The 144179-nt window shown below is 46.3% G+C and overlaps 3 protein-coding genes and 1 long non-coding RNA gene across 17 annotated transcripts; 3 read left to right on the top strand and 1 right to left on the bottom strand.

Annotated features, from left to right (window-relative positions):
* The first annotated feature begins 6922 nt into the window (after positions 1-6922).
* LOC127335238 (beta-glucosidase 12-like) lies at positions 6923-28510 on the top strand. Its single transcript, XM_051361851.2, has 13 exons — positions 6923-7130; positions 7514-7583; positions 24950-25008; positions 25211-25286; positions 25409-25486; positions 25613-25700; positions 26657-26912; positions 26988-27103; positions 27189-27406; positions 27481-27512; positions 27612-27714; positions 27786-27894; positions 27980-28510. Exons 1-13 carry the CDS (start codon positions 6969-6971, stop codon positions 28152-28154), a joined length of 1542 nt encoding a protein of 513 aa, XP_051217811.1. The 5' UTR covers positions 6923-6968; the 3' UTR covers positions 28155-28510.
* A 29111-nt stretch (positions 28511-57621) lies between these two features.
* On the top strand, positions 57622-66444 carry LOC139835761 (uncharacterized). The gene is made up of 3 exons (XM_071825625.1): positions 57622-58018; positions 58254-58539; positions 66375-66444. The coding sequence occupies exons 1-3, from the start codon at positions 57622-57624 to the stop codon at positions 66442-66444; spliced, it is 753 nt and encodes a 250-aa protein (XP_071681726.1).
* A 72-nt stretch (positions 66445-66516) lies between these two features.
* LOC127335240 (uncharacterized) lies at positions 66517-69046 on the bottom strand. 14 transcript variants are annotated; one of them, XR_007872684.2, is made up of 5 exons: positions 68008-69041; positions 67767-67915; positions 67628-67674; positions 66976-67515; positions 66517-66906 (listed from the first exon to the last, which is right to left on the bottom strand). It is a non-coding gene; the product is annotated as an uncharacterized lncRNA (long non-coding RNA). The 14 variants fall into 14 exon arrangements; XR_007872677.2 differs by having other exon boundaries at positions 66976-67520; positions 67628-67669; positions 68008-69037; XR_007872675.2 differs by having other exon boundaries at positions 66976-67520; positions 68008-69036.
* A 19958-nt stretch (positions 69047-89004) lies between these two features.
* On the top strand, positions 89005-94833 carry LOC127335239 (beta-glucosidase 12-like). The gene is made up of 13 exons (XM_071826545.1): positions 89005-89335; positions 89717-89786; positions 90324-90382; positions 90566-90641; positions 90780-90857; positions 91008-91095; positions 92933-93188; positions 93267-93382; positions 93468-93685; positions 93753-93784; positions 93883-93997; positions 94100-94208; positions 94309-94833. Exons 1-13 carry the CDS (start codon positions 89174-89176, stop codon positions 94481-94483), a joined length of 1554 nt encoding a protein of 517 aa, XP_071682646.1. The 5' UTR covers positions 89005-89173; the 3' UTR covers positions 94484-94833.
* Positions 94834-144179: the final 49346 nt, after the last annotated feature.

The raw sequence follows: 144179 nt of genomic DNA, 5'->3' as shown, positions 1-144179 counted from the left end.
GTAGAGACATGAACTGTTGTATCTGCTACTAAAGAAGGTTCCTCGTCAGGCGTGTCAGGCGAAGATGCGGCATCTGCTTCTGCGTCAGGCATGGTAGGCCGGAGGGTGTGCATGCACGCAGCTGCTCAGGGAGTGCCGGCTGCACGGACGGGCGCGCCATGCCATTGGTCATGGACGAGACGGGGTAGGGGCCTGGCGATGAGACGGGGCAGGGGCCTGGCGCTGTCGGCTGCAGCATGGACGGACGCGCCACGCTAGCGGACGTGGATGAGACGGCGCATGCGCCAGGCGCTGTCGGCTGCAGCGTGGACGGTGCCTCTCCTGGCGGGATAGGACAGGAGCCCAAGGTGGAGCTAGGCTCGGCTGGCCTGCTGCCTGAGGCGGAGCCGAGTGCAGGTGAAAATCCTGCTGTGCATGGCTGCACGCAGCTCGGTGCAATGCCATGCAAGCCATAATCAATGTGAGCAGTTGGTCCTGGAGTGAAAACGTCAAGGCGACTCCCGTGTCCGATACCTGCACCATGGTCAGCAAGCAAGGGCAAGGCATGTGCAGCATCCATAAAGTGGTCAGCTGAAAGTAAAGATGACTCCAAAACAGGTGGTAGATCATGAGAGTTTGGCATGTTCGCAAAGGGAAAAACGTTCTCGTCAAAAACAACATCTCTAGATATGTAGACACAGTTAGACGGAAGATGAAGACATTTGTATCCCTTGTGAAGAGAACTATAGCCCAGGAACACACACTTCTTCGAACGAAAATCAAGCTTATGATTATTATAGGGTCGAAGGTGTGGCCAGCAAGCACACCCAAACACCTTAAAAAAGGTATAGTCAGGTGTTTCATTGAGAAGTCGCTGAAGAGGTGTTTTCATCGCAATGGTGCGACTCGGAAGCCTGCTGATAAGAAAACAAGCAGTAGCGAAAGCATCATTCCAATAACACAAAGGAACATATGCATGTGCTAATAAAGTAAGACCGGTTTCAACTATGTGACGGTGCTTACGCTCAACAGTGCCGTTTTGTTGGTGTGTATGGGGAAAAGACACACGATGTGAGACACCCAAGTTGTGAAAGAAAGGATGGAGTTTTTCACACTCCCCACCCCAATCAATTTGCACATGAATAATTTTGCGATTTAGGAGACGTTCAACATGTTTTTGGAATCGGAGAAACACATCATAGACATCAGATTTATGTTTGAGTAAATAGAGCCAAGTGAATCGACTGTAAGCATCAACAAAACTCAGATAAAAGCTATGTCCACTAACAGAGGTTTGGGCAGGACCCCACACATCAGAATAAATAATCTCTAATGGAAACTGTGTTACACGGGTAGACAAAGAGAAGGGCAACTGTTGGCTCTTCCCTTGCTGACATGCATCACAAACAGACTCAATTTTATTGGACTCATGTGTAGATGGTAACTCATGACTACTAAGAACATGTTGAAAGACTTGTAATGCTGGATGTCCTAGACGATGATGCCACATATCACGCGACACTTTGACACTGGAGAGGGCTTGCTTGATGACAGGTGCTTTAATCTCATAGAGACCTCCACTGCAACGACCTCTAAGAATGGGTGCTCTCGTGTCCAGGTCCTTTACAAAATGATCATGAGGATGAAGTTCAATGAACACATTATTATCATGGGAAAGCTTACTCATAGATAGCAAATTTCGAGTGGCTTTAGGAACATGAAGGACATTATTTAGAGCTAGAGACCTAGAAGACGGAGTGGATAAAATAGCTTGACCAACATTATGAATGTGCATACCTGTTCCATTAGCTGTATGGACCTGATCGGTGCCGTGGTAGGGCTCGTGGGATGTAAGTTTGTCAAGCTCACTAGTAATGTAGTGAGTGGCACCGGAGTCCGCATACCACGTCGGGTCTACGGACTGAGAAGCACCCTGAGAGCCATGAGAGGCAGACATCGCCATAGCAAGCTGCTTTTCTGTAACGCTCCCGTCATTGCCAAGACCCAGAAAATCACGGTTGAACCTCTTGTAACATCGAGAGGCCACATGACACGGAGTCCCACACAGCTGACACACGACAGGTGTACGCCCACCATTTTGCTTGGGCGCGGTGGCTGCAGGTGTGGTCTTGGCGGAGGGCGTCGGGGGCCGAGGTCCACCATGACCGGCCCCATAGGCAGCGGCAGGTGCAGGAGGTGCACCAAGGTGTGCAGCAGGGTACTGTGAGGAGCCACTGGAGCGACGCTGAGCGAATTTGCGCTGTTCTGTAGCCTGAAGTTGAGAGAACAGGTCACGAATTGCTATAGGAGTGGTACGATTCGTCACCACTTGGTAGAGTGCATCATACTCTTCATCAAGTCCAGCAAGTATATAGGAGACAAACTCCGCATCGCGCAGGGGCTCGCCAATGCTGGTGAGGGAATCTGAGAGGGCCTTCATCTGATGAAAATAAGTGTTGACGGTCTTGTTTCCTTTCTTCAGTTTAGCCATCTCCTGTCGAATCGCAGAGGACCGAGCAATAGAAGTGGAGGCAAAGGCTCCACTTAGGGTCTCCCAAGCCTCACGAGAGGTACCCGAAAACATGATCCTGCCTAGGACGCCTTCAGTCATCGAGGAGACAAACCCAGAGAGAATAGCTTGATCCTTCTGAGTCCAGTGTTGGTGAGCCGGATTTGGCGCATGATGCATAGCACCGGCATGAGAAACAACAACATGAGGACTAGGGCACGGAAGGGAGCCATCAACATATCCCATGAGCATATGAATGCAAAGAAGCGGTCCAACTTGAGCACGCCAGAACAGATAATTCTCGCTTGTCAACTTGATGGTGATCGACGAGGCGATAGTAACAACCGGTGGCAAGCCATGTGCTGGGAACGGTTGATGATGGAAACCTTGCTGAAATGGAGGCACTTGCATGGGCGATGGAGGAGCAGCAGGGCCCGACGGCAATGGTGGAGTAGAGCCATACGATGACAAGGCTAGTGCTGTGGTCGGCCCCGGTGTGCCAAACCCTGAGGCAGGTGGCGCCATGGAAGGAGGCACATAGTATCCAGGGTATCCGCCCGGGTAATACCCAGGGTATGCTGGGAAGTGTCCCTGGCCACCGGCGCCTTGACCGAGAGAGGCGGCAACCAACGCCGCGTCGGTGTAGAGGGCAGGCCCCGGCGGCCCCGCGGGAAACATAGAGCCGCGCGTATCCTTGACCTAGGTTTGCGCCGCCGTCTTCCGCTGCCGCCGGCGTCCTCCCGCGGGGCCGCCGGGGCCTGCCCTCTACATTCGGAAAGAAAGTAGCGTCAACATTTATTTTGTATGTGTACGGATCCGGCCTGATCCAGATAGAATCTTTGGCTTGGAAGCTATTTCAGCACCGTAATAGTTATGCACCAATCCTGCAATAGCAAACGTTGTTCTTGCCGGAGTAGCTACCGATTCCCCTTTTTAATTTCTCGTCTTTGCCACCATATGTACCAATCTGAAACTGCGATAAGTTCTTTAATCCCCACTGAGCTGATCGGAGAAAGCATATGCAAATCTCCACATAGAAGACCCTCTAGCACAACTGAACCAGAGCGGTCAACAAGGGCTGGTTTCCATGCAAAGCCCGCCAAACAAAGATTTGAATTTTACTCGGCACTTACAATTTCCATACCTGCTCCTACACCAGATTATGTGATGATGCACTTTGATCTGCTGCTCGGTCCAGTTTATGTCCATGAAGATGGTTCCGCTGAGTATAATATGATGATCGAACAGAGAAACAATGTGATTTTCTCATATGCCAGGCTATAAAGTCTTCATTTAAATTTTCACTCAAAGGGATCCGCAATATTCTGACGGCATCAATTGGATTAAAAATATCTCGGATCATATCTGAATCCTACTGCAAGGAGACCGGATCAATAAGAATCAACCTAATGCCTAAAAAAAACATATTGGTACTATTTTTAATATAGGACTGTGCTAATAAGGGCATGTTCTCTAGATTGACGATCTGTAGAGACAGATTAAATATAGCAACCATATGCATGCAATCTATTGCCACCTAAGATTCGTTTTATTTTTTATAATTTAAAATGTTTTATTTCTTGAACATTAAATGGAAATTCAGATCCGTCTTAACGGTTAGCTTCTTCAGGACGGGTTCTTAAAAATTAGATCCCTTACTGATATATTTTGATAATTTTTTCGCAAACCTAGCTGCTAGATTAAAGTCGCTTGCTCACCAGGTTAGCTAAAGTTGGTTACCATATTAAAATTACTGGATTTTTGAATAAAAATAGAGTTGATCGGATACTCTCTCTCTAAATATGTAGGTCATTTTTATACAAAAAACATTAAAAAATTATCTGTTTACTGTTATGTCAACTACAGTTTTATAACCTGGCAACTGAAGTCTCAAAAAAATGCCATAGAAACCTATTGTGATCTTGTTTTAAAGCCATCATCGATAAAACATATAATTATTTGGATTAACGGTTTAAGAAAAGATTTACTTTAAATTTTTGGATTGTCGAAGGATTCCTTGCATGCATGTAGTTCTTGGACCATCCGCTCTATAAGTGACGGCATGCTAACGACTGCCATCACATGGAGAAGATTAATAGGGCACGTTCCCTAAGTAGAATATACAGGGCTATACATGTACTTTTATTATAAATCTCTATTTTTCTCATGTTTTTATCTAATATATGCGTGATGTCATTTAGGTTAGACAAACAGGTGCATGGCTCCTCTTTAAAGAAAGGCAAATTCCTTCTATTACCTTGAGTATCAATTCTTCTACAAAATCTTTTAGGATTAAGGGCTTATTTGGATTTTGCCAAACCATGTCACACTTTTTGTGCCAAAAGTGTGGCGCGCCACAACTCCAGTGGCGAGAAAAGTGTGCACCATATTTGCGGAAAGACTTCGTAAAATATTATGTGTATGATATGTGGGGCAGTGTGCTAAACTTGTGGCACACAAATGAGGCATAGAACCAAGCACTAGACTAAGAGAGTTTAACATGTGTAACATGTGGTGTGACAAGGTGGGCTCAACAGAACGTAAGTGTGTTAGTGTGTACGTGATAAAGTAAAACTTGACTAAACTCTACTAAATATTTTGAAGAGAAAACATTAGCATTAAAGTGTCTTAAATCAAGAAAGGAAAAATATGGAAGTGCATGATCTAGCCAGTTCAACCATAAGACCGATCTAATAGAAGAGAGCTATGCAATTATATCCAACACCTCCCCTCACATCTAAGCCGGTGGTTCTTTTTTTTAGATCTCGCACGAGCCTTTAGACGTGTATCCTTGATTTTTTTAGGGAGATCGCAAATAATTATTTTAAATACTGGGCTGGCTAGGATTTGAACCTAGGACCATGTAGCTCTCATACCATGTGGAATTTCATGATTTAGCCAGTTCAACCATAAGACCGATCTGATAGAAGAGGGCTGGTAAATTTTGTTCAAGAATAAAATCCCTCTTGGGTAGCCTCATTGAGCGGCTCCGGAGGCGAGGAAACCCTAGGAAAAAGTCGTTCCTCGATCTCCTCTCCTCGGCTACTAGCGACACGCCTTGAAGGCCCCCCACCCCATACGAGTGGAGGAGGGACATCATCTAGGAGGCGCATGAAGTCTATGTGTCCAGTGGAGGTCTCAAAGGCGCTTGCTAGAGCACGGCGGGGGACATTAGGGTGAGGAGGAGCTCAACGAGGAAGGATGTAGCGAGTTGCGGCATAGTGTGGTGGAGCTATGGTGCGGCCTGGAGGCGGCGGCATGAGCCCAAGGTCATCGAGGAGGCTCGGACAGGAAGGAGTTCCTGGCTAGCAGTGGTTGGACCCTCGCGTTGCGGGCGAGTAACGATGTCCCTCCTGTGATGGCCGTCGTGGGTGTTGGAGGATGGTCTAGGCCTGATATCTGGTCGGAGGGGCTGGGGATGTTGCTTCCTGGATGTTGCCTGGTTTTGGCGATGACCTTGCGGGTCGTCCTGCCTCCGCCGGAGGTGGGGACGTTGTGGATCCTTGCCTGGGTGGAGGTGGAAGATGGACCGGGCTCTTGACTGTGTGGGGTGCTGGAGGCCATGGTTCTGTGTCTATGACAGGTTGAAGTTACGGTAATTGCGATGTAAGCTTACTTGGATAGTGTTGTCCCAACCCTCGTTGGCGGGGAGATGTGCGACGATATAGATGAAAATCCCGCATGGCTATTGTTGGGACAGCGGGAACGACACCCGAGGTTGTCGTTTTTCTTGTTGGAGGCATCGTCGAGGTGTGTTGGCATCTTCCTCATTCTCTTATGGTGTTGATGGCGTCTTCGATGTCGCTCCTCTATTGGGAGTATCACGTTTGGAGACATGGCTTGGAGGCCCTCTATTGCGCTCCTCCGGTGCTCGTCGTTGTCCAGCGTTGTTTCAACAAGGCTGCTATGTATGGCATAGCCAACGAGTCCTAGACGATGCCCTCTCGGACCGACCAAGTTCCTCCGTCTATCTCGTTGAGATGGTTCTATTTTCTTGCTTAGGACATGTTTTTCTTGTTGTGTTGTTTTGCCCGTGGTGGCTGTTTTATACTAGCTGGTGTGGAGTGGCGCTAACAAGCGAGTGTAGTTTTTTTTACTCAAATCTATGCCTTCAATAAAAATATGATATGCCTTTGATGTACTCTTAAATAAAAAAAAGTATGTCAAATCATTATGTTTGTATTCATGATGAAATATACTTTCATATTTTATTTATGTATTTATTTATTATTTCAAATGTTTATAGGATTTGTAAATTCTTGGACAAAGATAATTAAGTTTAACTTCTAAAATCCTAATACGCGTTGTAAGAAGAATGGGGGGCTACTCTACCAGAACAAGTTGCACTGTCAGACAGCAACAGATTCAGATTTAATCTATTCACCGGTCTATATATTTAGTGCCAAGGTGAGCTTCTTACGCAGTGACAAGGCCTGCAAGCCTGCAATAGGTCCACAGCGACGACCCGATCACCCCATACATGGCTGCAGGAGAGCTGGCGACGATGCCGGCTGGTGCTGTCCTCATATTTCTCCTTCTGGCTGTCGCTTCCGCTGCCTACGACGGCTTCGGATCGGAGTCGGTAAGCCGGAGGAGCTTCCCCAAGGGCTTCCTCTTCGGGACGGCCTCCTCGTCCTACCAGGTTTCCACTTCTTTCCTCCACTGATTCAAGCATAGCATACATTGTTCGCTTTCCTTTCTCCGATCAGCACAATCTGATGGATGGTGGCAAGTACATGTATGGAAGCTGTATCATGAATAAGCTGTTACTCCTTCCTAATGTTAGAGGTTATAGTTACGAATGCTTTTGTTAGAAGTTAACACAGAGAAGTTCTAGGTAAATACTAGACAGGAATCATGAATGACCGAATGCTAGAAAAAGTGGGAGAAAATATTTCTCAAGTTCCAGCATTATGACTTGCCGACTTGGTCCATCGATACTTGATCTGATCGAAGAAGTAATATCATATATTCAGTTCTGGATCTGGTCTCATATATGCACATGCATCTGGCACACAACTGCAGTATGAGGGTGGTGCGATGGAGGGAGGCAGGGGACCAAGCATCTGGGACAACTTCACTCACCAATACCCAGGCATGTATACATCTGCAACACGCAGTAAACGGAGAATAGTATCATTAGATTTATTATATAATTTATTTTCATACTATCATAATCTTCTAATCTATACCTAATAATAAAGCAAAAAGGGTTTCCGTCGTCCGTTTATTTTTTTCCCGATTTTGCCCTTCCACCGAACACTAATTTACCCACCAATGCCATTATTAAGTGAAAATAACGGTTCAAAAAGAAAAACGGAACTTCCTCATCTACCTATCAATTCCCCGATCGTGTCCAGCGGCCACCATGGCGCGGCTCCGCACCGGCAGCACCGCGCCTCGCCCGATGTAGAGGGAGCCGCAGAGGCAGCAGGGACCGACGGCTTCAAGATCACCGTCACCATGGATGCCCACTGTCAACACCCGGATTTTTAAGTCCGGATGCCTATTATGTCATACATCGCAATCCCAGGAAATTGTTGTTGCGAGGCATAATAGTTAAGTATCACAGTCATCATTCATTACAAACCATAATGTCTTACAACTTGGAATCACATGATCCATATTACACAAATAGTTGACCTAATGATCAACGAACAAACACAAGTTCATAGCGGAAGCGTAAGATACAAGGACTCTCTAGTCCACAGGCCAACGCTTGACGTTAGAAGCTCCTAGTTGTGGTAGACGTCCTGCTGATCGTCATCCTCGTACTGCTGCTCGGCTTCATATTCTGGCCATTTGAATAGCCAGGGACAAAGCCGTGAGTACTTTATGTACTCGCAATCTAATACTAATGTAAGTACTAACATTACTATTGAAGGTGTTCTAAGCTCTAAGTTTATTTGCATAAAGCCAATTTTATTTTATAAACACTTTTGTAAACAACTCCTCATGTGCTAACTAACTCAAGTGGGAACATTAGTGTCATTCCCACAACTCAATTGTGATTCAAAGTCAAAGTCACCGATTAAGTTCAAGTTCAAAAACACCGGTCACATAGATATAAAGTTCTGATGACGAAAACAGAATGGCCTTTCCAATTGTCCATATCCGCGGACGCGGCTATTCGAATAGTTCTACACTCTGCAGAGGTCGCACACTTGTGCCACAACATTTGATTACATCCGTCAGGGATAAAACCCTGAATAATCGTAGCTCAGTACGCGGATCATCAACCGTTAACCTTTCACTTACACACCCTAGTATAGGCACCTCTCCCCATGAGCTTGGCCTCCCGGTGAAAACCAACTGTTAACCCGGGAACTGCACAGGGCTTGGCCGTACAATTCACCTTCAATTCACATCATTTCTCAACAACGGAGGCAGCCTCAAGCATAACCCCTATGATGTGTGTTCAGAGGGAACCCATACTAAGACACATAAATTTCCAGCTAAGCCTTACCCATAATCAGGTATTGTGGGGGTACTTAATATTGGTAAGGTATCGCATCCAACTCAATCATCAGTTTTTATCCAAAATCACCAAGTCAACTTCAGTGTCATATTCACCTTCAAAATCTGTCAATGGAAATGACTAATCATTCCAAGGTTTTCACCATCATCATTTCATCAACACATGTTCCCATCTAGAGTAGTCATTTTAAATTTAGCTCTAGCCACTATGTGTGAGGGGTGCTAAGTATTTGCTTTGCTTCTAGGCTAAGTTTGATACTCTTGTACTCACTCCATACTAACCCAGTAAATCATAAATCAAAAAGTACTTTGATAAAACAAAAGTAAATAAAGCTTGTAAAGTAAAAACTGGGAGATAGGATCATAAGCATAAAGTAAATGGGGTAATGCCTTGCTCATGGTGAGCTTTGCACTTTGCAAGAGTATTATCTTGCCTTGGTTGGGAAACTGGTCAAAGTGGTCTTCTTCTTCTTGGAAGTAGACCTCCTCCTCCTCCTGGTACTCCTCGGTACTAGCGTCTAAAATACGAATACGGAGTACACAATCATCACACCAAACTAATCTACTAAACTATGCACAAACATGGTTCACACACTTAAACTTGCATCACCTATTACTATTATGTTGGGGGAGAGGTTTTTCTTATTAGTTAAGAAAAATAATTTCCTCTCATACTAAACTTAATTGTTACTTTGCATAATTCAGAGAAATAATTTCCTCTCATTATCTTATTAAGATTTAATTTCTCTTATGCATAATATGTGACCTAGGTTGACCCAAGTCAACCTCTTCACACTTATCATTTGGAGAAAAAGATTTAAATGAGGTGAGCACCTCATACCATTTAATTCTATCATAACAAAGATTTAATATCACCCACAATCCCTATGGGACCTAAATAACCAGAGTCTCCACTTCATTTGGAATTGGTGGTGACAAGATTTAAATGAGAGAAAACTCCCTCATAAGATTTCTTAATAGTTTTGGACAAAATCTTTGACTAGAAATAGCCATAAGGGCATTTAAAACAACTAAGCCATGATCCTTCAAAGTAGGCATGGCATATTTTTGTAGAAACAATTAGTATAAGTGAAAAGTGAATTAATGGAGGTGGAATTTACTGAAAAGCATTTATGGTTGATTTTTAAGAATTATTATAAGACAGAAAAGTCTCTGCCTTGTTTATTTTGTCACTTTAATTCTACAAAAGATCTAGGGTTCTATCCAGTGGCATTGTGTAGATAAATTCATAAGGTTTCCAAAAATATAAAGTTTGTAAAATTTGGCCCAGTAGATTAGTCCCTATTGAATTTCAAAGTTTGCATCAGATTGTATATTTCATCTAATTTCCAAATTTGAATTCAAACGGTGGGCTTCGCGCGGGAAAAGAACTTGGGCTGCGGAGAGAAAAAGAGTTGGGCCGGCCCACTTCGCGTCCAGCGCGAGCAGGCCGTCTGACGGCGGGTCCCACTTGTCAGTGTGTTTTACTCACCGAACCGGTACGGGGAAGGAGAGGCGTTGGATCAGGCGATGATCTAACGGCCAGGGGTTGTCGTCGTCGACGGCGAGAAGCAGTGGCGAGCGCGGCGGCAGCAGGGGGTCGGAGGGGTCGTCGGAGCTCCGGCGGTCGTCGGAGTGGTGCGCCGCGACGTTGTCGACGACGGTGAAGCGCCTGGAAGCAGTGGCGCGTCCTGGGGCGGCCTCCTTTTCCGGCGAGCTTCGGCTACGGGCGGCGGCAGCGAGCTAGCAATTGCGGCGGTGCAGTGGCTAAAAGATGAAATTGAGGCGGCGAGGAGAACTGTGGTGAGGTGGGGAAGAGATTGGCGTGCTCAGTTTGGGGCGCGGAGTGCTCCTTTTATAGCGGTTCCGAGCAGCGGCGGGTGGTCACGGTGATGACGGCCATGGCGCTCTCCCGTCGATCAACGGCGTGGGCGAGGGTATGGCTTGGCTCAGACAGGCTCAGGGAGCGTCACGGTGTGCTCAGAACAGTTTTCGGTGGTCAAGCATAGTGGCGCGCGTCACGCGTCCGTGGGCACTGTGGCGGACGTCGTCGTCCTCCTCGACGGCGACAGGGCACGGGAAGGCTCGTGGTGGTGTCTGGCGGGGTCCTGGTGCTGAGGCGAGTCGTCCTGCAGGCGCTGGTGGCGAGGGACGGGCTGAGGCGACGAGGCGCAGCGCGCTCTGGCGCGTCCAGGGCTGGCGCCATGAGCGTCCTGGAGCGTGTGTGTGCACGCCTGGGCGCGTCTGGCCACGTCGACGCCCGCGTGTGCACGCGTCGGGGTGACCATGGGGAGGCACGGGCAGGTTCAGGGGAGTGCAGGGAGCGTCCAGGACATGGTGGTGCATCTCTGAGGTGAGAGGGGAGAGAGAGGGCATGGGATGGCCATGCCATGCCACGGCATGGTCATGCCATTGTCATGGTGAGCAAGTGGAGAGGTTGGCAGGGCTTGGCACTGGTGCTAGGATGTGTGATGAAGCTCCAGAGCTGCAGAGAGGTCAAGGTTGGACCAAGTCCAAGTAGAAAATGAGGTATGGGCTCAATTTGATTCCCTGCATACAAGGTGTTCGACAGAATGCCCGCAAGAAAGTTATTTTTGAATTTTGAAAATCTTTTTGGTGGGTTGTAATCATATATTAGAGGGAGCATTTTGGTGGTGGTGGTGGTCAAAATGGAATTGATATGCAAAATCACATTTTGCATATGATCTTGTTTATGTGAAAAAGTTCCAACTTTGCTTGCTTCCCATTCGAAATTGGTGATGAATTTGGGGTGGTGGTTTTGGGCAAAGTTGTAGTGCTTGATGTTGTCTTGGATGAGGTGAAAAGATTTGACCAAGGGTAGAAGTGAAAACTCAAAAGCCAGGGGCTCAAAGTGAGCATCAGACTAAAAATGGCACATGTGACCATATTGCATGTGACTTGGAATTTGAATTTGATTTTTGGTTTGAATTGAGTTGGCTTGATTCCAAAGGTGTTAATAAGTGTTTATTAACCATTTACAAGTAATGGTGCAAACCAAATTGGCCTAGATTAAGTATTTGCAAAAATGGCATAGGCCTTATGTGAGAGTGAAATGGATTTTTGGGATTTCTTTTATATTGCAATTTTAATTGGCTAAGGGTGATCAAGTGATCATTTCTAGGGTTTTAGATTGAAAGAGAACACATAAGCAAACATCATGGCAATTGCACACTCAAAATAAAAAAAAGGTGATCTATATGCATAAACCTATATGATGAGAAAAAGTTTTTGTTAACCCTGATTTTTGGGAGTTCTTGAATTTCTCCCTTGTTCATTTTATTGAAAATTGGGATGTTACAAACCCTTCCCCCTTACAAAAGATCTCGTCCCGAGATCTAGAGAAAACTAGGTACTAAAGAGATGTGGGTATTCCTTCTTCATATCTTCCTCGCGTTCCCAAGTTGCTTCTTCTTCGGTGTGGTTACTCCATTGTATCTTCAGGAACTTGATACTTCTGGTGCGGGTGGTCCTGAATGCTTCTTCCAGGATGCGAATAGGCACTTCGCGGTAGGTTAGGTCCTTGTTGATATCAATGGCTCTGTGGTCGATGTTCTTAAATACTTCGGTCTTCTCAGGCACTTCTAGACACTTCCGAAGCAGTGAGATGTGAAACACATTGTGTACGGCAGACATCTCTTCCGGTAGTTCCAACTGATATGAGACTTCTCCTCGGCGATCCAGAATCTTGAATGGTCCGACATATCTGGGGGCGAGCTTTCCTTTGAGTTGGAATCTCTGCATTCCTTTGAGGGGTGAGACTTTGAGATACACAAAATCTCCGATCTCGAATGTCATCTCTCGGCGTCTCTTGTCGGCGCAGCTCTTTTGTCTTGATTGGGCGGTCTTGAGGTAGTCGCGGATCTTGTGCACCTTCTCTTCGGCTTCGCGGAGAACGTCGGGGCCGAAGACTTGACTATCTCAGATTTCCGACCAGTTCAGAGGGGTACGGCATTTCCTTCCGTACAGGGCTTCAAAGGGGGCCATCTGTAAGCTGGCTTGATAGCTATTGTTGTAGGAGAATTCTGCGTATGGTAGGCAGTCTTCCCATTTGGATCCGTACTCTAGCACACAGGCTCTCAACATATCTTCTAGTATCTGGTTGACTCTCTCAGTCTGTCCGTCAGTCTGTGGGTGGTATGCTGTGCTGAAATTCAGACGGGTTCCTAGTCCTTCATGCACTTTCTGCCAGAATCTTGAGGTGAATTGTGATCCTCTATCTGACACAATTGACTTCGGGGTTCCGTGCAGGCTGACTATTCTGGATATGTATAACTCAGCTAGCTTTGGGCCTTGGTATGTGGTCTTGACGGGGATGAAATGTGCAACCTTGGTTAACCTATCGATGACTACCCAAATGGAGTCATTTCCTCGGCTAGATTTGGGCAATCCTGTGATAAAGTCCATACCGACAGAATCCCATTTCCACTCCGGAATCTGTAAGGGTTGCAACAGTCCTGCGGGTCGTTGATGTTCTGCTTTGACTCGCTGACAGATATCACACTTGGCGATGTAGCTTCCTATCTCTCGCTTCATTCCGTGCCACCAGAATTGTTCCTTCAGGTCTTGGTACATCTTGGTTCCTCCGGGGTGGATTGAATAAAGGGTGTCATGGGCTTCTTGTAGAATGACTTGCTTCAAGTCAGAATCCGATGGTACGCAGAGACGTTCTTTGTACCAAAGAATTCCGGCTTCGTCTACGGTGAATCCTGGTGCCTTTCCTGCAGCTATTTGACTCTTTATTCCGTCAATGCTGGCATTTCCCTTCTGGGCTTCCTTTATCTGGCTCATCAAAGTGGGTTGGAGTTCAATGCTGGCGAGGAATCCTTCGCTCACTAGCTCTAGTCTGAATTGTTCAAACTCTTGGTACAGGCTGGGTTGCTCTATTGCGATCATGGAGTTCAACTGACACGGCAGTCTGCTCAAGGCATCCGCTACCACATTGGCCTTGCCGGGGTGGTAGTGAATTTCCATGTCGTAATCCTTGATTAATTCAATCCATCTGCGCTGTCTCATGTTCAGCTCCTTCTGGGTGAAAATGTACTTCAGGCTCTTGTGATCTGAATATATCTCGCATCGATTACCCATGAGGTAATGACGCCAAACCTTCAGGGCTAACACTACCGCTGCTAACTCCAAGTCATGAGTTGGATAGTTCTGTTCATGTTGCTTCAGTTGCCTTGATAGGTAGGATATCACCTTGCCTTCTTGCATCAACACACATCCGAGACCAGTCTTGGATGCATCACAATAGACATCAAATGGCTTGGTGACATCGGGCATGATCAAAATTGGGGCTGTGGTTAATCTGAGCTTGAGTAGCTGAAAGCTTTCTTCACATTTGTCATTCCAGTCAAATTTCCGGTCCTTCTTCAGCAGTTGAGTCATTGGTCTTGCGATGCTTGAGAATCCTTCAACGAATCGGCGGTAATATCCCGCCAATCCTAGAAATGCTCAGACTTCAGTCTGGGTGGTTGGGGCTTTCCATTCCTCAACAGTTTTGATTTTTGCGGGATCTACCGCAATTCCTCCTGCAGACAAGATGTGTCCCAGGAATCCCACTTCTCTTAACCAAAACTCACATTTGCTAAACTTGGCGTACAACTGATGTTGCCTAAGGGTTTCTAGAACCACTTCCAAATGTTGCTCATGTTCTTCTTCTGATTTGGAGTAGATAAGGATGTCGTCGATGAAGACAACGACAAACTTATCCAGAAATTCCATAAATATCTTATTCATGAGATTCATGAAGTAAGCGGGGGCATTGGTCAGTCCAAAGGACATGACATTGTACTCATACAGTCCATATCTGGTGGTAAAGGCAGTCTTTGGAATATCTGTTGCTCGGATCTTCAGTTGATGGTAACCTGTCCTCAGATCAATCTTTGAGAAAACTTGGGCACCGGTTAGCTGGTCAAACAGGTCTTCTATCTTTGGTAAGGGATATTTGTTCTTGATGGTGACATCGTTAAGCTTACGATAATCCGTAACCAAACGAGTGGCACCGTCCTTTTTATCCACAAACAAAACTGGTGATCTCCAAGGCGACGCACTTGGTCGAATCAGACCTTTGTACAGCATATCATCCAGTTGCTTTTTCAGTTCCATCAGTTCTGCGGGGTTCATGCTGTAGGCTCTCTGGGCTATAGGTCCCGTTCCAGGGATTAACTCGATGATGAACTCGATATCCCGATCTGGGGGCATACCGGGTAGATCATCCGGAAACACATCAGGGTATCGACAGACGACCCTGATTTGATCCAGAGTTGGCTTGGCTACACTTTGGTTGCAGGTAAATTTTCTGGGTAGTTTTTCAGATAAGTGTTCTATTATTATTCCGGTGCTACTTGTCATGGTGATGGCCTTCTTGGCGCAGTCTATCAATCCATGATGTTTCGCCATCCAGTCCATACCCAGGACTACTTCCAATCCTTTTGTTCCCAGAACAATCAAGTTTGCATAAAAGTCTATTTCATGGATTCTGATGGGTACATCTTTGCAAAATTTTCTAGCTTTAGTTGTTGATCCAGGTATTTGAACTACCATGACATGTTTCAAGCTGATTGGTTGAATCTTACTAGTGCACACAAAATCTTCTGTAACGAACGAATGCGATGCTCCAGAATCAAACAACACTCTTGCTGGTATTGAGTTAACAGAGAACATACCCAGCACCACGTCAGGTGCTTCCTGGGCTTCCTCAGCATTCATGTGGTAGAGGCGACCTCCGCAGTTGTTCGGGTTGTTGGGGGCGAACTTCTTGCCGGTGGAGACACGGCGTTGCTGCTGAGCAGGTGGTGCGGGGTTGCCTGCGAGCTTGGCGAGCCTCTTGGGACACTCATTGGAGTAATGCCCCACTACACCACATTCATAGCAAGTGATGGTGGTCTTGTCTTGCTTGTTCGCGACGGGGATTGCATTGCTCCCGGTCCTTGGTGCGGTGTTGGTGTTGTTGTTGCTGTTGTTGTTGTTGGGGGCTCTCGGCGGAGCACGGTTGAAGTTGTTGTTGGTGTTGTAGTGGCCTCCTGGCCTGGGGTTTCCTCCACTCCGGTTCTGATAAACCGGACGTGACATCTGTGCATTGGGCTTGTTGGTCCTGAAACCTCCTCCTGAGTTGGGGCGATACCTTGGGGCATTGCTAGGCCCACTTTGATTCATCATGCGGCGCTTGCGGTTCTCGCTGGCTTGGTGCAGTTTGCCTTCCATCTGGATGGCGGAGTCAACGAGGGCCTCGAGGTCGGCAAAGGGGATGTTGATCAACACAGTCTGCATCTCATCATGCAGTCCGTTCAGGAACCTTTCCTTCCTCTTCTCAGTAGTGTCGGTCTCATCCGGGGCGTACCTTGACAGTGTGAGAAACTTGTCGCGGTATTCCACCACGGACATCCGGCCTTGCTTCAGTTCATGGAACTCATCTCTCATCTTCTTTATCAGACCCGGGGGCACATGGTACTTGCTGAACTTGAGCTTGAAATCAGTCCAAGTCATGAACTGTCCCGCGTTCATGGCACGGGTGCTTGTCCACCAAGCTCTTGCTGGTCCTGCTAAGTAGTGCGTGGCAAACAGCACTTTCTCATTCTCTTCCACTCCAGCTACTTCTAGATTGTTCTCCATAGTTTGGAGCCAATCATCTGCATCAAGGGGTTCCTCAGTCTTGCTGAAAACTGGCGGGTTGGTATTCTGGAAGTTCTTGAGCTTGGATCCTGGATGATCATGGTGGCCTTGGTTGTTGTTGACAAGCTGTTGGAGTGCTGCAATGTTGGCTTGCCTTTCAGCTCTTTCTGCTTCTCTATCTTCCAGCATAACTTGCAACATCTGCATCATAGCATCTTGATTCGTGTTGCGAGTTGGAGGGGCCATCTGAGTATTGAGATGGATTATGAGATAAGAGGGAAATTTTCTATGGCTTGTTTTGTGTTTGAGTTCAAAAGCTTAAAACTTGAAGTCTTTTCATGATGACACAAACATACATTCATTCATAACAAACAACACATATTACAAGCTAGCACACTAAGGGTTTTAAGAACCCTTCTTCTCCAAGCTACGATACATGGGGCGGGATACAACTCACACCTACGATAGTGCATAAGTGAACTACTCCTCATCCTCATCAACATCGATGGGGGTGTGGTCATCATCTTCATCGTCCAGGAAGTCGTAGTCTTCCCCCTCGGTGTTCTCATCCTCCTCGAAGTCGTTGTCGTCACTCAGGTAGTTGCTTCCTCCCTGAATGTCTTCTCCATCTTCCTCCATCTTCTTCATCTGCTCCTCCTGGGCCTTGACAGTGGCCTCGAGTGCGGCTATCTTCGCGCGGAGGCGGGTGATAGTGGCATCCTTCTTTGCGCGCTGCTGGCGGAGAGTCCTGCGGTCCTTGGCGAGCATCTTGATGCAGTCGCCTTGCTCGATGATGCGGGCGTGAGTCTGGTTGGCGTACTCACGGGAGTGGTCGAGATCCTGCTGAGTGTGGTACAGCATGAAGTCGAGATGCTCCACATGGTGCTTCAGCTCCGGGTGGGATGACATGTCCATGGGCTCTCCAGCAGAGTTACGCCTCGCGAGGTGAGAAAAGCGAGGGTGCTTGAGTGCCTCCCCGCTCATCCCGCACAGGCGTGCGAGTCCCTCCTGAAGTCCGCGAGCAAGTCCGTCCAGCCAGTTGCTTTCCATGAAGGAGAAGAGGATCCTCTCAGAAGTGGGAGGCTCCATCTTGCCCCGCAAGTCAGCGGTGATGATCCACTGCAGCTCGCCTCCTGGCTGGTTCGCGATCTGCGATCCATGGAACTCTGGGTGCGGGCGACCAAGGTGGTCGGACAGGGCGTTGAGGTCGTGCTCGAAGATCAAGCTTCCCCCATTCCCAAGCTGGTAAAACTTCGTGTTCACGGGCTCCATCTGAAAGTGAAGTAAAGGATTAAGTTAGAGAAGTGAACAAGTGTGGCAAAATTTTAGTTATATTTCTAAGGAAGAGCATGACTTTTTGTTTTTCCAAAGAGCTCAAGGAGAAGACAAAGATTAAAATTTTCAGAAATACTTCATTCTTTTTTGAAACTCAATTTTTCAGAACGTCCATTTCTAACTAGGGTCTCCTAAGGTCAAACAATGGCTCTGATACCAACTTGTCAACACCCGGATTTTTAAGTCCGGATGCCTATTATGTCATACATCGCAATCCCAGGAAATTGTTGTTGCGAGGCATAATAGTTAAGTATCACAGTCATCATTCATTACAAACCATAATGTCTTACAACTTGGAATCACATGATCCATATTACACAAATAGTTGACCTAATGATCAACGAACAAACACAAGTTCATAGCGGAAGCGTAAGATACAAGGACTCTCTAGTCCACAGGCCAACGCTTGACGTTAGAAGCTCCTAGTTGTGGTAGACGTCCTGCTGATCGTCATCCTCGTACTGCTGCTCGGCTTCATATTCTGGCCATTTGAATAGCCAGGGACAAAGCCGTGAGTACTTTATGTACTCGCAATCTAATACTAATGTAAGTACTAACATTACTATTGAAGGTGTTCTAAGCTCTAAGTTTATTTGCATAAAGCCAATTTTATTTTATAAACACTTTTGTAAACAACTCCTCATGTGCTAACTAACTCAAGTGGGAACATTAGTGTCATTCCCACAACTCAATTGTGATTCAAAGTCAAAGTCACCGATTAAGTTCAAGTTCAAAAACACCGGTCACATAGATATAAAGTTCTGATGACGAAAACAGAATGGCCTTTCCAATTGTCCATATCCGCGGACGCGGCTATTCGAATAGTTCTACACTCTGCAGAGGTCGCACACTTGTGCCACAACATTTGATTACATCCGTCAGGGATAAAACCCTGAATAATCGTAGCTCAGTACGCGGATCCTCAACATTTAACGTTTCACTTAAACACCCTATTATAGGCACCGCTCCCCATGAGCTTGGCCTCCGGTGAAAACCAACCGTTAACCCGGAATCGCACAGGCTTGGCCGTACAATTCACCTTCAATTCACATCATTTCTCAACAACGGAGGCAGCCTCAAGCATAACCCCTATGATGTGTGTTCAGAGGGAACCCATACTAAGACACATAAATTTCCAGCTAAGCCTTACCCATAATCAGGTATTGTGGGGGTACTTAATATTGGTAAGGTATCGCATCCAACTCAATCATCAGTTTTTATCCAAAATCACCAAGTCAACTTCAGTGTCATATTCACCTTCAAAATCTGTCAATGGAAATGACTAATCATTCCAAGGTTTTCACCATCATCATTTCATCAACACATGTTCCCATCTAGAGTAGTCATTTTAAATTTAGCTCTAGCCACTATGTGTGAGGGGTGCTAAGTATTTGCTTTGCTTCTAGGCTAAGTTTGATACTCTTGTACTCACTCCATACTAACCCAGTAAATCATAAATCAAAAAGTACTTTGATAAAACAAAAGTAAATAAAGCTTGTAAAGTAAAAACTGGGAGATAGGATCATAAGCATAAAGTAAATGGGGTAATGCCTTGCTCATGGTGAGCTTTGCACTTTGCAAGAGTATTATCTTGCCTTGGTTGGGAAACTGGTCAAAGTGGTCTTCTTCTTCTTGGAAGTAGACCTCCTCCTCCTCCTGGTACTCCTCGGTACTAGCGTCTAAAATACGAATACGGAGTACACAATCATCACACCAAACTAATCTACTAAACTATGCACAAACATGGTTCACACACTTAAACTTGCATCACCTATTACTATTATGTTGGGGGAGAGGTTTTTCTTATTAGTTAAGAAAAATAATTTCCTCTCATACTAAACTTAATTGTTACTTTGCATAATTCAGAGAAATAATTTCCTCTCATTATCTTATTAAGATTTAATTTCTCTTATGCATAATATGTGACCTAGGTTGACCCAAGTCAACCTCTTCACACTTATCATTTGGAGAAAAAGATTTAAATGAGGTGAGCACCTCATACCATTTAATTCTATCATAACAAAGATTTAATATCACCCACAATCCCTATGGGACCTAAATAACCAGAGTCTCCACTTCATTTGGAATTGGTGGTGACAAGATTTAAATGAGAGAAAACTCCCTCATAAGATTTCTTAATAGTTTTGGACAAAATCTTTGACTAGAAATAGCCATAAGGGCATTTAAAACAACTAAGCCATGATCCTTCAAAGTAGGCATGGCATATTTTTGTAGAAACAATTAGTATAAGTGAAAAGTGAATTAATGGAGGTGGAATTTACTGAAAAGCATTTATGGTTGATTTTTAAGAATTATTATAAGACAGAAAAGTCTCTGCCTTGTTTATTTTGTCACTTTAATTCTACAAAAGATCTAGGGTTCTATCCAGTGGCATTGTGTAGATAAATTCATAAGGTTTCCAAAAATATAAAGTTTGTAAAATTTGGCCCAGTAGATTAGTCCCTATTGAATTTCAAAGTTTGCATCAGATTGTATATTTCATCTAATTTCCAAATTTGAATTCAAACGGTGGGCTTCGCGCGGGAAAAGAACTTGGGCTGCGGAGAGAAAAAGAGTTGGGCCGGCCCACTTCGCGTCCAGCGCGAGCAGGCCGTCTGACGGCGGGTCCCACTTGTCAGTGTGTTTTACTCACCGAACCGGTACAGGGAAGGAGAGGCGTTGGATCAGGCGATGATCTAACGGCCAGGGTTGTCGTCGTCGACGGCGAGAAGCGATGGCAGCGCGGCGGCAGCAGGGGGTCGGAGGGGTCGTCGGAGCTCCGGCGGTCGTCGGAGTGGTGCGCCGCGACGTTGTCGACGACGGTGAAGCGCCTGGAAGCAGCGGCGCGTCCTGGGGCGGCCTCCTTCTCCGGCGAGCTTCGGCTACGGGCGGCGGCAGCGAGCTAGCAATTGCGGCGGTGCGGTGGCTAAAAGATGAAATTGAGGCGGCGAGGAGAACTGTGGTGAGGTGGGGAAGAGATTGGCGTGCTCAGTTTGGGGCGCGGAGTGCTCCTTTTATAGCGGTTCCGAGCAGCGGCGGGTGGTCACGGTGACGACGGCCATGGCGCTCTCCCGTCGATCAACGGCGTGGGCGAGGGTATGGCTTGGCTCAGACGAGCTCGGGGAGCATCACGGTGTGCTCGTAACAGTTTTCGGTGGTCAAGCATAGTGGCGCGCGTCACGCGTCCGTGGGCACCGTGGCGGACGTCGTCGTCCTCCTCGACGGCGACAGGGCACGGGAAGGCTCGTGGTGGTGTCGGCGGGGTCCCGGTGCCGAGGCGAGTCGTCCTGCAGCGCCGGTGGCGAGGGACGGGCCGAGGCGACGAGGCGCGGCCGCGCTCGGCGCGTCCGGGCCGGCGCCATGAGCGTCCTGGAGCGTGTGTGTGCACGCCTGGGCGCGTCTGGCCACGTCGACGCCCGCGTGTGCACGCGTCGGGGTGACCATGGGGAGGCACGGGCAGGTTCAGGGGAGTGCAGGGAGCGTCCAGGACATGGTGGTGCATATCTGAGGTGAGAGGGGAGAGAGAGGGCATGGGATGGCCATGCCATGCCACTAAGATGGTCATGCCATTGTCATGGTGAGCAAGTGGAGAGGTTGGCAGGGCTTGGCACTGGTGCTAGGATGTGTGATGAAGCTCCAGAGCTGCAGAGAGGTCAAGGTTGGACCAAGTCCAAGTAGAAAATGAGGTATGGGCTCAATTTGATTCCCTGCATACAAGGTGTTCGACAGAATGCCCGCAAGAAAGTTATTTTTGAATTTTGAAAATCTTTTTGGTGGGTTGTAATCATATATTAGAGGGAGCATTTTGGTGGTGGTGGTGGTCAAAATGGAATTGATATGCAAAATCACATTTTGCATATGATCTTGTTTATGTGAAAAAGTTCCAACTTTGCTTGCTTCCCATTCGAAATTGGTGATGAATTTGGGGTGGTGGTTTTGGGCAAAGTTGTAGTGCTTGATGTTGTCTTGGATGAGGTGAAAAGATTTGACCAAGGGTAGAAGTGAAAACTCAAAAGCCAGGGGCTCAAAGTGAGCATCAGACTAAAAATGGCACATGTGACCATATTGCATGTGACTTGGAATTTGAATTTGATTTTTGGTTTGAATTGAGTTGGCTTGATTCCAAAGGTGTTAATAAGTGTTTATTAACCATTTACAAGTAATGGTGCAAACCAAATTGGCCTAGATTAAGTATTTGCAAAAATGGCATAGGCCTTATGTGAGAGTGAAATGGATTTTTGGGATTTCTTTTATATTGCAATTTTAATTGGCTAAGGGTGATCAAGTGATCATTTCTAGGGTTTTAGATTGAAAGAGAACACATAAGCAAACATCATGGCAATTGCACACTCAAAATAAAAAAAAAGGTGATCTATATGCATAAACCTATATGATGAGAAAAAGTTTTTGTTAACCCTGATTTTTGGGAGTTCTTGAATTTCTCCCTTGTTCATTTTATTGAAAATTGGGATGTTACACCCACACCTGGTCAACAAGGCCTCTGCCCCAACCCACGATCAGAGACCAGGAGCCCAGCGGCTGCGAGTTCATGGTCAGAAGCACAGATGGCGGCCGAAGGGAGACGAGCACCTTCAGGCGGGCTACAAGATGGCGCTGTTGCGCGACTTCCTCGAGTTGCTGCACGCGTTCCTCTACGACCCCGGAAGGAAACGCCGGCGGGGTGAGCCGCTCCTACAGCCGCTCTGGAGGGCTCCGGCCAGGGGGCTCGCCCGCAGAGGATGAAGGTCGCGAGTTAAACTCGTCTGAACCGGGACAGAAATAGCTAGGAGAAGGTGCTCGAAGCACAACAATCAACAATACGAGCTCGTCCTCTAGATTGGAGAGCATGGACGTTCTCGTGCGGTCGTGCCCGATCTTGAACTAATGAGATAGTGCTAAAAATCCAACCGAGAGTGGAATGGGCGGTGAATTTGGGATCCCAAATTACAGTATTCTTGATTTCATACAAAAATTGGTGTCCAATTGAGATTTTGGTGGGAGGCTGAGAGACTTGGCAGAGGATTTGGGGAAGAAACGGAATTTGACGAATTGAAGAATATTGGTGGGTCTCAGTGAGGGTGGCCCACTGGCCCTCTGCGCTGCTCTGTGTCCCTTTGCCTCAGGCATTGCACGCACGCCAAACGCTCAGCACAGCTGTAACTGCTGCCCAATCCATCTTCTAATCCTTTATAGATTCGCAGCTGAAGTCCAGGAGAAGTTCAGATACAGGAGCTCAATATCCCTTTAACTGGGACCAGGTCGGCCATGATCCTCTCCATGCAAGCTTGCTTTTCTCACTAATTTTGAACATTTAGCCTCATTTGGAGCGCATGCACTCGCGCACTTGAGCCTCTTCGGAGCAACAGTGTGATTGTTGCTCAGAACGCAGACGAGCGTTGCGGGCGGTCCTGGATCCTTCCTCCTTCATTGAACTATTTGTTTCATTTAGCCTTGGGCGTGTGTGTGTTATCACTGGGTACTGATCAAGAATTGGATTCAACCTCTTCAAAATTGGGATGGCGGCAGTTCCATGAAATTTCTCGGTCTCTCCCCTGACGCTCTGTAACCCAATCCACTTATCTACTTCTTACCGCTACACACATAGAGCCTCATGCTACTCTCTTGCAATACTTGAGGTTTGTGGATTGAAGTGTATATTTCTTGGCTGCAGCGAACGGAGATCCGACGACCATCACAGACCGGGTTCAGGGCTTCAGGAAGCTCATGTTGAGCTTGCTTCAGTTTTTTGATTTACTTTGCAGCCCTCTACCTTTTAACATTAACTTGCGAGCAAAAAATAATATATGTGTAAGCTACGAATACAGTGATCACCGATCAATGATATTCCATTATTTCTTTTGTATAATTGGGAATAAGTTGGAGAAACTCAATTCGGCATTCGGGTGCATATGCTTCCTCTACAAAAAAAAAAGATATATTTCAAAGTGTCAAAAAATATTGCCAAAAAATTCTACATGGACATCTTGATAATATGCATGTGTTTGTCAAGTTTCGTGGAAAATCAAGAATTTTTGTGGTCCAGGTAAAAAAGAGAAAATTTATCTTCTGAAATGACTTATTTTTAGCTCCAAATTTTATCATTTTACACACGCCACACGACAAGTTAATTTTTCATTAAACAACTTTGTGAGCGTGTATCACGTGAAGATGTATCTGCGAATTTATGTTTCAACTTTTTTGACATTTCAAAATTTATCTAAGGTGCATTTCAAAATAAAGAGAGCATATGCTCTCATGTGCCAAAACATCACTCCCGATAAGTTGCGTTAAAAAGTTGGTGTTGATATTATATAAACATCCGATGTTTGGTAGGTAAAGTTGGGCCGTAGCAACGCACGGGTTTTGTGCTAGTTCTATACTAACATGTTGAGCCAAAATAATGGTCAAACTGCGTGTTTGGTGTTAACATGTCTGAAAGGTCATTTATTAGGAACAGAGTAGTACTAGTATTTCAGTACTGTACTACTAGTCTGCATTTCAGTAGTAGACTATTCTATATTTATTGGTCAATGTTAAACTTCTTAATTTCACGAACTATATAGAAAAAGTTGTCATTATAATCTCAAACCAATATCGTTAGAAAGATCATGAAATTGTTTTCATATTGTGTGTAGTTATTTATGTTTTTCTATATAGTTAGTTAAACTTTAAATAATTTGCTTTGACCGAAAACTATATACATCTTATTTTGGCATAGAGTTGAACTCGCGACCCTTTGGAATCAACAGCACACCAAGCCAACACGCACGCCACACAAGATTTATGTATATTACATCATGCGTCGCCTATTTGACCAAATACTAGAGTTCAGATTCAAATGTAGCCGAAATATTTTGGTCGGTATCATTTATTCTCGGGGGGTAACGAGATTATCGGTTTCCGCCAAAATTTCGGAAATTCTGGCAGAGCGGAGTAGTGAAGTTAAATATTCCTTTCATCAAATGAACATCAGTGAGCATTGTTTTTCCCCCATAAAAAGCGGAATAGCTTTTGCAGATAAAGTTGCCGACAGAAGCAACGGGGATGTGGCAGTGGACTCTTACCATCTTTACAAGGTATGGATATAGCGATTTTAGTTTGGATGACTTAGTCTTTCTTGACATTTTAGAATCCCCTAAGTTATATACTCAAAAGATCAATACCCGCAAAAAAAGATTGATAGTACAATCTCACAATGACAAAAGAATTGAATATTAGTTCCATTAATCATGCAATATTGATCTAGGTAGTGCTGATCACAAATTCTGAAAACCTCAGGAAGATGTGCGCCTCATGAAGGATATGGGAGTGGATGCATACAGGTTCTCCATCTCATGGACAAGAATTCTTCCAGGTAACGATATCTTTCAATCGAGATACGTTTTACCTCTTCTTTTCTCTGGATAAAGATTCTGCAAATCCTCCACATGCTAAGTTGATAGCATGTTCACATTGACCTTAATGAATGCATGTCAGATGGGAGTCTGAGAGGTGGAGTGAACAAAGAAGGCATCAAATATTATAATAACTTGATTAATGAGCTACTATCCAAAGGTAAAGTATCTAACAATCATCAGAACTTAATTATTTCTTATCAAATAATGGTATCAATCTGCAGACTGCACTGACATCATGCTCGTTATTTATTCCACCACTAGATTAATCTTTATATATTTGCAGGGTTGCAGCCATTTGTGACCCTTTTTCACTGGGATTCACCTCTGGCGTTGGAAGATGAATATGAAGGATTTCTTAACCCTAATACTATGTGAGTGGTAAAAGTATCACGAATACCTTTATGCATTTACTTGGAGAAATAAGTAGATAATGAGACATTGATGGAGTATAGTTTGGGATTTTAATATTGTCGGCCAGCAGGAAAATCTTAAGTGTCGTCTAGAAGCAAGTCATTGTCAAATGGGAAATTCTAATCAAATCATCAAAATAAGTCAAGATAAACCCAAGTAAAAGAAGATTCACTAGGGGCAGCATGAGTAAGTTAGTCCAACATGCATGAAGTTATCGTTCTCCCTCTCTACCTACTCCACCATGGGCATCGATCCATTGTAAATAGCCAAGAAATTCTGAGCGTGCGACGTTTTGGAGTTGGGGCTGCATGGAGCCCGATATTCTGAAACAATGGAAAACGGTATTCTAAAATTGTCAAGAAATTCTTGGAAAAACAATCTGTATCTCACAGATGTATTCCACAAGTGTTAAAATTTTAATATGAAATACTTCTATCTTCTAGGCTAAACAAAAAAATTATGCGTTCCTAGGATATCTCTATCTGGACATGTAGAATTTTGTTTCAGAACTTTTTGAAGTTCTAAAACCCAATTTTGAATTCCAAAAATAACTTGCTCCAGTGGCCCGAGCTCTTTTTTTTTTAAAGAAACTCTCCTCTATATAATCTCCTGCACAGGGGCATGTAATTAAGATAATCCACGAGGGAACAAGTACAAAATATCTCTCAAAATATGGATAGACCATGCTCCATGCATGACAGAGATAACCCAGAAATGTTCAATAGACGTCGACGTGATTGAATATAGTCGAGACAACGACTCCATAAGACCGGCCTGCACGGTCCGCTACGAACAGATCCAACATCACCATCAAGAAATGATGGATTGATTGATGGACACACACTCTCTAAAGCATTTTGTAAGATGTCACAAAGAAGCAACGATATTTTAATCGGGCTGTCACTGGTGCATGCAGAAATGACTATAAGGATTACGCTGAAGTCTGCTTCAGAGAGTTCGGAGATCGAGTGAAGCACTGGATTACATTCAACGAGCCATGGTCGTTTTCTGTCGCGAGCTATGCTATGGGAATTTTTGCGCCAGGCCGGTGCTCCTCTTGGGAGATGGGGAAATGCAGCGTTGGAGATTCAGGAACAGAGCCTTACATTGTAGGCCACCATCAGCTACTCGCCCATGCAGCGGCCGTCAGATTATACAAACAAAAATACCAGGTGATTAACGAGCACTTCATTGTTAGGCATATATGAACGACCATATGATTGATACACGTGTGTATGAAAATGCAGGACGCCCAGAAGGGGAAGGTTGGGATAACTCTAGTCTCAAACTGGTATGTTCCCTTCTCACGTTCGAAGTCCGACAATGCTGCAGCGAGGCGCTCTATAGACTTCATGCTCGGATGGTAAACTCTTTGTAATTCACACATATATTAGTTTTCAAGGTGTTGAAGGAAATGGAAATCTTACTGGCTAGGAATGCCCTTGCAGGTTTATGGACCCTCTCACGAGAGGAGTCTACCCCCATAGCATGAGAAAACTGGTCGGGAATCGCTTGCCACGGTTCACAAAGGAACAATCCAAGTTGGTCAAGGGTGCATTCGACTTTATTGGAATCAACTATTACACTGCAAACTATGCTGATAGCCTTCCCCCGTCAAATGGACTGAAGACTAGCTACAATACCGATGCTCAAGCTAATCTTACCGGTGAGTCATCAATCATCATGCAACAACCATTTTCATTGTTTTAATTGCGCCTACTAACTATCCAAAATTCTTAGGTGTTCGAAATGGTGTCCCCATAGGTCCTCAGGTAATTTACCACTTGTGTACATGGGAACAAATCTCCCATATGTAGTTGTTCGCCCCTTTTCATGTTGGTGATTCAGTTCAGTAAATAATATTTGTGTAGTCTGGTACACCTTGGATCTACGTCTACCCTCAAGGCTTCCGTGACCTGCTGCTTTATGTCAAGGACAACTACGGCAATCCCACTGTCTACATCACTGAAAACGGTGAGCATATTTTCTCTCCCCAAAACCAGAAGGAAACATATACAGGAACTCAGAAAAACTCTTTCATTCAGGTGTTGGTGAAACCAACAACAAGAGCCTAACTATCCAGGAAGCCCTCGATGATTACGGCAGGATAGACTACTATCACAAGCACCTTCTTGCTCTACAGAGTGCCATAAGGTCGATTAGAGCACCGTCTACAGTCTACAGAGTGTCATACAAGTTCCAAACCAAATCTCTGTCATTAACTCGCTCTGGTCTACAGGGACGGCGCAAACGTGAAGGGATACTTCGCATGGTCACTGCTTGACAGCTTCGAATGGGCGAGCGGGTACACGGTTAGGTTTGGGTTACACTTCGTGGACTACAGCGATGGGCAGAAGCGGAAGCGGTATCCCAAGAAGTCAGCACGCTGGTTCAAGAAGTTCCTCAAGCGATGATCGACATGCATACATCTAGCAACCACGCGATGGAGGCAGTGTTACCATAGAGGATTGGCTGATTGTACTAGCATGTGTGTTGCACGGTATTAGGGCATGTACAATGGTAGAGAAGGCACGCCTTCCCTTATACCGCCATACTACGTAGTATCATCTAGAGATGACAATAGATATAAGTCATATAATATGTTATCTCTTATAGCCTTTCCTAGCAATTAATGGTAATCAATTAAAATTGGTAGGAAATTATGTTGCTAAGAGAAAACATGTCGTACAATGGAGAAAATGCCTTCTCTTATTTTTTAAGAGATGATGATCTCTTAGCTAAGGGAAGACAACCTTCTCTCCCTTCATTCTCTCTTCTCCAACTAAGAAAAAATCTGATGTGGCACCTCTAAGGAAAGGCTGACGTCACCCCATTGTACGTGCCCTTACCCCTTGTATCAGTTGTAATGTCGCTGTAATAATTTCAGCTGAATTCGCAAGGTTCAGACCGACTGAGTGAACGTATGTCTGCAGCGTTTTTGTAGCATTGCCCAATCTGGTACCACCTCTGTTCACATTTAATCAACGCGGGACTCCATGTAATTATGTCTACCTCTGTTCACAACAGTGCGTCGATTAATTTTTTTTGATAAGGAGTATATATTAATATCAAGAAGATATTAAATACACCCAGCCTCTGCAACAACACAATACCCTAATGGCATTACGGATGCACACAACCAAAAAAACAAGAATTACATAAAAAGAAAAGTCCCGCTACGGTATTCCAGCCCTAGCCGCAACAGTACATCCACCACCAAGACAACACCTGAATTTCAGACTCTCCAAAAGCAACGCCTTCAAGAAGGTAACGGTGCACAAGCACCGTCGTTGTCCGATCAAAAGATCTTAGGTTTTCACCATGAAGATAGTCCCCACTCTCAAAATAATGCCTCCAACAAGGTCATTGCCAGACACAACCAATTAAGGCCAGACCTTGGATTTTCATCCTGAAAGGTAAGACTCTGAACTTCACCTGTATTGCCGCCCCCACTTGCATATTGCTGCTGCGAAACCCAAAATACCAAGCAAGTCCCTCAACATCGCAAAAACTTGAACCTTCTTTGCTAGTCCTCCAATCCGGCCTTCATGGTATTCTCCGCCTCTAACTTCGCCATGGAGAAAATGTTTCCATATGGAAAGAAAGAACAGAGCTTCGTGGCGCTCTCTCTAGAACCAAACGGCTGAAATAAAAACATGGATGCACCCGACCGAATACCACCGATCCAGCAAACTCCAGGCATAAAAAGTGATGTTACATTCGCCGGCGGCGCCTTACGGAACACATCACTTTGGCTTGATCAAGAGGGATTGGCCTCAGGAAGGTCTCCATCTTCGCACAAGAATAACCCTAGGACCGCCACCTTTATTCATGCCTATCCAGCAGCCCCCACACCACTAGCCGGCCGCGGAGAAGACAAGTAAGCACGGATCCGGCAACGGCTGTGGGGCAACGAACAACAGGTAGCAGCAGACCTGCAAAGGAACGACAGCAGTGCCACCCGTGCAATCGCCGGCTGCAGCCGCCGTCATCCTTGCGTCAATTAAATATGGAGGGAGTAGACTGCTGGTTGTGATGGTAAAATAGAGAAAACAACCCCTCTGTGTCACACCCTAGGGCGACACCAGACCCGCCCACGCTGCAAGAACCATCCGCTGCCTGCTACTCATGCCGCCGCTGCCATCGGCCCTCGCCGCGGCGGCGGGCCCAGCCGCCTAAGGAGGCATGTGTGTGGTGGATGCCGGAGATGGCCACTGGAACTGCTGGGGTGGAGATGGCCGGCGCATCGACGTGCAGCGATCGGGGCGGTATCCCTGGTTGGGTGCTGGCGAAGGCCCTAACCAGCAGCGGAGATGTAGGGCTAGGCGGTGTGGTGTTGAACAAAACCCTAGATCTTATGATCTAGGTGCCTCCCGTGCCGCCTCCCTAGATCCTCTTTGTTGCGTGGTAGGGCCGGATCCGGTGGAGGGTCAACCCTGCTCTACCGCCTTTCTCAATGCTGGTCTAGCCCATATGCTGCTGGTAGAGTTTGGAGCGGTAGATCTTGCAGGTTGCCGGCGGGTGGCGTGGAGGCTACTACTTGGCTTTAATAAAGGAGGCGGTCCTATGGTCCCTCTCACGCTGACATGAAGATCTGCTTCATGCATGTCTTCATTGATCTGGCCGGAGTGTCCAATTTTAGAAGGCTCCATCGGTGAACTCCATTGGGCGACTCATGTGTGGAGACTGCTAAATCGGATGGGATTCGGTCGTGTGCAACCTGTTTATCATAACCGTTTGGTTTCAGAGGGAGCGATGTGAAGCTCTGCACTTTGTTGCCACTGTGAAATATGTCTTTAGTTCCCATGGCGAAGTCAGTAGTGGAAAGTGGCATGGAAACCGAAATCCGAGGACTAGTAATGGTGGTATGAATCATAGTGGTGATGAGGAATCGGCTTTGGGATTCGTGACTTCAAGCGGAAGCATTGGCAAGTCGGGGTGACATCATAGGAGAATTTCATAGTCTAAACTTCAGGTGAAAACTAAATGTCTGACCTTGATTGGTTGTGCTAAGAAATGGCCTTATTGAAGGCATTGTTTTTGAGAGTGCGTATTTTCTCTCAGGTGAACACATGTGATATATGATCAGGGGGACGACAGTGTTTGTGCACGGTTTTCTTCTTGGAGGCGTCACTTTTAGAGAAGATGAGTCTCTGGTGTTGTCTTGGTGGTGTTTGGTCTACTGCTACAAGGAATAGATCAGTATAACGAGACTTCTCCTTTTTATATTTCTTCTTCCTTCTTTTGGAGGTGTGCGTTTGTATTGCCATTAGGGCAATGCGTGTTGAAGAGGTTGGATGTAATTGGTCGTGATAAAACCTGCATGCTCGCGTGGTGCGCAACCTTTTGGAGGCACCGTACGCATGTAGGAGGAGACGAACAAACGAATTGGCCTCCTAACAGGTTCTCCTATTCATCGTGTTTAGTGCCGCTAAGAGCTTCGACGCGTGAAGCGAACCCGTCTATGGGCAAACCAACCTACTACGCACGACGCATCGTTTATAATTCTTTATCATCTTCACCTCTCACCCCCATCCATCACCTCTATTCTTGATGCACGTCCCTGCTCCTCACCGTGATTCCACCGCCGGACGCAACTGCCTCCTGCAGCCACCTACTCCGCCTTGGAGGCTCGCCCTGCTCAAGCCATCGTCGGTCCACCGCTGCCCTCGGCTTCCATATCCGACGAGCTCCTCGGCACCAGCACCCCAACCGTAAGCTGTTGGAGCCTCGACAGACCACGCCGAACACGACCCCCTCCCCTAAGTTGTAGGCCTCACCTCCACCTGCGTCGCCACAGAGAGTCGCGGCATTGCTGATTCTGGTGCCTTGCCGGCATCATTGCGACCAGTCACGCCACCCCCGTCTCCGGCGAGGTCAACTTTTCTCTGGCAGTCTAACCTTAGCGTATCGTCCCTATTTCTTGTCGTCATGAACGCTAAGAAGTCAGGCTCAAAATCTACTTGAAGGAAGAAGAGAGGTACATGTTAGGGATGCACCAAATAGGATTTATCCCTCCTTACTTGTTACTTCATTTTGATCGTGGATAGGATGATAGGCATAGGCTCCTGGGACCTGGGTAAATAGCCCATGTGCAACGCCTTTGCAGCGAATTGGACGGAAAGTGACGTCGCTCATGGCAATATCTAGCATGTGATGTTTCTTCGATATGAAATAGCCAACGGCCACACGGGCCATAAATCTGTCGTTAGCGGCACAGTTATGGTAGTTCAGGTTAACGTTAAGGTTAATTGGCCGCACCTAACAGACGAGTCAAACCAACCGCTTCTCACCGAGCCCACGCGACAGTTCCAGTAGCTTCCCGACGGCGGTGGAGCTCACACATCCTTCTCATCGGCGGCAGCGCTTTCTCTCTACGGCGAAGGTGGTGAGTCCCAATTGAAACCCTAATTCTCCTCCCATCCTTCTCAAATCAGATCTGAACGTTCTCATTTGAACCCTAGATTGTGGAGGCCCGGCGTGCTGAACGAGGGGAACGAGATGGAGCCGCTAGAGGAAACTTCTAGCCGGTATTTCCCGCATCTTGCAACTTAATTTCAGTTTGATTTGCTTGTTCGCTTCCGCTAGCTCACATTGGCCGCCCCCAGGGGAGATGGGGTTGAGCGGCTGATAGCTTCCAAATGCAGGATATCAATTGTAGTACTTTTCAATAAGAAAGGTTACGAACCCATGAGGAGCTGAAGTATTGGTTAGCATAATCGACAGGAAAGTAGTAATAATAAAGTAGCAGTTTTGATGTTTTTGGGTGTATAGTTTCCAATAAAAATAAAGTGCAGAAAGTAAATAGCAAATAAATAAATGCTCTCGATGAGAGAAAAGCCTAATCCTCTATCCAGCAAGAGGACAAGCTCAAGTGTGTGTGCTTATATGAGAATAAAGTTCCCGAGGGCGGCATGCATTTACTAGCATCTGAGTTCTACACAACATGGTAAATATTTTGTCAAGCTTTATCCAATTAGGCGCGGATCCTAAATTAGGTGCAGCCATAGATATGTGCAAACACACCACTTATGTTGGGTCCTAGAGCCATTTTCATGTGCAAGTGTAGGAATCATTAATACATAAATGTCCCACCACAGCAATAAGATCAGTGGTCCCCGACATAAACCCCTCTAATGCAACCCATAGTATTGGAAAACGGTTTCTGTCAGTCCATCCCTACCAACACTAATGGATTACATTAAAGTGCAGTTCCCATATAAGTGAAGTAATATGCAGTCGACATTCGCATAAAACCATCATAGAAAAACATAAAATATAGAAAACTTGAACAAATACTCATTACACATCATAAATCATATAAAGATCATCCTATGCCATCACGAACGTGGGGAACTACTCACAAGTGTTAAAAATGATATGGACCAGAGGCATAATGATTACAACACAATCTGAATATATAATCTCCCCAACAAATAATGACAAAGTATCAATCACAAACATGCAGCAACACTAGAAAACAGTGTTCGGGGTTCAATTCAACACAAACTATGAGGGGGTGACGTCGATCTCGTAGATGGATATGTTGATGGAGATGCCTCCTCCCAAGCCAAGGAGGAGTGGGGATGTCGATGGCGTCAATTTCCCCTTCACCGGAGGCACCAGTGCAGCAGAATCTGCCCTCTCCCCGAGTAGGAGAGGACTTTCGTATCCGTCTTCGCCTCAATAAATCTCGGGGAAAATGGCTTAGGTTTTTGGCGAAACGGAGGCTCTGGTATAAAGGGGGGCCCGAGGCGACGATCGAGGAGCGAACGAGGGTGGGTGGCGTGCCCAACCAGGTAGGGCGTGCCACCTGTGCCCGTTCGCACATCGTGGCCCATCTCGTGTGGTTCTTTCGCTCACGATCCTTCTCCGAGTGAAAAACTGATCAAGTTTTTTTTCCCTCAATTTTTAGCAATCCAGAAAGTCTTGAAATAAATAGAATACGAAAAAGGAGGTTTTCTGCCTCCCAGGAATTAAATACCAATGAAGGGGACTTTGTAGGAAAGTCTCGGAAATCGACTAAAATGCATAGATAATGATGTATGATGGCAAATAACAATGAAAACTAAACATATATGTAGAAATAATGATGATACAAAATGCACGTATCAACTCCCCCAAGCTTAAACCTTTGCTCGTCCTCGAGCAAATAAGCGAATAGATCATATCATGCATCAATGAGGTAATGGTTGATAAAAGAAATACGAGCTTTGCATCATCAACTTATGCATATTCAATTGTAATGCAAAATTTCATACAAACATGAACTTCATAATAGAAACTCTAGCAATTACCTCTTACTGTTTGAACAAGACTAACCATTGCATGTTGGACAATTGAACAATGTTTCATGTGTGTCTATAAGTATAGATCACTTTATGATTGGCCTTTTACCAGCTTGTTTTTCTTTTACTCTGCAGATAAACTCTCATAGAGCAACTAGTTACATGAAGAAGAATTGTTAAATGACAAGAAGAGCATGAAGTTTGATGTTTACCAAACACTTTTCTTTTTTCCTTTATATGATCAGTTAATAGTCTTGCCCCTTAGTAACCAGTATAAAACTTGTTCATGGATCTTTCAATCATGTCATATGCTCTACATCCCCCTTTGTCTCACTTTTCATGGCTAATCGAATCATCGGGTGCCGACCTTTTCATCACAAACTTGTTGGAGCATATGTATTGAAATATCCATGACAATCAGTTTACCCGTTGATTACCATGTAGCACAAGAATATATCATACTTCCTTGTCATCTCCTCTTCCTAACTATTTATTCTCCCAGACCACATCTCCAACACAACTTCAAGGTATTTTATTTTTCTTATAGTGCTTAGTAATGCTTGCATGGATCTTTCCTTTTCTGCAAGACATACTTACAAAATTATATGTCTCTCCAACATGCTGAGGTTAATTAAGTTCAAGATAAGATGTGATTGAAATTTCTAAATACTGCAGAGTGTTAACCATAAATCTCCATACAAAAAATTCATGGATGACACCATACTTCAAATTTCATTAAAAACCACTCGACCAAAGATAGATAATAATGCGCTAAGAACCTTCCAAGCTATGAGAGACTTGATAACTACTAGATGAAAGCAAAACCAAACTAAGATGTGACAAACTAAAAACGATATGATAAACTAATTAAAAAGCATAAAAGACTTAATATAACTCCTACAAGCTTGAGTGTTGATGTAGATGTTAGATGCTTCGGGTTATGATGGTCTTGAAGATATCGAATTATACTCATCATGAGATCATAAGCTTGACAAAGATGCGCAGAACTCCTTGCCCGGTCTTCCCAAAGCTTCCCTCCAATCATCTCCCTTCTAGGATTCCATTCCGATGTAGATCCTCTCTTCCTTTTGGGAATGTGGTGATCCCATTCTCCTGGAAGATCCCTAGCCGGGACCTTTGCGATTTCCCTACGATGAAGATTGATAACAAGATGCTTGGAAGATAAAGAGTGTTTAGGGACTCCTCCACCAGTTTTTATGCGAGCAGTGCGCTTCATCTCTTGAGGAGGAGGCACAACTCTCGCAGCAGCAACTGGCATGACAAGTATCGGAAGCTTCCCCTTCTCTTCATTGTTGGTGATGTGTTTGTGGTCCTTTTGTCCTCTTCTTCCTCATCATCATCTTCTTCTTCTTTATTTTGTTCCTCCTCCTCCTCTTCTTCATCTTCATCTTTGAAGGGGTCTCTCCTCCTCGTCCTCCTACACATGGACGTAGGCTCAGCCCATAGAGCTCATCATCATCATCTTACATGGAGGAGCATTGCTAGGAGTCTCCCGAGGACATAGCTAAGATTTTGATGGAGACAAATCTGAAAGACAGTGCAGAAAACAATGTTCGCTTGAAAAAGACTCGATGCGAGATTAGATCGGCGAAGGGGGTATATATTGATGATTTTTTTTGGTCAAAATGAAGAGTTTGAGTCAAAAACAAGGAGAAAAGGAAATCCGAGGTGTGAACAACCACGGGTGGCACGCCCCACAAGTTAGGGCGCGCCACCTGGGGTCTTTCGCCCCTCGTGACTCCGTTTCGGCCAATATCTTTCAGGAAACCTTCTTATTTTGCAAAAAAGTAACTATCGTAAAATATGAAAAGATTCGAAGATTGCTACATACCAGATCTTGACTTTTATTGGTTTCCGGTGTCTGGCAGATGGTAATTATCGGTGATGATAGCTTCCATAGTCCCGAGATGTATCTCTTCTACATTCCCTGTGAACTTTTCTCCTGCAATATAATGTTTAAGACGTTGTCCATTAACAACATGAGGTTTTCCTTTGTATCTCCATGGAGACGGATGGCTCTGGAGCGGTAAACTTCCTGCACAACCAATGGATCCTTCTATCTCGATGCTAATTTGCCTGCAGAGACCTTGAAACAAGAGTTGAACAATAATACTTGGTCTCCTACTTTGAATTCCTTCCTCTTTATCTTTTTTCATGCCAAAATTAACTTTTTCTATAAACAATCCAGCACTTCCATAGGCTTCATTTCTCCATTCATCCAATAAGTTTATGTCTAGGATTCTCTTCTCTCCCGTAGTTTTAAAATCAAAGTTAAGTTGCTTAACAGCCCACCTATCTTTGTGTTCTAACTCTACATGTAAATGACATGCTTTTCCATAGACCATTCTATGAGAAGACATTCCCATAAGATTTTTAAAAGCGGTTCTATAAGCCCATAATGCTTCATTGATTTTAATTGACCAATCAGATCTAAGCTTTATTAACTGTCTTTTCCCATGTAAGCTTTAATTCCCTATTGCTCAATTCAACTTGACCACTAGTTTGTGGGAGGTATGGAGATGCTACTATATGATTAACACAATATTTAGCCAATGTTTTTGTAAAAAAATGATGAATACAGTGAGAATCACAATCAGTAATTAAAAATCTTGGTACTACAAACCTGGGAAGGATGATGTCCTTCAACATCTTCATTGCAGTGTGATGAGCGCAGATTGCACACCGTTGGGGAACCCTAAGAGGAAGGTATGATGAGCACATCAGCAAGTTTTCCCTCAGTAAGAAACCATGGTTTAATCGACCAGTAGAAGAAAGGCGTGACTTCTGAAGGTGTTGTTGGCTGACTATTGGCAGGGCGCACTACCGGTGTCAGCAACAATGTGGAACCTGCACACAACACAACCAAAATACTTTGCCCCAACTTACAGTGAGGTTATCAATCTCAGCGGTTTTGCTGAACACAAAAGATTAAATGTATCGAGTGGAAGGAAAGTAAACAGAACAAGATTGCAGTGGATGAATTTATCAGTGTAAAGGAAAATGCCGGGGTCCACATTTCACGAGAGGTGTCTCTCCATAAAGATAAATAACATGCTGGGTGAACAAATTACAGATGGGCAATTGACAGAATAACGACCATACATGACAAGAAGATTACTTTGAGATTCGTTTGGGTACTACAATATAATACATAGACCGTAATCCAACTGCGTTTATGACTAAGAATCCACCTTCCGGTTATCATCCGAACCCCTTCCAGTATTAAGTTGCAAGCAACAGATTATCGCATTAATCAATGTGTGTAAAGTAAACAATAGAATTACCCTCGTATAAAACATTATTGTTTTCTCCCTAGTAGCAGCAGCACATCTACAATTTTAGAAGTTATTGTCACTCTTCCAGAAAACTAGAGATATGAAACTACTATCGAGCATAAATACCCCCTCTTGGAGTCACAAGCATCTACTTGGCCAGAGTATCTACTAGCAACGGAGAGCATGCAAGATCACAAATAACATATGACAATAATATATAATCGATCTCAACATAGTATTCAATATTCATCGGATCCCAGCAAACACAACATGTAGCATTACATAAGGATGATCTTGATCATGTAGGGCAGCTCACAAGATCTAAACATGAGGCACAAATTGGAGAAGACAACCATCAAGCTACTGCTATGGACCCATAGTCCAGGGATGAACTACTCACGCATCACTTTAGAGGCGGCATGGTAATGTAGATGCATCCGGTGATGATTTCCCCCTCCGATAGGGTGCCGAGAAGAGCTTCAGAACCCTCCCAAGCTAGGGTCTGCAATGGCGGCCGCGATGGAACTTTTCGTGGATGGAGGCTCAGGTATTCAGAGTTTTCCCGAGATCGTGAATAAATAGGCGGAAGGGCGAGGTCGGTGGAGGCCAGGGGGCCCAAACCACCCCTAGGCGCGGGCCAAGGCTAGGATGCACCTAGGTTTGGTCTAGCCGCCCTGCGCCTCTTCTTCGACCCCCCTCTGGGCTCTGTCTTCCTTACAGAAAAATATTGACTTTGACTTTTGTTTCGTCCAATTTTGAGAATATTTCCTGTACAACTTTTCTAAAATACAAAAGAGCAGAAAACAGAGAACTTGCACTATGGCATCTTGTTAATAGTTTAGTGCCAGTAAATGTATAAAAGTGCAACGAAATGTGAGCAAAACATATAGAAATTGGTGTAAAACAAGCATGGATCATCAAAAATTATAGATACGTTTGTGATGTATCAGCATCCCCAAGCTTAACTTCTGCTCGTCCTCGAGTTGGTTAGTGATAACAAAATAATATTTGAGGTGACATGAATCCAACACAATCATGATCAAGTTAATGTAAAGCATTGTGAGCTGGGATCAAAGTACTCTAAACATAGATATGATAGAAATAATTATAACAATAGAACTTAGCAAATATGTTATAATATGAGAAGTAACTCAAACAAAGGGTCATTAATAATAGTGCATTGAAAGCAACTGTTTGTTTATGAGCATAGAGAAAACATAGCAAAGTGGTACTCAAGATGTCCTTTATGGAGTAGCAAAACATAAATGCTAGGACACCTTCAAAGTTCAAAGGGTAACTAGATACAAGTAATTTAAGAACAAGCAATAGCATAATCATGAATCAATCAATAATAATTTTGGGACTATATATGCACATTGCACTAAGAATGACAACTGTGCTCTCTTAATTGGTGCATAAAGTAGAAGGTGAAGACTCAACATAATAGTAAAAGAGAGACTCTTTGCAGAGTAAGCAAGATTAACGAGTTTTATAAACTTTCCAAAAAGTATGGTACTCATTAGCTTTGAGCTCTCATTATTGCCCCTATCATAAGAATCTTGAATGGTTAAAGTTAATGTGATGGCAAATATGAGCTATATGCTTGACAAATCACAAGCTGAAAATCTCATGCCCCTTGAATACGAGTACCTAAACCTCATGCTACTCAACTTAGGTCCCAAATAAGTTTTTGTCATTGTAAATATACATGTATCATCGAGAACCGCCAACGGGGTACCTCCTGCCCCATGATATGGAAATACTATTGAAGGAGCAATCCCATGCCAAAATAACAAGACAAACAGATAATGAGCACTTCACAATCTTTTATTTACTATGGGTATAACTTTTATTGAAAATGCTTCATAGAATGCTCACTATGGTTCTGTGTAAATTTCCACCATGAATGATGCATGGCTTAGATTAGCGGCCCAGGCGTTTCTCTAACACATATACAAATTCCATGGACTTACAAGTTTCCATTTTATTTCGCACCGCTAGGCATCCGTAAACAAAAGAACATGACATCAACTAAATATGAATAAGTGGAACGTTGAAAGTGTTCCCCATGAAAGGATGGTTGTGCTAACTCCCAACTTGCAATTTGCAAACATATAAACTTCATAAGATAGTCACAATGATCAATTTTATTAAGTGCAAGAAAGTAAATGTGCCATCCATCAAGTTCGTGAGAGCTTTACTGACTAATTTTCTCATGCAAAAATTTAATTTGGATTATAAATAAAAACACGATGAACATACTTGGAATAGCAATAATGCTAATAGGTAGATATGGTGGACACAATTGGAAAACTTTGGTTCTTGGTGGTTGGATGCACGAGTAGAGATCATACTCAGTACAGGTGAAGGCTAGCAAAATACTGGAAGCGACCAACTAAGAGAGCATAATGGCCATAATCATCCATAGCGACAAAACCTTATTAATCAAAGCATAAAGTCATATTACAAGTCAAAAGCTAAATGATCATAGAGGCTTTAGTTGACTGGTAGTAGTCATAACATGGTATAAGCATGTGCCAAGTCAACCCAACAAAGCATCAAAGGAGAATACCACAATATTATGCTTTTATGATGGAAACAACACATGATTCTTTCAATGGCACATTATGCACTCTCAGATATTTGAAACAAGTCACGCTACAACAAAAAATACTAAGCATATGACAAGAATAACATCCAACATGACATGCCAAAGTCTATGCCATAGTCCAGACAAGCTTCCTTTTGCATCACTATAGACATGAAATATTTTACTCGTCTCCAACACCAATCAACTTATTTGAAATAAATCTCAGACATGAAAATAAATATGGACCATAGAGCTAATCATACATAAATAAAGAATACTAACGAGCTCTGAACAAAATAAGAATCGAAAACCAAGAGCTAAACGTAGTACCAAAAAACTAGAACACTCGCAGAACAATAAGAGCGAAAACTAGAGCGTTTATGCAATTAAAATGGAGCCTATCTCTCTCAAAAAAAATGCCGATATCCAACCATATGCTAAAGAAAAAAAACTTAAATAAACTAAAAACAAAAATAAAGACACTCCAAGAACAACACATAGCGTATGAAGCAATAAAAATATAGCGCATAAAGAGATGACCTGTTGCTTTGTTGATGAAGCCCCCAAGTTTTAACGCTTGTACCTCTTGGATAATTTTTGGGGTGACATGGGCATCCCCAAGCTTGAGTTTTTGTCCATTCTTCATTTCATTACATCATTCTTCTCTCCCTACACTTGAAAACTTACTTCATACAAAATTTCACATAATTCTTATTAGCAGCATTAGTACAATCAAAATAACAAATCCACTTGTGTTAAGTTCTAATATATATCAAACATATATTAAAGCATTATCTACTGTAGCAACTTCTTAAAAAAACCCTTTGATCAAAAGAACTCAAATAGAAAGAGATTAAGAAGCAAATGCAAATAGTGGCAGAAATCTGTCAAAACAGAACATCACGTAAAGATCGATTTTTTGGAAAATCGTTTGGTGCTCAGCTTGAAAAGTATTAAACTAATGAAAATTATATAATAACCTGGGGCATATGCAACAACATTGGCACGTCAAAATTGCGCTCTGAAAGTTTATACGAATATTTATGGTGACAACACAGAATCTGTTTTCAGGACAACAACTTCCCCAAATCTTACTTTCTTCCTATTAGAGGCTATTCTTGGAAAAAAACGAGATTAAAATGATAAAGAGAGTTTATTATAGAGGTAATAACTTTCAAGACTCAACAAAAGAAAAATTACAGAAATAAACATGGGTTATCTCCCAAGAGTGCTTTTCTTTAACGCCTTTCAGCTAGGCGCAAAAAAAAAAGAGCTAGCATCAAGTATTATAAAGTGAAGAAGCATAAACATAATAATTTGTTCTAATAATGGAGTCATAAGGTGACTTATTTCTTTTTTGAGGTAAGAGCTTCACTAGTAGTACCCCTAAAACCTCAAATCCTCAAAAATAACTGCTTTTTTACAGTTTGCGAGAGAAAAAACGCGTAGACTAGAACCCCTAAACCCTCAAACCCTCAAAAAAATTTAGAGGTCTAACCCTCAAACACGATTTCAACCTGTAGATGTGAGGGTTGGGGAGGTTGATACTTCCAAAACGTATCTACTTTTCCGAACACTTTTGCCATTGTTTTGTCTCTAATATGTGTATTTTGGATACAACTAACACGGACTAACGCTGTTTTTAGCAGAATTGCCCTGGTGTCTCGTTTTTGTGCAGAAACTCAACTTTCAGGAAAATCCCCGGGATTAATTCCAATGGGCCTATTTTCACAGAAGAATAACGGAGCCAGAAGACCAGAAGGAGGGGGGCCACGAGGCAGCCACCCCACCAGGCGGCGCGGAAGGCCCCAGGGCCGCGCCGGCCTATGGTGGCGGCGCCTCGGGCAGCCCCAGGTGCCCCCCTCTGGACTACTTAAGGGCTTCGACCTAAAAAATGCACGGGGGTTAGACGAAATCACCAGAAGACATCCAGAACACCGCCGCCATCGCGAAACTCCGTCTCGGGACCAGAAACTCCGTTCTGGCACTCCGCCGGGACGGGGAATTGGAGGAGATCATCACCATCATCACCACCGACGCCTCTCCATCGACCAGCCATGTTTCCCCCATCCATGTGTGAGTAATTCCCCCGCTGTAGGCTGAAGGGGATGGTAGGGATTGGATGAGATTGGTGATGTAATAGCATAAGATTGTTAGGGCATAGTGCCTAGTGTCCGTAATTGGTACTTTTATGATATTGTTGTAACTTGTTATGCTTAATGCTTGTCACTAGGGCCCGAGTGCCATGATCTCAGATCTGAACATGTTATCAATTCATGATGATATTCATTGCTTTATGATCTTACCTGCAAGTTGTATACACGTATTGCTGTCCGGAACCCGAGGCCCCAAAGTGACAGAAATTGGGACAACCGGAGGGGAAGGCGGTGATATGAGGATCACATGTGTTCACGGAGTGTTAATGCTTTGCTCCGGTGCTCTATTAAAAGGAGTACCTTAATTTCCAGTAGAATCCCTAGAGGCCCGGCTGCCACCGGCTGGTAAGACAAAAGATGTTGTGCAAGTTTCTCATTGTGAGCACGTACGACTATATACGGAACACATGCCTATGGATTGTTTAGTACTTGGATACTGTTTTATTACTATCTGCAAATGCCCTACCTTGATTGCTATATGATTTCTCTCATCCATGCAACGCCCGTTCATCCATCCTTGTGCCTACAGTATTTTAATCCTGCTGTTTACTATAATCACTACTGCTGTCTTTGTTACACTGCTGCTGATATTTCACTACTGCTACTGCTATAAAACTGTTGCTACTGATAAACTCTTGCGAGCAAGTCTGTTTCCAGGTGCAGCTGAATTGACAACTCTGCTGTTAAGGCTTACAAATATTCTTTGGCTCCCCTTGTGTCAAATCAATAAATTGGGTTTTACTTCACTCGAAGACTGTTGCGATCCCCTATACTTGTGGGTCATCAAGACTATTTTCTGGCGCCGTTGCTGGGGAGCATAGCTTTATTTGCAAGTTCACTTGGATTGATATTGTTCGCTGCAAATTCTCCATCATGGCTAAACCTCGCGATACTAAAGTCACCATATTACCATCCACTACAAGAAAAGGTACAACTCTGAGTACCTCTGCTGCTCTTGATTCACCATCTGTGATAAGTCAACTTGTTTCACCACCACAAGCTTCACATGCTGGTACTTCTGCTGAATCTGAAAATTCTTATAATTTTGATAATGCTTCTGCTGTGCTTGATGATAGTGGTTTGTTAGGATCTTTTCTAGAGGCTACAATTGCTAGGTCTAGACAAATTGAAAATACTGAAACTCCTAATGAAAATACGGTTACACCTGTTAATTCACCCGAGTCTGAATACTCTAGTGATGATCTCGATGAAGATTATGTGGAACTTGATGATGATTTTATTGTTAAATGCAATGCTACTACTGATGCAAGTAAAATTAAAAAGCTTCTTGCACAACATACTGTTAGATATAAACTGTCTCCTGATCCTAAATTTGCCACATCTCCTATAAACATTAAGGATAAGGATTATGATTTTTCTCTTGATTTATCTCATATATCTATTGTTGAGAAAACACCTTTTTGTGGTACTGAAAAAGAAAGTGATGTAGAACACATGATTGAGCTGTCTACTCTGAGTAGCTTGTTTTCTGATGATATCAAGAAGCGTACTTATTTTGTTGCTAAATTTTTTCCTTTCTCATTAAAGGATGATGCTAAAACTTGGTATAATAGTTTGCCTCCTGATTCTATTGATAGTCCAAGTGGTTTCCTTGATGTTTTCTTTCGGAAATACTTTCCTGCTAGTGCTCAATATATTGCCTTGCAGAAAATTTATAGTTTTGACCAGAAAGATGGAGAGAAATTGCCTGAAGCTTGGGCAAGATTTTGCTCTCTTATCAGAGCTCGACCTGGACATGATCTGGAAAAGCATGATTTACTTGATATATTTTATAGTGGACTAACCATTGAGTCTAGGGCATACCTGGATAATTGTGCTGGTTGTGTTTTCAGGAAAAGAACTCCGGAAGAATGATGCTTCTGATAAAGAAGAGGTTGAAGAAGAACCTGAAAAGCATGCTAAAAATAAAAAGTATACTAAAGAAGATTTTATTGCTAAGAAACATGGTAATGAAAGAGAACCTTGGGTTCAAAAGCAAATGCCTTTTCCTGCTAAGAAACTAAAATCAAAGGAAGAAGAACACTACAATAAATTTTGTGATTGGATGAAACCTTTGTTCTTGCAAATCCCTTTGACTGATGCTATTAAATTGCCTCCTTATTCGAAGTATATGAAAGATATTGTCTCTAACAAAAGGAAAATTCCTAATGAGGAGATTTTCACTATGCTTGCTAATTACTCTTTCAATGGCAAAGTTCCAAAGAAGTCAAGCGACCTGTATACCGACTATTCCTTGTTCCATCAAGAATAATTATGTTAGAACTGCTCTATGTGATTTGGGAGCAGGTGTTAGTGTTATGCCTTTTTCTCTTTATAAGAGACTTTATTTAGATAAGTTGATACCAACTAATATATCTTTGCAAATGGCCGATAAATCTACTGCTATTCCTGTTGGTATATGTGAGGATGTTCCTGTTCAAGTTACTAATAATTTCTTAATATTAACTGATTTTGTTGTGTTGGAAATGCCTGAAGATGATAATATGTCTATTATTCTTGGGAGACCTTTTCTTAACACTGCAGGGGTTGTTATTGATTGCAATAAAGGAAAAGTTACTTTCAATGTTGATGACAAGGAGCATACTGTTTATTTTCCCAAGAGGATTGATAAAGTATGTGGAGTTAATACAATTTCTAATGTGAGAACTATCAAAGTGGGAGTTATTGATTGTCCTATATATGAGCCTAAAGAAGGATATCAAAATATTATGATTGGATCCATATCAATACAATACAAGGTAACATGATTGATTTGAGGTTTATTTCTTCTTATGTCATGTAAAATCTATTTGGTGGCAAGACTTGATCAACCTTGTTAACAAGTACATTTTATATGCATAGAGGAACTAAACAACATTTCTTTCTTCCTCCACTTGTTTTACTCACTGTAGCACTACTTGTTTTGCAAGGTTCTTTAGTTGTTTAGAGGTTTGAAAATCTTTTTCTGCCCAGTAATAATAATTTTAACACCCGGAAATGTGCATTTTTCAAAGTTTTCAAAAATTTACAAAAATTATACCGTTGGTCTTATTTTTCTAAGAGCTACCTGGGAGCACCTGGGGTTGACCAGTGGGGCACCCCAGGGCTGCCCCCCATGTGCCGGCGTGGCCAAGGAGGGGGGGCGCGCCACCCTGTGGTGTGGGCCCCTCCTTGCCCCACTAAGTCATCTCTTCCTCCCATCTCACTCTCTCTCCCGAAAAAACTCGTACCAACTTTCTCTCACTCACGTTTTTTCTCAAGAGCTCGGGATTCTTCGATCTCTTTGCTCAGCCCAGATTTCTGTCTGAAATTTGGCACATTTGCTCTCCGGTATGTGACTCCTTCGATTATCCAAATAGAATTTTGTTTGGTTGAGTATATCTTGAATATTTTTCTGTTGTAGGTAACATGTTAAGTGAGCTTGCATGCTTGATCTAAGTTGTAAAAATTAGTTTTGATGCATGTTTAGTACTCTATCAAGTTCCTATAGTAGTTTCCCTCAATTATATGTCTCCAAATCAACTTTTATAATGATTGTTGAAAAATTTCAGAAAATGGAGTGGAATAGGCACCAACTCAACCAACAAGAATTAGAGGTGCAACAAGTTATGAGAGTTCACCGAGAAGAGGGAGTATACCCCTCCTATTACCCATGCACCGATTTTATGAGGAGCGCAGGAATCTTGCAAGATGTTCAAAATCTGATTTCCAATGCAGGGTTGTAAAGTTTTGTTGTTGGTGAACCTTACCAATATGCAAAACTAACCTTGTCAGTGGTGCAGGATTTTGAATTCAATTGGTCCCAACCTAACCCCGTGGTTCGATACAAAATTTATAATAAAACTGTCAACTTGCCCTTTGATGATTTTTGTGCAGCAATTAGAGTGCCACAATGGGGATCATGCGAGAAGGTTAGGGGACCGCCGCAGGAGCTCTTGAGTCTCTACAAGCTGATCTGTCAAGGGAGAAGCTTCTCAGATGAGAGTGGTAAGATTTGTAGTATTCAACTCCCAGCTATTCGCTACTTTGCTGACTTCATCACCAAGTGCGTTCTTGCTAGAAAGAATGCAAATAAGTTATCTATCCAGGATTTGGCTTTCCTAGCTGCTACATTGCAATGTGATAGGACTTATAATTTGGGTGCTTTGATAGCCTTTAGACTTGCTACTAACCGTGAGAAGGGAGGAATTTGTGGAGGTCTCATCGCCTCTCGTTTATTAGCTATGCATGGTGTAGAACCTCACCCTCTTGATGTTCAGCTCTCCATAGAGAAACTTGACATTGTTTCTATGATTAAACATGACCTTGTTTCTGATTTGTCTAATTCGAGTAACCTGTCTTACAAGATAACATTTTACAAGAAAAATTGGAGAACAACTAAGAAAACTGAAAGGCTAGTAGGATTGCCTGCACCTGTTTTGTTTAACTTTGATTACAGAAAAAAATGGTCGGTCACAGAAGATGAATTAGATGCATACACATAGGGAGATGGCCATCATGCAGGGGACGGCACAGAGGAGGACGAGGAACCCCTCGACTTGTCATCCGATGCAGAAAGTTCCTCGCATCAACAGTTTGGGCATGTGGAGCCTTCACCCTTTTCTTCTGCACAAGGACCTTATTATGACCACGCCATGTATGATCCACCGGCGTGGAACCCTGACCCTCGCTGGGATTGATCTCCACTTAGGCCAAAAGCCTAAGCTTGGGGGGAGGTATGCCGACATCACTCATTCATTGCATATTACAATTGCTGGATACTTGTACATACTTGTTTAGCTTCTTAAGGTGGTTTCTAATAAGAGGGAGATGATATTTGGGGAAGTGCTGTTTGAAAACAGATTCTGGACTGATACCAAAAAAATTCTCAAAAACAGGCAGAACGTTATTTTTCGATGCCAATTTTTGTGCATGTTCCCCAGGTTATTATCTAACTTTCATTAGTTGAGCACTTTTCGAGTTGAGCAACGGAAGATTTTCGTAAAAATCGATTACTGTACTGCTGTCAAGTTTGACGAATTTCTGCTACTTTGTGTTTATGTGACTCTTTTAGTTTTTATTTTCTTGTTTTTGCTTTGTTTCTTTCCTAAAACAAATAAAGACCAAAAATATTTTTGTTGTTCCTCTTTACCATTTCTTTATTTTGGTTTCTTGTTCCTATTTTGCTTTATTTGCTATCATTGGTTTGCTATGAGAAAATCCAAAAAGATTTTCCTTTATTTGCTTGTTTCCTTTTGTTCTTGTTTCCAATTCGAAAACACCAAAAATATTTGTTGTTCTTCTTTGGTTTTGTAAATTTCATTATGGAGTTCAGCGGTCTTCGGTGGCTGGAGCTTGGTTTTCATTCCATATTATTCAAGCTGCACAAATGAAAGGCAATAATGACGATCTACGACAATTCGACTGTGGTGAGAGGCTGGTATGAACTCTATTTGTTTTCATTTTTGTACATATACTCATCCATGTGAGCATGCTTAGTTGGTTCATGTGAGGTATATGCCATTTAAGGAAGTCTAGTAGTTCATGATCTCTCATGTTCAGCTCCAATTTATTAATATGAGTAGCATGTCATAGATATTTGCTTGCATTGTTTTATTCATAAATAGGTATGATATTGTGGTATCCTCCTCTGAATAATTCGCTTGAATCAACTTGGCACATGCTCGCGCATGCATATGACTAAACAAAAGTCAATTAAGCCTCGATGATTTACTTTTCCTCAGAGTTCTTGTATCACTTTTATGCCTCCGTTAATTTATTTTACCGCAAGCATGATTATGACAGTTATTGCTCTCTTGATTGTCGCTTCCCAGTCTATTGCTAGCCTTCACTTGTACTGAGCGGGAACGCTGCTTGTGCTTCCAAACCCCTGAAAACCAAGTTATTCCAGAGTGTCCACCATAAATACCTATGCATGGCATTTCAAACCATTCCAAGTAAATTCTCATGCGCTACCTTTAAACCTTCAAAATGCTTCTCAATTTGTGTCGATGTTTTATAGCTCATGAGGAAGTATGTGGTGTTTATCTTTCGACCTTGTCATTTACTCCTGACAGACTTTCATCGATGGACTAGTGGCACATTCGCTTATCCAATAATTTTGCAAAACGAGCTGGCAACGGGGTTCCCAGCCCCAATTAATTAACTTTTATTAATAATTCTCTTCACATGTTTTGCCCTGATTCATCAGTAAGCAACTTAATTTTGCAATAAACACTCCTCCATGGTATGTGAAATGTTGGAAGGCACCCGAGGATTCGGTTAGCCATGGCTTGAGAAAGCAAAGGTTGGGAGGAGTGTCATCACTAAATAAACTAAAGTACGTGTGTAAACAAAAGAGAAGAGGGATGATCTACCTTGCTGGTAGAGATAACGTCCTTCATGGGAGCCTCTCTTGAAAGTCTGGTTGACGAGGTAGTTGGAGTGCCCACTACCATTCGTTGACAACAACAAACACCTCTCAAAATAATTTTGCTTCTGTTTTAAAAATGAAAAGCTCTAGCGCATGTTAATCCCTGCTTCCCTCTGCGAAGGGTCAATCTTTTACTTTTACATTGAGTCACCATCCTTTCTTTGAGCACTTTCTTGAGAGCACAGCTGTCATTCTTAGTATAATATGCTTGTCCCAAAATGTGATTAACTGTGGTATAACTTTGATGCTTTTATCTTTGATAATCTCTACTTCCAGTCTTTCCATGAACTTCAAAGGTGCCCGAGCATTTATGTTTTGCTGTACAAACACGGGCAAGCGAGATACCACTTTATCATATCCTTTTATGAACATTGTAATCTTGCTGATAGACATGATTCATGATGCTTATTATTAATTTGTTGGTACCTTTTCCATGATTGACATAGCTATTAGATGATTTTATTTGCATGTATCTTATTATGAATTGCCTAAGTACTTGTCCATATCATGAGAATATTTACATCATATGAACAAATGTGTTCGTGAAAGTTCTTTTATCACACTCAGTTGTTAACTGAATTGCTTGAGGACAAGCAATAAGCTAAGCTTGGGGGGAGTTGATATGTCCAAACGTATCTACTTTCCCGAACACTTTTGCTATTGTTTTGCCTCTAATCTGTGTATTTTGGATACAACTAACACGGACTAATGCTATTTTTAGCAGAATTGCCCTGGTGTCTCGTTTTTGTGCAGAAACGCAACTTTCAGGAAAATCCCCGGGATTAATTCCAATGGGCCTATTTTCACGGAAGAATAACGGCGCCAGAAGACCAGAAGGGGGGGGGGCCACGAGGCAGCCACCCCACCAGGCGGCGCGGCAGGCCCCTAGGCCGCGCCGGCCTATGGTGGCGGCGCCTCGGGCAGCCCCAGGTGCCCCCCTCTGGACTACTTAAGGGCTTCGACCTAAAAACGCACGGGGGTTAGACAAAATCGCCAGAAGACATCCAGAACACCGCTGCCATCGCGAAACTCCGTCTCGGGACCAGAAACTCCGTTCTGGCACTCCGCCGGGACGGGGAATTGGAGGAGATCATCGCCATCATCACCACCGACGCCTCTCCATCGACCAGCCATGTTTCCCCCATCCATGTGTGAGTAATTCCCCCGCTGTAGGCTAAAGGGGATGGTAGGGATTGGATGAGATTGGTCATGTAATAGCATAAGATTGTTAGGGCATAGTGCCTAGTGTCCGTAATTGGTACTTTTATGATATTGTTGCAACTTGTTATGCTTAATGCTTGTCACTAGGGCCCGAGTGCCATGATCTCAGATCTGAACATGTTATCAATTCATGATGATATTCATTACTTTATGATCTTACCTGCAAGTTGTATACACGTATTGCTGTCTGGAACCCGAGGCCCCAAAGTGACAGAAAATGGGACAACCGGAGGGGAAGGTGGTGATATGAGGATCACATGTGTTCACGGAGTGTTAATGCTTTGCTCCGGTGCTCTATTAAAAGGAGTACCTTAATTTCCAGTAGATTCCCTAGAGGCCCGGCTGCCACCGGCACTACTAGGAAAAAGCCTATAGTTGGAGGCAATAGGTGCCGGCGCACCACCAAGGACGTGCGCCGGTGGCCAGTGTTGCCGGCGCACCACTTTTCAGCCGCGCCGGGGATGCGGGCCTTCTGCCGGCGCACCAGAGGAGTAGACGCGTCGGCGCTATTTCCTGGCATGGCCTCGGCCGATTCGGGCCAGGCCCAAGAATTATTGCCGGCGCACGAGCCCAGGGGTGCGCCGGCGGAAAATGCGCTATTGCAAGCGCACCCCTGAGCCGGTGCGCCGGAAATAATTCTTGGGCCTGGCCCGGGGGTGATATAGCCGAAAAGGCTTTGTGCTGCCGGCGCACCCATGCCCTGGTGCGCCGGCAGTAACCTGGGCAGTTATTTCTGCTCAACAACTACTCACCCCACTACCACTCCACTCCTCCACACAAACCCGAGCCTTCTCCCAACCCAGCTCATTTTTGCCCATTTCTATCCCCAATTTCACCAATTTGACCAAACAAAATCATATTTTTTGAGCAAATCTTCCCTTCCTACATGCATCTCCCACACCCCCCTATGTAGATCTAGATCTACTATCCCTCATTGACCGCTCAATCTAGATCTAGATCTAGAAAGTCGGCTTCCATACGCCGTGGTAGCGGCGCGACATCTCGATCTCGTTGACGAGTATATCAAACAAATAGGTGATTAATGAACAAATTGAGGAATGAAATCGACGTATATTGGACATTTGAAGCAAAGCTCGTGTGTGGCATATATATATGTTGTGTTTGTGCTTGTGCTTGTGTGTGTTGGCGTTGAAAATGAGTTGCCAGCGTTGCGCCGAAATGTTGATTCTTTAAGTTTCCGTTTCGGCACATTTCTGGCGCTCCTATGTCCTACCGTGTAGGAAGGTCATGCCGAAATTTTCCGTGAAACTACCGACGGATGCATGGTTCTAATCAATTATGTAATCTTACCATGCAGGCGATAATGGTTATCGAGATGAGTGAAAGCATCGTGATGAGATATCTGAAACACGCGATCATCGACATGTATGAAAATAACCGCACGGAGGTATTGTGTCCGTGTCGGAGATGCAAATGAGGGAAATGGTTTGACCCGTATTCAGGCAAATTGCAGGGGCACCTGCTCACTAATGGTTTCATGCATGGACACACTCAATGGATGAGTGATGATGGCGCGGAGGTCAACGGGGCGACGGCAGCAGGTGGTAATAATGGCCGGCAAGAAGGAGGGCATCATGATATTGATGACGATGAAGAGTTTTTCGCAAAGGACGATAACCTTGACGATGACAATAACCTTGACGACGACGAAGAGGTGCCGCTAGCTTCAGTAGTGCGGGAACCTCATCTTCAAGATCTGCTTCTCAAAAAGACGAAAGGCGCCAAGCGGAAATCAAAGCTTGAGCAACTGGAGATAGACTTGAATACTCCGTTGTACGACTCAGGTCGCGGGTTGGGGGAGTCTCGCTTGAGAGTAGCTCTCGATGTGCTGCAGATGAAGGCGAAACACGGATGGACGGACACAAGCGTCGACGACATCCTGGAATACGTGAAAGATCTCCTTCCTGCCGGGAACACGTGTCCTGGTAGTCTAGCCGAGGCCAAGAGAATCACGTGCCCTCTCGACTTACCCCACGAAAAGTATCACGCCTGCATCAACGACTGTATCATGTATCGCAAGGAGCACATGGACAAGACCAAATGTCCTGTGTGTGAAGCTGAACGGTACAAGAAAGGGAAGAAGAAAGCTTCTCGGAAAGTTGTGTGGTACTTCCCGCTCGCCCCCCGGCTTCAACGGTTCTACGCGGACCGCAAGGAAGCAAAGCTCATGCGCTGGCACGCAGAAAGAAAGGAGGCAGTGTTGAATGATGAAGAGCGGATTGAGCACCCAGTGCTGACGCACCCTTCGGATGCAAGCCAGTGGAAAGCATTAGACATTGAATTCGGAAGTTTTGGGGCAGATCCCAGAAACATCAGGTTGGGTGCGAGCACGGACGGATTCAATCCGTTCGGAAACCAGAGCAGCACACATAGCACATGCCCCGTGTTTGTATGGATCTACAACCTCCCGCCCTGGCTGTGCATGAAGAGGAAGTACATACAGATGTGTATGCTAATTCAAGGGCCGACACAGCCAGGAAACGATATCAACATGTATCTCAAACTATTAAAGGAGGAGCTTGAAACGTTGTGGGCGGAGGAAGGGGTAGATACATGGGACGCCGTCGCGGAAGAATATTTCCCTTTGAGAGCCGCGTTGATCACGACGGTGCAGGAATACCTCGGATACAGTTACATTTCATGCCAGGTGTGCCATGGACACAAAGCATGTGTCAGGTGCATGGAAGAGACGATGTTTTGCAGCTTGGTAAGGATCCCGGCTCTTCGAAAATAGTTTACATGGGGCATCGAAGGTGGCTACAGAAGACTGACCCGTGGAGAAAGCGTGGAGATCTGTTCGATGGTACAAATGAACCCCGAAGACCTCCACGTACGAAGAGCGGCGAAGAGATCGATACATTACTGAAAGGTTGGAAGGAGTGCCCTGCGCCGGGAAAGATTCGTCAAAAGCCTGGAGAGAAGAAGAAGAAAAAGGAAACGACGCCGCTCATTGGTGTATGGAAAAGGAGGTCCGTATTTTGGGACTTGCCGTACTGGAAAATTCTTGATACACCTCACTGCCTTGATGTCATGCATATTACAAAGAACGTGTGCGAGAGCTTGCTTGGCACTCTTCTCAACATGCCGGACCGGACCAAAGATGGGCCGAAAGCAAGACACGACCTGAAAGTTTTGGGCATTAGGGAAGAGCTTCAGATCCCGCCGGCCCAAGAGGGACAGTCGGAGGAGGAGGCGGACGGCGGTCAGAAGCGCAAAGGGATTAAGCAGCCAGACTATTACTGTCCCCCCTCCTGCTTCACTTTTAGTCCGGCCGAGGTCGATCAATTTTTCAATTGCCTTCTAGGAGTCAGAGTGCCCTTCGGTTACTCCGGGCTAATAAGCAGATACATGGACCCCAAGAAACGAAACTTCAGCGGCATGAAGTCTCATGACTGTCACGTGATGATGACGCAGATTCTTCCGGTTGCAATCCGAGGTATAATGGATGACCATGTCCATGCAACGCTGACTGGGCTCTGTAACTTCTTCGACGTCATAACTCGGAAGTCGATAAGCGTGAAGAAACTCGCAAGGCTCCAGGAAGAGATCGTGGTGATCCTATGTGAGATGGAGATGTACTTCCCGCCTGCATTCTTTGACGTGATGGTCCATCTGTTGATCCATATCATGGATGATATCGTCAGTCTAGGACCGGCATTCTTACTGTCGTGGTGTCGTCACGGCATATGCCATAGGGTGGCTAATCGAAGTGGTTCCTGAGGGATCTCACGGCGGTATCCGGATGCGGGTATGGGCACGAGCGACACGGCGACGTACCCAGGTTCGAGGCCCTCCGATGGAGGTAAAACCTCTACTCCTGCTATGAGTGTATATGATGATCACACAATACAATGGTGCTCCTAGAGCTGTGTCCGGCTGCTCCTGGGAGGCTAAGGGAGATGATCGTCTCTCTCTCAGGGCAGCTCTGTGAGTGGAGTGAAGTAAGAATGATCGATCCCCTGCACGAGAGGGGGTAGTGCGGCTTATATAGGCGCCGGCACTTTACATATAAGACCCTATAGTTTACTGGCCGGCTTGGCCGGCCTCGGCTTCTGCTCCTTCCCGAGGCGGTGACGTCAGGAGCCGTTGAGGCATCGTGGCCTGTCCCATCCGGCTGCCACGGTCAGCGGTATGGAGAGGAGGTGTCCCTGTCGCCGCCGTCGACCGGTAGCAGCGTACGGATCGTCGTAAGCCCCGACGGCCTGTCCGGCGCGTGGCACTATTGCTCCACGGTGCCCCGCGTTTACGGAAGATGGAGTCAGCGTGGACTTTCGAACCCGGATCACCAACCCGGTTCCTTCCGGTGCAAGACTCGCCAAAGATCGAGTCGGTCCGAGGTACAAACCCGATCGGATATGGCTTGTAGAAGCCGGCCCAGCTACAGCATTGGTGGCCGTAGCCAGGCCGACTAGGACCTAGAGCCAGCCGGCTTCCGGACCAGCCGGCCACAGCGCAAGCCGGCTGCTCCTCAGCCGGCTTTTGCCGCGAGCCGGCCAGTGGCCAGCCGGCTGCTCCGCGTCCATTGCCCTATCCGGGGTCTTCCCCCCGACATTAGCCCCCGAAGCTGGCAAGGTCCTGCGTCTAGAAGGACCTAGGCAGGTTTTCCTGGCTTCTCGAATATATTTGACGGCACTTGGAGGGGCCGACTGAGAATTTCCATTCAGCCGGCTGCGCCCTCATCTGGCTCGTTCTGCCGATCGCGCTTCTAGCCGGCCGCTTTTTACACTTATACAGCTTTCGCTTTCTCGCGAGTTTTGGCGGCGTCTCCGCCTTGTTGACGACTTTTAGTCCGGGTTGAACTTATTGTCCGGCTCCGGCTTGCGGCGCGCCGGAGCCTCCGCCGCCTCGGGTCCCGCGCCCGACTTGACCGGTCTGACGCCTGGCGCCGCGGTCGCTTCGTCTGGTCACATCAATGTTCCCCCGGATCCGGTGCGGTAGTGGGGGACGTGGTGTGGCCGTTTTCGGTAACCGTTGCCGTCGTGGGGGGAGTTACAGCGCAGTAAATCCCGATCGTGGCCCACGATCGCCACGTGGCCGCACAACTGGCGCGCCAGGCAGCTATAAATGCCCCCGGTAGCGGTACCGAGGCGCCCTTCTTCTTCCTCGCGCTCTTCGTCCTCTCGCCTAAACTCTCTTGTTTCTTCGCTCGAGCGCTCCGTCGCACGCCAACACTCCTGGCGAACTCCGGCGAGCAACTGCCCCGACGTTCTCCCGCCGGGCCGCCGCTGCCACTCCACCAATCCGGCGCCACGGGGCCGCGCGTCTCCACGGAGCGTCCTCAGCCGCCGTTATCGCCGCCGCGGTCGCAAGGCTCTTCCTCGCCGTTTCGCCTCTCTTGGTCATCTTCTTCCTCAACCTCGACAATGGCCTCCGCCAGCGGATCGTGGAGAGGCTCATACATGCGGGAGGACAACATCGAGCGGCTGGTGCGCCTCCGCCGGATCCCGTCGGCGGTGGTCTGGCGGGCGCCCGGCGAGGAGACGGAGCCCGAGCCGCAGCCCGGCGAGCACGTCGTCTTCGGCGCGCACCTTGATCGCGGGCTGGGCCTGCCGGCTTCAACCTTCTTCCGGCAGTTCCTCGACAACTTCGGCCTGCAGCCGCACCACCTGCCGGCCAACGCGTGCGTCCTCCTCAGCTGTTACGTGGCGTTCATGGAGGCCTACGCCGGCTTGTGGCCAGACATCGACTTCTGGAGCCGGCTGTTCTACTTGAAGGCGCAAACCACCGAGGGCCGCCTGCGAGCCTGCGGCGCCGCCTCGATCTACACCCGGCCTGGTACGCCCTTCCCCAAGATCCCCACCGTTGACTCGGTGAAGAACTGGCAGATGTCGTTCTTCTACGTGCGCAACGAGGGGCAGCTCGTCGACCGGATCAACCTGCCGGAGTTCAACCCGGCTCCTCCCGTCGGCCTGATCAACTGGAGCTACAACGCCCACACGTCGGATCCGGACGCCGAGGTGAACCAGCTCTGGGACTTCTTGGGGGCGGCCGTCGAGAACGGGCTGACTGCGGAGGATCTCCTCTGCACCATCGCTGAGCGCCGGGTGCTGCCGCTCCAGAGGCGCACCCACAAAATCGGGCACATGTCCGGCCGGTTCGACCCGAACCGGACGTCCGAGGCGGTGCTCACCAAGGCCCAGGTGGCCAGCCGGGTGAACAACATCACCAAGGCAAACATGGCGGACGACTGGAACTACGGGCTGGCGCCCCGCGACAGGGACCACCCGCCCGAACGGGTAAGCTTGTGTTTTTCGCCGGCTGCCGGCTTGCGGCTGCGAGGCCGACTTCCTTTTGCTTCTGCCCATTTTTGGCTTGTCGTTTGCTCATGATTTTTCTTTCTTTCTAGCTCTTTGAGCGCCAGAACACCGAGGACGGTGACCTGGCGACGAGGAGGTGGACGCCGGATCACGTCGATCCGGCTGACCAAGCCGGTGACCCGGCCGGCGACGACGACCTGCTGCAGGCGCCTGATCTAGGTGGCCAGGGGGAGCACAATCCGCCCCCCTCACCAGAGCAGCAGGAGGACGAGGAGCCGGCGACGTCCGGCACGGGGCCGATCCCGGCCGTGCCTCTGCGCGCGAGGCCGCCAAGCACCACGGCGACTTCGGCGCGCCAGGGGAAGAAGCGGGCCAGCGAGCCTCGCTCCACTGCCGCCTTGGAGGCGAAGGCGAAGAAGCTCCGCCGGCAGCAGCCGAAGAAGGTTCCGGAGCAGGCCGGGTGAGTTCTCTTTCTTGTTTGATTCCTTTTCTTTCCTTACTTTTTATGCTTATCTTCTCTTTGTTTGTCCGGCTAGGGCTCCCATCAAGTTTACCCAGGGTGGCGGCTCCCGGCAGGCTCCGCGCGTCGCGTCGCCGCCGCTGCGCCAAAGGAGGGAGCCGACGCCGCAGCCTTCATCGCGCGCTCCTACGCCACCGCCGCCTGCGGGTACTGCGCCTTCCGCAGGGGCACCTTCCTTCGCCGTGCCGCTGGCCTCAGCGCCTGATTGCGGCACGCGGGTCGAGCCGACTCGGCAGCCGACGCTGGACGACATGTTCCCGCGCCGGACTCGCCTTCTGGACCCCGCTGCTGGGGCCGGGCGGGGCATGCCGCCTTCAACCGGAGCCAGAGCCGGAAGGGCTGCACCGTCCGCGACCGGAGCCGGAGCCGGCAGAGCCGCGCCGCCTGCGACCGGAGCCGGCGCCCCGCCAAGCGTGGTGGTGCTGGATGAGAGCCCGGAGGGGGCACCTCAGGCGCCGGAGACAGCTGCGCCGGCTGGGCCATCTGCTGCGCCCGGAGCATCGCCGCCGCCGGAGCCGACGAGGGATGAGCCAGCCAGGCGGGAGCCGGCAAGGGATGAGCCGGCGCGCACGGAGGGCGCCGACTCGCGCGCACTGGTGAGGACGGAAGCCCCATCGGCGTCGCAGCAGGGCCTGCACGTGGCCAAGGGCGCTCTCCTTCTTCAGGTGCCGTCCGCCTCCGACTCCAGCCTTGGCTCGGCTGCCACCATGGAGCAGGCGTGGCTCCGCGCCGACTCCTACGAGGTGACCAGCCGGGAGGGGAACCCTGGCCAAGCATCGGTGGAGATGTTCTTCTCCAGCCTGCAGGCCCACCTCAAGGCCAGGGCTGCCGAGACCGCGGCCAGCGTTGCCAAGGTGGAGGAAGCCGGCAAGGTAAGCTTTATCTGTTTTTTGATTTGGTTATCATCCTGGTAGCCCTCCGAGGCATGGGCCGGCTGCTTGGAGCCGGCCCGGGTTTCGCCTAGCTGACTGACTTTCTTTTTTTCTGAGGCCGTGATGGATCGGCGCACCACTTTGTATAATCGCGCCGTTACCCATTACCACAAGGCCAAGCTGGACCGGGCCGACTTGGCCCGCGAGCTGGGAGCCGCCAAGGGTGAGCTCTTGCCTCTTTCGACTCGATGTCTTATTTTCTTTTGGATCTTCGTTGGCTGACGTTTCTTTCCGGCTGCCTCGCAGTTGAAGCCGCCAAGGTCCCGCGGCTGGAGTCGGATCTCCGGGCTGCTCGCGCCCAGTGCGCCGAGAGCGAGGAGGCGGGCCGTTCTTCAGCCGCCAAGCTCAAGCTAGCTGAGCAGGAGCTGGCACGGCTGCGCCTGCTGGAGCAGAACCACCTCTCTGAGCTCAACTCCCTTAGGACGGCGGAGAAGGAGAAGGTGGACGATCTGAGCCGGCGGCTAACGGAGGTGGAGAAGCAGCGGCTTGCGCTGCAAGAGGAGGTCACCGCCAAGTCCACGGAGCTGACGGCTACCGCCAAGCGCTGGACGGATGAGATTGGCGCACTTGATCGCGGCTTGGCGGGTGAGTGCACCTTAATGTTCCTTTCCCTTTGCCGGCTTTCGGCTGTCGGCTGCCGGCTTTCGTTGGCAGCCGGCAGCAGAAACTTCTGATGTCTTTGCTATCTCTATCTTCGGGCTGGTGGCGGTCGGTTCTTGCCGGCTGCCGCCAGGCTTTTCCTTTTGGCTTAGGACTTCGAAAATTTGCATTTTTCAGCTTATTTCGGCTTCGATGATTTCTGACTTGCTTCATCTTGCAGCGGCCTTCCCGGAGACGCAGGACGCGGCTTTGGCAGCCGTTGGCGTTGCGCGCGAGTCCAGGAGGCAGGAGACCGGCGAGGGCAGCTCGGAGTATTTCTCCATGGAGGATCACATGGCGTCCATGGCTGCCCGCGTCGAGCCCATCACCAAGCTCGGCTGGGAGCTCCGGAAGGCGGTTGAAGAGCTGGCGCCGATGCTGTGGCCTGAGGAGGCGGTGCCGCAAGATATCTCCAGCCTTACCTCCCTGATGGAGCGGGCGCCGGATCGCTTCCTCGACTGGAAGGAGTCGGCCACGCGCGCTGGCGCCGACATGGCGCTGTCCTTCGTCCTCTCTTGGTACGACGGGGTGGACCTGGGGCAGCTTGAGTTCCGGCGAGCCGGCGTGGAGGACAAGCTCCCAGCCGAATACAAGGCCGCCCGGCTTGCTCGAGCCAGCACCATCGCCGACTTCGTCGACAAGGCCCTCTTTGTCGCGGACCCGAACCCTCCTCCATCCGATGAGGACTACATGGAAGATGAGGAGGTGGAAGACGAGCCCGAAGACGACCCGGCAGCCGGCTCCGCGGACGCTCCTCCGGCTGGTCCTTCTCCAGCCGCGTCTTAGTTTTACCTGTCTTTCCAGTTGTTCTTTTGCCAAGACAATTTATTAAATCCCCGGGATGCTGGGTGCGCATGTATGAATGTTATCGTCCTTTAATTATGTCACACTTTAATGTGTTTGTTAATCATTTGTGTGCCGAGTTGCTTTCTTTCGACTCGTTCGCTTTTTCCCATCCGCCCCACTCTTTGGCTGTGCTCTTGCCGGTCGTACGTCCGACTTGCGATCCGTCGCCGGATCAAGAGCGGGCCGCTGGGTGAGGCTGACAGTATTTCAGTCGAACGAGCTGAATTCGGCAATCCGGCACTTTTATGAAAAGTTGCAAGTCAACTCGCTTTTACTCTTTCCCTTAGTCGTTTTTCGCGTGTCGGTTCCCTAGGCCTTGCTCCCGCCAGCCGGACAGCCGGGTTGCGGTCTGTAGCTGGATCGGAAGCCGGCTGTCGGAAACCGGATCACGTTACTGAGCCGACCGCGTGAGAGGATTCAAGCCAATTGGCGAAACAGAGGTAAAGTACGCGAAAAACTTGTCGGAAACGGCGCTCTTGGCGCGTGCTTTTTCATAGCTTACAAAAGGGATACAAGGGATACATACATTCCTGCTCTCATGTGTAAAATGGGCGGAGTAAGTTGACATTTCAGGGACGTTTAGTCTCCTCGTCAGCCTTGTCCGGCTTGTTTTTCTTAGCCTCTTGGGCATCTATGAGATAGTAGGAATCATTGCCTACTGCCTTGCTCACGATGAAGGGACCCTCCCATGGGGATGACAGTTTATGCTGTCCGGCTGTCCGCTGGATCAGCCGGAGCACTAGGTCTCCTTCTCGGAATGCTAAGGGCTGGACCTTCCAGCTGTGATAGCGTCGGAGGCTTTGCTGGTAAATGGTAGATCTAGACGCGGCCAGCAGCCGGGCCTCTTCGACCAGGTCGACTCCATCTTCGCGAGCTTCTTTGGCCTCGGCTTCAGTGTAGAGCTTGATCCTTGGCGCGTCGTGCTCGATGTCAGTCGGCAGGACGGCTTCGGCCCCGTATACGAGGAAAAATGGTGTGAAGCCGACTGAGCGGTTTGTCGTTGTGCGCAGGCTCCACAGCACATTGGGCAGCTCTTCAATCCAGCAGCCGGCTGCTCGCTCGAGCGGCTCCACCAGCCGGGGCCGGATGCCGGCTAGGACTAAGCCGTTAGCCTTTTCCACTTGTCCGTTGGACTCTGGGTGCGCCACAGAAGATAGGGCCATCCGGATCCCCATTTCCCCGCAATAGCGAGAGAAGATGCCTTGGGAGAAGTTGCTGCCGTTGTCAGTGATGATGCTGTGGGGGTAGCCGAACCTCACGATGATTTCCTTGAGGAATATGACGGCTGTGGAGCCATCCAGCTTCTTGATTGGCTTGGCTTCGATCCACTTGGTGAATTTGTCAATCATCACCAAGAGGTGTGTCATGCCGCCTCGCGCCGTTCTGAATGGGCCTACCATATCCAAGCCCCATACGGCAAATGGCCATGTGATGGGGATGGTTTTCAAGGCGGAAGCCGGCTGGTGTCTTTTCTTTGCGAAGCGCTGACAGCCGTTGCACCTCTTCACCAACTCTTCTGCGTCTCTGAGCGCAGTCGGCCAATAAAAACCGTGCCGGAAGGCTTTGGCCACTATGGCTCTGGATGAGGCGTGATGTCCGCACTCTCCTTGATGGATTTCCCGTAGGAGTTCAATCCCTTCAGCCGGCTCGACGCACCGCTGGAACACCCCACTTACGCTGCGTTTGTACAGCTGGTGGTTGATGATTGTATAGGCCTTGGCCCTTCTCTCAATCTGCCTAGCCTGGACTCTATCCTCAGGCAGCACACCGTCGGTGAGGTAGGAGAGGAATTCTTGTGCCCATGAAGGTACGCATCTTATCTCGAATACGCTAACCAACAGGGCCTCCTGCGTGGGAGCTTCCGGATCCGACTGCATGGTCGCCGGGTTCGGCTTGCTAGCCGGCGGGTTCGACTTGCTAGCCCCCGAGTTTGGCGATGAAGCCCCCGGGTTGGACTGAGAAGTCCCCGGGTTCGGCATGGTAGCCGACGGGTTCGGCTTGTTAGCCCCCGACTTGGGCGATGAAGCCCCCGGGTTCGGCTGAGCAGCCCCCGGGTCAGCCGGCACGAATATTGAATCCGAATCCGGTGACGGTATGATGGACGGCTTCTTGAGAACCGCCAAGGCGATGCCCGGCGGAATGGCTTGCCGGGTTGAACCAATCTTGGATAAGGCGTCAGCCGCCTCGTTGTTTGCTCGTGGCACATGGTGGAATTCGCAGCCGTCGAAGAAGTCGGATAGCTGCTGGACATGGAAGCGGTATGAGGCCATGTTGGCGTCCTTCGCGTCCCAGTCGCCAGATGCTTGCTGTATGACCAAGTCGGAGTTGCCGAAGCAAAGTATGCGACGCACGCCAATCTCCTTGGCCAGCTTCAGCCCATGAATGAGCGCTTCATATTCCGCCACATTGTTGGATGCGGCGAAGTGGATCTGTAGGACGTAGTCCAGCCGATCTCCCTTGGGAGAGGTGAGGATGATGCCGGCTCCCAAGCCGTTGCGCATCTTCGAACCGTCAAAGTGCATCTTCCAGTGTGTGGAATCCGGCACAGGCGGCAGGTACTGCATCTCGGCCCAGTCGACGAAGAAGTCCGCGAGGATCTGCGACTTGATGGCTGTGCGTGGCTCGTAGAGGATGGTGTGGGCGCACTTGGCAACCCGGCCGTTGGCATCCTTGCTGCTGATGATCTCCGCCAAGGGCGCTGTGGCAACCACCTTGATGAGGTGCTCTTGGAAGTAGTGCTTGAGCTTCTTGGCCGCCATGTAGACGCCGTAGGTGACCTTCTGGTAGTGGGGGTAGTTTTGCTTTGACTGGGAGAGCACTTCGCTAAGGTAGTAGACTGGACGCTGGACCAGCTGCTCCCTGCCGTCTTCTTTGCGCTCCACCACCAGGACAACGCTAACCACTCGATTGGTGGCTGCGATGTACAACAGCATCGGCTCCATTGAAGCCGGCGTTGCAAGGATTGGCGCGGTTGAGAGCACGCGCTTCAAGTCACGGAAAGCTTCCTCCGCCTGCGGTGACCAGACGAACTTGTCCGCCTTCTTCATCAATTGATACAGGGGCAGTGCCTTCTCCCCCAGCCGGCTGACGAAGCGGCTCAAGGAAGCCAGGCAGCCAGCGAACTTCTGGACGTCCTTGAGGCACTGCGGCAGTTCCATCTTCTCCAGGGCACTGATCTTGTCCGGGTTGGCTTCGATCCCTCGCTGAGAGACGAGGTAGCCAAGGAGCTGGCCAGACGGCACGCCGAATGTGCACTTGGCCGGGTTGAGCTTCATCCGAAATCTTCTCAGATTGGTGAAGGTTTCTCTCAGGTCATCAAGGAGGGTAGTCGTCTCCTTGGTCTTTACAACGACATCATCCACATATGCGTGAACGTTTCTGCCGATTTGATCCTGCAAGCATTTTTGCATGCACCTTTGGTAGGTGGCGCCTGCATTTTTCAAGCCGAACGGCATAGTCGTGTAGCAATAAGCCCCGTACGGGGTAATGAACGAAGTCTTTATTTGATCAGCCGGATTCAAAGGAATCTGGTGGTAGCCTGAATAGGCGTCTAGGAAAGACAACAGTTCACAGCCGGCAGTCGAGTCTATGACTTGATCTATGCGCGGCAGGGGGAAGGGATCCTTCGGGCACGCCTTGTTCAGGCTGGTGTAGTCGATACACATGCGCCAGGAGCCGTTCTTCTTCAAAACCAGGACCGGGTTCGCCAACCAGTCCGGGTGCAGCACTTCCATGATGAAGCCGGCAGCTAGGAGCCGGCGATTTCTTCACCGATGGCCTTCCTTCGTTCTTCGGCGAAGCGCCTGAGAGGCTGCTTCACCGGCTTGGCTTCAGGCCGGACGTGGAGGTGGTGCTCAGCCAACTCCCTCGGCACACCCGGCATGTCTCTTGGAGTCCATGCGAAGATGTCCCGATTCTCACGGAGGAAGCTGGTGAGCTCGCTTTCCTATTTCTTGCTCAAGCCGGCACCGATGGTGACGTACTTGTCCGGCTGCGCCGGGTCCAGCAGGATCTTCTTGGTGTTGTCGGCCGGCTGGAAGTGAGTCGTCCCAGCCGGGTTGCCTGCAGCCGGCATGTCCGTCTCGCGCGGCTTTGGCGAGGGCGACGGCGTCGTGGATGAGCTGCTTCTCGGTGGCGATGACCAGCGTCTGGGCCATCTTGGAGCTCTGCGTGGCGCAGTCCATGGAGCGGCGATAGTCGCCGGCTACGGTGATGACCCCCTTGGGGCCAGGCAGCTTCATCTTCAGGTACCCATAATGGGGCACCGCCATGAACTTGGTCAGGGCCGGCCTGCCCAGGAGCGCGTGGTAGGGACTCACGAGGTCCACCACCTCGAACTCGATTCTCTCGGTGCGGAAGTGATCCGGCTTCCCGAACATCACCTCCAGCGTGATCCGGCCGATCGGCTGGCAGCAGTGGCCTGGCACGATGCCGTGGAAGACGGTGGGGGTGGGGCGCAACTCGGCCTCCTGGATGCCCAGCTTGCGGGCGGTGTCGCGGTAGAGGATGTTGATGCTGCTGCCGCCGTCGATGAGGACGCGAAAAACGCACGCTGCGCCGGGTTGTGCCGATGGTGGGGTCGAGGACCATGGCGTAGCTGCCCGGCTTCGGCAGGACAGCTGGTGTGTCGCGGCGATCAAAAGTGATGGCCTGCTCTGACCAGTTTAGGTACTGGGGGACCGGCGGTATGACCGCGTTGACCTCGAGGGAACGGCTCTGCTGGCTCGTCTTGTCCTCAGGCTCGGAGGTGAAGATGATGTAGGTAGCATCTTTGGCCAGATATCGGCCGGCATGGTGCACTTGGTTAGCCTCGTGGTGCTCGAGGTTGGCGTTCTCCGCGCCGGCTGCGCCACCCGGCCCGCCGGCTGGTGGGGGCGGGGGTGGAGGCGGGAGAGGTTCACCGCTTGTCAGCCGCTTCATGAAGTGGCAGTCGCGGGTGGTGTGGTTGGAGGGGTTCTTGCCGCTGTGGTACTTGCACGGCGAGTCGAGCATCTGCTCGAAGGTGTACTTCGGCTTCCACTGCCGGTCTTGCTTCTGGCGGCGGCTGCCGCCTGCCGCGTTGTCTGCCACGGCGGCTACGTGGGCGGAGCCGTACCGGCGGTCCGGCTGGTCACTGTGACGCTTGCCGCGGTAGTTGTCCCGCCGGCTGCCATGAGAGGCGCCGTCTGCCGGCTTGTGCTCAGCCGGCTTGTGGTGGTCCCGCCTGGAGGGAGCCGGTGCTGGGTCAGCCGGCGCCTTGCCGGCTTCTTCGGCCAGCGCGTACTTGTCCGCGATGGCCATCAAGGCGGCCATCGACTTGGGGTCACTACGGCGCAGCTTGTGCCACAGCATGGTGTTTGGCCGGCAGCCTCCCATGAAGAAGCTGCTGGCCTGGATCTCGTGCACGCCCTCGCAGGAGTTGCGCATCTCGCACCAGCGCGTGTACGCGCGCGATCCGTCTCGTCCGGGCCCTGCTTGCACATCTCAAGCTGCTGAGGGCGACCCGGCCGGCGGTAGGTGCTGGTGAAGTTGCTGACGAAAGCCTCTTCGAAATCCAGCCAGCCGTTGATGCTGCCGGCTGGCAGGTTGTTGAGCCAGGTGCGGGCGGAGCCGACCAGCATCAGGGGGGAGTAGCGTACCGCCCATCGCTTGTTGCCTCGAGAGATGCCGACTGCGGTGGAGTAGTCCTGCAGCCAGTCCTCCGGCTTGGCGGTGCCGTCGTACTTGGGCGTGTCGCGGGGGAGCTGGAAGCCGTCGAGTACGGGCTCGTTGGCGATGCGGGGCCCGAAGCACTTGGGGCAAGCCGGCGCCTCCTCTTCCGCGATGCGGGATTCGACCAGCCGATCGAGGCGGTCTCTGGCGTCGGTGGGCTCGATACGGGGGCCCAGCCGGGAGCGTGCCGGCTGGCGTGTGCCGGCTGCTTCTGGAGCCGGCCGGTGCTTGACGGCGGGCTCGGAGTCTTGCTCCTGGTTCCGGCTCGGGGAGGCCGGCTGCGGCTGCGCCGCTCGGCTGGTGGCTCGGCCGGCCCGAACTTGCGTGCGTGGCCCGGGAGTCACGGTGCCGGCTTGGTGCGGGGAGGCGGACTCGGCCGTGTCCTGGCGCCTTCCTGTCGTTGCCTGCAGCGCCACGAGCGTGAGAAGCTCTGGGGGCATTGACGTACCTGGGGTCGGCCGCCTGCTTGTTGGCTGCGTTGAGCAGCTCAGTCACCCGCATGGTTTGGCGGCGTAACTCTTCGCCTTCAAGGCGGTTCAGCTCTTCTGCGGCGGCTTGAGCCGCGCGCATGTTCTTGTCGGGGGTGTTGTAGACGGGTAGCTCCGCGGACAGAGTCGGCGAAGGAGCGCCGTCGCGGGCGATCTCAGCGCCAAGGTCGCGGCCTCTGCGGCGGATCTGACCGGCTCGGCTGGGACCGTCGCCGGGAGGTGAGGCCGTGGGCGCGGTTGTACTCGCGCTGGGTGATCTCCATCTGGCGCTTAGCAGCAGCCAGTTCTTCGGTTTGCTTGAGGAGGAGCTGGCGGTGCGCCTCCAGATCTGCCTCGATGGTGGTGGGGTCGCCGCCAGGCGTGAGCGGGGTGCTCAGCTTCGCCCGGACTTCGTCCAGCCGGGACGGTGGTGGTGGCGCCTTTGGGCCCGAGCCGGAGGCGTTGGGGTCGACGTTACGCTCCAGGTTGGGGCCACGGGTGCGCGGGTTCTTGGTGGGGAGCTCCTCGCCAGCCATCATGACTTGTACGACGACGGGGCTGGCGGGTGCGCTGCTGCCGGCTCGCGGAGGAGGGCTTGCGCAGCGCAGGACCTGCCGCGGGTAGCGCGGCGGTGCGACGGTAGCGACGTAGACGTCGTGGCCGCCGAAGGAGATGACGCTGCCGCCGGCTGGGAAGGGCCGGTCAGCGAAGCAGCCAGCGTTGTCGACGCGCCGATCGAGGGAGCCGAATCTCAGATCAAGCCCGGCGACTCGCTCGCCGGTGGTGATGGTGAGGCCCGTCCGGATGAAAACACCGGCCGAGGATGCTGAGGGCCCCACGGTGGGCGCCAAATGTCGTGGTGTCGTCACGGCATATGCCATAGGGTGGCTAATCGAAGTGGTTCCTGAGGGATCTCACGGCGGTATCCGGATGCGGGTATGGGCACGAGCGACACGGCGACGTACCCAGGTTCGAGGCCCTCCGATGGAGGTAAAACCTCTACTCCTGCTATGAGTGTATATGATGATCACACAATACAATGGTGCTCCTAGAGCTGTGTCCGGCTGCTCCTGGGAGGCTAAGGGAGATGATCGTCTCTCTCTCAGGGCAGCTCTGTGAGTGGAGTGAAGTAAGAATGATCGATCCCCTGCACGAGAGGGGGTAGTGCGGCTTATATAGGCGCCGGCACTTTACATACTAGATGGTACCCCGCGCGTTGCTGCGGTATTTGTAGGAATATTATTGTGCATATATCATGATGATTAACGAAACACATCTATTATATATCATCTTCCCAGTTTGGTCAACCTAAGCCAACAATGGTCTAGCCGCAAGAGTTTAGTAAACTCTTCTGGAAACAACATGTGAAGAGTGACAATGTACAACTCCATGGATCATGCTCCCTTGTTGAGATGCGGCAGACTTTTTTAGTGATGTACATTATAAGAATTTATAGAGCAGTTTGAAAACTTTAATATAAAACAGGGCATTACATGATTTCAAAGTCAATGATTTTTTTATTACATGATATGAGTACTCGATGAGTGAATTCATAACTATTCAGTGCCTTTGTAGATCTTCTCACCGGAAAGGATAGCTATGTTTTTTTTTCATGTTTGGTGTATTCAATTGTGAAAAATGGATGATCAGATCCAGTTATGATTGTGATGTCCGGATGTGAAGTTCAGTATTTGCTCCTCTCATGGAAAGTTCAATGCAGTGCTCGTTTACTCTCCCTGAGTTTCTGTATTGCCTCTATACACATCTGGCTAGCTTCGATGGATTTGATGATGAGTTGGAAGTACATATATTGTTGGCATCCTTGGCATGCTGTATAGAAAGCAATGCACATGAAGGTAGCAGTTATGAAATAAAAATGCATGCTTGATTTAGTGGTACCTGTTTTGCTTGTTGTGGCTCCATGTTTCACAGACAGGAGAAGGCTGTAGCAAGTTATATTTGTATTTTTTTCTGAATGAAAGAAATGGGGCTGTTGTTGTTAAATAAGGGATGGTGGTATTAAGGGGTTATAACAGCACCTTCCTGCAATTGGAGAGAAAGAGAGGACCTGACATTTTAATCTGTTGGTCACAAAGTGTTGAGGAAATAAGTAATAATAAATAGTCTTTAGACCCTTCGCAGTATTTGCTAGAACTATATATAGTTCAAAAGTTGAAAACCCAAAGTAAAGTGAATTACCAAATAATCCCCTAATACTTGAGTATTGGTACCTTTAGAGAGAGTGCGATGGCTGGCGTTGTTTGTGTGAGATGCAGATAAGCGACTCACTGTGATTAATAAACTACAACAATTACAAATTTATAAGATAAGTATGTGTTTGTTCTGTAGAAATATGCAACAATGCGTGGTTGACTTGGGCAATTGTCTCCTTGCATGGTTGCTCCGCTCTTTGCTTTTCTGGTTTTGTAGAAGTGGTGACTTTCCTATCAATGTTGTAAGACCAGTAAGCCACAGGGAAAATGAAAAAAAACCAGAAACTACTATGATACATATACACCATATATGTAAAGTAAGTTGAAAGTCCACTTACACCTTACATTCTGAGATCATCATGGGTGGTACATCTGTAGTTCTGTACTATGTAGGCCATAAAGAAACGAATGTGTTTAATAGAAATCAAGCAAAGTGAAGAGACGTCACATGTAGATTGAAAAAGAAATATGGAATACCATGATGAGAGAAACAGTCATGTATAATGGATCGATGGACATATGACCCTACTTTTAGTAGTCTTGCTTCGGAAATCGGAATGATTGTTATGAACTAAATTGTAAAACAGATAGAGAACTCCTTAGACCCCAATACAACTGCAAATCATCTGAGAAACAACAATAATATTGCAGAATTAGTATCAGATAGTGTTGTTTCAGTGTAAACTAAAGGTGAAGAGGAAGAGATGAGTGTATGTACCTATGGAAACAGCAACTGTTGTCTAACGTTCATAAGCTGTAGACGTGAGGATAGCTTCTTCGTATTTGCTTGAGCCACCAATACACAAAATCCAATTAAATCGGAGTGGGCTTGAATCAGCAGCAGGCATTATCCAATGAAAATACAACCAAGTCACGGGGAGGCAAAACGTCGAGAAGGTTTGGAGCCAGTGCGCAGCCTAACATATTGATAAAAAAAGAAAGGGAGAATCAAAATCTGTAGTGGAGGCTGGTGCCAGCGACGGCATCACGAGCAGGGATGGTTGTCGACGGCTACACCAATCTTAAACCAGGGAGAACGAATCTACAACAGCAACAGAATAATTCACAAATTTATGCATCAGCTAATCACAATTACGGAGTATATATGATACCACACGTGATTTGGGCTCAACAATGTATCAGATAGAATGAGGTAGGTACGCGAGGTTCCAAAATCTCCAGACCACAACATGCTGAAATCAAAAAGAGAAGGTTCAGAAAATCTAAGAAAAAAGAGGGTGGAAGGACATACCTTGGCCATGGACTCAAAAAAGATAGGACCGTCCAGATCCACCTTCTCCAGCACGCAGTCCAGCCTTACCTACACAGGACCAAATACAACGGTGCAAATCGATTCAAGGCCAGAGAAACTCACCTTTGGACGGAGGTTCCCTGCCAGGCTGCTATATCCGCCGATTTTGCATATTCCTTTGTGACCTTGCAGCGCAAAGGGAAGGCAGAGAGATGCCCTTTAATTTCGCGATGAGGAGAGAGTGTTTGGGATTTGGGATGGGAGAAGGGCGCTTCATGGGGAGAATATGAGGCGACCGATTGCTCACCTTCCTCGCAGTTTATGCGGACTGAAGAGGAAAAGGCCGAAGTGGCGAGGGAAAGAACTGGTCGTGGCGTTGCTATTGCGAGAAGGTCCGTGCGCTGCTAACTGACGCCCTTCGCGTCGGTCTGGCGAGCAAGGCCATCGGTGGCTTCAGGCGTGTCGGTCTGGGCAGAAGATTGGTGCCGTACGGCAGGAAACCAAGTGGGAAGGTGAAAACTTTTAATCAGGTGACGTGGCTCGCTGTGAGACCAGCAAAATGGGGCCATCTATTAAGAAAGAGAAGATAAGACCCTATAGTTTACTGGCCGGCTTGGCCGGCCTCGGCTTCTGCTCCTTCCCGAGGCGGTGACGTTAGGAGCCGTTGAGGCATCGTGGCCTGTCCCATCCGGCTGCCACGGTCAGCGGTATGGAGAGGAGGTGTCCCTGTCGCCGTCAGCCACTGTAGCCAGTACGGATCGTCGTAAGCCCTGACGGCCTGTCCGGCGCGTGGCACTATTGCTCCACAGTGCCCCGCGTTTTACGGAAGATGGAGTCAGCGTGGACTTTCGGAACCCGGATCACCAACCCGGTTCCTTCCAGTGCAAGACTCGCCAGCCTCGAGTCAGTCTGAGGTACAAACCCCAGTCGGATATGGCTTGTAGAAGCCGGCCCAGCTACAGCATTGGTGGCCGTAGCCAGGCCGACTAGGACCTAGAGCCAGCCGGCTTCCGGACCAGCCGGCCACAGCGCAAGCCGGCTGCTCCTCAGCCGGCTTTTGCCGCGAGCCGGCCAGTGGCCAGCCGGCTGCTCCGCGTCCATTGCCCTATCCGGGGTCTTCCCCCCGACACTTACACAACATGATGCCGTTTGAAAGAATGAATGGGGTCATTAAAGGATACGTTCGTAACAGGTCACATCCGGAAGGAAGCATCGTCCAGGGCTGGCTCACCGAAGAGTGCATCTCTTTCTGCATGAATTATCTAGACATCGAGGACCCTGTTGGTTTGCCTCAAAACAAGCACCTCCGCAGGTTCGAGGGAGTAGGCCACAAAAATGGAAGGAAGGAACTGCACGTGCACATGTCTGGTCGGACTTCCGACTTTGACAGGGCCAACTTAGTAGCGCTACAACACATTGACTTGATCGATCCTTGGTTGAAAGAGCACAAAACCATGATAGAGAACAGTGGCAAGCCGATGATGACGGAAGCAGAAATATACAGAGAGCACAACTCCTCTTTCGCGCGCTGGTTCAAAGACCACATTGATGATAATCCCCCACCAATGGATTCTGACAAGGATAAACTAGTATTGGCCTTGTCACATGGCCCCGCGCCCAAGATCATGACTTACCAAGCGTACGATATCAACGGGTACACATTCTACACGGAAGAAAAAGACAAGAACAGTGTTTACCAGAACTCAGGGGTAACGATGGATTCCTGGACGGGTGACGTAAAGACTAGATACTACGGAAGAATCGAGGAAATCTGGGAGCTTAGCTACGCTGGGGAGAAAGTGCCGATGTTCCGTATCAGATGGGCTAAGAGCGTCACAAAAGAAGACCGGTATTTCACCACCATGTTTCTACCCGAAGCCAACAAATCAAAGTCCACGAACGCCACCGCGCAGAATGAGCCATGGGTACTGGCAGAACACGTGCACCAATGCTTCTTCATAACCGACCCATCCAGGCCTAGCCGTGTTATCGTGAGGAGAGGCAAGAGGACCATCGTCGGAATGGATGGAGTCACCAACGAGGAAGACTTCGAAGGACAAGTCGGAGACCCAATGATGGAAGAATCCGAGGACGAAGACACAACATACACCACAAGAATAAGCAGGACCACGCTACCGAGGTTAGGTCGACCCTTCAAAAGAAGAAGTCACGACATGGGGCTAAATTATTCAACGACGAGCAAGAAAAGAAAGAAGAAAGTGAAACACTCTTCTCAATCGATGATGTAAAACTTTATTTGCAATCTATAACTCATATTTTGTGTAATTCATAACTACTCATATGGTCATGGCCAATACTTTATGTATGACTAATTAATATTGTGTTGGTCAATATTTTGTGTATGTATATATAACTCATATTTTTTTGTAATGCCTAATTAACTCATATTGCTTTGTTATTATCTTGAAAAGAGAAGGAAAAAAGTATTATAGGATTTGTGGGAAAAGAAAAGAAACATAAAAGAAAGTGAAAAGAAATAAAGAAAAGAATAAAAATAAAATAAAATAGAAAACGAAATGGCCAGCCAGGGTTGGGGGACAAGTCCCAGGTATAGCGGGGCTCACCTTATTACCGGCGCACCACCTGTTTGGTTCGCCGGGGGTATAATTGTCCCCGGCGAACCAAACAGGTGGTGCGCCGGCAATAAGGTGAGCCCAGCTCTACCTGGGACTTAACAGCTGCGCGACCCTCTCTTCTCCCTCCCCATTCCCAGTCGATCGAGATGAACCGCGCCGCCACCGTCGATCTCGAGCGTCGCCGCCACCATCGATCTCGAGCGCCGCCGCGCGGAAGCCCTGGACCAAGATACCTCGCTGCACGCCGGAGCCTCCGTGCAAGTAGGAGCAGGGCGTGGCCGCGGAGAGGAGGGGGAGGGCATCACGCACCGGCCACCGTCGCCACCGTCGCCGAGAGGAGGAGGAGGGCGTTGCGTGCCGGCCACCATCACGGAGAGGAGCAGCACGCCACCATCGCCGTTGGTAAGAACCCCTCTCCCTTCCCCTCTCCGTCCCCCTCTTCCTTCCCTCTCTCTGCCTCCGAATTCTTGCAGTAGTTCTTGCAAGAATGCTTGATGTGCATTCGAATCCTTAGTGCTTGCAGTAGTTCTTGCAAGAATGCTTGATGTGCTCTGGTTGCAGTAAGAAAAAATTGAAGTTCTTGCCTCCAAAAATCCTTAGTTCTTGTAGTAGTTTATAGTTCTTGATGTGCTCTGGTCGATTTAGGGTTTATAGTTTATGCTCTCTGGTTGCAGTAAGAAAAAATTGAGATGTAGGATGCTACTGAAAATGCCTAATGCAAATGCTACTGAAAATAAAAACTAGACACTAGACAGTATGTTAGTTCTTCATTAAATGAAAATGAAAATGGTTTTGCTAGCTAAATTGGTTTAGTTCATTTAGGTTTTGCTCTCTGGTTTGCTAAAATGGTTCATTTAGCTGGAGAATTGGCATGTTATGTGTTGGAGGGTGATGGTTATGGTGAAATGCTACTGTGAAAAAACCTCATGCTCATGCTCATGTTACTGTCACATTTGAAAACCATGCCAAAGTTAAATAACCTGTATACATGTGTATTAAATGATTTAGGATTTAAATTGGTGCTATGCATGGTTGCTGCTAGTTCTCTGGTTTAGGATTTACATGTTACTCCTACTGGTCATGCTACTGCTACTGCTACTGTTCTTGAGAAAAAATGGTCATGCTTTGGGAAGATTAGCACAGAGTGACTTCTCAGTTGGGTTTTGGTCTCGCTGTCACTTTTTGAAAATAAGCAAGGCATAATTTCAATAGTCCATTTTCTGTTCCTAATACCTAAACGCTAGAGAGCCAAGGCTGTATTTCTGTTGTAATTAAGCAGTAATGTTTAGGTAAACAATAAAAGAAAATAACTTTGTTCTCTGGTTCATTTAGCTCATTTAGGTTTTGCTAGTATAAAATGATATCGTCTATTGCTGTTGGTGCTTGGAGGGAGGGCTGTATTTCTGGTTTCTCTGTTGTATTAAGCACATCACTATACTTAGCTAGACACATGAGTTGTCTTATGAAATCAGAATGTCAGCACCTCTGTATGTTCAAAACCTTGTGATCTGTACCTCTCTTTTTCTAAAGAAATACATATAATGCTGGCAGGGATGCCAGGGATGTAAAATGCTCACTATACTGGTTGTAGTACATGCAATGCTGCACATAATAAGAAAGAAATTGAGAATCTGACCATTTGTAGCTGTACATTTGGATTATCCTTGAATTTCTATTTGACTTGTGAGCTCTTGGTTCTCTGGCTATTGCTATAGATGTTCATGCTATTCTATTTGACTTGTGAGCTCTTGGTTCTCTGACTTTGTGACTAGTATACATTTAAATTCTATAGATGTTCATGCTATTCTATAAATTCTATAGATGTTTGCTGGCTGAAATTCTGGTTCAATTCATTCTTTTAAATTCATTCTCTGGTTCAATTCATTTATGCTTGTTTGAGAATTTGAGATATGGTGGTATGGTGGTTCAATTCATTCTCTGGACACTAAACCAATTTGAGAATTTGAGAATTTGAGATATGGTGGTATGGTGGTATGCTACTACCATATATATAAAATGCTCATGCTTATGCTACTGCAATCAAGTTGAAAATGCAAAATGCAGTAGCTAGCTAGGTTCATTTAGTTGATTTATGTTGGTTTAGATGAAATGCAAATGTAGTAGCTTGGTTCATATATAGTTGCTGCTATATAGTTGCTGCTATATATAGCTGTTGCTACTACTACTGTTGGTACTATTGTTGGTTTAGACCATGTGTTTTACACATTCTTGGATGCTGTTTAGTATGTAGGTTATTGTTAGTAAGTTCTTGGAGCCAAGCATGGTTTCTTTTCATGGCTGTCATAAACAAATACTACTGCTGTTGGTACTACTACTGTTGGTACTACTGTTGGTTTAGATCATGTCATTTTTGTGATGTTTTAATGATAAGTTGTTGCAAATGAAAATGAAAAGTTCTTGTCTCTGGTTATATTTGTAAAATGCTATTGCTGGTATTTAGTTCATTAGGTGGAGTTCTCTGGTTATATTTGTAAAATGATACCGGTGAAATGAAGTTGTTATATATATATGGTGATGGTTGAGATCTTGATGGTTATGGTGTAAGCATCAGGACAAGTGGATGTAGATGTGATGTTGGAAATGCTATATATGGTTGAGTTGTATATATATGTTTGCAGGGATTGAGTTGCTATTGAGTGCCGGAATGTCGATTCATTTCCGTTCCGGCAATTCTAGCACTCGGCATGACCAATTTTTAGCAAAGGTCATGCCGAATTTTTCCGTGAATTCTAACTCTTTTTCATCTTCTATTAGTGCAAGCCACGATGTCGTCTCAAGAACAGTTAGAGGAGCACTACAATAGGCACTTCTTTAGGACGGAGGAGGATGCCGAGGCCGCTGGTGTTGGCGGCGACGAGGACCATGAGATGGAGGATGCCGCTGGGGGTAGTGCCGACGAGCCAAGCGGCAATGAGGCAAGCGGCGCCGCCGGGGGTAGTACCTACGAGCCTAGCGGCGATGAGGCAACCGGCGCCGCCGGGGGTAGCGGCGAGACAAGCGGCGACGATCCTAGCGGCACCGCCGGGAGTACTGCCACCAGGACAAGTGGTTCCAAGAGGCCGCGGAAGGCAAGGCGCCAAAACACGGTCGTCACCGGCAGAGACACAGTCAAAGAGGTGGACCCCGCCAGTGGTTTGCCGGTGGAGCCTAAGGATGTTGCCAAGGGGTACGGCAACCAACTGGCATGTATCCTCCGAGAGGTCATCAATCTCAACGAGACGGATCACCGAGCTGAGAACAAAGCGCATTTGCGAGCCCAGCTCATTGAGAGGTTGCACTCACGATACAAGTTCCTAGGCGACTACGCCTCCACTCATGAATCCAAGAACATTGTGAACTCACAAGCCCTCCTGAAGTTCACCAAACACCTCAGCAGCTATAAGTACATGGTGCGGAAGATGATTGCTGACGGCAAAGGTTTCGAAGAGGTCCACTCTGCCTTTCCGCATGTCTCCCAGGCGGACTTTGATGCTTTTGTGGCCAATGAAGAGCTACGAGCGACGAAGAATCGCAAGTTGTGGGGGAAGGAAATGCGGGAGCTTAACATCGGCAACCACAACCTTGGGAGCCGTGGGTACGAGGGAAAGGAGCCCTATTGGGCGAAGGAGGACGAGACGTATGTAAAGGCCGGCATTGAGAACCCCTGGCTCAAGTACAAGGACCCACTTGAAAGAAGATTCATCAGGTCCCGGTACCATAAGAAGAAACTAACCGGGGAACTTGTCACGGACCCCAATGTCGTAACCGACATAATTTGGTTCACGAACGACCAGAAGGTCCTGTCGTTGGAGAAAAAACTGGTAAGCAATTTACCGGTTTTATTAGATCAAGTATCGTTCATATAATAGTAGCAACATTTCTAAATGGTTCACGTTTCTTCCGCAGGAAGAAGAAAGACAAAGACTTTCTCAAGGTGACCAAAGCTCCTCGTCCCAGGCGTCGACGGGCAGGGTAGCATGGGACAAGCCTCTCGTACGGGCGCTAAACATCGTCAATGAGCATTCACCTACGAGAAGGCCGCATAGAGGCCGTGTGGCTGGCGCCGGTACAGGCCACAAGCATGATCACTACGGCTTGTCGTCTGCGGCCGATAAAAATGCGCGCAATGAGATGAAGCAGCAGGAGGCGGAGGAAATGAGGGAGTCAATCCTAGCCCAAGTCCAAGCTGGTTTGGTACCGCAACTGGTACCTCAACTCAAAGCTACACTCGTACCTGAAGTCAAAGCTGAAGTCACCGCTTCAGTCCAAGCAGATTTCAACGCTCTACACGCGTGGTATGAGGGTGGCAAACAAGCCTCCCCCCCCCCCCGAAAATGCAAGTGGTTAGCTTCGACGGCAGCAACTCGATGGCGCCACCGTCCACCGGCAATGACAATGTTATAATGGAGACTCCTCCGGCCGCCGGCAATGTTGCTGGTGCTAGGGATTCACCGTCCATGCCGGGTAGCAGCCCCTCCGTCACTTGCACGCCCGCCGCCGCATGTGCTGGCCCGTCGACATTAGCCGAGCTCAACGCCCTCACGGTAATTAACTAATGTGTACATCAAGTTAATATATTAGTTTCATCATCCTTGCCCTCTCTCTAACGCCATACACATGTTCTCGCAGGCGCTCTCAACGCCATGCACCTTCCTGATGAGAGTAAACGACGAACTCAAAGACGTCGCGAGGGGGTCCATCCTTCGGCCCCTGGATAAGAAGTGGCACACACGAGATATGGCGGATGATGTTTACCGGGTTGAAGTGGATCGGGCGTTACCGGGCTATGAGGATTTGTTTCCTCCTAATCAACTGTATGGTGCCGATGACGATAGCCCGTTGAATCTGGCCTCACTGAAGGGTTGGGTACTGCTATGGCCGAAGACCCTAATTCGGATCAACACCTACTCGGGGTCGACGGCACGCAAAGACAAGCACCTTGCGGCGCCACATGTCAGCGTCCCTCCACGACAGCCAGCGGCGCCGGTGGTCATCGCGCCACCAGAACGGCCAGCTGCGCCAGAGGTCAGCGCCCCACCACAACAGCCAGCTGCGCCAGAGGCCGAGGAATACGAACGTGAGAACTTCCAATGGGATATTCCTACGTCTTCACAAGTTGTCCATGAGAATGCGCCGGCCTTGAAATATGTGTGCTCCAAGAAGCTGTTCGATTCTCAAGAAACGGCTGAGGAGGAAAATCCTGAAGAGGTCACCACCGCCGCCGTCAAAAATATGTTGAGCCCAAACACACTCCGTGCTACGGCCACTACGGCGATGGAGGGTCCAGTAGTACAACCCAAGAAGAGGAAGAGGCAAAATAAGAAGGACGCCCAAGACAAGGCGGCGGCGGCCAAATCCAAGGACAAGGTCCCACTCCTTGACAAGTTGCCAAACAATTGGTGACCTCTGCATCACTTGGGTCAACCGATGCTGCCGGAGCATGTCGTGAAGAAACTCACCCCGGATATGAGGAGCTTGCATGAGACTGTCTTGCATGTGGAGAACCTTCTTCTCAAATCAAAAGATCCTGGTTACCCTCTCTTCGTGGCGAAGGTGCAAACTGGCATGAACTTCATCGAGAAGTACCCCGCGGACTTGTGCTTCATCCGGTTCAACGACATCTTCAGCATCTATCGCATGCAAGCGCTCCACTTTAGTGTGGTTCGCCTAGTTGCTCTTAGCTTGTCTACCCAGATTGTTAAGGAGGAGACACCGACCATCGCGATAATGGACCCCTTCTATATGCGGGAGAGCATCATCTGCAACGCTGGGGATCGGGCGACTGCCACCCAGCAGGTCGAGGATTTCATGCTGGTGAACATTAAAAAGGGCGCCATTCTCATCCCTTACTTCCCCGAGTAAGTAATCACTCGCTAGTCCCCCATTACCATTCTATCCTATATCTCCATTTGCATTTCCAAAGGTTAATCCGTGTGTTTTCCGCAGAGACAAGTTCTGCACCCTCATCGTCGTGCACCCGCAACACTCGCATGCAGTCTATCTCGACTCGGGTAGGGACCACAAAAAAGACTACACCCACATCAAGGCCCTTCTCAATGATGCTCTCACCGGCTTCGCCAACAAGGCAGGCCCCCTCAAAGTAGAGAGGAAATCCTGAGGAGGCTTGGTCTTAACCCACACAACCAACTTCCCCTGCCTCAGGCAGTCGACGCCCGACAATGGGATGGACGCGTGGTACGCCATCCTTCAGATGCAGGAGTACATAAAGTACGCAGATGACATGTTGCTGCCAGACAATCTCAGAAACAGGTTTGCAAACATGGCGGATGTCCCTGATAGAGAGATTAGAAAGAACTGGGGTCGCATCCAGCAGTTCATTTGCACGATAATCCTGCAGGATGTCAACAATAGGTCTGGCGAGTTCTTCTACGGCTACGGTCTACCACCTAATGACGAGATAGAACTCTGCTTGGAGATGTCGCGTGATGAGAGGCCGTTCAACTCGCTTGAGGGCTGCCGTCCATTCCCCCCTAGGCGTACAACCTGATCCTACGACGGGAACACTTGCTAAAGCTTGAACGATATGTCCTTGAACTTCCGTATTGTAATAATTGCTATATATTCCCATAGAATCGACTAGTTGCTTTTATTTAGTTGTATGAATGTGCATGTGAACATGTGTCTTTAGTTTCATTTACTATATATTTCAAGATTATGGCGTACATAGCTCAATAATTATTTGCATTTACTCGACCACTACTTGCCTCGTATTTGGAGTTCGCCGATGATTAGAATGTTCGGTCACTCGTACACTCGGGGGTGGAGCCAGTGAGCCTTGGTGCGACGGCCACAAGTATCAATCTATTGTGCATCCTACCTAGCCTCACTGACTCCATCCCTGGATGTTAATATTTGTTTCGACCGACAAAGTATGAGGCACGCTATTTAATGCGTACTACTTGTCTTCTATTTGAGTTCGCACTTCTTAATTGCATTGGCCGATGATTAAAATGTTCGGTCACTTGTACACTCCGGGGTGGGGCCAGTGAGGCTTGGTGTGATGGCCACAAATATCAATCTATTGTGCATCCTACCTAGCCTCACTGACCCCATCCCTGTATGTTATTATTTATTTCGACCAACAAAGTATGAGGCACATGCTATTTAGTTCATACTACTTGTCTCTTATTTGAGTTGGCACTTGTTCGTTGCATTGGTACTAACGTTTTACTTGTCTTGTGAATGGAGATGCCGACGACATATGTCGTGTACAAGGGGAGGGTTCCTGGAGTCTACGACGACTGGGAGGACTGTCGGAGACAGGTGCACCGTTTCAGCGGCAACAGCTACAAGGGATACCCCACTAGGGTGGAGGCGGAAGGAAGATACGCCCGTTATCTAGCGGGAGAGATGAGGGACATGAGGAGGAACCGGATGAAGACCATGGCCTTCGTGATGATGGTCATCGTGACCATGTTGGTCATGTTCTATGTGATTGTAGTTTAGGTTAGGACCTACATTGTGAGGTGTATGATGATACTTGTGACGACTATGTACCGAGACTTCTAACTTTGTGAAACTTCGTCGTTCGGTGTTGCATATGCACTTGTGTTGTATGAATCAACATTCCGGAACGAGACTTGTGTATTTGTGTATTGATTCCGAAATGATACTTGACTCTCTATGTGCTTCTCATATTGCATGTGCTGCTGTACAAATATGAAATGTTGTATAAATTTGCAAATATGCATTGTAATAAGCTGGAAAATGGCTATAAAATTTTATTTTCGACTGCTACTGCCGGCGAACCTACATTACCTACTGCCGGCGCACAAAGCACGCGCCAGTGCTGGCATGCCTACTGACGGCGCAGCAACAAGTGCGTCCGTGGAATATGGTAGTTGCCGGCGAATCAGGGCCGGTGCGCCGGCAGTAGCTGCCTTACCGCCGGCGAACATCCAGGCGCGCCGGCAATGAGCTGTTATCACCGGCACGTTCGCACCGGCGGGCTTAGGTGCGCCGGCAATAAGCCTATTTGGTGCGTCGGCAGTAGGCCTTTCCCTTGTAGTGCGGCTGGTAGGACAAAAGATGTTGTGCAAGTTTCTCATTGCGAGCACGTACGACTATATACGGAACACATGCCTATGGATTGTTTAGTACTTGGATACTGTTTTATTACTATCTTCAAATGCCCTACCTTGATTGTTATATGATTTCTCTCATCCATGCAACGCCCGTTCATCCATCCCTGTGTCTACAGTATTTTAATCCTGTTGTTTACTATAATCACTACTGCTGTCTTTGTTACACTGCTGCTGATATTTCACTACTGCTACTGCTGTAAAACTGTTGCTACTGATAAACTCTTGCGAGCAAGTCTGTTTCCAGGTGCAGCTGAATTGACAACTCCGCTGTTAAGGCTTACAAATATTCTTTTGGCTCCCCTTGTGTCGAATCAATAAATTGGGTTTTACTTCCCTCGAAGACTGTTGCAATCCCCTATACTTGTGGGTCATCAGAGGCCGAACTGCACCCAACCCGCACTCCTCCTCCTCGTCGCGCGGGAGGGAAATTTCCCATCCCCAACCTCCCGCCCCGCGCCGCCGGCCGCCGGCCACCGCGATTCCGGCCGCCGCCCGCCTCCCCTCGACTCCTGTTGGCCGCCGCGAGCTCCCCAGCCCGCGAATCCGCGCCGCCCGCCACCCCGCGTCATCCCTGCCGCCCGCGGATCCGCGCCGCCCCGCCGCCCGCCGTCCGCCTCCCGCCCGCTCATCCGTCGCCCGCCCGCCGTCGGCCGCCCGCCCGTCCGCCTCCGCCTCGGCCGCCGCCCGCCGCCCCACGTCATCCCGAGCCGCCCGCCGCCCTGCGCCGTGTCGTCCCGAGCCGCCGCGGCCGCCCGAGCCCTCCCGGCCGCCTCCCGCGTCGCCTCCCGCCGCCGGGGTTTGCCTCGCGCCGGCCCTCCCGCCGCCGCGTCCCGACCGGCCCCGCCCCAACCGGCCCCGGCCCCGGCCCTCCCGACGCCCCGACCGGCCGCGGCTCACCCCGGTATGCCCCTTTTTGTTTTATTTTTTCTTTTAGATTCATTGTTGGAAACACATATATTAGTTTTTGTTGTATTATGTAGATGGACACCGACGATACGGCGTCGTTGTCCGATGATTCCGGTTGGTCGTCGTCGGATGATTCGGATATTGAGGAGTTGCTTCAAGACGACGATGTCGAGATGATGAGCCTCCTCGTCGACGTGCAAGAGTTTGAAGACCGCACGAACCAGATGGATCAGGGGAGAGGGTCGAAGATGGGGCGAGTCACCATCTACCGGAACCGTGCTCTCGGCCACGAGCAATAAACCTGCCTTGTTTCTATGACAATGTTGGTACCCGTGTGCAACCGGAAAGAAACAGTTCTCGCGTACAAGCTTTTCTTGAAGCACATCGTCAGATTGAGAATGAAAAGACTCATGCCCAGCTCCGGATGATCTAGTAGAGCACCACTGGCAGTTGGATGGGTGGCGCCAAGGCCAATGATCTACCTTTGTTTTACTTTTCTATGTCCTATTTGATTCGAAATATTATTGTTATTTGCAAAAACATTGTTGTAATAACTTGAATGATTTTATTATGTGCTTGAAAGTACTATTCGGTGTTGTAATAATAATTAGAATGATTATTGTTTCTTTCAAACTGTTATTCAGATGATGAAATTTGTGATATGTCATATGACAGTTTGAAGGGTTGGGGTTGGGGCAAAGACTAGAACCAGTATTCCGTTATAAGGGTTGGGTTTGAGGGTTCCAGTCTTTGCCCCAGTTTTTCAACCTCTAAACGTGCCAAAAATGCCCATTCTCAACCCTTAAAATGGTTTGAGGGTTTGAGGGTTTAGGGGTACTACTAGTGACACTCTAAGTGTTTCATAATTTCTTGAGTGGGAACTGATATTTCATAATCCCATCTCTCATATCAATAGCAGCACCAACAGTTCTAGGAAACGGTCTTCCCAATATAATTGGACAAGAAGCATTGCATTCAATATCCAAAACAACAAAATCAACGATTAAAAGGTTATTATTAACCATAATAAGAACATTATTAACTCTCCCCAAAGATTTCTTTGCAGCAATATCAACAAGATGAACGTTCAAATAACATTGTTCCAATGGTGGCAAACAGAAATACTTGCACCAAGATCACATAAAGCATTGCAATTAAAGCAATCTACTTTCATCTTAATGATGGGCTCCCAACCATCTTCTAACTTTTTAGAAATAAAAGCTTCACGTTTTAATTTATCTTCTATAATTTTCATAAGAGCATTTGTAACGTGCTTCGTGAAAGCCATATTTATAGCACTAGCATTAGAACTTCTAGCAAGCTTTTGTAAGAACTTAATTACTTCAGAGATATTGCAATCATAAAAATTAAAACCATTTTTATCAAATGTGAAAGGACTATTGTCTCCCATACTCCGAAAAATTTCAGCACACTTATCAGGAGCAGTTTCAGTTGTTCTATGCAATTTTGTAGAAGGAGCGCGGACTTTTCCTACACCAATTATTTCACCATTAACAGTAGGAGGGTGGCTAGTATTTGAAACTTCATTACTACTGGTGGTAGTGATGGTACAAATTTTAGTCAAATTATTATTTCTAGCAATTTCATCTTCTCATTCCCACCTAGCATGCAATTCCGCCAACATCCTAACATTTTCATCAATTCTAACTTGAATGACATTCAAAATTTTACTTTCTTTAACATCATGAGGAATAAATTTTAATTTAAGAAATTCAACATCATGAGCAAGGCTATCAAATTTAGAAGCAAGAACATCAATTTTGCCAAGCTTTTCCTCAACAGTTTTATTGAAAGCAGTTTGTTTACTAATAAAATTCTTAAGCATGAATTCAAGATCAGAGGGTGCACTTTTATTATTGCTGTAGGAATTACCATAAGAATTTCCATAAGCATTACCATTATTAGAAGGATATGGCCTATAATTGTTGCTACCAAAATTACTCCTATAAGCATTGTTGTTAAAATTGTTGCTCTTAATGAAATCCACATCAACATGCTCTTCTTGAGCAACCAAAGAAGCTAATGGAATATTATTTGGATCAACATGAGCTTTACCATTAACAAGCATAGACATGATAGTATCAATCTTATCACTCAAAGAGGAGGATTCTTCGACAGAATTTACCTTCTTACCCTGTGGAGCTCTCTCGGTGTGCCATTCAGAATAAGTTATCATCATATCATCAAGTAATTTAGTTGCAGCGTCCAAAGTAATGGACATAAAGGTAGCTCCAGTAGCTAACTCCAGAAGTTTTCTTGAAGAGAAGTTCAGTCCTGCATAAAAAGTTTGGATGATCATCCAAGTAGTCAGTCCATAAGTGGGACAATTCTTTACCAAAGATTTCATTCTTTCCCAAGATTGAGCAACATGTTCATTATCAAACTGTCTAAATTTCATTATGTCGCTTCTCAAATATATAATCTTAGCAGGAGGATAATATTTTCCAATAAAAGCATCTTTGCATTTAACCCAAGAATCAATACTATTTCTAGGCAAAGATAGATCTTTAGCTCTCCCTCTCAAAGAGAAAGGATACAATTTTAGTTTTATAATGTCACCATCAACATCCTTATATTTTTGCATCTCACAAAATTCAACAAAATTATTAAGGTGAGAAGCGACATCTTCACTACTAACACCAGAAAATTTCTCTTTCATAACAAGATTTAATAAAGCAGGCCTCATTTCACAGAATACTACTTCGGAAGTTGGTGAAGCAATAGGTGTACAAATAAAATCATTGTTGTTTGTGGTAGTAAAGTCACACAACTTAGTATTTTCAGCGGAACCCATTTAGCAAAATTTAAACTAAACAACAGAAATAACATCAATAATCGAAACTATTTTTTGTGTGTTTTTGATATAATGAAGTAAACAATACAAAATAAAATAAACTAAGCAAAACTATAACAAAGTAAAGAGATTGGAGATGAGAGACTCCCCTTGCAGAAATCTTGTTTCTCCCCGGCAATGTCGCCATAAAAATAGCTTGATGAGCGCAAATTGCACACCATTGGGGAACCCCAAGAGAAAGGTATGATGAGCGCAGCACCAAGTTTTTCCTCAGTAAGAAATCAAGGTTTAATCGACCAGTAGAAGAAAGGCGTGACTTCTGGAGGTGTTGCTGGCTGACTATTGGCAGAGCGCACTACCGGCGTTAGCAACAACGTGGAACCTGCACACAACACAACCAAAATACTTGGCCCCAACTTACATTGAGGTTGTCAATCTCACCGGTTTTGTTGAACACAAAGAATTAAATGTATCGAGTGGAAGGAGATGTTTGCAGTAATTAAAGAGAACACTGCTCGCAGAAAGTAAACAGAACAGGATTGCAGTGGATGAATTTATGAGTGTAAATGAAAGGACCAGGATCCACAGTTCACTAGAGGTGTCTCTCCATAAAGATAAATAACATGTTGGGTGAACAAATTACAGCTGGTCAATTAACAGAATAGCGACCATACATGACAAGATGATTACTATGAGATTCGTTTGGGAATTACAACATAATACATAGACCGTAATCCAACTGCGTCTATGACTAATAATCCACCTTCCGGTTATCGTCCGAACCCCTTCTAGTATTAAGTTGCAAGCAACAAATTATCGCATTAAGCAGTGTGTGTAAAGTAAACAATAGAATTACCCTCGGATAAAACATTGTTGTTTTATCCCTAGTAGCAACAACACATCTACAATCTTAGAAGTTATTGTCACTCTTCCAGAAAACTAGAGGCATGAACCTACTATCGAGCATAAATACCCCCTCTTGGAGTCACAAACATCTACTTGGCCAGAGTATCTACTAGCAAAGGAGAACATGAAAGATCACAAATAACATATGACAAGAATATATAATCGATCTCAACATAGTATTCAATATTCATCGGATCCCAGCAAACACAACATGTAGCATTACATAGGGATGATCTTGATCATGTAGGACATCTCACAAGATCTAAACATGAGGCACAAATTAGAGAAGACAACCATGTAGCTACTCCTATGGACCCATCATAGTCCAGGGATGAACTACTCACGCATCACTTCGGAGGCGGGCATGGTGATGTAGATGCCTCCGACGATGATTTCCCCCTCCGGCAGGGTGCCGGGAAGAGCATCAGAACCCTCCCGAGCTAGGATCTGCAATGGCGGCCGTGACAGAACTTTTCGTGGATGGAGGCTCGGGTATTCAGGGTTTTACCGAGATCGTGAATAAATAGGCGGAAGGGTGAGGTCCGTGGAGGCCAGGGGGCCCACACCACCCCTAGGCGCGGTCCAAGGCCAGGCCGCGCCTAGGTGTGGTCTGGCCGCCCTGCGCCTCTTCTTCGACCCCCCTTTGGACTCTGTCTTCGTTACGGAAAAATATTGACTTTGGCTTTGTTTCGTCCAATTCCGAGAATATTTTCTGTATACAACTTTTCTGAAATGCAAAAGCAGTAAACAAGGAGGTGTAAAACAAGTATGGAACATCAAAAATTATAGATACGTTTGCGACGTATCACAGTGGCATGGTCAGCACTCTTTGTCGGAATTTCTTCCACTCACTTAGTAACATAATCCACTGCAACCAAAATGTGACTATGTTGCGATTTGGAGGAAGGAAATGGCCCCATATATTCAAATCCCCACACATCAAATGGTTCAAGAGGCAGTGTATAATTCATAGGCATTTCATTTCTCTTACCAATGTTTCCAACGTGTTGACATCTATCACAAGCTTTAACATAACTAGCACAATCTTTAAATCAAGTAGGCCAATAAAAAACCAGATTGCAATACCTTTGCAGCTGTGCGGTCTCCCGCGTGGTGGCCTCCATAAGGACTGTCATGATAGTCTTTTATAATGCCTGCTGCTTCAAACTCGGGTACCCAAGAACTAATAAGACCATCAACAACCTTCTTATGAAAAAATGATCATCCCAAAAGTAATGTCTAAGATCATAAAAGAATTTCTTTCTTTGTTGATAAGTAAAATGAGGTGGCATAACTTTTCTAACAATAAAATTAGTATAATCAGTGAACCATGGGGAAGCTACTCTTGCACTAGACACATTAATATTTGCAAGTTATTCATTAGCAAAATGATCATTAATATAATAGGGGTTGGATCATCCTCAATGTTTTACATTCTAGACAAATGATGAGCTACAGGATTATCCTCGCCCTTTCTATCAATAATATGTAAAGCAAATTCTTGCAATAGTAAAACCCGTCTAGTAACTCTAGGCTTAGCATATTTCTTATTCATAAGATATTTAATAGTAGAATGATCAGAGTACACAATAACTTTAAAATCTACTATGTAAGATCTAAACTTATCACAAGCAAAGATCACAACTAAAAACTCTTTTTCAGTAGTAGCATAATTTCTTTGGCCGCCATCAAGAGTCTTACTAGCATAATATATAATGTTAGGTTGCTTATCCACTCTTTGTCCCAACACAACAACTACCGCATAGTCACTTGCTTCACACATAATCTCAAAAGGTAAATTCCAATCAGGTGGATGAATTATAGGAGCAATAATGGAACAATATGTACTTATTCAATCTTTAGTAGGCAAGCAACCCATACACCAATCAAGAATCCTCTTGGTAGATTCTCTTGATTCGAATGATCTTTTTGCATGTTACCAAAGTCATGGTCGACGCATCACTAAATGTCTTTGGACAGATCAAGGCTTTAAACTTGACGGTCCCTTGTTGTCTTCAAGTTATACTAGATCCTCTTTGATATTGTCCGTGTCACTCGGGGGTCATCGCCAATTCACTAGTAACAAGTTCATATCTATGAGATCTCTAGATCATGTTACCTGGACCCTTAAATTGGATAACAAGCATCAGACACACATAGATAATCATTCTCAAAATATAATAATCACAATAACAATCACAAATGGATGAAAGTAAAATACGCATATCACATCTCACCAATTCCCTACATCTCCTACGTCTATGGGGATTTACTCACACATGAGAGGAGAATAGATCAAAGGAATAATCATATTAATTTGGTACAAAGGTGCTGGTACATGGTACGGGCGGGCCGTACGGGTGGGCTTCGGTCGTACCATAGGTCATTAAACCCTCTCGAGACCTCGGATGGAAATGTCTTCAACTAAGGATTTGCTCATTTAGGTGTGACTAACCCATAAATGCCCTCAGATCTTTCCAAAAGTTTCCAGTAACCGAATCTCACAATAAAAGAACAAGGTTTCTCTATCAAAGAAACCAAGTGAAGACCTTCGGTAAAAAGTGTCAATATTTGGAGCTATCGTGAGGTCACAACCATGAAGGGCATCAGGAAAGCGGGTAATTCTACATCAATTTATGTTGTTATTATTGTCTCAAGCTTTGTTGATTTTGAAGTCTCTCGGAGCAATCCATTTTATCCCCGAAGTTGGCTTGAGAGTCAAAAGCTCATTGAAAAAGCATCCTTGAGCGCATTATCCGTCGGCCCATAGACAACCTTGAACTCTAAGATATCATCACTACGCTAAGATGTAACCGTCACCGAGAGAGAGAAGGTACCGATACTAACATTCGAGAGCTCCACGGCCTCCTCATCCCAAAGGAAGGGTGCCAATTGTTGGCTGTTGGGCAAATCCTTGAAAGCGCTGTCCACCAATGGACGCACCAATGAAGGGGTCAACTATTTCTAGCTTGGATTCTTGCAAACAAACAATGTGGCAGGAGGCGTTGGAGATGGTTTCAAGCATCGTTGCACGACAATCAGGATCATTTGGACCACGAACATTACAGCACACTATGTTGATTTCGTAGTCACTCATTGGAACGGTAAACTGGCCCCAAGGCAGATAATATGCCGATCTCCCCATTTCGAAAAAAAACTGGCCGATGCATCGGCATATTGCAGTTCTGGAAGCAAAAATATGGGACTGGGTACATGCCCAGCAGATTGCAGAGGCTAATCTAAGACCCACAACACGGGCGATTAACCGAAGAATTAGGAGATAAAAGCACACATCATTAGTATAAGTTGCAGGACCCAGCAAGTGGGCATCTAACGGCAAGTAGTGTTCTAAGTTGAGTTAGTCAAGAACCGTTTCGTCCTGGGCTCCCGCGAGTCCCAGGGCGAAACCCTAGTCCGCCGCCAGCCCCGTCCTCCTCTCCCCCGCCTCGCCGCCGCCAGGAGGCGCCACCGGGCGAAGCTCGGTCGGCGTCGGCGGCGGGGCGCCTTTTCTCCTTCTCGCGGTGATGGAAGCACAGGCGGCATCGGTGCAGGGAGGCGCGGCGCTGGGCAGGGGGCGTGGCGGCGCGGCCGTTCGACGGCTGCGGGGTGGCTCTGCGGGATGTGCGTGCTCGGGCGGCGGCGGCTTCCGCGGAAGCTTTTGCCATGGCGAGCGGCGCGAGCTCGCCCGATGCGGTCCGATGGAGGCGGGCGGCGCGGCGCGAGGGTGGGCGTCCATGGCGCCCGGCGGTCGGCGGCGGCGCAACGACCTGTGAGTGGAGCCGGACGGGCAGCACGGCCAGGGCGGCCGCCTCGCGCGCGGGCCGGGGCAGGGGCCCCGGGCCCGTCCGAGCCCACCAAATCCCCAGATCTGGTACCACAGGCAGCCATGGGGCTGCAGGTGCTGCTCTGGCCACTTCCAGGTCAGTGGTGGTGCTGCTGGCCGACGAGCGCTCATGGAGGCGGATCCCTTGCTATGTGGTCCTCCGGGCTCCCTCGGATCTGCGGAGGACGGAGTTTGGACGGCGGGGCAGCGGCCCTGGACGGTGGGTGGCGACGTCGACCGGAAGGCGGGTGGCGTTCGCTGGTGTGGGCCGATCTCCTTGGCCGTGTGGACGGTGAGGAGTCGGCGGATGGCTGGGTGCGGCGTATTCGTGCTCCGGCGCGTTCTTCGTCTGTTCGTTGGCGTCTCCACTTTCCGGTCCCTCTGCGCCAGATACGACATGGTTGGTCCTCGGACTGCCCGTTCTGCGTCCGTGCGAGTTCGGTGGGGAGCTGCCGGGGGAAACTCTTGGCTGGCTCGGTGCCAGCCACATCGGCAGCGACGATTCTATCGCCGTTCTCCTTCTTGAAGGGCTGGTGAGGTAACCCCCCCCCCCCTATTCCTCTTCTTCCCGGGTGAAAACTTAGGCTACGGCCGGGCGATGATGGCGCAATGCGTCGTTCTCCTCCTTGGAGGCGCCGCTTTGGGTCGAGGGGACAGAGGGCTATCGGTGTGGTGACAATGACGGTGGTGCGGTTTGGGTGTGTCTCTGGTGAGGCCTATGGAGGCAGTCAGCAAGTTCAAGGCTTTTTTGGGCACTCAACCACCTCTATGTTCTGTGTTGGCCGATGAGATGGGAAGGGTCCCTCCTTCGGCGATAGCAAGGCGAGGCGGTCTCCGAGCCGGATCTTCATCTCTTTGACGCTGGTGCTTCTCCTATTCGCTTGGCACGTCTCTTTCCGTCCGCGGCAGCACCGTAGCTTGTACTTGTGGGTTCTTTGGTGGCGCTGCCGAGTGGAATTCTCTGTAGTTCCTCTAAGGCTTTGCCTCTTTCTTTTACCTTGTTCAAGTTTGTGTAATCAGCACCATTGTATCCTAGCCGGTTGATGGCTTTATTAATTTAAAGCTGGGCTGTCGAGCCTTATGTTTAAAAGTAGTGTTCTAAGTTCTAACATTAGAAACTAGAGGATCCAAAGCAGCAACAGAGGCGGAGCAGGGCATCAGGTCTCCTGTGACGTGCCCAGCGAGGGCATGGCTTCGCATCTCCTTGATAGAGCACCCCGTGGCCGTCGTGCGCCAGGAGAGCCTCCTCGACGGCAGTCGCCAGGTCCAGTCCAAGCGAAACAGGGCAAGGAGCACATGACATGGTTTTCCTTTTAGTTGAGAAATCGTCAACGGTCTGCCACAACATGTTTCCAGAACAGACAACAATTATTATTTAATCTCTTACATCGGCCTATATATATCTTGATCCAAGGTGAGCTCTTGACACAGCGATAAGCGCTGCAATACATTCTTTGCGACGACCCCGTCGCCCCCACATATGGCTGCAGGAGAACTGGCGACGATGCCTGGTCGTGCCGTCCTGACATTTCTCCTTCTGGCTGTCGCTTCCGCTGCCTACGACAGCGTCGGACTGGAGCCGGTAAGCCGGAGGAGCTTCCCCAAGGGCTTCGTCTTCGGGACGGCCTCCTCGTCCTACCAGGTTTCCACTTCTTTCCTCCACTGATTCATGCATAGCATACATTGTCCGCTTTCCTTTCTCGGATCAGCACAATCTGATGGGTGATGGCAAGTACAGGTATGAAAGCTGAATCATGCATAAGAGGCTCCTTCCTAATGTTAGAGGTTAATGTATAGTTGGGAATGTTGTAGTTGAAGTTAACACAGAGTAGATTCTAGGCAAATAGACAAGAATCATGAATGACTGAATCTTAGAAAAAGTGGGAGAACATGTTTTTCACAAGAAGTAATATATGACTTCCCGACTTGGTCCATCGATACTATCTGATCCAAGAAGTACTATCATATATTCTGTTCTGGATATGGTCTCATATATGCAAATGCATCTGGCACGCTACTGCAGTATGAGGGTGGTGCGATGGAGGGAGGCAGGGGACCAAGCATCTGGGACAACTTCACTCACCAATACCCAGGCATGTATACATCTGCAACACGCAGTAAACGGATAATAGTATCATTAGATTTATTATATATACAGATTATTTTCATACTATCATCCTATACTAACTTGTTGAACAAAAATAACGGCCAAACTACGTGTTGGAGACAGGAGAAATGATGTTATCCCGTGCATAGGAGGTCATGTGCATGTTTCTGCCATTGCTTATCTGCTTTTAGATCCGTGCCACACTGTGTTGCTAAATTTCATTGAGTTCCAATATGTTTCAGTTTGGTTTGACATATTGATATGTAATGAAACCGAATGAACCAGTGCACGGGAGGTCCCGTGCACGGAAGAATCGCTGTGCTCGTTGGAGGTGGTGTATACATGTCTGAAAGGTCACTTATCAGGAACAGTCGAACAGAGTAGTAGTATTTCAGTAGTATATCTATATTATCTGAGTTGAGTGTGAACGTACTACTGAAGTTAAACTTTCGTTATCAACAAATGAATACCAATGAACAGGCATGTATTTTTTTTCCCATAAAAACCTGAATAACTTTTGCAGATAAAATTTTCGACAAAAGCAATGGGGATGTGGCAGTGGACTCTTACCATCTTTACAAGGTAGGGATAGAGTGTTTTTAGTTTGTACGACTTACTTATTCTTGGACATTTTAGAATTTCCATAAATTATATGCTCAAAGTTTGATATTAACATCATCTCACTATGACAATTTTTTAGAATATTTGATACATTAATCCCGCATTATTAATCTAGTACTGATCACAACTTTCTATAAACCTCAGGAAGATGTGCGCCTCATGAAGGATATGGGAATGGATGCATACAGGTTCTCCATCTCATGGACAAGAATTCTTCCAGGTAACTATATCCCCATCTTTCAATCCTGATACGATTTACACCTCTTTCCTTTTTGTTTTTCTCTGAATTAAGTTCTGCAAACTCTCCACATGCTAAGTTGATAGGATGTTCACATTGACCTTAATGAATGCCTGTCAGATGGGACTCTTAGAGGTGGAGTGAACAAAGAAGGCATCCGATATTATAATAACTTGATTAATGAGCTCCTATCCAAAGGTAAATTATCTAACCATCAGTTGTACTTAATTATTTTTTATCAAATAATGATATAAATCTGCATGCTGCATGGACAATCTAACATCATGGTCGTTATTTACTCCACCACCAAATGAGTCTTAAGATTTGTTAATATTTATATATTTGCAGGGCTGCAGCCATTTGTCACCCTTTTTCACTGGGATTCACCTCAGGCATTGGAAGATGAATATACAGGGTTTCTTAGCCATAATATCATGTGAGTGGTAAAAGTATCGCGAATACCTTTATGAATTTACTTGGAGAAATAACTAGATAATGAGACATTGATAGAGTATAGTTTGGGATTAATATCGCCAGCAGAAAAATCTCAAGTGTGGTCTAGAAGAAAGTCATTATGAAATGGAAAATTCTACTCAAATCATCAAAATATAGTCTGCAATTCAGGTGTTGTCATGGTGGTGGTTGTATTGCTGTTGTTAGGTCGGTGATACTGTAGCGGGACTTTTGTTTCTTAGTTTTCTTTTCCTTTTTTTGGCTGTGTGCATCCGTAGTGCCATTAGGGTGGTGCGTTGTTGCAGAGGCTGGGTGTAATTGGTATCTCTCGATATTAATATATTCCCTTTATCGAAAAATGTCAAGATAAACCTAAGTAAAAGAAGATTAAATAGGGGTAGCATGAGTAAGTTAGTCCAGCATGCATGAAGTTATCGTTCTCCCTCTCTCTACCTACTCCACCATGGGCATCCGTTGAAATATCCAATAAATTCTGAGTGTCGGACGTTCTGGAGTTGGGTCTCCATGGAGCCGATATCCTGAAAAGAATTGAAAATGGTATTACAAATTGTCAAAGAAATTATTGGGAAAAATCCGTGTCTACACAGATGTATTGCAAAATTTTAGTATGAAATACTTTATCTTCTAGGCTGACAAAAATTTACTTCTAGGACATATCTATGTGTACATGTAAAATTTTATTTCTGAACGTTTTGAAGTTCTAAAACCCTTTTTTAATTCAGAAAATAACTTGGTCCGATCCGGTGGACCGAGCTCACATTTGCATCTTTTTTAGAAACTGTCATCTATATAATCTCCTGCACATGTGGCATGTAAGACAATCCACGATGGTCCAATTACGAAATGTCTCTCGGTTTTGCTAGTTCTCAGCTAAGTTAGAGCTTAGTCAAATCCAGTGAGAACTAGTCACATCCAATGCGTCTCTCTCAATATGGGCCTAGACCGTGCTCCATGATAGAGACAACCAGACATGTTAAATCACTTTTGCTTCGGTGTCCCCCCCCCCCCCCCTCCCCCCCCTTGTTCAAAATTTGGTTAAACACATGTATGGCTAAGATCTCTTCATACTTTCTCGTAACTAGGGGTGTACTGATTAGAAATGAATAAAAAGGCATAAATACAAGCCCTAGAGTAGCTAGTACGATCCATTTAAATCTATATTATTCAGTAGTCAGACGCGCAGACAACGGTGTACACTGAAAACTGAAACGTCAGTGGATAAAATATTCCATCAGCCACATCGACTGGTAGAAACATTAAGTACACCTAGTATATCTATATAAGGGTACATAGGGCTTGATATGTGTTTTTAGGGCTAAAACAAGAAGACACCGGCGAAAACTTACCCCTTCAAATTTTGGTGAGGGGGGACACCGAAGCAAGCCTCATGTTAAATAGATGTTGATGTGATTGAATATGGTCGAGATAGTGACTCCATAAGAGTGGCCCGACGACGGTGTTAGAGCACTGTTCCCTTCTTGGAGGCATCGTTTTTGGAGAGTCTGTATTTCAGATGTTGACTTGGTGGTGGATGTATTGCTTTTGTTAGGCCCGAGACTTTTTTTCTTAGTTTTCTTTTCTTGTTTTTGGTTGTGTGCATCTGTAGTGCCATTAGGATGGTGCGTTGTTGCAGAGGCTGGGTGTAATTGGTATCTTTTGATATTAGTATATTCCATTTATCAAAAAAAAGAGTGGCATGCACGGTCCGCTACAAACAAATGATGGAGACACTCTCTAAAGCATTTTGTAGATGTCACAAATAAGAAACGATATTTTAATCGGTTGTCACTGGCATGCAGAAATGACTATAAGGATTACGCTGAAGTCTGCTTCAAAGAGTTCGGAGATCGAGTGAAGCATTGGATTACATTCAACGAGCCCTTGTCATTTTGCGTCGCGAGCTATGCGATGGGAGTGCTTGCGCCAGGTCGGTGCTCGCCTTGGGAGGCGGGGAAATGCAGCGCTGGAGATTCAGGAACGGAGCCTTACACTGTAGGCCACCATCAGCTACTCGCCCATGCAGCGGCCTTCAAATTATACAAACAGAAATACCAGGTGATCAACCAGCACTTCATGAATTGTACGCATCCATGAACGACCATATAATTGATACAGATGTGTATGAAAATGCAGGCCGTCCAGAAGGGGAAGGTTGGGATAACTCTAGTCACAAACTGGTATGTTCCCTTCTCACATTCGAAGTCCGACAATGCTGCAGCGAAGCGTGCTATAGACTTCATGCTTGGATGGTAAGCTCTCTGTAATTCACATATATCTTCGTTTTCAAGGTCTTGAACGAAATGGAAATCTTACTAGCTAGGAATGCTCTTGTAGGTTTATGGAACCCCTCAAGAGAGGAGTCTACCCCCAGAGCATGAGAAAATTGGTCGGGAATCGCTTGCCGCAGTTCACAAAAGAACAATCTGAATTAGTCAAGGGCTCATTCGACTTCATTGGAATGAATTATTACACTGCAAACTATGCTGCTAACCTTCCTCCATCAGATGACCTGAAGAAAAGCTACAATACGGATGCTCAAGCTAATCTTACCGGTGAGTCATCATGCATCAACCATTTTCTTCGTTTTGACCGCGTATACTAACCGTCCAAAATTATTAGGTGTTCGAAATGGCGTCCCCATAGGTCCTCAGGTACTTTACCACTTCTGCACATGCGAACAAATCTTCCATAGTTGTTACCCACTTCTCAGGTTGGTGATCCACTTAAGTAAATAATACTACGTGTGTAGGCTGGTACAACTCCCGGTACATCTTGGCTATATGTCTACCCGCAAGGGTTTCGTGATCTAATGCTTTATATCAAGGAGAACTACGGCAATCCTACTGTCTACGTCACTGAAAACGGTGAGTATATTTTCTTTACCCAAAACCAGAAGAGAACATTTTTTCGATAAAGACCAGAAGAGAACATATACAAGAACTCAACTAAAAAACTATTTCATTCAGGCATCGGCGAACCCAACAACAAGAGCCTAACAATCCAGCAAGCCCTCAAGGATCACGCGAGGATAGACTACCACCACAAGCACCTTCTTGCGCTGCAGAGTGCCATAAGGTCGATCAGAGAGCACCGTCTACACCATAACTCGATCAATACCTGACATTTTACCTGACAACGCTGTGTTGCACGCGCGTGTTAATTTTCTGGTTTACAGGGACGGCGCAAACGTGAAAGGGTACTTTGCGTGGTCTCTGCTCGACGACTTCGAGTGGGTAAGCGGGTACACCGTGCGTTTCGGGCTACACTTTGTGGACTACAGCGATGGGCAGAAGCGCAAGCGGTATCCCAAGCAGTCAGCACGCTGGTTCAAGAAGTTCCTCAAGAGATGATCAACATGCATAGAACTGGCAGCCAAGCGATGGATGCAGTGTATAACTGTTGAAATAGACAATTGGCTGATCATGTGGGCTGCTCCGTGTTTCCCTCTGTAATAACATCGGCCGAATTCAGTTCTCCCTATACACCGTTGAAAGGTTCGGACCGATTGACTTGTATATCTCCAACATTTTTGTAGCATTGCCCGACTATTCTAGATTGCTAGGTAAAGGGGAAAGCAAGATGATAAAACAACTTCGGTGAGCATACCTTGTGCGGCCTTTATAAGATGTTACGGGGAATCCTAGGCGTAATCTTTGGTAGACTCTCCCATACCCCTCGCTTCGAGGCCGGGTGTAACGCTTTTTATGCAGTAATAAAGCGCCCACTCTAAAAGAAAATACACCGCATTTCGAGGCCGAATGTAATGCTTTTTATGAAGTAATAAAGCGCTCATTATAAAAATAAATACACCGCGCTTCAAGGCGTGGCACATGGTGCCGTAAAGGGGTAGCTTCGTAGACCGCTACAAATTACGAAACAATAAAAATAATATAACGATATAAAATAAAGCAACAATGTTCGTCCACATATGCTAAAAATATAATATGTTGATCTTAATTTTAACGACTGAGATTAAAAGATAAGAAGTACAACAATAAAGTACACATGAGTACTTAACACATAGGTAAAAAAAGGAAATTTATCTCCATAATGGGTCATGTGTAAGTTTTCAATCATCACAATATACAGAGCCAATTAACACGTATGGTTTGAATCGCATGAAATCTGGTTCGTGTTCGGAGTTCTGAAGACGTAGACTGTTATTGTTACATGCGACGACATCATGCATGAAATAATCAATTAGTTAGAGTCCGCGAGAGCTGATTTGATCTAGCTGTTGTGTTCGCCTTGTATGTACCCATTTTTGACGTGGAATTTTTGCCATCATTCTTATTAATTCTACATGGAAAACTTCGTAATTTTTAGAATATTATAAATTTTTGAAAACACAATAATATTTCGTGTATGCAACTCATGCAAAATAATGGTATAATTTTTGGAGTAACTTTCACAAGAAAATAATATATTTAATTCATATAGCTTAATGGAAGGAAAGCTAAAATATAGCTAGAAAACTAAACCGGCCTTCTATACTTTTTCTTGCAATATGCAGTCTGACGTGGACATCAATAAACAATGGTTGCCATTGCAAACATGGATTACTTAGATGTACCAACATACTTCTGTTTGACAGTATATAAACTCTGTCAACAACTCAACATGAGAATTGTAGTGAAAATCAGGCGTGCGTTTGATTGAGAAGTCACTAGTAGGGAATATCTTGACATGACAATGAAATGTAGATTTCTAAGATTCACATGATGCATTTGCATGTAAGAAAATTGGGTACAAGACATAAGTGACGTCAGGTAAGAAGAGTAGTACGTTCGATTCCACTATAATATGTGTTAGATCATATAACGGTAAAAAAGTGAAAAGATATTGCGGCTGGAACTATCAAATTGAAGCAATAAATCCTCTAAGATATGCAATATAGATTGTTTTAGATGTTCTAAATGCAATGATTGACACAAAATGAACAAGTTGTGGCAAGCGTGCATGAAAATAGACAGTTCTAAAATATCTAATGAACACAAAGTCAGTAACTACAATATTACAGAATTATAGAAGGAAAAAAAATACAAAACTATAGAAGTATAAAAAAATCTTGATTTGACATAACAAACATTATTATTGATGAGAGTAATTTAGAAATTATTTTCGGAAAAAAATTATGAGGCATACATCATTTAGATATGGATTAAGACATTTTGGTTGGTTGTTCTAATATTTATATGTCTTAGAAGTACCATACATTATCAGAAAGAACAATATGTGAAGTGTGTGAATGAGAAACAATGTTTAGACAATTCAAGATAATATGTACCGTACTGCATTTTATTATATTGATCGAGCATCATACGAAATTCGATCCAGAGGTGGGAAGCATGTAAGAGCATGGAATCATTCTAATGTATAAGTATTACTACAATAGGTTTGTATTAGAGATATTTTTTGTACTTATGTCTTTCTGGTAAATCCTCTAACAAATTATTGATTTGATGATACGTACTATAGTAAATTAAGTGAAAGTAGAAAAACTAAACATCGATAAGAAATGTCATGGTTTTGCATAACCGGTTGTTGACAAATGACATTGGTATTTTTGTTGTTGGCAACCCAATGCTACTTCTACAAACATTTCTCCTGGCGTGCAATCAAGACATGTGTTTGTTAGAATATGTATTAGGAGGCTTTTATATTCTATGTTTTGGGCTTCATACGGGCTGTGTATGGAGTCTCATATCTGTAACCGATCACCGATCGTGTCTCTGTAAAACGTTGGCATCGTTCTGCCTCATATAACACGAACCCGTGACCGAGACAAAGGTACACGTTCAGCCATCGCTAATACCTCCGTTGTCTTCAACCGCCGCCGCCGCCACAACCAACAACCACGCCACCGCTGCAGCCTGATCGTTGCCGCTGTCGTGCCCTACAAATCCCTCCAAGAAACATACACAGATACAACCTGCCATCGCCGCCGTCGCTGCTTCCCAGCTGCCGCCGCCACCGCATCACAAAACCCTACACAGCCACAAACCTGCTGCCGCCGCCGTCGCTGCTTCAATATCTGTTTTCGCCGCAGTAGCCTACCTGTTGCTTCCGCTGATCGATAGACCAAAACCCTAGATTGCTTCTTGTTTTCAGGTTGGACGTCATGAGTTCATCAAGCTCGCCGGCCATGTCAAGCTCTGCCCTAGCTGCTGCCTTGGGAGCACCACCTACGCAGCAACTGACCCGCAGCAACTTCCTTCTCTCTGGAAGGCCCTGGTTCTTCCTGCTTTCCGTGGTGCGAATGTGATGCAACTCCTGGATGGATCGGATAAAGCTCCTGCCAAAACTATTGAAGTTGAGGACCCTGAGAAGAACAAAATCATGGTTCCAAACTCGGCATACATTGACTGGATGGCCAAAGATCAACAAGTGCTTCGGTTTCGCCTCAACACACTCTCTCGCCGGATGTGCTATCGCATTTACTTGAGGTAACATCTACTGCCGAGGCCTGGGCAGCTATCAATGCCATGATCAAGACAGCGTCTCGCACCAAGGCGCAACATCTTCGTGGTGAACTCAATGATACCAAGAAATTGTCGCTGACCGCTGATCAATACTACACTAAGATGAGGGGTTTTGCTTCTGAATTGTCTGCTCTTGGAAAGCCTGTTGAAGATGACGAGCTCCTTGGTTATTTGTTGCATGGCCTTGATAAGGGCGAATACAATGCTCTCATCACCACTGTGAATGGCAATCCGGGTATATCACTTGATGAGTTTTATGAACAATTGAGCTCTTATGACATGCGCAATGGAGTTGAAGAAAATTGCTCGTTTGTCTCGTCCGCCAACCTTGCCCGTCGTGGTGATCCACGTTCACGTGCCCGCACCCTCCGCCCCCTGCCGCTCACCTCCTCCACCTCGGGCTCGTAGTCCATACCGTGGTGGTGGTAGCTACCGTGATGATGACAACAGAAGTTGGCGCCGACATGATGGCCGGGGCAATGGCAACTGGCGCCACGATGACAACTGGCGCCGTGATGACCGTCGAGGTGATGACCGTCGAGATGATCGCCTTAGAGATGATGGTGGTGGCCGCCGCTCTGATGGATGTCATTCAGACCGCGTCCCTACTCCATATGTTGATACGGAGTGTAAAATCTGTAAGAAACATGGTCATCCCGCCAATGCATGCTAGTGGCGCTACTCAGATGACAAGAAAGACAGGGATGATGGTGAGAAGGGAGCAAACCTTGCGTCACATGGTGTTGATATAAATTGGTATACTGATACAGGTGCCACTGACCACATTACTAGTGAACTGAACAAGCTTCTTATAGCCAACAAGTACCATGGACAAGATCAAGTTCGCAATGCTGAAGGTTCAGGTATGCACATTAGTCATATTGGTAATTCAGTTTTGCGCACTCCTCATAGCTCCTTTGATCTAAATAATATCCTTCATGTTCCTAGTGCACCAAAGAATCTTTTGCCTATTCATCGATTTACCCTTGATAATCATGTCTTTATTGAGTTTCATCCTTTCTTCTTCCTAATTAAGGACCAAGCAACTCGAAGGACTCTGTTTAGGGGCCCCTGCTGGGGTGGTCTCTATCCGTTGGTGCCCATGTTCCATGAGACCGCCAAGCACGCCTTCATCACAATAAAGCCGTCATCATCTACATGGCATCGCCGCTTAGGACATCCATCTTCGTTTGTGGTTCAACAAGTTCTTAGGAAAAATAAAATAGCTTACACTCCAGAAAATACTCCATATGTTTGTGACTCTTGTCAGTTAGCAAAGAGCCACCAGCTACTATACCCCACTTCATCTAGTGTTTCCACTGCTCCTTTGGAGAAAGTATTCTTTGATGTATGGGGGCCTGCTCCTCTTTCTGTGGGAAAACATGCATATTATGTAAGCTTCATCAATGATTTCAGTAAATTTGCATGGATCTATTTTCTTAAAAAGCATTCTGATGTTTATCAAGCCTTTATTAACTATTAACATTATGTTGAGCATAAGTTTGATAGAAAAAATATTACTATGCAAACTGATTGGGGAGATGAATATGAGAAATTAAATGGTTTCTTTCAAAAAGTTGGCATCACACATCATGTCTCTTGTCATCATGCTCACCAACAAAATGGTTCAGCTGAAAGAAAACATCGTCATATAGTTGAAGTTGGTCTTGCTTTGCTTGCCAATCCTCCATGCCTCTTAAGTTCTGGGATGAAGCCTTTATCACTGCAACATTTCTCATCAACTTTCTTCCTAGTAAAGTGCTTGATTTTGAAACTCCTACTGAACGTCTCCTTCATATCACCCCAAATTATGATGCCCTCCGAACGTTTGGTTGTGCCTGTTGGCCCAATCTTTGTCCCTATAACAAGCGGAAACTTGGTTTTCGTTCCACACGATGTGTCTTTCTTGGTTATAGTCCTCTCCATAACGGTGTTAAATGCCTAGATATATCGACAGGTCGTGTGTATATTTCTCGTGATGTCGTATTTGATGAGAATGTCTTCCCGTTTGTATCCCTTCATCCAAATGCCGGTGCTCTTCTTAAGAAGGAAATTCTCCTTCTTCCATCATCCACCTCCACTTCCTATGAGAGTGCACAAAATTGCAATAACCATGTTGTACCTATTTGTGTCTATTCCTAATGTGCTGCAGGATACTACAAGTTCTGAAGAAAATCCCAGTCAAAACAGTGAAGAAATCAGTGCTGAATATGCTGCTAAAAATCAGTCACAATGACGAAACAGACACAGAACACGGAGAGGATTCTCCTGAACATTCCTCTGCCGATCCCGAGACGCCGCAGACCGAGGCATATTCGCCTCGTCAGGCGCCAGAGGCTTCCACCAGCGAGCAAGCCTCGCCTGCCATGTCTGCGCGTGCTGGCCACACGCCCGCGCCCAGTCCATCGTTGCCGCGTGGCAGCGCTGGCTCGCCACACGAGCGCTCCCTGTCGATGCATGCAGAAGATTCCCCAGGCGCGTCAGCGTCCACTGGCAGCTTGTCTCCTTCGGGATCCTCTGCGCCAAGCTCCGGTGCGGGCTCTGTTAGGGGCGCTGCTGGGGGAGAAAATTCAGAAAATTCAAATGCAGAAAATTCAAATGCTGATTCAAATGCACCGTCTCCTCCTTCACCACCTCTAGTTCGCACTCGCCTGCAGAGAGGTATACGCAATCCCAAACAATATACTGATGGTGCAGTCAGATATGGTATGTTGTCCTCTACAGGTGAACCACATACACTCACAGAGGCGTTGAATGACCCCAATTGGCGCAAGGCTATGGAGGAAGAATACAATGCACTTCTTGATAACAAGACTTGGCATCTTGTCCCTGCAAGTAGAAACAAGAACTTGATTGATTGCAAATGGGTGTAAAGAATTAAGAAGAAGGCAGATGACTCTATTGACAGATATAAAGCAAGGTTGGTTTCAAAAGGTTTTAAGCAGAGGTATGGTATTGATTATGATGATACATTCAGCCATGTAGTTAAAATTGCAACTATCAGAATTGTCTTGTCTCTCTCTCTGTTTCTTGTGTATGGAGTTTACGGCAGCTAGATGTCAAGAACGCGTTTCTTCATGGTGTTCTGAAAGAAGAGGTATACATGAGACAACCCCCAGGTTTTGAAAACCCCCATGCTCCGCATCATATATGCAAACTTGACAAAGCTTTATATGGTCTGAAACAAGCACCTCGAGCCTGGTATTCTAGATTCAGCTCTAAGCTATGTGAACTTGGGTTTACTCCATCAAAGGCTGACACCTCCTTGTTTCTTTTCAAAAAGTTAGGTATCACTATGTTTGTGTTGATTTATGTTGATGACATCATAATTACTGGCTCTTCTGATCATGCCATTACTGCTCTTCTTCGAGATTTAAATGTGAACTTTGCTATCAAGGATTTGGGTGACTTACATTTCTTCCTTGGTATTGAAGTGAAAAGGATACACAATGGTCTACTCTTGACACAGGAAAAATATGCTACAGAGTTACTTGACAAAGTTGGAATGCATGATTGTAAGTCTGCTCCTACACCTCTTTCCTCTTCTGAACAGCTATATCTCACAAATGGTACACCTCTTGGCTCTGAAGATTGCACTCAATATAGAAGTATAGTTGGAGCCGTACAGTATCTGACCTTGACACGGCCTGATCTAGCCTTCTCAGTAAACAAGGTTTGTCAGTATCTTCATGCTCCAACTACAGAACATTGGACAACTGTTAAGCGTATTCTCAGATATGTGAAAGATACATTAAAGCTTGGGATCACCTTTACAAAATCATCCTCTACACTTCTTAGTGCTTTTTCAGATGCAGACTAGGCTGGTTGCTTGGATGATAGGAGATCCACAGGTGGTTTTGCTATATTTGTTAGACCAAATTTGGTTTCTTGGAGTGCTAGAAAACAAGAAACAGTATCTCGGTCTAGTAATGAAGCTGAGTATAAAGTTTTAGCCAATGCCACAGCTGAATTAATTTGGGTTGAAGTTCTTCTTGCTGAATGAGTAAGGTTGTTGGAAAAATCAAGTATTTGGTGTGACAATTTAGGAGCTACTTATTTGTCTGCAAATCCACTGTTTCATGCTCGCACAAAGCACATTGAAATTGATTTCCATTTTGTTCGAGAGAGAGTAGCTAAAAATAGACTAGCCATTCATTTTATTTCAAGCAAAGATCAAGTGGCAGATGGTTTCACAAAGGCTCTACCAGTAAAAAAGCTAGATGAATTTAAGCGTAATCTCAACCTTTTGAAAGGTTTAGATTAAGGGAGGGTGTTAGAATATGTATTAGGAGGCTTTTATATTCTATGTTTTGCGCTTCATATGGGCTGTGCATGGAGTCTCATATCTGTAACCGATCACCGATCGTGTCTCTGTAAAACGCTGGCATCGTTCTGCCTCATATAACACGAACCCGTGACCGAGACAAAGGTACACGTTTAGCCATCGCTAATACCGTTTCTAAGTATAGTTGGTCAATCATAGCTATAACTTTATAAGAACAAATATACCTAATATTGCAAAATCGAGAATAAATTAAATCTAGCCACGCAAATGCGTGGAGAATAGTCGGTATAAGAAATACTAATTAATTGTATGTTGGTTTCTTTTTCCTTCTTTATTCTTGCTTAAGTTAAATGCAATATAATTAGTTCTAGACATATTTTACTTTTAGTAGGGCAGATTACAAGGATTATATACATTTAAGATATTACTCTTTACTTAATTATCACCGCCAACATTCCTACGATGAGGTTAATTAACTAAATTTGTACATTACAAAATGGGTATTTTAAATTTTATTCTATGTTTTTTCATAATACTTCTCAATGTTATTAATTTATAATTCCTAGAATCTCGGTAATTTTCCTAAATAATAGTGCATTCAATTAATAAATTATTATTTTATTATTTTCATATTAAATTAATATTTTTTGTTGTATTCTATACTACAAAAATGGCCACATCATCATGCCCAAGTCTACGATTTCCAAATTTTGGAGAGCAATAATTTTCATAAATATATTTATGGAGCAACAAAACATAAAATGTTCCTATGAAATATCCTGGATAAATTGTTGGAGATAGTGCTCTAGACGCAAATAATAATGAGTATTTATTACTGTATGTCAAATATTCATAATAAGTTTCGTGCCATGCTATAATAGTATTAAGTGGAAACATTAATACATGTGTGATATTGTAAACAAACTCAAGGATCCCTAGTGATCACACAAGTGCATATCTAGCTCATTGTAGTCAATTATTGATCGAGGTTTTCCAATCATAGACATACACGTCATTGACATTAGGATCATATCGTTTGGATAAATGATATGATGCACATACTTAGAACATAAGTATTGTAACACGATCAAATCACATCAAGTTCAATGTTATAATGTTTATAAAACGTGTAGTGATTTAATCCTTAGAACGTGAGATCATATATCTAATCACTGTCACCGGAGGTTGCTTTGGTTGCATCAACCGTCACACCGTGACAGGGTGATCATAAAGGTTTAGCCGGTATTCCAATGGGATGGGTTGAGGCGTATGCATCAATAGCGGGATTTGTTCGTCCATGTGATGGAGAGATACAAAGATTACATCAATGAAAGCTGCGTATCATATGACTAGGTCATGGGGATGGAATTACACGACACGAGTTGAATAGCCTTGTCGGTAACAAGATCGAACTAGTTATTATGATACCGATGATCATGTCTCGGACGGGTGTCGGTTACGACTGAATAAAAGGAATAAGACTCAACGCAATGGTTCAAACAACGATCATATCTTCGTGGAATGCATAGATATCACCATGGTTATCCAAACATCACTAGTGATCGATTGGCCGGAGAAATTGTCTCGGGTCATATCTGTGTTATTCCCGAACCGTAGGTAACACACTTAAGGGTTCAACGAAACTCGAGATAGTTTTGGATTCATCAGAATTGAGAGATATATCCGAAATATGGTTCCTGAGTTGTCCGTGTAGGGATTCGTAGCATAGAAAACAAAAAATTTCCTACCGCGAGAACGCAATCCAAGCCAAGATGCAATCTAGAAGATGGGAGCAACGAGGGGATGAACGAGACTAACCCTTGAAGATTTCCAAAGCCTACAAGAGGAGGCTCTCGTTGCTGCGGTAGACGATCACTTGCCGCTTTCAAAAGCGCGTAGAAGATCTTGACGGTGCCACAATCGAGCAGCACCTCCGTACTCGGTCACACGTTCGGTGTTGATGAAGACGACGTCCTTCTCCCCGTTCCAGCGGGCAGCGGAAGTAGTAGATCCTCCTCGGAATCCCGGCAGCACGACGGCGTGGTGGCGGTGGTGGTGGAGAACTCCGGCAGGGCTTCGCCTATGCGCTGCGGGAGTATTATGTGGAGGAGAGGCTAGGGTTTGGGGAGAGGGGGTGGCTAGGGCGCCGGCCATGGGCAGCCCTAGGTGGTGCGGCCAAGAGTGGCTGCCCCTCCCTCTCCTCCTCATTATATAGGTGGAAATCCCCAAGAGTTGTAGTCCAAGTCTTCGAATAAGACCCCAACAACAAAACCTCCCATAGGTGGGAAACCTACTTAAGGGGGGAGTCCTACCCAAGGTGGGACTCCCACCTTTCCCTTAGGTGGGGTGGCCGGCCACCTATGGTGGAGTCCACCTGGGACTCCACCCCTTAGGGTTTGGCTGGCCATGCAAGGTGGAGTCCCTCCGGGACTCCACTTTCCATGGTGATTTCTTCCGGACTTTTCTAGAACCTTCTAGAACCTGCCATAAATGCACCGGATCATTTCCAAACTTGGAATATGACTTCCTATATATGAATCTTATTCTCCGGACCATTCCGGACCTCCTCGTGATGTCCTGGATCCCATCCGAGACTCCGAACAAAACTTCGAACTCCATTCCATATTCCATATCTACTTAAACAACATCAAACCTTAAGTGTGTCACCCTACGGTTCGCGAACTATGCAGACATGGTTGAGACCTCTCTCTGACCAATAACCAATAGCGGGATCTGGAGATCCATAATGGCTCCCACATATTCAACGATAACTTTAGTGATCGACTGAACCATTTACATACGATACCGATTCCCTTTGTCACGCGATATTTTACTTGTCCGAGGTTTGATCATCGGTATCTCTATACCTTGTTCAACCTCGTCTCCTGACAAGTACTCTTTACTCGTATCGTGGTATGTGGTCTCTTATGAACCATTCATATGCTTGCAAGCTAATTAGACGACATTCCACCGAGGGGCCCAGAGTATATCTATCCGTCATCGGGATGGACAAATCCCACTGTTGATCCATATGCCTCAACTCATACTTTCCGGATACTTAATCCCACCTTTATAACCACCCATTTACGCAGTGGCGTTTGATGTAATCAAAGTACCCTTCCGGTATAAGTGATTTACATGATCTCATGGTCGAAAGGACTAGGTAACTATGTATCGAAAGCTTATAGCAAATAACTTAATGACGTGATCTTATGCTATGCTTAATTGGGTGTGTCCATTACATCATTCACATAATGACATAACCTTGTTATTAATAACATCCAATGTTCATGATCATGAAACTATGATCATCTATTAATCAACAAGCTAGTTATACAAGAGGCTTACTAGGGACTCCTTGTTGTTTACATAACACACATGTATCAATGTTTCGGTTAATACAATTATAGCATGGTATGTAAACATTATCATAAACACAAAGATATATTATAATAACTATTTATTATTGCCTCTTGGGCATATCTCCAACAGTCTCCCACTTGCACTAGAGTCAATAATCTAGTTTACATATGTAAAGATATAACACCTTGGCCTTCCGGTGCTTTATCATGTTTTGCTCACGGGAGAAGTTTTAGTCAACGGATCTGACATGCTCAGAAACGTATGTATTTTGCAATTCATTTGCGTCTCAACGCATCACTCATTCTCCAAATGAGTCGGCATTAAATATGTTTGGTCTTCTGGTGGAACCTTAATTCTGCGGTCTGAAATATGTCACTAATATTGTCATACACAATATAGCTTCAAAGTTCTGACACTATCGGAACTACACCAAGTTCTCAAAGAACCTCTTGACTTAACATCCTCAGTCATTGTCAAAACAATGACATACTCTGCCTTCGTTTGTAGAATCCGTCACAATATTTAGAACTCTTCTAAATCTAGCATAGACAACTTCTAGCTCATTGAGCTACCTTTTACACAACACTTAGTCTAATTTTAGATTGAAATTTTATTTTTATATGAGACTAAACAAATATCGTTGCAACACCTTACAGCGATTTGTTTGTCATTTCTCCATACAAAACTATATATATATATCCTTGGTTCTTCTTAAGTACTCAAGAATATTCTTACTGTTTTTCAATGATCATCACATGAATCATTCTGGTACATGCTCATAATACTTTTAGAGCACATGACATCTGATTGTGTACATATTATTCGTGATCTATAATCACTCATGTGTTTTTACTCATTGAGTGTCAGATACACTCAAGTCTTGTTAAACCTTCACATGACAAGAACATTTTCTTAATATTTCTATATTGAACTACTTCAATATCCATTCTATGTACTTTGACTTAAACTTATTATGTGTTTCAATCTATCTTCATAGATCTTGACACTAAATTTGTTTCAGTTCATATCCTTTCATTGAAGTTAATTTTCAATGAAACCTTTTAATCAAGTATATAATTACATCATTTATAACCAACTATATGTCATCTACATAAAGTATTATAAATATGTCTCAGCGCTCCCACTTAATTTCTTGCAAATGCAAGCCACTTCATCGTTTCTGATGAAATCAAAAACTCTTTGACTATTTCATCTGGTGAAGATTCCAACTCCATGATACTCAGTTCATCCAATTGAAGTTCGTATACCTATTTAGTATTCCACGGACTAGCAAAACAATTGGTTGTATCTTGTATACACCTTTAATACACACGTCTTATAAGTAATGTGTTTTGCCATCCTACTAGCATATCTCATAAAAGAAATATGTAGTGATTACTAGAATAATCCACATAGACTATAAGCATTGCTACGGAAGATCTAATCTTATCGTAGTCAACTCTTTGAACTTTGTCGTAAACAACTTTTCGACAAGTCGAGCTTCTTCAAGGATATTTCATCCAAGTCCATCAATTTTATAGATCCATTTACTTTCAAAAAGTATTCATCTATCTTGGATTTCATGGCGTATAGCCATTTTAACGGAGTCAGGGCCCATCATAACTTCTTTGTTTGTAGTTGGTTTATCATTGTTCAAAATCAATCCTTTGTCCACAAATCATTTATTTGATCACAAAGTAAACCATACCTACAAGGTTCAATATGTACTTTGATCTCCATGGTTAAAACACTTTGTAGTCATGGGAGCCATGATCGTCGTGGCCGCTTCCGGAACCAATTCCGATGCTGCGCTACTCTGATCATTATGCTCAGGTTCATAAACCTTATCAAGTTCTATTGTCCTCCCACTCAAATACTTCGCTAGAAATAATTTCTTGGAAATAAATAAGAAACATCGACAAACACTTTTGTCTTTGTATCCATAGTGAAAAGAATTCCCAATCAATACTTTGGGATAACCAACAAAGACATTCATCCGATTTTGGTTGTAAACTCTTAGACCAAAATTTAAAGAAAGGACTATTAGGGTTTATACCCATGCCATAACTCGTATGGTGTCATTTCAACGGATCATGTTGATGCTCTATTTAATGTAAAAGCGGTAGTCACTAACGCATAATCCACAAAAAATATAACGGCATTCAATATTTTATCTCATCATTGACCCAACATGGTTTGGATACATCTCTTGGATACTCCATCATCATTATGATACTCCAAGAAACGTGAGTTGTAGAATAATTTCATAACTCTCTTAGATGTTCGCTAAAACTCGTAATTCAAATATTTCCACCATGATCCAATCATAGATATTTGACTTTTCTATTACGATGATTTCCACTTCATGCTGAAATTTATTTGAATCCATTCAAATGTTTCAAACTTCTTCCTTATCGAATATATCCACAAATATATACTCAATTCATTGTTGAAAGTTTTCATGAAGTAGAAGAATCTCCCGCACATAACTATGCCCAGTGAACCACATACATCATCATGTATTTTTCCACTAAGTTAGTTGCACGTTCAACTCTTGGCCTATGAACGGTATTTTAGTCATTCTCTTTTAGAAAAGATTTGCAAGCGCCAAACGATTCAAAAATCAAATGACTCCAAAAATCCATTTGCATGGAGTTCCTTCATGCGTTCTTCTCTAAAATGACCTAAATGGCGGTTCCACACATAAGTGGAATTCAAATCATTTTCCTTATGGCATTTTAGCGTCAATGTTATGTATGTGTGTTTCACCATTAAGATTTATAATAACTTATCCATCGTACATGGAGTAATGTCATAATTTGAACAACTCATTTTTCATTTGACCAGAGAAAAATAACAATTATTTAGTTCTTTATTATAAATTCTAAGGGCTAGATAGAATGCCAACGATGAACATAATAACACTTTATTTTTGTTCCAGACGTGCATTCCTATCATATTCCTTGTCAGTCACTTAGGCCATTGTATTCTTGTATTGCGTTGTTTTGTATGACACTTCATACCAACCAATATGGTACTAATACCCAAGAATTTCATTGTGTGACCAAACAAGGAATACATCCATAACATGTATATCATTTATATACACCTGAGCTGGACTTTCTAGTCTTTTCTTTTCTTTCTGCCAAAATATCTTTTGTAGTTTCTCTTTTAGCTTTCCTCATTATTCATAAAAACACTTCAACATCATTAACTTCTATGTTTGTTGGTCAAATACCAATAACCTTGAGGTTCTTACTTTGAAGTTGATCATCATATGACAAGTGTTTCAGATTTCACTTATTAGTAACTTTGTAATATGATGAACAATTTCACTCATAATTTTATCCATCATATCATGACGACTTTTCGGGACCATGTCTGTACATGCTAGGCTTGTAAAGTTTTAACCTTGGTATTCGCATGTGCAAATTTAGCTTGCACCCGTTGTATGCACACGTAGAATCTATCACACCCGATCATCACGTGATGCTTCGAAATGACGAGTCTTAGCAACGGTGCATACTAAGGACGATCACTTCATGAATATGCGAATATCGTTAGTGCCCCAATAGTTGGAGGATTGTGATGCCTGACGTCTTCAACCTTCATACATTCCCATAAAACTTATGAGTTTATGTAGTCTCACCAAATTATATTCTATCATCTTGCAATAAGGTCTTAGATATCACATATATCTTATACCTTGATATTTCTGAAAACTAAATTTTTAGCTCCTTACTTTTCAAACAGATTTGAACTTCAAGTTTCACGGAGACAAGATAACTTTAGGTACTAATTGAAACCATAGCTCTTTAAATCAACAATGTGAAGTTTACTAAAAGTTTGCAATGGGACTTAATCATTTCTTGATACTTTAACAATATGGTACCAGTCCGTAAAGTTTCTTGTCAGATTTTAACAGTATTTCAATCTCAATCACAAGACTAGCGCATGGTAGAAAACGGATGCCAATACTACAAAATAAATTCAAAATACTACCCAGACTATGTTCATGATAATTAGTTCATGTTTTAATCTAATTACTAATAAACTCCCACTTAATACAACATCCCTCATAGTTGTTAAGTGGTACACGATCCAAATCCACTACACCAAAACCGATCATCACGTGAGATGATGTAGCTTCAATGGTGAACATCAACATGTTGATCATATCATCCATATGACTCGTGTTCAACCTTTCGGTTTCCGTTGTCCCGAGGCCATGTCTGTACATGCTAGGCTCGTCAAGCAAACCCAAGTATTCCGCGTGTGCAACATGGCTTACACCCATTGTATGTGAACGTTGAGTCTATCACATCCGATCATCACGAGATGCTTCGAAACGACGAACTATATCAACGGTGCATACGAGGGGAGAACACTTTATTAACTTGATATTAATGTGAGGGATCATCTTATAATGCTACCGTCGCGTTCTAAGCAAAATAAGATGCATAAAGGATTAACATCACATGCAATTCATATGTGATATGATATGCCCCTTTAGTCTTTGCGCCTTCGATCTTCATCTCCAAAGCACAGACATGATCTCCATCATCAACGGGCATGATCTCCATCATCGTCGGCGTAGCGTCAAGGTCCATGGCGCCGTCTTCATGGTTGTTCTCCTCATGTAGCAACTATTACAACTACTTTGAAATACTACTCAACATGAAATTTAAAGACAACCATAAGGCTCCTGCCGGTTGCCACAATACAATAATGATCATCTCATACATATTCATCATCACATTATGGCCATATCACATCACCAAACCCTGCAAAAACAAGTTAGACGTCTCTAATTTGGTTTGCATATTTTACGTGGTTTAGGGTTTTCGAGTGAGATCTAATCTACCTACGAACATGAACCACAACGGTGATACTAGTGTTGTCAATAGAAGAGTAAATTGAATCTTCACTATAGTAGGAGAGACAGACACCCGCAAAACCACTTATGCAATACAAGTTGCATGTCGAGCGTGGAGCAAATCTCATGAACGCGGTCATGTAAAGTTAGCCCGAGCCGCTTCATCCCACTATGCCACAAAGATGCAAAGTACTCAAACTAAAGACAACATAAGCATCAACGCCCACAAAACAATTGTGTTCTACTCGTGCAACCATCTATGCATAGACACGGCTCTGATACCACTGTAGGGATTCGTAGCATAGAAAACAAAAAATTTCCTACCGCGAGAACGCGATCCAAGACAAGATGCAATCTAGAAGATGGGAGCAACGAGGGGATGAACGAGACTAACCCTTGAAGATTTCCAAAGCCTACAAGAGGAGGCTCTCGTTGCTGCGGTAGACGATCACTTGCCGCTTTCAAAAGCGCGTAGAAGATCTTGACGGTGCCACAATCGGGCAGCACCTCCGTACTCGGTCACACGTTCAGTGTTGATGAAGACAACGTCCTTCTCCCCGTTCCAGCGGGCAGCGGAAGTAGTAGATCTTCCTCGGAATCCCGGCAGCATGACGGCGTGGTGGCGGTGGTGGTGGAGAACTCCGGCAGGGCTTCGCCTATGCGCTGCGGGAGTATTATGTGGAGGAGGAGAGGCTAGGGTTTGGGGAGAGGGGGTGGCTAGGGCGCCGGCCATGGGCAGCCCTAGGTGGTGCAGCCAAGAGTGGCTGCCCCCTCCCTCTCCTCCTCATTATATAGGTGGAAATCCCCAAGAGTTGTAGTCCAAGTCTTGGAATAAGACCCCAACAACAAAACCTCCCATAGGTGGGAAACCTACTTAAGGGGGGAGTCCTACCCAAGGTGGGACTCCCACCTTTCCCTTAGGTGGGGTGGTCGGCCACCTATGGTGGAGTCCACCTGGGACTCCACCCCTTAGGGTTTGGCTGGCCATGCAAGGTGGAGTCCCTCCGGGACTCCACTTTCCATGGTGATTTCTTCTAGACTTTTCTAGAACCATCTAGAACCTGCCATAAATGCACCGGATCATTTCCAAACTTGGAATATGACTTCCTATATATGAATCTTATTCTCCAGGCCATTCCGGACCTCCTCTTGATGTCCTGGATCCCATCCGAGACTCCGAACAAAACTTCGAACTCCATTCCATATTCCATATCTACTTAAACGACATCAAACCTTAAGTGTGTCACCCTACGGTTCGCGAACTATGCAGACATGGTTGAGACCTCTCTCTGACCAATAACCAATAGCGGGATCTGGAGATCCATAATGGCTCCCACATATTCAACGATGACTTTAGTGATCGACTGAACCATTTACATACGATACCGATTCCCTTTGTCACGCGATATTTTACTTGTCCGAGGTTTGATCATCGGTATCTCTATACCTTGTTCAACCTCGTCTCCTGACAAGTACTCTTTACTCGTATCGTGGTATGTGGTCTCTTATGAACCATTCATATGCTTGCAAGCTAATTAGACGACATTCCACCGAGAGGGCCCAGAGTATATCTATCTGTCATCGGGATGGACAAATCCCACTGTTGATCCATATGCCTCAACTCATACTTTCCGGATACTAAATCCCACCTTTATAACCACCCATTTACGCAGTGGCGTTTGATGTAATCAAAGTACCCTTCCGGTATAAGTGATTTACATGATCTCATGGTCGAAAGGACTAGGTAACTATGTATCGAAAGCATATAGCAAATAACTTAATGACGTGATCTTATGCTATGCTTAATTGGGTGTGTCCATTACATCATTCACATAATGACATAACCTTGTTATTAATAACATCCAATGTTCATGATCATGAAACTATGATCATCTATTAATCAATAAGCTAGTTATACAAGAGGCTTACTAGGGACTCCTTGTTGTTTACATAACACACATGTATCAATGTTTTGGTTAATACAATTATAGCATGGTATGTAAACATTATCATAAAACACAAAGATATATTATAATAACCATTTATTATTGCCTCTTGGGCATATCTCCAACAGTCCGAAAGATGTTCAGAATAGTTCGGGAGGTGTCTCGCAAAAATGGTAATTAAAGGATATGTTTAATATGTTAAGTAAATGAATTAATATATTAAAATATAATTTAGTTAACTAAAGATATATTTTATTTAATTAAAAAGGGCCTCCCTACCCTTTATTGGGCCCCATATGGAAAGGGGCCCATGCGAAAGGAAGAGGGGGTGCCGGTCGGGCCAATCGGGGGGGGGGGGGGTGCACGACCTGGCTAAGGTTGGCCGGATGGCCGGCTCCCCACCTCCGCCTCTCTTTTGTCCCGCCTTGCCCCATTATGAAGCATCCCCCTCCCCCTTTGCCCCCTATATAAAGAAACCCATAGGGGTAAATTAAATACAAAACTAAAATAGAGAAATATCCCTCTCTAGTTTTCTCCTCGGTGCGGTTCTCGGAAGAATTGCACAGGGAGGGACACAGTTTCACCCAGTACGCACGAGCGCAGCTGGGATCCGGATCCAGAAGATATACTTCCGCAACTTTGCTCGATCGGATCAGGGAGCGTCATTGAGCACCGTACGTGTGAGAAATTACGAGGTGTTGTACCTACGACACTCAACGTCGTGGGAGAGGACTTCTACACAGCCCTGAGGTCGGCGACGAGAGTACGTCTACATCAACCACATTCTAGCGGAATGTTAACCTTTATCGGTCTACGAGGGTACGTCACCGATATTATCTCTATTACTACATTACTCCTTGGATAGATCTTGGAAATATTAGGGTTCTTGTTAGGTTAGGAAAAAATCAGATACGAACCCCTACATGAATCACCACGATCAGAATAATAGTGATGTGCATATAATAGCAAGATAATACCACATGTTTTACCAGATATGTAATATTTACCAAAAGGAACATTAGTATCCCAACTAAGCTTAGTGCTTCATTTAGTCCTAGTAAATTTACCTTGATAAATATGCCCTAAAAGGCTATACCATTGCGTAGTCTATCACTTCCCTAAAGTTAATTAGGGCGAAAAGAAATTCAATACGAGGGTTACTAGAAATACAAGTCAAGATAGAGACGTAATAAATATTATTTGAGAATCTAACATGATTGTGCATTCTTTACCAAAGCATATTAATAGGTCATATGTGTTCTTAGAGTAAAGAATACATAGATACTAAATTAGTGTCCCAAATAGTAAATTTACCTAATCATCAACTAACGAAGTATCACTAGTGGAGAACAGGCCTATTGTCGCGGGTCATTAGAGGCTTTTGTCCCGGCTGGCCAACCAGGACAACGGAGGCGGGATAAAAGGCTCAACCTTTTATCCCGGCCCGCTTACCAGGCGGGACATATAGTTCACCACGTGGCTGCGATGCAGGGGTTTGGGCTGGAGGACCTTTTGTCCCGGCTCGTAAGCACAACCGGGACAAAAGGTTTTATTTTTTCTTTTTTCATTTATATTTTTTCATTTTCATTTTCATTTTTCATTTTTTGTTTGACTCATTACTCTCTCACTTGGACCATTGTTAACACTAATTACACTTAATCTATACTCAAATTCTAGACTTCGTCACTTACCGGTCGGTCACCCATCCTCACACTACTCCACCCTCAACACGCTTAACTCCTCGGTTCTTTCCTGTTGTGCTCCCGCGAATATGGTTATACCTTGTTGTAAATACTACCATAAGATAATAATATAGCATTCCAATGTGAGGAATTTGAATATCTTTAAATCTTTAAACCGAAAGTGGACAAATAATATATGCATAACTATTAGAAAAGTGTGAGGAATTTAAATATGAAATAATTTTGTTTTATCCATTTATTAATATCATTATCAAATAATATATGCATTATTCATATAATATGGCCAAATAATTAATATCTTTAAATCTTTAAACCACAAGTGAACAAATAATATATGCATAACTATTAGAAAAGTGTGAGGAATTTGAATATGAAATAATTTTGTTTTCATTCATTTACTAATATTATTATCCAATAGTATATGCATTATTCATATAATATGGCCAAATAATTAATATCTTTAAATCTTTAAACCGCAAGTGGACAAATAATATATGCATAACTATTAGAAAAATGTGGGTAATTTGAATATGAAATAATTTTGTTTTTATTCATTTATTAATATTATTATCAAATAATATATGCATTATTCATATAATATGGCCAACTAATTAGTATATTTAAATCTTTAAACCGCAAGTTGACAAATAATATACGCATAACTATTAGAAAAATGTGAGGAATTTGAATATGAAATAATTTTGTTTTTATTCATTTATTAATATTATTATCAAATAATATATGCATTATTCATATAATATGGCCAAATAATTAATATCTTTAAATCTTTAAACCGCAAGTGGACAAATAATATATGCATAACTATTAAAAAATGTGAGGAATTTTAATATAAAATAATTTTTCTTTTATTCATTTATTAATATTATCATCAAATAATATATGCATTATTCATATAATATGGCCAAATAATTAATATCTTTAAATCTTTAAACCGCAAGTGGACAAATAATATACGCATAACTATTAAAAAATGTGGAGAAATTGAATATGAAATAAATTTGTTTTTATTCATTTATTAATATTATTATCAAATAATATATTCATTATTCATATAATATGGCCAAATAATTAATATTATTAACAATAATTTACGAATGTTCTGTAAAAATTTCACGGCCCTAATTCCATGATCTAAGAAAGCCTGAATAATCTGGGATGCAAGTAGGGGTGGAAACGGATCGGGTCTAGGGAATTGCTAAAATCTGCTCACTGTTTCATATTTCTTTTTCTTTTTCTGTAAATCCGATTGTGCTGAAATTTTAAACACTACTACAACTTTTCATAACCTGCGCACCCGTAAAATATGAGATCATTCTGAGGTGTTTAGGTAGGGTAAAAACAGTACTGTATGTGAGAAATTTAAATAACATATCCATTATTCATATAATATGGCATAGTTAATATCTTTGAATCTTAAATCATATTTGGGCAAATAATATGTCCATTATTATTAGAAAAATGTGAGGAATTTAAATAAAAATATAATAGAAAGATTTAATATATTGATCGCGACGATTCATATGTTCATACAAAGAAGGCACACACGACATGACGCCACACCACACCACACCACCGTGCATCTACTCATAAATATTAAATTGGAGGCGATCAAACTGGCTATTGTAGCCAAGTGCCCGGAAATGCCTCCTACCTAGCTCGAAGCCGAGGCGAGCGGCGAGAGCGACATACTACAGTTTCTTATGGCTCAAGGGAAAATCGCCTCATCTAAAAATTAGTGCCCCTTCTTCTGCTAATTCCTTGGCGGTCTTCGGCGGCTTGTTCTTCTTATTAAACTTCTTCTTCTGCTCGAGACCCGTCTCAATATAATGATTTTTCAAATCATACAAACTCGGAATCTGCTTATTTGGGACGGGGTTCCGGAGGATCTGCTGGAGGTTGATCGCAGACGGAATACCAATAATTTTGTAGGTATGCAACATATTCACATCATTGTGGATTGCCGCGCCATAGAATCTGATGTTCTTGTCCGCAAGAAAATCGATGAGAAGTTGTGTCACTTCATCGGTATGAACAATATGGAAGACCAAAGTCTCTTGCGCGACGGAGAGCTGAAGGAAGGCGACGCATTGATTAGCTCTACCCTCGCGAGGGTCGGTGAACTCGTAGTCCAAGCCCACGACCTTCAAACACAGAAAAAAAATTGCCATTGGGATTTGGGATTCTTGATATCTCTAAATTTTAAGCACCTTCTAAGAAAATGCTTCTTTGCTACATCTTTGGTAACAAAATCCATGGAAAAGCTAACCTTGATTTCCTCGGTGTCGAGGAAATCCCTCTTGACGGCGTGGATCCACCTCTCCACCCTCTTTGCACGGAGGTTGTACGTGACCTTGAAATTCATCTTCTCGATGACATCGTAGTAGACTTCAGATCGAGGGAAGTCGAGGGCGCACGCGAGCTTCACCATTTCTGGATCCATGAGAGACTCGAGAGAGGACCGGCCGGGGCGCGGGAGAGAGAGAGGACGGCGCCGGCCGGGCTCTTTTTTGGGAGAGAGATGTGGCTAATGGTGCAGTTTTGGTGGCTACGGAGATCTGAGTAAGAACAAGGCATGTATATAGGGGGGAGGTGAAAAGGCCATCCTAATGGCGCTGGCGGCGATGCAAATTCCGGCGGCGACGCAGCAACTTTGTTCTCTCTGTTTTCCGTGTGCAGTAATGGCGAGACGAATCAGTTTCCATGCAAGAACGAATGGTTGGACTTTATGTTCCGGCTCGTGTCTCCAGCCGGGACAAAAGGGCTGCCAGCAGGCTGCAAAAGGCCTCAGACCCTTTTGTCCCGGTTGGTGGCTCTAACCAGGACAAAAGGCCTTAAAGAACCACGACAAAAGGCCCCGTAGCTTCTCGGTGATTTCGGGGCGACGTGGCCGGCCTATTTGTCATGGCTCCAGACTGGGCCGGTACAAAATGCCTGAACGAAAGGCCAGTTTTCTACTAGTGTATAGCTAGACTTTTAACCTTGCACTAATGTAGCATCATATAAAAAACTATATGTGTTATTTTCCGTGTGAATTAAGTTCTATGAACTTATCTAATATGTCCACCTACAAAAGAGCATTATTCCATTAATAGGATTTTAAATTATTAATTATTCACCCATAAATTATAGACAACTAAAAGAGGTTTTCCCCACACGAGATTTTTTTTATTATTCATAAAATATATGGTGACTAGAACGGATTTAATCCTAATCTCTTAGTGTAAGTATTGAAGGATCCGTGGACATACTTTCTAGGCATTTTCAAATGTTGCCCTCGGATTTGTGAGGGCGACCTTGCTACTTTATAAAAAGGTAGTAGAATGATAAAATGAATGAAACCTAGTGATCATTTTTCTGAATTTCTATATTTTTGTTTTTAATTGATGAACCTTTTCTTCAATATGATGAAAGTATATTATTAAACCTAGTGGACTCTTTTGAACTTGGAGAACATTTTTTTCAAACATTGTGAATAGTTTTTCTAGACTAGTATCAGCTTCTTTTGAAAACCATGAACATTTTTTGACAATGTGAACATATTTCATAATATTAAAAGTTAAAGAAAAAAGAACAAAAGAACAAAAAAATAAATAAACCTTTTTACTTTTACTTAAAAATATTATAATGTTTTTTGTCAAAATCCTATTTATTTATCAAAAAAATCAGTTAAATGGTGAAAATGTCAAACCTCGTGAACATTCTTAGGAACCTCATGCACATTTTTCAAATAACAAACGTATTTGGAATCTCATGAAAATACTTTTTAACCCCATGAAAAAATACAACCCCATGAACATATATTTTCATCAACTTGGTGAACACTTCTCTACCATCATGAACAAGTTGTTAGACTATGAACTACTTTATTAGAAAACCATGAATATTTTTTCACAATAGGAAAATTTGAAAAATATATAAAACAAAAGGTGAAAATAAAGAAAGAAATAAAAGACACAACAAATATAAACACAAAATAAAAGTAAAAGAAATAAACATAAACATAAAAGGGAATGAAACCGAAAACACTTCTTGTATGAGTCGGCCCATTAGCAGAACCCCTTTAGCGGGGGGGGGGGGGTGGGGTTGAGCCACAATGGGCGTCTATTTTTTTTTCCAAAAAAGAGCGTCATATAGGATTTCCCATATTTTATCCAACCTTATAGTGACAAATTTGCTAGTTGAGGATCATGACCTAACCAATTATAGTTTGTCTTTCGGAGCCTTTCGAATTGACTAGCCCATTTGTGAGTTATCTCTTCTAATTTCTTCTTTTTTGCTCCCATTCTATTTCTTTCCTTTTCTTCTCTTATTCTTATTAAATATCTTATATTTTCATAATTGTATATTTGTTTCATTTACAAAAATCTCATTATGTTTAGCTTTAAAATTTTAAATTCTTTTGTGTATTTTATAAATACACTATCCTTGATGTCATTTAAGAAGATGCTCAAAATTATGTTTTCATAATAACTATTTGTTTCGTGGATTGATGTATACACGTACTGAGTTATGTGAATATTCCATCAATGTTATACAATTTTACAAATACATCTACTGTGTTGTTGATGTGCTCATCTCGGCGAGGTTTAGCGTACGTTGATCCACTGGCCATGGACAGGGCTTCCCTCGAATGACAGAGATTGAAGGTGAGTCTACACCGGCCAGCATGTACTCATCCTCATTAGCATATTTTAGGAGTGTCTTGCTTTAGGTTTTTCTCAACCTGGTTTACATTTGGTGCCTTGTTCATTTGGTTCGTCTAGCTTATTCTTATGTGTGTGTATTGTTCTTTGAATGTAATCTGGATTAGCAATCTTGTTTTTTTCCACCAATTTGATGTTATTAGCGTAACCTTTGGTTTCGGCCTTCGTTCTGAACAAAAAGTTGCTCATCCATCAAGAAATCAGAGATTGTCTTTTGAGACGAAAATTGGAGAGCTAGGTGTGTCGATAAAATTACCCTCGATTGTGAGGACAACTACGTTGTCTACTGTTTAGAAGCAAAACTAGAAGATCTAAAATTCTCACCGTCCTCTCAATAATATAATATAAGGGACAGTCTTTGTGTACGTGGTCAGCTTCTGTTTGTTGTTGTGAAGGCTGCTAGGTGTTATTGGCCTAGGTCCCAACAGACAGTCTTTGTGTATCTGGACTGTATGGTTTTGTTGTTGTGTTGCATTTGTATGATGGTAAAAATGAACTTGAGTGAGCAGTCTTTAATGCGATAGACTGTGTGCAGTAGAGGAAAGTATAATGTGTGATCTTTTCACCGTGCGCAATCTTTTTGGACATATCAATTTTTTTATTTTCTCGTTCAATGATATTTCTCTAGACGTCTGATATTTTTTCTAGTTGCAAGTGAGATTGCAACCGTGTTATTTTTTCCGGTTACACATCGGGTTGTAAGAGAGGTTTTTCTCCAGTTGCAAATCAAGCTGCAACTAAATTTTCCTCCAGTTGCACTTGAGTTTTTCTGTAGTTGCAAGTTAGGTTATAACTAAAGTCTTTCTCCAGTTGAAAGTCTGGTTGCAACTAAGGTTTTGCTTTAGTTGCAAGTCGGGTTGTAACTGAGTTTTTGTCTAATTTTTTCAGTTGCAACTAAGGTTACAAATGATATTTTCTAGATACAAGTAGTGTTGTAACTGATTTTTAAGAAAAAATATACAAATAGTTGCAACTTTGAGAAAAAAATAAAGGAAAAAGGTTGTTGTCACCCAAATTCGGGAATAGCTGCATTGAGTCAAACGCTCCAGCTGAATTACTAGATGGAATTTGTATTAGTATCTATAGGTTAGTAGTTTGGTATCTATATTTGGCTGCCTTCAAAAAATTGCAAGATTGTAACATGGAAGAGTTTTTTTTTTTGAAGATCTTGAAGATTTGCTCGTTTCTTTTAAACTTTATTTTGTAATCGCTAGAGGCAGCTCATGTATCTCTACCATGAACTATTTTGTAACATCCCAAGTTTCATTAAAATGAACAAAAGAGAGAATTCAAGAATCCAAAATTTGGGGTTAACAAAAACTTTTTCTCATCATATAGGTTTATGCATATAGATCACCTTATTACTTATTTTGAGTGTGCAATTGCCATGATGTTTGCTTATGTATTACTCTCATCCTAAAACCTTAGCAATGATCACTTGATCACCCTTAGCCAATTAAAATTGCAATATAAAAGAAATTCTAGAAATCCATTTCACCCTCACATAAGGCCTATGCCATTTTTGTAAATACCTAACCTAGACCACTTTGGCTTGCACCATTGGTTGTAGATGGTTACTAAACACTTTTAAATACTTTTGGAAGTGAAGAAACTCAACTCAAACCAAAATCAAATTCAAATTCCAAGTCACATGCAATATGGTCACTTGTGCCATTTTTAGTCTGATGGCCACTTTGAGCCCCTGGTTTTCTTCTTTCCACTTCTAAACTTTGTCAACTCTCTACACCTCATCCAAGACAACATCAAGCACTACAACTTTGCCCAAAACCACCACCCCAAATTCATCACCAATTTCAAATGGGAAGCAAGCAAAGTTGGAACTTTTTCACATAAGCAAGATCATATGCAAAATGTGATTTTGCATCTCAATTCCATTTTGACCACCACCACCACCAAAATGCTCCATTTATTATTTGATTACAACCCACCAAAAAGAATTTCAAAATTCAAAAATATTTTTCTTGCGGGCATTCTGTCGAACACATTGCAGGCAGGGTAAAATTTTGAGCCCATACCTCATTTTCTACTTGGACTTGGTCCAACCTTGCCCTCTCTGCACCCTGGAGTCTCCCTTTCACCTCACTACACCATCACCACCACTTGCATTGGCCAGGGTTTGATTAAATCAACTCAAACATGCCATGCCGTGGCATGGCATGGCCTCACCGTGCCATCTCCCTCACCCTTCACTTCTAGCCTGCACCACCATGCCCACTGGCTCCCTCTCACCTCCCTGGACGAGCTCGTGCCCTCCCTTGACCGAGACCAAGCTCACACGCGTCAGAACACGAGCGCCCAGACGCGCCCAGGACTCGCCCATGCCGCGCCAGAGCGCGCATGGCGCTCACCCTGGACGCCCAGAGCGTGACGACGCCCCGCGTCCTCGCATCACCTCCGCCCTCACACTCACCACCAGTCGACGCACGACGACCGTCTGCAACGCCTGGACATGGCCCCTGGCCCGCGGGAACGCCGCAGACAACGTGAGCATCCACGCCCTTCCGCCATGACCTGCAAGCTTCCATCACGCTCGCCGCCGCTGTAGTGCCTCTTTTTCATCACCGTCACGCGCGTCATCCTCGCCAGAGCACCAGCTACCGTACGCCCCCACGCCTTGGCTCTTCGCAGCCCTGGACCGACGGCGACCATGGCCAACCCAGCTCCGCCCCACTGCCACCTCTCGCCGCTATAAAAGGAGCACTCCGCGCCCCAAACTGAGCACGCCAATCTCTTCCCCACCTCACCACAGTTCTCCTCGCCGCCTCAATTTCATCTATTAGCCACCGCACCGCCGCAATTGCTAGCTCGCTGCCGCCGCCCGTAGCCGAAGCTCGCCGGAGAAGGAGGCCGCCCCAGGACGCGCCGCTGCTTCCAGGCGCTTCACCATCGTCGACAACGTCGCGGCGCACCACTCCAACGACCGCCGGAGCTCCGACGACCTCTCCGACCCCCTGCTGCCGCCGCGCTCGCCTCTGCTTCTCGCCGTCGACGACGACAACCCCTGGCCGTTAGATCATCGCCTGATCCAACGCCTCTCCTTCCCCGTACCGGTTCGGTGAGTAAATCACACTGACAAGTGGGACCCGCCGTCAGACGGCCTGCTCGCACTGGACGCGAAGTGGGCCGGCCCAACTCTTTTTCCCGCGCAAGCCCACCGATTTGAATTCAAATTTGGAAATTAGATGAAATATACAATCTGATGCAAACTTTGAAATTCAATTGTGACAAATCTACTCGGCCAAATTTTACAAACTTTATATTTTTGGAAACCTTAGGAATTTATCTACAAAATGCCACTGGATAGAACCCTAGATCTTTTGTAGAATTAAAGTGACAAAATAAACAAGGCAGGGACTTTTCTGCCTTGTAATAATTCTTAAAAATCAACCAAAAATGCTTTTCAGTTACTTCCACCTCCAATAATTCACTTTTCACTTATACTAATTGTTTCTACAAAAATATGCCATGCCTACTTTGAATGATCATGGTTTAGTTGATTTAAATGCTTTTATGGCTATTTTCTAGTCAAAGATATTGTCCAAAACTATTAATAAATCTTATGTGGGAGTTTCCCTCATTTAAATCTTGTCACCACCAATTCCAAATGAAGTGGAGACTCTGGTTATTTAGGTCCCATAGGAATTGTTGGTGATATTAAATCTTTGTTATGCTAGAATTAAATGGTATGAGGTGCTCACCTCATTTAAATCTTTTTCTCCAAATGATAAGTGTGAAGAGGTTGACTTGGGTCAACCTAGGTCACATATTATGCATAAGAGAATTTTAAATCTTAATAAGATAATGAGAGGAAATTAATTTCTCTGAAATATGCAAAGTAACAATTAAGTTTAGAATGAGAGGAAATTATTTTTCTTAAATAATAAGAAAAACACATCCACCAACTTAATAGTCAAATGTGATGCTAGTTTAAGTGTGTGAACCATGTTTGTGCATAGTTTAGTAGATTAGTTTGGTGTGATGATTGTGTACCCCGTATTCGTATTTTAGACGCTAGTACCGAGGAGTACCAGGAGGAGGAGGAGGTCTACTTCCAAGAAGAAGAAGACCACTTTGACCAGTTTCCCAACCAAGGCAAGATAATACTCTTGCAAAGTGCAAAGCTCACCATGAGCAAGGCATTACCCCATTTACTTTATGCTTATGATCCTATTTCCCAGTTTTACTTTACAAGCTTTATTTACCTTTGTTTTATCAAAGTACTTTTTGATTTATGATTTACTGGGTTAGTATGGAGTTAGTACAAGAGTATCAAACTTAGCCTAGAAGCAAAGCAAATACTTAGCACCCCTCACACATAGTGGCTAGTGCTAAATTTAAAATGACTACTCTAGATGGGAACTTGTGTTGATGAAATGATGATGGTGAAAACCTTGGAATGATTAGTCATTTCCATTGAAAGATTTTGAAGGTGAATATGACACTGAAGTTGACTTGGTGACTTTGGCTAAAAACTGATGATTGAGTGGATGCGATACCTTCCCAATTTTTGAGTACCCCCACAATACCTGATTATGGGTAGGGCTTAGCTGGAAATTTATGTGTCTTAGTATGGGTTCCCTCTAAACAAGCGTCATCGGGGTTATGCCGAAAGCTGCCTCTACAACAAAAGAGATGATGTGATATGACGTGAATATGAGGTGAATGTCCGGCCCAATCCATGTGAAGTTCCCGTGTTAACAGTTGGTTTTCACCGGGAGGCCAAGCTCATGGGGAGAGGTGCCTATACTAGGGTGTGTAAATGAAAGGTTAACGGTTGATGATCCGCGTACTGAGTACGATTATTCAGGGTTTTATCCCTGACGGATGTAATCAAATGTTGTGGCACAAGTGTGCGACCTCTGCAGAGTGTAGAACTATTCGAATAGCCGCGTCCGCGGATATGGACAATTGGAAAGGCCATTCTGTTTCCGTCATCAGAATTTTATATCTATGTGACTGGTGTTTTTGAACTTGAACTTGAACGGTGACTGTGACTTTGATTTACAACAGAGTTGTGGGAATGACACTAATGTTCCCACTTGAGTTAGTTAGCACTTGGGGAGTTGTTTACAAAAGTGTTTATGAAATAAAAATTGGCTTTATGCAAATAAACTTAGAGCTTAGAACACCATTATGTCAATGTTAGTACTTACTTTAGTATTAGATTGCGAGTACATAAAGTACTCACGGCTTTGTCCCTGGCTATTCAAATGGCCAGACTATGAAGCCGAGCAGCAGTACGAGGAGGACGATCAGCAGGACGTCTACCACAACTAGGAGCTTCTAACGTCAAGCGTTGGCCTGTGGACTAGAGAGTCCTTGTATCTTACGCTTCCGCTATGAACTTATGTTTGTTCGTTGATCATTAGATCAACTATTTGTGTAATATGAATCATGTGATTCCAAGTTGTAAGACATTATGGTTTGTAATGAATGATGACTGTGATACTTAACTATTATGCCTCGCAACAACATTTTCCTGGGATTGCGATGTATGACATAATAGGCATCCGGACTTTAAAAATCCGGGTGTTGACAAGTTGGTATCAGAGCCATTGTTTGACCTTAGGAGACCCTAGTTAGAAATGGACGTTCTGAAAAATTGAGTTTCAAAAAGGAATGAAGTATTTCTGAAAATTTTAATCTTTGTCTTCTCCTTGAGCTCTTTGGAAAAAAAAAAAACAAGAAGTCATGCTCTTCCTTAGAAATATAACTAAAATTTTGCCACACTTGTTCACTTCTCTAACTTAATCCTTTACTTCACTTTCAGATGGAGCCCGTGAACACGAAGTTTTACCAGCTTGGGAATGGGGGAAGCTTGATCTTCGAGCACGACCTCAACGCCCTGTCCGACCACCTGGGTCGCCCGCACCCAGAGTTCCACGGATCGCAGATCGCGAACCAGCCAGGAGGCGAGCTGCAGTGGATCATCACCGCTGACTTGAGGGGCAAGATGGAGCCTCCCACTTCTGAGAGGATCCTCTTCTCCTTCATGGAGAGCAACTGGCTGGACGGACTTGCTCGCGGACTTCAGGAGGGACTCGCACGCCTGTGCGGGATGAGCGGGGAGGCACTCAAGCATCCTCGCTTTTCGCACCTCGCGAGGCGTAACTCTGCTGGAGAGCCCATGGACATGTCATCTCACCCGGAGCTGAAGCACCATGTGGAGCATCTCGACTTCATGCTGTACCACACTCAGCAGGATCTCGACCACTCCCGTGAGTACGCCAACCAGACTCACGCCCGCATCATCGAGCAAGGAGACGCCATCAAGATGCTCGCCAACGACCGCAGGACTCTCCGCCAGCAGCGCGCGAAGAAGGATGCCACTATCACCCGCCTCCGCGCGAAGATAGCCGCACTCGAGGCCACTGTCAAGGCCCAGGAGGAACAGATGAAGAAGATGGAGGAAGATGGAGAAGACATTCAGGGAGGAAGCAACTACCTGAGTGACGACAACGACTTCGAGGAGGATGAGAACACCGAGGGGGAAGACTACGACTTCCTGGACGATGAAGATGATGACCACACCCCCATCGATGTTGATGAGGATGAGGAGTAGTTCACTTATGCACTATCGTAGGTGTGAGTTGTATCCCGCCCCATGTATCGTAGCTTGGAGAAGAAGGGTTCTTAAAACCCTTAGTGTGTTAGCTTGTATGTGTGTTGTTTGCTATGAATGAATGTATGTTGTGTCATCATGAAAAGACTTCAAGTTTTAAGCTTTGAACTTAAACACAAAACAAGCCATAGAAAATTTCCCTCTTATCTCATGATCAATCTCAATACTCAGATGGCCCCTCCAACTCGCAACACGAACCAAGACGCTATGATGCAGATGTTGCAAGTTATGCTAGAAGATAGAGAAGCAGAAAGAGCTGAAAGGCAAGCCAACATTGCAGCACTTCAACAGCTTGTCAACAACAATCAAGGCCACCATGATCACCCAGGATCAAAGCTCAAGAACTTCCAGAACACCAACCTGCCAGTTTTCAGCAAGACTGAGGAACCACTTGATGCAGATGATTGGCTCCAAACCATGGAGAACAATCTAGAAGTAGCTGGAGTGGAAGAGAATGAGAAAGTGCTGTTTGCCACGCACTACTTAGCAGGACCAGCAAGAGCTTGGTGGACAAGCACCCGTGCCATGAACGCGGGACAGTTCATGACTTGGACTGATTTCAAGCTCAAGTTCAGCAAGTACCATGTGCCCCCGGGTCTGATAAAGAAGATGAGAGATGAGTTCCGTGAACTGAAGCAAGGCCGGATGTCCGTGGTGGAATACCGCGACAAGTTTCTCACACTGTCAAGGTACGCCCCGGATGAGACTGACACTACTGAGAAGAGGAAGGAAAGGTTCCTGAACGGACTGCATGATGAGATGCAGACTGTGTTGATCAACATCCCCTTTGCCGACCTCGAAGCCCTCGTTGACTCCGCCATCCAGATGGAAGGCAAACTGCACCAAGCAAGCGAGAACCGCAAGCGCCGCATGATGAATCAGAGTGGGCCTAGCAATGCCCCAAGGTATCGCCCCAACTCAGGAGGAGGTTTCAGGACCAACAAGCCCAATGCACAGATGTCACGTCCGGTTTATCAGAACCGGAGTGGAGGAAACCCCAGGCCAGGAGGCCACCACAACAACAGCAACTACAACACCAACAACAACTTCAACCGTGCTCCGCCGAGAGCCCCCAACAACAACAACAGCAACAACAACTCCAACACCGCACCAAGGACCGGGAGCAATGCTATCCCCGTCGCGAACAAGCAGGACAAGACCACCATCACTTGCTATGAGTGTGGTGTAGTGGGGCATTACTCCAATGAGTGTCCCAAGAGGCTCGCCAAGCTCGCAGGCAACCCCGCACCACCTGCTCAGCAGCAACGCCGTGTCTCCACCGGCAAGAAGTTCGCCCCCAACAACCCGAACAACCGCGGGGGTCGCCTCTACCACATGAATGCTGAGGAAGCCCAGGAAGCACCTGACGTGGTGCTGGGTATGTTCTCTGTTAACTCAATACCAGCAAGAGTGTTGTTTGATTCTGGAGCATCGCATTCGTTCGTTACAGAAGATTTTGTGTGCACTAGTAAGATTCAACCAATCAGCTTGAAACATGTCATGGTAGTTCAAATACCTGGATCAACAACTAAAGCTAGAAAATTTTGCAAAGATGTACCCATCAGAATCCATGAAATAGACTTTTATGCAAACTTGATTGTTCTGGGAACAAAAGGATTGGAAGTAGTCCTGGGTATGGACTGGATGGCGAAACATCATGGATTGATAGACTGCGCCAAGAAGGCCATCACCATGACAAGTAGCACCGGAATAATAATAGAACACTTATCTGAAAAACTACCCAGAAAATTTACCTGCAACCAAAGTGTAGCCAAGCCAACTCTGGATCAAATCAGGGTCGTTTGTCGATACCCTGATGTGTTTCCGGATGATCTACCCGGTATGCCCCCAGATCGGGATATCGAGTTCATCATCGAGTTAATCCCTGGAACAGGACCTATAGCCCAGAGAGCCTATAGCATGAACCCCGCAGAACTGATGGAACTGAAGAAGCAACTGGATGATATGCTGTACAAAGGTCTGATTCGACCAAGTGCGTCGCCTTGGAGATCCCCAGTTTTGTTTGTGGATAAAAAGGACGGTGCCACTCGTTTGGTTACGGATTATCGTAAGCTTAACGATGTCACCATCAAGAACAAATATCCTTTGCCAAAGATAGAAGACCTGTTTGACCAGCTGACCGGTGCCCAAGTTTTCTCAAAGATTGATCTGAGGACAGGTTACCATCAACTGAAGATCCGAGCAACAGATATTCCAAAGACTGCCTTTACCACCAGATATGGACTGTATGAGTACAATGTCATGTCCTTTGGACTGACTAATGCCCCCGCTTATTTCATGAACCTCATGAATAAGATCTTTATGGAATTTCTGGATAAGTTTGTCGTTGTCTTCATCGACGACATCCTTATCTACTCCAAATCAGAAGAAGAACATGAGCAACATTTGGAAGTGGTTCTAGAAACCCTTAGGCAACATCAGTTGTACGCCAAGTTTAGCAAATGTGAGTTTTGGTTAAGAGAAGTGGGATTCCTGGGACACATCTTGTCTGCAGGAGGAATTGCGGTAGATCCCGCAAAAATCAAAACCGTGGAGGAATGGAAAGCCCCAACCACCCAGACTGAAGTCCGAGCATTTCTAGGATTGGCGGGATATTACCGCCGATTCGTTGAAGGATTCTCAAGCATCGCAAGACCAATGACTCAACTGCTGAAGAAGGACCGGAAATTTGACTGGAATGACAAATGTGAAGAAAGTTTTCAACTACTCAAGCTCAGATTAACCACAGCCCCAATACTGATCATGCCCGATGTCACCAAGCCATTTGATGTCTATTGTGATGCATCCAAGACTGGTCTTGGATGTGTGCTGATGCAAGAAGGCAAAGTGATATCTTACCTATCAAGGCAACTAAAGCAACATGAACAGAACTATCCAACTCATGACTTGGAGTTAGCAGCAGTAGTGTTAGCCCTGAAGGTTTGGCGTCATTACCTCATGGGTAATCGATGCGAGATATATTCAGATCACAAGAGCCTGAAGTACATCTTCACCCAGAAGGAGCTGAACATGAGACAGCGCAGATGGATAGAGTTAATCAAGGATTACGACATGAAAATTCACTACCACCCCGGCAAGGCCAATGTGGTAGCGGATGCCTTGAGCAGACTGCCGTGTCAGTTGAACTCCATGATCGCAATAGAGCAACCAAGCCTGTACCAAGAGTTTGAACAATTCAGACTAGAGCTAGTGAGCGAAGGATTCCTCGCCAGCATTGAGCTCCAACCCACTTTGATGAGCCAGATAAAGGAAGCCCAGAAGGGGAATGCCAGCATTGACGGAATAAAGAGTCAGATAGCCGCAGGAAAGGCACCAGGATTCACCGTAGATGAAGAAGGAGTTCTTTGGTACAATGAACGCCTGTGTGTACCATCGGATTCAGAGTTGAAACAAGTCATTCTGAAAGAAGCTCATGATACCCTGTATTCCATTCACCCCGGAGGAACCAAGATGTACCAAGACCTGAAAGAACAATTCTGGTGGCACGGAATGAAGCGAGAGATAGGAAGCTACATCGCCAAGTGTGATATCTGTCAGCGAGTCAAAGCAGAACATCAACGACCCGCAGGACTGTTGCAACCCTTACAGATTCCTGAGTGGAAATGGGATTCTGTCGGTATGGACTTTATCACAGGATTGCCCAAATCTAGCCGAGGAAATGACTCCATTTGGGTAGTCATCGATAGGTTAACCAAGGTTGCACATTTTATCCCTGTCAAGACCACATACCAAGGCCCAAAGCTTGCAGAGTTATACATCTCCAGAATAGTCAGCCTGCACGGAACCCCGAAGTCAATTGTGTCAGATAGAGGATCACAATTCACCTCAAGATTCTGGCAGAAAGTGCATGAAGGACTAGGAACCCGACTGAATTTCAGCACAGCATACCACCCACAGACTGACGGACAGACTGAGAGAGTCAACCAGATCCTAGAAGATATGTTGAGAGCCTGTGTGCTAGAGTACGGATCCAAATGGGAAGACTGCTTACCCTATGCAGAATTCTCCTACAACAATAGCTATCAAGCCAGCTTACAGATGGCCCCCTTTGAAGCTCTGTACGGAAGGAAATGCCGTACCCCTCTGAACTGGTCGGAAATCGGAGATAGTCAAGTCTTCGGCCCCGACGTTCTCCGCGAAGCCGAAGAAAAAGTGCACAAGATCCGCGAGTACCTCAAGACCGCCCAATCCAGACAAAAGAGCTACGCCGACAAGAGACGCCGAGAGATGACATTTGAGATCGGAGATTTTGTGTATCTCAAAGTCTCACCCCTCAAAGGAATGCAGAGATTCCAACTCAAAGGAAAGCTCGCCCCCAGATATGTCGGACCATTCAAGATTCTGGATCGCCGAGGAGAAGTCTCATATCAGTTGGAACTACCGGAAGAGATGTCCGCCGTACACGATGTGTTTCTGTCGTCGTGGTGAACGAGCAGATGCCATAGGATGGCTTAGATTGGGGCCGAATGGACGCAAGAGGATTCGGGGGAGGGTTTGCGATCAGGTGGGAAGAGATTCCGGATGGTTTCCTCAAGAACTTGGCCAAGGCCAGAGGTTGAAGAAGAAAGACACAAGGAAGAACTCCCTCTAGATCACCATGTTCATAGATTCACACAAGTTACAGGCTCTGCCTTCCTTCATACACGCGTACATACTTGCCCGTGAAGATGGGCTGCCCCCTCTCCTTATATAGGGGAGAGGGTGGCTTACACTGCAAGAAACCCTAATGGCATCTTTGACTGGACAAACTACTTTACAGAGTTACTGTACAAAGCTACTTTAGCTGGCTACTGTACAAAGCTACTTTAATCATAGATGACACCGGGGCCTTCTTTTATCATAGAAGCTGACGTCCCCCGGCTTCTTTCTCCGTCACCTCTCTCTTTGGCGCCAGGGCTCTGAATAAAGTTACTTGGCTTAGCTCATCCTTGTCTTCTTGCTCTGAAGAGAATCTTTGACCAGTCCTGCCGACAGGCTCTCCTTTCCGGTATCTTTTATACCGGGTCCCGGCATACCCCTTTGGGGATACCGGCTTAGCCTTGCTCTCCCGGATTCCTACTAGGCTTCCGGCAAGAACATTAAACCGGTATCTCGATGGCTCAAACCATCCGGTTTGGCATGCCTTTGGCATACCGGGGGTTATCCCCCCAACATTAGTCCCCGAAGCTGGTATAGCCTGGAGGATTCTATCCTACAGACCATGCCAGGTTTTCATCTTTCTAAGATACCGGTTTAGTCACTCATCTCTTGAGCTTAGTTCCGGCACCTTTACCCTTGTTCCTTTTCTTCTCTTTGCAAGGCTCGTTCCGGCATCTCTTTTTTCCGGCACCACGTGTCTTTGCTCCTTCCTCGGCGAAGTCGAGAATATATCGGGCCCCGCGCCTGTCAGTGACATGCGCACTGTAACTGACGCGCCAGTGCCCGCTGTCACATCGTTTCGACTCCCGCGCACGCATTTAATGCACCGCAGCGGATCCCACTACCTCTTCGGGATCCCGCGTGCGCCTCCGTGTGGCCTCCGTTTTCGCGCGTGTATCCGTTCGCCACGTGGCGGCCCAAGGTGCGAACCGTCGCGGGCCGCGAGGCGAACCGCCGCGGCCCAGCGGTTCGCTGCCCACTTTCTCTCTCTTATATAAGCACAACTGCCCGTTCCCCTTCATCTTCTTCGCATTCTCCTCCTTCGCGCACAGAGCTCCACGCCTCTGCGCCTCCGCCGCTCTCCGTCCGCCGTCGCCCGTTCAAGCTCCGGCGCCCGGCGAACTTACGCCGCCCCTCCGCCGAACTTCGCCGTGCGGAGTTCTTTGGCAGCACCTTCCTCGCGTCCGCCGCATTTGTGCTTCTTCGCGAGCTTTTCCGCTTCGCCGTCGACGGAGCTCGCCGGCGACCGCAGAGCCGCTCCACCGCCAGCAAACACTCCCCTCAACGTCCGCGCCGCTCAAGGTTGGTATCAATTTCGCTTTACTCGCCGTTCGCTTGCTTTCCAGATCTTGAGCCTTTGGTGTTCTTATTTGCTCCTTTTCTTTGGTTTTCTTCTTACTCGTAGATCTTCACACGGGGTTGAAGTTTGGGATTCTGTTTCTCCGCCCATCCTTGCGATGTCTGACGAGGGATCTTCCTCTGCATCCTCTTCTTCTCTTTCTCTCAAGCGCCGTAGACCTTCTCCCGGTGAATCTACGGCCTCAGATCCAATGGAAACCGATTCCGGCAACCAGCAGGAATCCGGTGACCCCCAAGAGTCCGGCGGCCACCTAGAATCCGGTAGCTTTAGCCAAGCTTCCGGTAGCCAAGAGGCCAGTGGCTCTGGTCAAGCCTCTAGCAGCTCCAGCCAATCTTCCGGCGAGGAGCCTTCCCCAACCACCAGCGGAGCCTGGATGGGCTCCTACGTTACTGAGTTTGAGATCGATTGGCTGTACCGGTCTCGGAGGATTCCGGAAGGAGTTGCCTGCCGGATTCCGGATAACGAGATCGAACCGGATCCGGAAGACGACGAGCATGTTGTTTTTCTCGCTCACTTTGAGCGCGGCTTCGGCCTTCCTGCCTCTACTTTTTTCCGGGATTTCCTGGATTTCTACGATCTCCAACCTCACCACCTCCCTGGCAACGCCCTTTTCTATCTTTCTTGTTATGCCACCTTCATGGAGGCTTACATCGGCATTCGTCCCACTCGTGAGACGTTTGCCCGTTTCTTCAACTCGCGGATCAACTCCGTCCAGGGCAAGGAGATCCCCAAGCCCAAGCCGCCCGTGCATTGCGGCTCCTGCATCGTCGGCTCCCGCCAAGGGAGCACTTTTCTTAAGCTTTCCGGCCTCGAGTCTTGCCGCACCTGGCAAGGAACTTTCTTTTACGTGAAGAACACCGGCCGCGCTGATCGCATCAATCTTCCTCCATATCAAGCGGGGCCCCCCAGTAGAACCAACTGGAGCTACAACCCAAGGACGGAACACGCCGAAACCAACCGGTAGTGCGTTTCTTGGCCTCTTCGAAGAAGGAGACCAACATCTGTTTCCGACGATATCATCCGGACGTTCATATCGCGCCGGGTGCTTCCGCGGAAGCGCCGCGCACAGAGGATGAGCGAGATGTATGGCCCAGGCGATCCTACCAAGATCACAGGCCGCGCTCTCAGCAAGAAAGACGTTGTTCTCAAGGCCAAGCAGATTTGTCAAACTGCTATGCCTTTTGCGTGGGAATGGGGCCTCCTTCCCCTCAGTTTCTCTAACCGTCCAACCCAAGAAGTAAGAGATTGCGCAATTTGGGGTTGTCTTTGCCGGTAAGTTTCTGCTTTTGCTAACCATCTTTTTTACCTTGTTTCAGGCCAGGGACCGCTTCCCCTCTATCCAGCAGAGCCGCGAGGACCTCTCCGAAGCGTGCCCTTGACTCCTTCGACCCGGATCCCTACATCTTTTGGAAGGATCTGAAGATGGGGAAGACTCCGGCTGCGCGCCTTGGCCGGGACCCGCCGGAGCCCACCGGAAATCCGGAGGAGCTGGTTGTGCTCGAGGTATTTTCTTTTCCGGCTTCTTATACTTTGCCATTATCGCTTTCTTGCGAATTGCTTCTTAGCCATATCCAACTCACAGATCCACGAGCGCGTGCCGCCTGCGCGCCGAGGCCGGCACGAGTTTGTGGACAAACTCATGGCCCAGGGCCGGAAAGAACAAGCAGCCGGCATCTATCGCCGGCTCCAGCCATGCTCCTCCCTCCAAGCGCTTCCGGACGGAGCCCGTGGGGAGAAAGAAGTGGGCGTGCGCCGCTACGGGCGCAAAGCGATGCCAACCGCTTCCGGGTAATTTCATTTTCCGGCTTGCCTCCTTTTTGCTAAGTTCTTTTCCGGTTGCTTCTTCTCAACCACTTGTCTTTTTTCTTTTTCTCAGCCCCGCTCTCAAGCTTGGCCCAAGGCCATCGGGCTCTGAGGGATCCGCAAGGACCTCAACCCCTCCTCCTCGTTCAAGCCCGGCACCATCTGGTGCCGGCAACACCTCTGCCTCCCTTTCGGGGGGCACAACAAATTCGGGGCGTGCGGCCCCTTCACTGTCAGATCACCGCACGGAGGAGGATCTTTCCTTCCTCCCGGAACACCAAGACACCGGCGCCAGCAACACCGGCGCCGGAGAAGAAGAAGCTGCCGGGCGGGCGGAGCCTCCTGCTCCTCCCGTCCTTGAAAAGACAACTTCCGCGCCGGAATCTTCCGCGCCGGAAGGTTCTAACACGGGTGACGCTCCTAGCGCTCCCCCTTCTCCACGCACCATCCTTATGCCTCCGCCGGAGGCTCCTCGCGCCCAGCCTTCCAAAGCCGCTCCTGGCGCGCCGCCGGCCAAGACCTCCGGGGCCCCCTCTACTGCACCGCCGCCCAAGCCTTCCAAGCTCATCAAGGGGAAGGCGACGGCCTCCAGCGCCCCTTCGGGCGGCCAGCAGCCCTTGGTGCTGCACGTCTCCAAGGCCGCCAAAGGTGCCAGCATGAAGGCCACCGGCCTCCTCGGCCGCATTACGGAGTTCCAGCGCCAAGGCCGGGACCTGGGGCACCTCCTGCCGTATGCCCAAAAGTGGAACGCCGCGGACATCACTCCGGCGACCCGCGGCATGGGCAAGGATCGGCTGCCGGCACCTGATCCTGTCGGGGATCGGTGTTCTGAGGAGCACTTCATGCGGCTCCGGGCTGCCGTAAAAGAGCTTGACAGCGCGTGGTACGATTCCACGAACAATCTGACGGTATGTAGTACTAACTTTCAATCTTTGCCGGTTTCTTCGTTTCCGGTTCTGCTTTATCTTTTCCTTAGTTTCATGCCGGTTTCTCTCTTGTCTATCTTCCCAGTCCCCGAGTTTTGTGGTGAGAGCGCAGCTCTTAGCGCAAAACTTAACTTAAGTTTTTAGCGCAAAACCGGCTGCCTTCCCGAGTTTCGGGTTAAACATCTTCTTCTTAACACATAATTTACCTTAGAAATGCGCAAAACCGGCACTGCCAGTCCCCGAGTTTCGGGTTAAGAACTTTGTTCTTAGCGCAAAACTTAACTTAGAAACGCAAAACCGGCACTGCCAGTCCCCGAGTTTCGGGTTAAGAACTTTGTTCTTAGCGCAAAACTTATCTTAGAAACGCAAAACCGGCACTGCCAGTCCCCGAGTTTCGGGTTAAGAACTTGGTTCTTAGCACAAAATTTTACCTTATTTCTTCTTTTTCTTGAACAGGTCACCGCTGACACTCGGAAGGCCCTCTTCGAGGAGCTTTTATGGGAGCACCGGGAGCTCGCTGAGGCACATGACAAGTGCCAAGGTAAGTTTTTCGTTTCACCGGCATCTTTGCTACCGGAAACCTCTTTTCCTTGTGATATTTACAATTTCTGTTCAACAGTGATCCCGGAAGCTTCCATCGATGCTCTCAAGGAGCAGCTCGCCACGGCCCAACGTACTATTTTTTCCTTTCTCCTTTGAACTTGGTTTCTTTTCAGTTTTACTAGTGTAACCTTGCTAACACTCATTTTTCCGGTTCTGGGGAGAAGGATGAGCTCACCGGCGGCACCAGGAGGAGCTAAACGCCCTCAAGACCAGCTACCAGGAGCTCAAGTCTCAGTTGATTCAGCTGGGGCTTGACCACGCCAAGGCCCTCAAGGCCGCTGAAGTGACCGCAGCGGCCAAGTTGGACGAGGCTCTGGAGAATGACTGCAATGCCACTGTGGTGTTGTGGGCAGAGCTGGAGGAGATGACCAAGGCCCGGAAGGGTGCCGAGGAGAAGGCCGCGCGGCTGGAGGAGGGGCACAAGGAGTGCGATCAGCTGATCCTGCAGACCGACACACTTGCCCTCCGTAAGTTGTTTTCTTTTACACTTTGACTACTGCATACGAGCCTTTTTTCCTTCGACCCCATTTTTGTTTCCGCTATCTTTCCGTCCGGTCTCTCTTCTTCCGGATTCTTTTCTCTCCGGTCTCTTTTTCTTCCGGTCTCTTTTTCTTCCGGTCTCTTTTTCTTCCGGTCTCTTTTTCTTCCGGACTCTTTTCCTTAAGCTTTCTCTTTCTTTGCACAGGCCTCTTTCCGGACTCGCAGAGGTATGCCGTCAAGAAGGTCGACGCGCAGCGCAAGGACAAAGGCCAAGCGGATCTTACCGTGCCATGGACGCCCAAGGACCATCTGGTCGCGCTTAACGCGCGGGTGTCCCATATGCGCTGCATAGACCGCAATCTTTCGGACATCCCGGATGTAGCTAGCCAGCTATAGGGGACTTTTTGGCCTGGCGCGGAGGTGCCGGACACCTTCTCCCGCATCAACGACCGTCTGTAAGGTGCCGGCGGGAGGATCCGCGAGTGGCGTTGCTCTGCTGCCCGCGGCTGAGCGGACTCCGCCCTCCGCGTCGCCCCCGCTCCCGGTACCCGGAGCTCAATCTGGACGCCCTTACCGGCGTGCGCGAAGGCGCAGAAACGGATCTGGACCCGATCCTCTCCGCCAAGCGGCAGGATCGCGCGTACCGCATCGCGGAGTATGCCGACATGCGCACCTTCATCCCTCCCCCTCCTGGCGTCACGGATTATCTCGACGAGGAGGAGGGTGAAGCCGAAGAAGAGGTCCTGGCGATGCTGGTGCCGGCGATGCTCCTCCGGAAGCCCCTGCTGCATGATGATTTCCTTTGAAGTGTTTGCTCATTATATCTGTTGGTCCTGTTGCTTTAAGACAATATCTGTTAAATTCTGCCCCGGAATGCCGGGGCTTATGATGTAAAACTTAAGTTTGCCTGTGGTTGTGCTCCAACATATCCTGCCGGTAAGTTATACCGGTAGCTAAGTACTTATGAGTTTGCCTTAGCATATTTTGCTTTTGGTTCCGCTTTTATCACCTGCACTGCAAAGATTTCTCAATTGCTTCCGCATCCAATTTGATGCATACTTGGTTCTTTTGCCTTGGCTCTGCCTGCCTTCTCTGGGCGTTCTTTGGCGTATGAGCACAAGGTTCTTTCACCAAACAAGCATCTTCTTGAACTTAGAAATAACTTTGAAATTTTGCAAAAAACCGGTTTAACCGGGGTTAATTAAATTTTTCAGATTGCTCTTTCCTGCTCTCCCTTTTCGCAGTTCATGTGCTTATCCCCTACCGGTTTATCTTGCTTGCCATGAAGCCGGTTTGCGGACAGCAATGAGTCGAAGACTCCGGTAGGATTTAGCACACTACTAAACTTGAAAGAAAAAACATTCAATTAGCAACCGGTAAACTGAAAAAATAGACAATTTACATGCAACTTAAGTTGGGGTAGTCCCCGAGATTCACTCAAGGTTCCGGCATCTTTTATTCATAGCATATAAGGTACAAAAGGAACTTCTTACACCACCACTTCAAGAGTAGAAAGGACGCAACAGAGCTACGTTCCATGGACGCTTGCTCTCCTCGCCGGACCTGTCCGCCTTTCCTTTCTTCCATTCTGTGCATCTATCAAGTAGTATGCATCATTGTGAAGCACCTTGCTTACAATGAAGGGACCTTCCCACGGTGGCAAAAGCTTATGCCGGCCTTTAGTGCGCTGCACTGTGCGAAGTACAAGATCTCCTTCCCGGAAAACTCTTGGGTTAACCTTCCGGTTATGATAGCGTCTTAGGTTTTGCTGGTAAATGGCTGTTCTTGCCAAAGCCAGCTCTCTTGCTTCTTCTAGCAAGTCCACGTCGTTTTCTCTGGCCTCTTTGACCTCTTGCTCAGTATAGAGCTGTACCCTTGGTGAATCATGGATGATATCGGTTGGTATCACCGCTTCTGCTCCATAAACCATGAAGAAGGGAGTGTATCCGGTAAACCGGTTTGGAGTTGTTCTTATACTCCACAAGATGCGATGGTAGCTCATCGAGCCAACATCCCGTGACTTTTCCACCGCATCAATGAGTCTAGGCTTGATACCGGAAAGCACCAAGGCATTCATTCTTTCTACTTGGCCATTGCCCTGTGGATGTGCCACTGAGCACAAATCCAACCGGATGTTCTTTTCTTCACAGAACCTTTTGAACTCACCTTGAGCAAAGTTGGTTCCGTTATCGTTGATGATGCTTGTGCGGGTATCCATACCGCAAAATGACATCTTTCAAGAATTTCACAGCCGTATGCCCATCACACTTTGCGATAGGTTTTACTTCCAGCCACTTGGTGAACTTATCCACCATGACCAAGATGTGAGTCATGTCGCTTCTTGCAGTTTTGAATGGTCCAACCATGTCAAGGCACCAAACAGCGAATGGCCATGTTAGCGGTATTGTCTTTAAACCGGATGTTGGGGTATGGTTTTGCTTGGCGTACCTCTGGCAGCCGTTGCATTTTCTTACCAAATCCTCAGCGTCCTCCAAAGCAGTGGGCCAATAGAACCCATGCCGGAATACTTTTGCTACCAAAGCCCTTGATGAAGCATGATGCCCACATTCTCCTTGGTGAATTTCCTCAAGCATTTCTTTTCCTTCCTCCGGTTCCACACATCTTTGAAGGACACCGGTAACGCTTCTCTTGTATACCTCACCATTGATGAATGTGTAAGCTTTGGACCTTCTTTGTATCCTCCTTGATTCATTTTCGTCACCGGCAAGGTGCCGCTGATCAGGAATTCCTTAATAGGTTTAACCCATGATGGTATTTCTCGAACCAAAAACACCGGTGCATCTATCTCCATGCTATCTACCAGCATCGTTTCTTCCGGTATGGGTACAGCAGTCCCCGAGCCTACCGGAGCAGTCCCCGAGCTTGCCGGAGCAGTCCCCGGGTTCCCTTCATCGATATCCATGGGTACTACGTGTGACTCTGGTACAAAAATTGATTCTGATTCCGGGCTCGGCTTGATCGATGGCACTCTTAGGTGAGCCAAAGCTATTCCGGGAGGAATTTCTTGCCTAGATGAGCCCAACTTGGACAAAGCATCCGCGGCTTCATTTTCTCGCTCGCGGCACATGGTGAAACTCACATCCTTCGAAGAATCCGGCAATCTTTTGCACGTGAAACCGGTACGAGGCCATGTTGGCGTCTTTTGCATCCCAATCTCCCGAGCAACTGCTGTACCACAAGGTCTGAATCGCCATAGCAAATGATCCGGTGTGCACCGATTTCTTTTGCGACCTTAAGCCCATGGATCAAAGCTTCATATTCAGCGACATTGTTCGATGCCCTGAAATGTACTTGCAAAACATACCGGAGGTGGTCTCCTTTTGGTGAAGTAAGCACCACACCGGCACCTAGACCTTCCTTGAGCTTAGATCCATCAAAGTGCATCTTCCAGTATTCTATCCTCTGATCTGGCGGTTTGTATTGCATCTCCGCCCAATCAACAAGGAAATCAGCCAAAGCCTGTGATTTTATGGCATCTCTTCTTTCATATACCGGCACGTACGGTGATATCTCGGATCGCCCATTTTGCAATCCGGCCGCTGGCATCTTTGTTGCACATGATGTCGGAAATTGGTGCTTCACTCACCACCTTCATGGGGTGCTCCTCAAAGTAGTGCTTGAGTTTTGTGGCGGCCATGTACACGCCATAAGTCATTTTCTGGAAGTGAGGGTAGTTTTGTTTTGAGAGGGAGAGCACCTCGCTCAAGTAGTATACCGGCCTCTGGACGGTTTTTTCTTCCTCTTCTCTTTCAACCACAACCACTACACTCACAACCCGGTTTGTTGCTGCTATGTATAACAGCATAGGCTCCCTTTCTAGAGGTGAAGCCAAGATGGGTGCTGTGGCTAGCATCGTTTTTAGCTCCTTAAACGCTGCGTCTCACTCGAGGGGTCCAGACGAACGTGTCGATTTCTTCATGAGAGCATAGAGTGGCAGAGCTTTTTCTCCCAACCTGCTTACAAACCGGCTCAGCGATGCCAAGCTTCCGGTAAACTTTTGCACATCTTTTAACTCTCGAGGGATAGCCATTCTTTCTATCGCCCGGATCTTTACCGGATTAACCTCTATGCCCCGGCTTGAAACCAGGAAACCGAGCAGCTTGCCGGCGGGGACACCAAAGGTACATTTTGCCGGATTGAGTTTCATCCGGAACCGCCTTAGGTTATCGAATGTTTGCCGGATGTCATCGATTAAAGTGTTTTTTACCTTAGTTTTTATCACGATGTCATCCACATAGACTTGCACATTTTTTCCAATTTGATCAAACAAGCATTTTTGCATACAGCGCTGGTACGTTGCACCAGCGTTGCGCAACCCAAAAGGCATAGTGACATAGCAATAAGCCCCGTGCGGGGTAATGAACGCAGTTTTTATTTGATCTTCCTTTGTTAAGGGAATTTGGTGGAAACCGGAATAGGCATCCAGGAAGGACAACAACTCACACCCAGCAGTTGAATCAATCACTTGATCGATTCGTGGCAAAGGAAAAGGATCTCTTGGGCAAGCCTTGTTCAGGTTGGTGTAGTCGATGCACATGCGCCACACCTTCGGAGCTTTGCCTCCAGGTTCTCATCTTTCTTCTTTTCAACCATTACCGGATTGGCCAGCCACTGCGTGTGCGTGACCTCCACAATGAATCCGGCAACAAGCAGCTTGGTTACTTCTTCTCCTATGATCTTTCTTCTGTCTTCAGCGAACCGACGCAGATGGTTGCCGCACCGGCTTGGCATCTTTCCGGACGTTTAGAGAGTGCTCAGCCAGCTCCCTCGGAACACCTACCAAATCATCAGTTGACCAGGCAAAGATATTCCGATTCTCACGGAGGAAGCTGACGAGCGCGCTTTCCTATGCTTGATCAAGGCCGGCGCCGATACGAACGGTGCGCTCTGGGTAAGCCGGATCCAGCACAATGTTCTTTGTTTCATTGGTTGGCTTGAATGCCGGTGTGCCCATGTTTTCACTCATTGCCGCCAAACTCATTTGTGAGGATTGAGCCAGCGCAACAGCTGTCTGCATTCTTTTCTTTTCCTCCGCGATCACCAGCGATTCTCGCTAGGTTTGATCCGGCAGATGCGATTTCGAGTGAGATCTTATAGTTTCCTACCACAGTCAATGGCCCACGAGGTGCCGGCATCTTCATCTTGAGGTAAGCCGTATGAGTGGTGGCCATGAAAGCAGCCAACGCCGGTCTCCCCAAAGAATGCATGGTAGGGACTGTCCGGATCCACCACCTCAAACTCCAGATTTTCCCCCCGGAATTTGTCACGTCCTCAAAATGCCACGTCCACCCGAACTTTTCCTATCGGGGCACAGGACAAGCCAGGGACGATCCCATGGAACGTTGTGCGCGTTGGCTGAAGCATGTTTTCTCGTTATGCCCAGCGTTTGCATGGTGTGCTTGTACATGATGTTGATGCTACTGCCATTGTCTATCAGCACCTTGCTGAACTTCACTCGAGTTTGCGGCCCTTTCATGATCGGGTCCACAACAAGAGCATATCCACCCGGATTCGGCATGATCTTTGGGTGATCCTTGGATGACCAGGTAATTTCCTGATTGGACCACATCATGTACTTGGGAACCGCCGGCATCACGCATTGACCTCCATGGAGCGCCGGTGTACACTTTGCCGGTCTGTTGGCTCGATGACAAAGACAACACAGCACAGATGCGGATCTCCGCAAACATTCCGGCCTACAGGTGCCGGGCGAGGTGGCTGGTTATCCTTGTGCCCCTCCCGGGAAACTCGCTGCTACTGCTGCCGGTTTGGATGCACCGGTAAGGCGTTGGCCCCGGGAAGTGGGGGTGGGGGCGGGAGCTGTTGTTGCTGCCGCGGCATGTCTTGCGGTGGCCGCGCATCTTTCACTGTTCCTTTTGCATCAAGTACTTGGTCCAGGTACAATCCTTCGTCGAGATGGTTTGACGGATGTGCCGGATTCGGCGTGTGCCACCGGCAAGGTTGATCCATGGCAGCTTCCATGGTGTATTTCGCGGGTTCTTGCCAGTTCTTCTTCCGGACCCAGGGTTTCTTTTCCACCCATTGTTTCTTAGGACCCGCCCATGGCTGCGATCCGGTTTTTGCCTCTGGCTGTCGCTGGCCTCAAAGTTTTCCCGCACAAAGCAGCAACTTGCTGCGGACCGTACCTTCGATCCGGAAAATCTTCCCTTCTTTTGTTATTCCGGTTGTCCGGTGTTGTTCGTGGCGCAGCTGTTCCGGCTCCGGTTAGACCGCCGGTTGCGTTGGGTCTCCCAACGCATAGCTATCCGCCACACGTATCATCTCGCCAACGTTGTCGGCATGTTGCGCCGCAACTTTTGCCACAACGGTGAACCTCTTCGCATCCACCGCTAAACCAAGCAATGGCTTGTGCCTCGATCACCCCCTCACAGGAGTTCCTTGTGGTGTTCCACCGGGCTAGATAATCCCGGTCTGTTTCGTTCGGGCGCCGCACGCACAGAGCAAGTTGCTGCGGCCTGTTTGGCCTCCGATAGGTGCTGCTGAAATTGCTCACAAAGGCCTCCTCAAAATCCAGCCAGCCATTTATGCTTCCTGCCGGCAAGTTGTTTAGCGATTCTTGCCGGTCCAACCAAAAACGATGGTATGATCCTCACGGCCCAACGCCGGTTTCCTCCTCCCGCTACGGTTCCTCCACCGCCGGCAACGTATACCGCGGTCACGTAATCCGCGAGCCAATCTTCCGGCTTCGTGGTGCCGTCATACGTCTTTGTGTCACGGGGCAACATAAAGTTGCGAATCGGTGGTTTTTCTTTCATGATCCTTGGGCCAAAACACTTTGGACCTGGAGGACCTTCCTCCTCGATCATTTCGACAAGTATACTCTATCCAGACGGTGCCTCGCATCCCGTTCCGGTAAGTATCTCTCTCCCGTGCGTTCTCCCAATGGGTTCCGGTATGCTGCCGGTCTCGTGGAATCGGCTTCATCGTGACATTCCGGTACCGCGGCCCTTGCCTGCCGATACCTTGGGGGATCTATTTCCTCCTCCTCGTACGCTGCCCTTGCAGCTCGATAGTTTTGCCCGGTCTCATATCTACCGGCATGATTGTTTCCGGCATAGCCTGCGGCGTAGCCTCGCTCTGCCCCTTGGCTTTTTCTACCGGCATCGTGTTGCCCGGCTTGTTGCTTTCCGGCAAGAACCGGATCGTACACGATCATTCGCTGCGTATTCACTTCTTTTTCTCTCCTTCTATCCGGATGGGGGGACGAAGCCTGCCCATGGGATTTGCTACCGGCATTCTTTGTTGAACGCGCGGATTTTGAGGCCGCTGCCTTGTTCAGCTTAGCCAGCTGCTCAGCATTTTGCTGCTCAATGGTTTCCAGCAGCTCTCTAACACGCTCTTGCTGCTTTACCAAAGCCTCTCCGGAAAGCGACTCGCACAGACTCTACAGCGGCCTTAGCAGCTTTTATAGTTTTATCCGGGCTGCTATACTTAGGCTTTTCCACGATGCTAACAGATGCGAGAGGCGCTCTTGCCGGTAAGAATCTCTTTGCGCAAATCTTGATCTAGGTTGCGAGCTTTTAGCCGGTTTTCCGGCATCCTAGCAACATGCGCGCTAACGTAAGCAAAGCCATGGGCAGCGTTATACTCACGTACGGTTAGGTTCAGCTCGCGCTGCGCCCGACGATGTCCTTGCCGCTCTCCGGCATCTTCTTCCGGCGCTGCGCCTCCAGCTCCGCCTGAGTCGCTGCCGGATCGATGTTCTGCGCGATGGGGGTGGCGAGGACGTTCATCGCCGCCTGGAGCGGTGTCTCCGGTGGCGCGGATGATGCTCCCGCTGCGCCTGCGCCGCGCTCCAGCGGTGGCTTAGCCGCACGGGTCGAAACCGCGCGACCGGCATCTTCAGCCGCAACCTCCTTTCCTGCACCAGCCACACCGGTCATCATTACCTCGACGCTGCCGGCGGCGCGGCCAGCACAGAGCCATCTTGGCGGGTCCGGTGCCACCAGCACCGGCGAGAGGCGCTGGCGCACGGGGACGGTGCCGAAGTAGACGCGATGGCTGCCGAACTCGATGATGCGGCCGTTCTTGGGGAAGACGCCGCCGTTGGCGAAGCAGCCCGCGTTGTCGTTGATGAAGTCCATGGCGTAGATGCTCTGCACCAACGCGGACACCGTACGCTCGCCGGAGATCTCGAGAACGCCCGCCCGAATGTGAACTCCATCAAGCGCCACTTCATGCCCCACGGTGGGCGCCAACTGTCGTCGTGGTGAACGAGCAGATGCCATAGGATGGCTTAGATTGGGGCCGAATGGACGCAAGAGGATTCGGGGGAGGGTTTGCGATCAGGTGGGAAGAGATTCCGGATGGTTTCCTCAAGAACTTGGCCAAGGCCAGAGGTTGAAGAAGAAAGACACAAGGAAGAACTCCCTCTAGATCACCATGTTCATAGATTCACACAAGTTCTGTGCTCTGCCTTCCTTCATACACGCGTACATACTTGCCCGTGAAGATGGGCTGCCCCCTCTCCTTATATAGGGGAGAGGGTGGCTTACACTGCAAGAAACCCTAATGGCATCTTTGACTGGACAAACTACTTTACAGAGTTACTGTACAAAGCTACTTTAGCTGGCTACTGTACAAAGCTACTTTAATCATAAATGACACCGGGGCCTTCTTTTATCATAGAAGCTGACGTCCCCCGGCTTCTTTCTCCGTCACCTCTCTCTTTGGCGCCAGGGCTCTGAATAAAGTTACTTGGCTTAGCTCATCCTTGTCTTCTTGCTCTGAAGAGAATCTTTGACCAGTCCTGCCGACAGGCTCTCCTTTCCGGTATCTTTTATACCGGGTCCCGGCATACCCCTTTGGGGATACCGGCTTAGCCTTGCTCTCCCGGATTCCTACTAGGCTTCCGGCAAGAACATTAAACCGGTATCTCGATGGCTCAAACCATCCGGTTTGGCATGCCTTTGGCATACCGGGGGTTATCCCCCCAACAGTTTCACATCTCACTGCTTCGGAAGTGTCTAGAAGTGCCTGAGAAGACCGAAGTATTCAAGAACATCGACCACCGAGCCATTGATATCAACAAAGACCTAACCTATCGCGAAGTGCCTATTCGCATCCTTGAAGAAGCATTCAGGACCACCCGCACCAGAAGTATCAAGTTCCTGAAGATACAATGGAGTAACCACACCGAAGAAGAAGCAAC

Source organism: Lolium perenne, chromosome 2, assembly GCF_019359855.2.
Source record: "Lolium perenne isolate Kyuss_39 chromosome 2, Kyuss_2.0, whole genome shotgun sequence".
In the NCBI taxonomy this organism is placed as follows: domain Eukaryota; kingdom Viridiplantae; phylum Streptophyta; class Magnoliopsida; order Poales; family Poaceae; genus Lolium; species Lolium perenne.
Note: the sequence above shows the minus strand (reverse complement) of the source record. Positions and strands in the feature narration are given on the sequence as shown.

Bases quoted from the DNA above. Each gene is read 5' to 3' on its own strand.
- LOC127335238 (XM_051361851.2), top strand. From the start codon at position 6,969: ATGGCTGCAGGAGAGCTGGCGACGATGCCGGCTGGTGCTGTCCTCATA. The intron at 25,487-25,612 runs GTAAAGTATCTA...ATATATTTGCAG, and splicing joins TAATGAGCTACTATCCAAAG to GGTTGCAGCCATTTGTGACC. The intron at 26,913-26,987 runs GTGATTAACGAG...ATGAAAATGCAG, and splicing joins TATACAAACAAAAATACCAG to GACGCCCAGAAGGGGAAGGT.
- LOC139835761 (XM_071825625.1), top strand. From the start codon at position 57,622: ATGTCTTATTTTCTTTTGGATCTTCGTTGGCTGACGTTTCTTTCCGGC. The intron at 58,019-58,253 runs GTGAGTGCACCT...TTCATCTTGCAG, and splicing joins ACTTGATCGCGGCTTGGCGG to CGGCCTTCCCGGAGACGCAG. The intron at 58,540-66,374 runs GTCGGCCACGCG...TCATCTTCCCAG, and splicing joins CGCTTCCTCGACTGGAAGGA to TTTGGTCAACCTAAGCCAAC.
- LOC127335239 (XM_071826545.1), top strand. From the start codon at position 89,174: ATGGCTGCAGGAGAACTGGCGACGATGCCTGGTCGTGCCGTCCTGACA. The intron at 90,642-90,779 runs GTAACTATATCC...AATGCCTGTCAG, and splicing joins ATGGACAAGAATTCTTCCAG to ATGGGACTCTTAGAGGTGGA. The intron at 93,383-93,467 runs GTAAGCTCTCTG...ATGCTCTTGTAG, and splicing joins ATAGACTTCATGCTTGGATG to GTTTATGGAACCCCTCAAGA.